Raw genomic sequence first — 121,896 nt, 5'->3', positions numbered from 1 at the left:
AGATGCACGAGAGCAGTGTCATGGGTCAAACGTGGGCCAAGTTTTCACACGTGAGAAGGACAAATGTGATATCTTGAACAATATCATGCGCAGGGCTGCAGAACATAGTACTTGCAGTTGGTGGACGTGGAAGTGAGATGAGGCCATCTGGGGAGCAAGCTCAGCAGGAGCAGAGAATGGAGCAGCTGTGGCACACAGAGCCCCCTCTGCCTTATCTATAGATGAGAAAAGAACTGCATGGTGTGAGATGCAAGCGTTGCATGAAAGACAGACTGGAATCCTGTTCAGTGTGTATACAAGCTTGAGATTATGGCTGTAAGCAGTGAGCGTGCTTACACCAGACTTTAGATCAGGTGGGAGACATAAAGGGTGAATAAGAAGAGAGATATGCAGCACCAGCATACGTGCTGCTTGATTAAAGAGAGTGGACTACATATGCATGACTGGGTCCGTGACTGGAAAGGCTAGAAACTGAATTCATCTGCAATGTTTGTTTGCTTGGTTATAAATGTGTAAGTTGCCTTTTGGTCCAAATAGGGCCGCCAGGGCCATTTACAATTAAATGATGTCTTACAACGATGTTTGTGGCAAATGTGAACTTAAGTTTCACTTCTCATATTGCTGTGTTATGGATTTTTCTGGTTTTTTCTGGGAATGGCCTAGTGCTGGGAGAACTGTACATGTACAGTGATAAAAGATATTCCAGAAAATGCAGCGGAGAGAAGCTAGCTCAGATGTTAAAGCACTATTGGTTGTTCTGCACAATAGAACAGAGGCATCTTTCTTTAAATCAGTGGCTTTCCTTCATCTCCTATATCAATAAAGGGATGTCGGGGATTTGTCTTTTGTCAGTTTATTTATCATTTTGGAAAGATGCGCTTACCTGACATAATGATAGTAATTATGTTGTAATCTGCTTTATAAGTCTTTTGAGCTATGGCTCCATTCATATGTGCTATAAACTGTCTTATCCACATTTGTCTTTTATGCTGCGATGTAGGTTCTTGTACTTCATTAAATAAAAAGCAGTACTGAGGCTTACACCTCCATATACAAGATTTGTGCACATTCTCTGTTTTCACACACAATTCTAAAGATGCTTCTGTGGAATGTCCTAGGTAGGACTGTCTTTTAGGAGTGTTCGGGAACTACATCTGGTCCAGACCTCTGATTGAAGTGGGCCACGTGGAGCTTATCCTGCCCGTTTTATGACACCTTCACAGGTTTTCAATTGGTTTCCAGTCCCAATTCAAAGTGCTGCTGTTAACCTCCTAAGGGAGCAATCCTATCTAGATAGGCGGCCGCCTCCGAACTTGGAGGCGACTGCCTATCCAAAGCAGGGCAGAAGAAGCACTGAGGGGATCATTCCCTCCGCGCTTCTCCTGCCCTGCTTTTCAGCTAGACAGCCAATTGTGGCTGTCTAGCTGCAGGAGCACGAAGTGGGGAAGGAGGCTGCTGTACCACACATAGGATGTGTCGTATAGGCAGTTACACTCTCCCTGCCCCGGAATGCCCCCAGCCATGCCCCTTTTCAGCCGCTCCACACTCCTCTTGTGAGTGCAGAGGACGGGGCTGTTCCCCATTGTCTCCAAGGCAGCGCGGAAGTTGGGGGAGGTCGGTTCTTTGGGAACCGACCTCAGAGTGCAGGCTTCAAGGTCGGTTCCCGGAAAACACCATGTCCTATGGCCGTCTAGCTGCTGTCTAGCGGCCATAGGATTGCTCCCTCCAGAGCTAAACCAGGAGTGAAGAACCTTTTCTCTGTTGAGGGCCACATTCTGTGTAGGATTTTTCTGTCAGTGGCTACATGCTGATGGTAGGTGGGGCAAGAGCCCAAGGTGGGCAGGACCACCCCTTTTCTCTCTGTCCTTCTCTTTTTCTTCCCACCCAGCAGACTGGGTGCAGCAGATCAGTCTTGCCAGAGGTCTGAACAGGTCGCTTGCAGAGGGCTTTTGAAATTAGGTTGAGGGCTGCAGGTTGCTCACCCCTGCCGTAAACAGTCTAGGGGCTTCTCCACACGGGGCTTATATCATGTGATCAAGATTGGTTGCTTATGGAAGTTTGCAGGTCCTTTACACGATGTTGTCAACCTCCAGGACATCTCCTGCACTTTTTGAGCTTTATCTTGCTTTCAGAAAGACTGGAGATAAAGTGATAAGGGAGGTTATTGTGAAAAATTGGCGGTGTGAAAAGGCGGAGTTGCACTAAAATACAGCCACTAGATGGTGCTGTATAATTGGAGCATATAGAACATTGTTGCTGAGAAAGGAAGTTTTCAGTTCAAATCACGTGCCCACCATGTAAAGGAGCCCATCGTAATCCTGCAAAGAATCCGGAAGCAGCCCCTGTAAAGTTGTGGGATTTCAGCCTCGTGTAGAAATGCCTTAAGTCCATGATACCTTAAGTCTCGTGTGAAACTCTGTACATGAAGTGATGAAGATTCTCCTTGGATGCTTTGCTGTATGTGTCCATGCTGGTGGTGGCCATGTAGAATAAGGCCCTTCCTGAGGAGTTCCATCTCGCTATGACTGTCAGGTGCCAGGGAAAGACAGTTCTCTTTTACAGAGCTTTGGGGTTTGTTCAATTATTATTGCTGCTTCTGTTTTAATTCTGGTAGCCATTGGTTGTTGTGGCTGTGCTTATTGATATGTATTGATTTTTGTTTTCATTACTGCTGTAAGTTTAAAATACTTTGTTAACTGCCTTGTGGATCTTCAGCTTGAGAGGTGGGGTATAAATACTTTAATAAATAAGTGCACTTGGAACATTCTTTTTGCATTATTTGTATCACATAAATGTGAGAAATATGGAAGAGAAACTGAATGTGCATTCTAGCCAACAAAGGTTTTAAGTACAAACTGGTTTAAGCTTGAACTACAAAAACACCTGTGCAACCCAATCCTGTGCTTGTTTAATTGGAAACAAGTCCCCCTGATTTCAATGGCACTTGCTGCCAAGTAAGTGTGCATATGATTGAAGCTTCATTCTCTCACACACAGAGTCCTGTCTCTCCTTTCTTTCACCCAGACACACACCTCCCACTTCCCCCTTCTGAATGCAATCATATCTCTACAATCAGCCACTGTTGCTCTTTGAGTATGGACACTTTTTATTTAATAATAAAAGATTAGAATCTCTGGCTTCTCAAACACTCAGTTCAGAAATGAGAAGGGTATGAAAGTTTTCTAGACCTCTTGATTTCTCTTTTTCTTGCATCTTTGCTGCAGCAGAGAAATAATACAATCAAAGTTGATTGTTGTCAATGACATAACTGTAAAAACAAGTTGTCGTCCCGTCCCCCCCCCCGCCAAAAGACAGAAAGGAAAGATCTGTTGTGGAAGAAAATGTTTGTGTGTTTTGAAATAGCTGCTCTTTGCAGAGCACTGCAAGGATCTTTTATAATGGATTTTCCTTCATTACAAATTGAGTGGGAAAGTGGGAGTAGGGTTGTAGTTCAGGACTGACATATCTTCAAGCCCAAGAGGCTTAAGGAAGCATGTACTTGGTTCAATTTGTTGACAGAGGCATCATGCCCCATCTCTTTGCTGTAACAGTGACACAAGTGATTTTGGAGTAGAAGACGGAGGAAATGAACTACCTAGGTTTATGGAACTCCTGGTAGCTACCTGACCAAGGGCAACATTTGATTGTGAAAGCTGTTAATTCACCTGATCTCTTAGCTGGAGAGATCTCCTGAAGTGAGTGTTTTCTGTGTGCCTGTGTTAGGAAATCTATTTCAAGCCTTTTAATTGGAAAATTAAACACAAATTGCTTTAAAACAGTGGTGCATTGCTTTGAAAAATGAAGACCATATGGTGTCATTTATTACTTTGCAGGGTGTATTCAATCTTTTCTGGTGTAATTTTATGTACCCACTAATGCAGAAAGTCTTTTGGAGGAGGAATAAAGCACTACAATGTGTGATTTAATGTTGCAGGGTCACCAAATCTGTTTCAGATTACTGTCTGCATCAGGCTGCTGTAAAGTAAGGGATGTCCCTGAAACAGTGGAACTCTGACAATGAAAAGAGAGGCCAATAAATCTTGGAGAGCTTTGAAACTGTGGTGCACAGAAAAAAACAAAACAAACCCCAAATATTCCTAAATCAACTATTCATAGGTCCTATAAGTGAGCACTGAGAAAAAGGCTTTTAAACTATGACTGACAAAGGCATTTGCTGCTAAGAAAAGTGGTTTATTTGGTCTGCTGGTTTAAGAGATGTCTTCAGATGGTGGAAGCTGTGCATGTGCAATCACTGTACCTAAACTTTTTTTTCTAACCCTGCATGTTCAAATCGATAAAGCAGATTTATGCATGGCCTCTGTGTGTGTGTGTGTGTGTGTGTGCGCGTGCGCGCGCGCAGCAGGGCATGTAACCTGGTGCTCTATAGATATTTTGGACTACACATCCCATAAGCCCTGACAGTTGGCCGTGCTGGGGCTGATGGGAGTTGTGGTTCAAAATATATGCAGGGCACCAGGTTGTGTACCCCTGCAGGGGGGTGTAGGTGTAGGCTCACATGACCTCCCCGTCCTTGCACATAGAACACTTTTTAATGTGAACCATGTAAATTGGCCTGGCTCTTAAGATCTGTTCACCTCTTCTGCACCCCATTACTTATGTAGCTTATGTGAGCTGTGTGTGAACCAGTCCAAAGTGAGGAACATTTCTGCAATGTTTTGTAGCGCATTCAAGCTCCACTTATTTTTCCATCTACCTAGTGCAGCTGTCCCCTAACCTGCTGCCCTCCAGATCTGTAGAACTACATCTCCCATCAACCCCATGCTGGCTGGGGGTGATGGGAGTTCAACACATCTGGAAGACACCAGGTTGGGGACAGCTGATGAATCCCTTTTCCAAAAACGTAACTGAAGAGAGTCTAGTATAACTTTGCAGTAGATCTTCTTTTGTTGTAGTCTGGAGAGGCATGTTTCCTTCCAATCCTTAATGCACGATTTCTTTGTTGAGGTTATATGCTGAAGTGACCTTTCTTGTCCAATGAAGGCTGATGGGTTGCCCTTCAATATGTCAACGCTTTGCTGTCTTAGCCGCTCAGAGAATGGAGAACTGAGAGGAAATCTCTTCCCCTGCAGACCTGCACATCGTCCATCTACAACTGGTAGCTTCTGCTATATTGGAGGCCCTATCACCTGATAGTGCCTTCTTGACTCTACTATTGGTACACCAGGTTTGAACAGCTAGAGTATGTATAGAGAAACTGTCTCCAGTTGCAGATCTCTCTTGCTAGCACAAATGACATTGTGCTTGAGCAAACCAGCACTAGTGCAAAAGCGCTAATGACATTGTGCTAATGTTGGTCTACACTAGTGTAACATCATTAGCATTAGTGCTATGCCACCATTGGATACTACCCTATATCTAAAATGCGCATATGTTTGCCAGCTTATACTATTTTTATTATTCTATCCTAATTGACTAGAACCTTAGTTATTTATTACATTTCTAAACTGCCCAATACCCAAACCTTGGGAAGAGGTGGGATAGAAACTGGAATAAATACATACAATGAGGTTTAGAATTGTACTTGGTATTTTTGATACTGATAAGCAGCACATTTTCAAAAGCTGACAATAGGACTGGGCACGTCTAACCTCTTCCTCCAGCGCTGTTCCATTAAATTCACCCATTTGCTCAGCTAAGTCAGAATGAGAGATATTTGATATCTTCAGAAGGAGAGCTATGTCAACACATAACCACAACAGAGAAATCACCTGCCAATTGCTGTTGTAAGTGATTTCAGGATTCAGTCCATCGTTGAATGATGATATAGTTTTATACAGTATATAGCAGTCTCTGGCCTAGAAAAGACAAATAATATCAGAACATCTAACAAGAGATGTTCTACCCATCCTTGTCTTTTCCCTAAAACTGATGACAAAATAGAGTTGGCCATCAACTGAGGATCTTAAAATGTGGATATGCCCCCTATGAACATTTATATTCATTCAAGTCTTATTCCAAACTGCACATAATAATCACCAACATTAAACTGCTTTATACTGAAGACTGAACAATACATTTACATTTGTGATGCTGTGTTTGTGCATTCAAATATAGGCAACACTTTCTTACATTACTGGCAAAGGGGCTAATGTATGAATCAATTAAGATAGATGTGCTAAAATTGAACAGAGCTGGAGTGGTGTAGTGGCTAGGGGTGTTGAACCTCTTTCAGCCTGAGGGCCAAATTCCATTTCAGAGAAGCGATGGGGGCCGGGGGGGGGCATTCCAGTGGTGGGTGAGGCCAAGGCCAAAAGGGGCAAGGCCAAAATACCAGCATACTTTAGCTTAAAGCTCTAATTGCCAGTAACTAAGCCTTAGGGGAGGCATTTCAACCTTTTAGAAGTTGGGGAAAACTGCACCAAGGTCAGAAAACCATGAAACGATTGGTGGTCGGGGAAAGGGAGAGTGGATAGGGGGAGGGGGCGTGCCATCCCTTTGGAAACGTAACATGCACAGTCCTATGTATGTTTCCTTGGAACTGTGTTCAATGGGACTGACTCCTAATGTGTTTAGAATTGCAGCCATTAATTGCTAGTAACAACATTTAGAAACCTTCAGGACAGTGAGCTGAGCATTGCAAAGCAAGATTTATTTATTTTTTTAAGGTGTTAGCCCCAGTTGGGTAAATCCTTGTGACTTATCCAGCAGGGAGGTTCTTGAGTGTGACACGCCATGTTTACATACAAGTGATGACAATTCTTACTATTTGTGATAAAGCAATTGTCTTTTTAGGCCAGAGAGTGCTGTGTACAGTATGAAGTTGTATCATTTAAATATGGGTTTAAAATTCTTCTTCTTACCTTTTATTTAAGTATTTTCAATAAAGTACTACGCTAGGAGTAGACTGTACAAACTCATCTCTTAGTCTGATCTAAGGCAGCTTCCTGTGCTCCTCATACGTACTCCCTCTCCCTAGCTGAAAACCCCTACAATTTAGGATGTTTTTTTCTGGAATCTGAACAGGCAGAACTAGAACCAGTGGGTGGAAATTGCAGGGAAGCAGATCTCAGCTAAACACTAGGAGAAACATCCTGACAGGGAGAGCTGATCATCAGTGGAACAGATCCCCCCAGGAGGTGGTGTGTTCTCCTTTGCTGTAAGTGTTTAAGCAGAGGCTGGATGACCAGATGTCAAGGATGCTGTAGCTGCAGGCTGCAGGGCAGAGCCTGCATTGAGCAGGAAGTTGGACTAGATGATCTCCAAGGTCCCTTCCAACTCTATGATTCTTTTCCAAGTTTCTCAGTTGTTCCTCAACATGTGAAACTTAAAATCCAAAGTTCTGTGAACTTGAAAACCTCTTTAAGGTCAGTCAGAAGGGAATCTCTGGAAGTGGGCTGTAGCCCATCATTGAACGTAGGAGCTTGCTCCATTTAGGGCAAAATAGGCTGCGTCTTTAGAACACATTGTAACCAGAATGCTGCTGGTTTATGACCTATATGGAGCCTCAACCTTTCACTGGCAGAATTTCCTCATTGCAGCAACTAGGAAGGGAAATGGTTCTTCATGGTAGGCAGAGACCTTTTTATTTTCGTAGGGTTTTAAGCTTTTTAATAGGGCAGCAAGATTGTTAACAGGGACTGGCCTGCGAGCTCATATTACGCCAGTACTTTTTCAGCTGCACTGGCTGCCAGTCCATTTCCGGGCCCAATTCAAAGTGCTGGTATTAACATTTAAAGCCCTTAATGACTTGGGGCCAGGTTACCAGGTTACCTGCCTGGACCCAGCATGCTTCTGCACGCCAAAATCTTCGCTTTACAGCTATTGACTTGCTGCTGGCCATCGGGAGAGCCACCGTTGCCTCCTCCCATATGTGCCTGCCCGGACTTGAAGATCATCGTCAGCAGCCCTTCTCTGTGAGCCCCTGCCAAAGGAAGTGAGGGGGGTGGCTACTAGGAGGAGAGCTTTTTCTGCTGTGGCACCCCGGCTCTGGAATGAGCTCCCTGGTGAGGTTCGCCTGGCACCTACATTGTATTCCTTTCGGCGCCAGGTGAAAACCTTTTTGTTTTCCCAGACATGTTAGCATTTTAGCTTTCTAAACTTTTATCTTTGGTGTTTTAAATCTGTATTTTAAACTCCTGCACTGCTGCTAGGTTTTATTGTGGTTGTATTGTTATATTGTGGTTTTAATGTTCTATATATTTTAAATTGTTTTATGTGTACTGTTTGGTTTTAATTTTTGTGAACCGCCCAGAGAGCTTCAGCTATTGGGCCGTGTAGAAATGAAATGAATGAATGAATGAATGAATGAATAAATAAATAATATTAATATTAATATTAATATTTTGACTTTTGCTGATCTCTTTTATTTGGATGTTGCTTGTACGGAGTGGATGCTTTCTGCTTATTTGAACAGAGGGCAGAGGAATCCTATGTGGGGTGGGGAGTGATGGGTCAGATCTGCTGCTCATCCATAGCCCTGCCAGCTTGCAAACCAGCCAGGTTCTAAAGTGGAGGTGGGGTTCCCCCCCGCCCGCAGAATGTTGTTGTTGTTGTTTAAGAAACGTTTCCCTCCCATTGGTTGTAACACGAATTTTCCTATGCCAGAATGGACCTCTCTCAGAGAGCAGAGTGATTTTAGATGTAGTGGACAGAAAGCAAGTTCTGCCTCACCTCTGCAGTGCCCCATTTCCGGGCTTTATGCTCCCCCCCCCCCCGGCAGTAGCTTTCTGCCTGCTGAGCTCTTCCATGGAGCACCTCTTTGCAGCAGAGGGACAATTCCATGAGATCATAACCCTCTCCCTCAATCAACAACATTGGGGGATTTTATTCTTACTTATTTTATGGTGTTTTAAACATTTTATTGTCAGCCACCCTGAGAATGTATTTGAAGGGTTGTTGTGAACTGCCCAGACAGCTTCCACCGTTGGACAGTATAGAAATGTAATAGATAAATAAGGACAGGGTGTAATTATAAATAAAGAATTACTTTACTATTAATTTCCATTCCAGAAATAGATTCAACTTAGCTTCAATTCAAGGCCACGTCCCACCTTGGTGTTCAGGTGACTCTTACATTTTGACTACATCACAGGCCCATGTAGCCATCTCATGGTTCCTCCTGGTTTTGGTTTGGTTGGTTTTTCTTCGTTTGTTTTTAGGAGATTGCATCAAAGTTATTATTCCGTGGCTTTGTTTGGGATTATTTAAAACATGCAACATAAACAAGCCCACAATTCTAAGAGGAGGAGACACCTTAAACATGCAAAGAGAAGGAAAATGACAGTGAGGAACATAAGAAGACTAACAGTGCAATCCTAGGCATGTTTACGCTGAAGTAAGTCCTCCTCCTGTGTGCAGTGGGGCTTACCCCTGGACTACAGTCCTATACCCAACCACTTGAGGGTAAGTCTAATTAAACTCAATGGATCTTACTTCTGAATAGACAAGCACAGAACTGTGCTGCAAGGCTACAATCCTATGCACGCTTAGCTGGGAGAAAGGCCCATAGGACAAAAGATGGGACTTACTCCTGAGTAAGCACACATAGGATTGCCCTGTTAAACTGCAAAAGGGTGGTGGACCAAACTGTGAAATTTAATATGGAGCTTGTTTACAACTTCCAGTGGATCGGTGCTGTAAACGTCTATGAATGAATGCAGAAAATATATTCATTGGTATAGACTCAGTATACTTTTTATATTCTTTTCCTGAGCGTACAACAAAGAACTGCTTTGTGTTTAATCATATTGCCTAAGTCATGGCATCTTGTGTGACTTTGTTAGGCTAGATAAAAGGATCAGAACCATCAGGGGTATATCTCATGTGCTTACATGATAGCCAGGCAAAATGGCCATTAAAAAAGAAAGGATTATCCTCTATAATTTAACATTTGGATGCACACCAAGGGAGGTTCCTTCCAGATTTGGGCTTTGTGTTCCTTTATCACCGTAATCCAGTTACTCTGAGAATCTAGCTAATTTTTATGGAATTTATTGTTTCAAATACACTTTGTGCCTGTTGTGCCTATTTCTCCTTATAATAGAAGCACGAAGCCATTGGCTGTGAGGCAACTCTACACATGGACATCACCAGATGCTCAATATCGAAACCAGATTGATTATGTACTTCGCAGCCAAAGATGGAGAAGCTCTATACAGTCAGTAAAAACAAGACCTGGAGCTGACTGTGGCTCAGATCATGAGCTTCTTGTTGAAAAATTTTGGCTGAAATTGAAGAACATAGGGAAAACCACTAAACCATTCAGGTATGACCTAAATCATATCCCTTATGAATATACAGTGGAGGTGACAAATAGATTTAAGGGACTAGTCCTGATAGACAGAGTGCCTGAGGAACTATGGACGGAGGTCCGTAACATTGTTCAGGAGGCAGCAACTCAATCCATCCCAAAGAAAAAGAAGTGCAAGAAAGCCAAGTGGCTGTCTGATGAGGCTTTACAAGTAGCTGAGGAAAGAAGGGAAGCGAAAAGCAAGGGAGAAAGGGGAAGATATACCCAACTGAATGCAGAGTTCCAGAGAACAGCAAAGAGAGACAAGAAGGCCTTCTTAAATGAACAATGCAAAGAAATCAAATAAAACAATAGAATGGGAAGGACTAGAGATCTCTTCAAGAAAATCGGAGATCTCAAGGGAATGTTTTGTGCAAACACAGGCATGATAAAGAAGGCAGGGATCTAACAGAAGCAGATGAGATTAAGAAGAGGTGGCAAGAATACACAGAAGAACTATACAGGAAAGATCTGAATGTCCCTGATAGCCATGATAGTGTGGTCACTGAACTTGAGCCGGACATCCTAGAGAGTGAAGTCAAGTGGGCCTTAGGAAGCATTAGTAACAACAAAGCTAGTGGAGATGACAGTATTCCAGCTGAGCTATTTAAGATCCTAAAAGATGATGCTGTTAAAGTGCTGCACTCAATATGCCAACAAATTTGGAACACTCAGCAATGGCCACAAGAGTGGAAAAGGTCAGTTTACATTCCAATTCCAAAGAACGGCAATGCCAAAGAGTGTTCAAACTACCGCACAATTGCGCTCATTTCACATGCCAGCAAGGTGATGCTCAAAATCCTACAAGCTAGGCTTCAGCAGTATGTGAACCGAGAACTACCAGAAGTACAAGCTGGGTTCTGAAGAGGCAGAGGAACTAGAGATCAAATCGCCAACATTCGCTGGATCATGGAGAAAGCAAGAGAATTCCAGAAAAACGTATATTTCTGCTTCATTGACTACGCTAAAGCCTTGGATTGTGTGGATCACAACAAACTGTGGCAAATTCTTAAAGAGATGGGAGTACCAGACCACCTTACCTGTCTCCTGAGAAACCTGTACGAGGGTCAAGAAGCAACAGTAAGAACCAGACATGGAACAACCGATTGGTTCAAAATTGGGAAAGAAATACGACAAGGCTGCATATTGTCGCCCTGCTTATTTAATTTATATGCAGAGTACATCATGAGAAACGCCGGGTTGGATGAATCACAGGTCGGAATTAACATTGCCGGGAGAATTATCAGCAGATAATTCAGATACGCAGATGATACCACCCTAATGGCAGAAAGCAAAGAGGATCTCAAGAGCCTCTTGTTGAGGGTGAAAGTGGAGAGTGCAAAAGCTGGTTTGAAGCTCAACATTAAGAAAACTAAGATCATGGCATCTGGCCCCATCACTTCCTGGCATATAGAAGGGGAAGAAATGGAAGCAGTGACAGATTTTATTTTCTTGGGCTCCAAGATCACTGCAGATGGTGACTGTAGCCATGAAATTAAAAGACGCTTGCTCCTTGAGAGGAAAGCTATGGCAAACCTAGACAGCATAGTAAGAAGCAGAGACATCACCTTGCCGACAAAGGTTCGTATAATCAAAGCTATGGTTTTCCCAGTAGCAACGTATGGCTGTGAGAGCTGGACTATAAGGAAGGCTGAGTGCTGAAGAATCGATGCTTTCGAACTGTGGTGCTGGAGAAGACTCTTACGAGTCCCCTGGACTGCAAGGAGGTCAAATCAGTCCATCCTAAAGGAAATCAACCCTGACTGCTCATTGGACGGACAGATACTGAAGCTGAAGCCTCAAATATTTTGGCCACCTAATGCGAAGAGAAAACTCCCTGGAAAAGACCCTGATGCTGGGAAAGACTGAAGGCAAAAGGAGAAGGGGTCGGCAGAGGATGAGATGGCTAGATAGCATCACCGATGCAATGAATATGGACTTGACCACACTCCGGGAGAGAGCGGAGGACAGGAAGGCCTGGCGTGCTATGGTCCATGGGGTCACGAAGAGTCGGACACAACTTAACGACTGAACAACAACAAATGTTGCTAGGATTGGGTATGAGAGAGAGAGAGAGAGAGAGAGACCCCAAACTCCTCACTATTATATTTTTTCGAACTTTATCTCTGTAGCATTAGAATCCAACAGTTACATGTCAGAGAACAAACACATTTAACTGTAGGGCTGTGCCCCCTTTTCAAAAAGTAAAAGCTGCTCAAAGGGGGTGCTCAGGACTGAGAAGTGGTGGTGAAGGTTTCTTAATCCTTTCTCCACCCACCATTTTCCTGCTCCAGGTGGCCCGCAAGCCACTTTCCAGCCTATGGGGCTTTGAAATAGGTTGTTGTGGAGAGTGCTGAGTGGATAATTGTGGGTGGGGAAAGAGTTAAGCACCCCCTGCTTCCCTGCTGCTCCACCTCCTGTCGTCTTCTCCGAGAACTGCTTCCCCCCTTCAAAAAGGGCTGTTAGACTACAGTTGCGCATGTTTGCCTATAGCATGGAATTTGGCCCTACAAATACTTGTATAGCATAAACTAGCAGCTAGCTTGTTCCAGTAGATCTGGGGTACACAACCTTTTTGGCCCCATGGTCTGCATGTGATGGTGACTCAGGAGTCGGGGGCTGCATGCACACAAATCTCAGTGATGCTGGCACAGATTGCCTTTTCCTCTCTGCTGTTATCAGTGAAGAAAGAGCGACCTGTATACACATCACTGGGAGAGGGAATTCAGTGGTGGTGGTCAGGGCACCATTGGGGGATACAATTAAGGCCTTGGGGGGCTGCTGATTGTGCACTCCTGAAGTACATAGAGTACCTGGGCTTTGGGTCTTGCACAAAACCCTGCTCAGGCAAAAGCTCATTGGGTTGCTGCAGTAAATCACTGCCTTTCAATCTGTTTCCCAATCTGTAAAATGAGAATAAAAGCAATTTTTTTTCCAGGGCTCTTGAAAGGACAGACTAAAAGACAGTGGTGCTTCTGCATAGGGCTATCAGCCTCTAGGCAGGCAAGCAGAGGGCAAGTCATAGATTATCACATTTCATTGCAAGCTCAGATAGGGGAGGACCATTCTCTTCACAAAAGAAAGCCATCTGTATTTGCTCAGGGGTATTTTGCAATTTCATTTTTCTGCTAGAAAAAAATTGTTCCTTTAAGGTGAAAGGACCTTAGTGTTCCACTAAGGTCCATGCCTAGAAACAATCAGTATGTGCCCAAACGTTTGTAAATAGATACTGGTAACCTTAGTTCCCATATGATCACATTGTTTATTTGTTTGATGGATTTCTATGGTGGCCTTCCGTTTAAAAATCATTCCCAGGAGAATTTACAACAACAAAATACAATAACAAAATCGATACTATAAAAATAAAATGAATATTGCAATTACAAAAAAACCACACAATTTAAGGCAGCAATTAAAACAGTTTAAAACTCAGAACATAAAAAGCCCACAGGAGAATGAAACAAACAAGGTTGTTGCCTGGTACCAAAAAAATAACAAAGTAGGTGCCAGACTAGCCTTATTGGGGAAGGTGTTACATAAATGGGGCACCACCATCAAAAAGGCCCTTCCCTGAGTCACCTCTCAGCAAATGGGCAGATTGTTGTGGGAAGAGGCATTCTTTCAGATGCCCAATTTCCACGCCATGTACGTAGCAACACAGGAAGCTGTCATATATGGAATCAGACTATTGGTCCATCTATTGTTGACACGGACTAGCCGCAGCTTTCCAAAATTTCAGGCAGGATTCTTTCCTAGCCCTGTCTGGAGTTGCTGGGGATCAGACATGGAATCTTCTCCAAGCAAAGCATGTGCTGTATTACACTGAGGTATGGCCCCTCCTAAGAGCTTTAATAGTAAGTACCAGTACTTCAAACTGCATTCATAAACAGTCTGGGAGCATTTCTACATGAAGCATTTATTATGCATTCACCATTCCCTACTCACGGTTGTTGGCAGATTCTTTAGAAGATGTCGTGACCCTCCAGTTTTACTTCTGTTTTTAAACTTCTGTTGAGTTTTTTTAGAGCAGGGAAAATGTGGTATTATTTATGAAAGCAAAAGAAAACACTTTTTCCACTTGTGTAATTGTGCTATTCCATTACACCACAGTGCCACCTAGTGGTTATGTAGTGGAAAAGCAGATAGGAAATGCTCTTTGTGTAGTGCTTGGATCTCAATTCTGCACTGAAACTGAAAGTAGATACAGCTTATTAACAGCCTCATGTAGAAAAGCTTTGGAAGTCAATGCACTTTGTTAGGCACTGGCATAAGATATTACCACCAGCCAGTAGCCTAGTGGTCCTGTTTTGATCTAACTGCTGTTTTGGGCTAGTCTTCAGAGGTAGCCCCATGTATAACCCATGACAGTAGTCAAGCTTGGAGTTGGACCACAGAGCTAGGCTGCCACATCTGGTGGAAGGCTTTCCATGCCATGGAAGCCACTTGGTCCTTCAGTGTCTATGCTAGGTCAAGGAGCACCCCAGCCTAGGAACCTGATCCTTCAGGGGAGAATGCAATCCCTTCTAGAACAGGTTGAACACCACCTTCCCATTCAGATGAGCCACCCACCAATGGCACCACTGCCTTCTCAGGATTGACTTTCAGTTTCCTGGCCCTCATTCAGCCTGTCCCTGACTCCACAGTCCAGACCCCTTCATTTCTCTATAGCTGCTGGTTTGGTTGCTAGTGGGCTAGAAGTTAACTGGCCTGAACTGCTGTTGTGCCTTGAATAGCAACTCGGTCTGCAAAAATCAGCAGGTGATGCTTTCCACGTGACAGGGAGATATGCATGATGATCTGCTAACAATGCCTATCAATCAAACTGCTGTTAAAGGCATGGGAGCAAAGGTCAATTGAAAAGTTGGCCATCCTCTGAATTGGTTAAGCAGCTGCTGCTAAACCTGCACCAACAGGGGCATTTTCGTTTGTAGTCATACGATTTTCTTTACATGTCAAAGTCCACTTATACCAAGAGGGAGTCATCTGCCTTCCCCACATCTGGTATTTCCCTTTTCATTCATTCTAAGCTAGATTTAAATGTTAACACTTAACCACATGATATACAAAACTTTATGACCTCAGGTTCTCAGCTTGTTTGTGCAAGTGTCCTCTTGCCAGATTTTTCATGAGTTGGCAACTACGCGTGGCTGTTTTTTTCCATGACTTGTGCAATGGGCAGCTGCTAATGGCTTCACAGCCTTTGCTGTTGCCTCCCGTATCCGTTTTCAGGCTCCCATTCTAGCGCTAAGTATATGTTTTAGATGGCTGGATAGGGGGTTGTATTTGGTTTGGAAGGACAGCCTAACAGTCTTTGTTAAACTTCTTCCAAATTCTCCGCTGCGACGGAGGCGGAGCCTGCGAGTGGCGTGGAAAACTGACGGTGACATGGCTGGTCTGGTGTGCGCGGTTCTTGTGTGTTCTGTGAAAAGGACTCAAAGTGCTGCCCTCACATTGTTCCCTCATAGACCTCTGGCAGCGATGCTACTGCAACCTGACACTTATTTGGCTGAGGCAGGAAACTCTGAAAGGAGCCGAGGCTTGCTTTGCTGGTTAAACACAGCCTGTAACTAACCCACAAAACGGATACAGCCCTTGCGAAGGGGCGGTGCAGAGTGAGGAAGCTGTCGAGCAGATAAGAGGACACAGAACAAGGACAGCAAGAGAGAAGCGTTGGCCAAGGGACACCAGGAAGAATCTACAGATTCTTCGCTTCCCTGCAGACACTTTGTGGCCATTTGTATCAGTAGGCCTGTGTGTGTCTGAGTGCTGCTTGGGGGTGCTTTGAACACAAGCATTTGAGCCCCTGCTCCCATTCCCAGTGGCTTCTCTGCTCCCTCATGAGTCCCATGCCCTTGCTGCTTTACCGCTTTGTTTAGCCAAAGGGTGTTTTCCCCCAAAGGTGGGAAACCTGATGCTGTTGGACTCCAACTCCTACCAACCCCAGACACCATCAGGGATGATGGGTATTAAGACTTCAGCACCATCCCCATCTCCGGTTAGCCCCACAATATCCCCACTGAGCCAGTGTTCCTTCAAACTAGACCTGTCCATGACTCCTGCCAGGTAGTTCCAAAATCTTCAAACATCTGCTTAAGGCTTTTCTACACAAGGCATTTATCGTGCACTTGTCATTCCCTGCTCATGGTTGTTACGGGTTCTTTAAACAACAACACTATCCTCCAGTTTTGCTTCTGTGTCTAATCAGCACTTTCTGCAAGTTGTTTTAGATCAGGGAAAATGCAACATTTAATTGTGAAAATGAAAGCAAGCATTATTTCCTCTTGTGCATTTGCACTATACCTCTACGCCACTGTGCCACCTAGAGGTTATGTAGCAGAAAAGGAGAAAGGAAATGCTCCTCATGTATTGCTTGGATCTCAGTTCTGCAACAAATTGTCATGACATTATCTAAAGAATCTGTAAACAACTGTGAGTAGGGAGTGACGAGTGCATGATAAATGCCTCGTGTAGAAAAGCCCAGAATCTCAGATTTGGGGCTTGCTGAACATCTAGCTCAGAATTTTGATGGAGTATGGGTTTAACCCCCTCCCTGCACTAAGCAGCTACTGCCCTTCCCCTTCCCCCCAGTATTATAGCTCTCACATCATCTTATGGGGCTGGTGATACTACAGCATAGGCAGGATGGTTTTAAACCCCCATCAACATTTGCTGGATCATGGAGAAAGCAAGAGAATTCCAGAAAAACGTCTATTTCTGCTTCATTGACTATGCTAAAGCCTTGGATTGTGTGGATCACAACAAACTGTGGCAAATTCTGAAAGAGATGGGAGTACCAGATCACCTTACCTGTCTCCTGAGAAACCTGTACGAGGGACAAGAAGCAACAGTAAGAACCGGACATGGAACAACCGATTGGTTCAAAATTGGGAAAGGAGTACGACAAGGCTGTATATTGTCGCCCTGCTTATTTAACTTATATGCAGAGTACATCATGAGAAACGCCGGGTTGGATGAATCACAGGTCGGAATTAAGAGTGCCGGGAGAATTATCAACAACCTCAGATACGCAGATGATACCACCCTAATGGCAGAAAGCGAAGAGGATCTCAAGAGCCTCTTGTTGAGGGTGAAAGAGGAGAGTGCAAAAGCTGGTTTGAAACTCAACATTAAAAACAAAGATCATGGCATCTGGCCCCATCACTTCCTGGCATATAGAAGGGGAAGAAATGGAAGCAGTGACAGATTTTATTTTCTTGGGCTCCAAGATCACCGCAGACGGTGACTGTAGCCATGAAATTAAAAGACGCTTGCTCCTTGGGAGGAAAGCTATGACAAACCTAGACAGCATAGTAAGAAGCAGAGAGATCACCTTGCCGACAAAGGTTCGTATAATCAAAGCTATGGTTTTCCCAGTAGCAACGTATGGCTGTGAGAGCTGGACTATAAGGAAAGCTGAGCGCTAAAGAATTGATGTCTTCGAACTGTGGTGCTGGAGAAGACTCTTACGAGTCCCCTGGACTGCAAGGAGGTCAAATCAGTCAATCCTAAAGGAAATCAACCCTGACTGCTCATTGGACGGGCAGATACTGAAGCTGAAGCTCCAATATTTTGGCCACCTAATGCGAAGAGAAAACTCCCTGGAAAAGACCCTGATGCTGGGAAAGATTGAAGGCAAAAGGAGAAGGGGACGGCAGAGGATGAGATGGCTAGATAGCATCACCGATGCAATAAATATGAACTTGAGCACACTCCGGGAGAGAGCGGAGGACAGGAAGGCCTGGTATGCTATGGTCCATGGGGTCACGAAGAGTCGGACACGACTGAACGACTGAACAACACTATGGAGTACGAACTGCTCAGGCTGGATGCCATTTTATCGTCCTTCTGGCATCACCACAGCCTTCCTCCTCCCAACAATCTGATGAGCAAAGAGAAGCTGGGCCCTCCAATGACTTCTCAATGTATTCAGGAGAATTTTTGTGAGCACAAAACCCCACCCCCATGTAGTGTGATTTCTTAGCTGAAGAGCCCTGGGATGTTATACTGGGAGATGCTTGACATAAAAGATTCACTAGGATGGTGACATTTGGGAATATCTGAGCCAGTAGAGCACCAGTTAGGGCCACTAAACAACAGTGTAAACTAGCGATGCAAGAAATCCACTCTTGGAATGAAAACAAAAGGCACTTGACTTGTTCCCCAAATACAGTGATTTGATCCTGCCATCTTGTGGCATCACTCAAACTTGCAGGCAAATTTCAGTTTGAGATCTTGAAGTTTCAGGGTACACACACACACACACACACACACACACTAATAGGTCTCCTGTAAGTTCATTATTTACATTAATAGAATTACAGGCCTCCTGGGCTATAAAGCCAAACAAATAGATTAATTAATACATTCATAAAAAATACCTGTCCATAATGATCCTAGGACAGGGTCTGAAAGCACGTCATGCAGCAACCTTGGCTCTGGTCAGTGCCCGGAGGGAAGTCCACTGGGAAACTCCATGTGTATATATATTGTGTTGGGTTCCAGGAAAGAAAGGTGAGGTATAAATGTAATAAATAAACTGTCCTTTTATATTCACTTTGGCTGCAGCCCTATGGTGCCCTAGGAGAGATTAGATCTTCCCCTCTGAAGATGGAGACAGAGTTCCAACCTTAAAGGAGAAGATCCAACCTTGGATCCCCCCTCACTGCCCCTGTGGGTCTTTCCTCGGCCCTTCCTCTCCAACCTAAGATCACTGACTGGAGAAAATGGGCAGATGGGCGTGGCATGGGCAGAGCAGGGGAGGCTGTGGATACACATTATCCAGTGCCCTCCCAGCCCTCCACCACACCCCCAACATGGGGGAAAATTCAGACCAGCCCAAGAGCTGGTCTAAATGTTTCCCTTCCATTGCTCCCAATAGGAAGGAAATGTATGCCCATCTGTTCAAGGCAAGAGAGCTGGTGTGGCTGGGACAAAAGTAGGGGCTGATGTAGGAAGTTCAGCTGCCTTGGATAGCCGGAGTCTGCTGAACAGCAAATTGGCAAGTATATATTTTAACTTCACACAGCACCACGGATCCATGAGGGACCCATACCATGTCGATAATCCACATTAGAAATTGATATGGGAAACATGCTAAAAAAAATGGAAACCAGGAAACTAGAATGTCTGGATCCTGAGGAGACCAACATCAGTGTGCCCCCCCCCCCCCCGCCTTCAGGTTTTGAGAATTTAATAACAATTACAATTCTAGAATGTTGCATTTTGCTTCTATTCCACATACGAACTTTGGGAGATTTTTGAAAAAAATCTATCCTTGTAAATCTGTGGTTAGGAAGGTGTGGCCCTCCGATTCTTGTTGGGCTGCAGCTTCCCTAGCCCGCATAGCCAATGGTGAAGGATGATGGGAGTGGCAGTCCAAGAACATCTGGAGTGCCACACATTTCCCACCCATTTTAAACAGTATGGGAGTGAGAAGGCTGGCAGCAGTGACTGGTCCTTGCCACATAGTTTCCCTTACAGCAAGTCAACAGTACAGTTTTTCTTTCTCGGTTCTTTTGTACCATCCCCACCAATTCCAAGAGCTGTCCCATGGGCGACAGGTGCACCTTGTACTGTTGGTTTTTTTTTTTTTAACGGGTTTGTCAAACAGTTTTGTTGTTGTTCTAACATATCAAGAATTTAGAAGCAGGTATAAAGCATGGAATGGCAGTGTGGGTGGGATGGGGAGAAGAGAAATGTTAGTTATGTGCTTCACAGCTGAAGGCCAGCTAAAGGGGACCCCCATAAGACCAGTAAGTCCAGTGTCTACAATTACCTAGCTGTACCAGTCGGGGGTTTACTCCTGAATATTTGGGCTGGCTTCATAGTTGCTCATTCCTTTGTTCAGTGTCATCAGAGAAATGGTAGCTCAAAACCCCAGCAACTAGCAAAGCAAAATGAGAAGCCAGAAAAAATAGGGAGCAGGAGAGAAATATCCCCCCTCCCACTTCTCAACTTGTTCTCAGCATGTCTAGCTGAAGTCTACATCATAAGTGCAACTGCAAGCTGTACTGATAAAATTGCATATACAAACACATGTTCTTGATTCCTACTGGTCACCTTTGTCATTTGAAGCATTGTGCCAGTGGCAGGAGCAAACTTCATCTTGAATGCCACTGCAGCACAACTGGTGACACTGCTACACTGGTGTGCGGCACAGAGACCCTTCAGGTCTGTCCTGTTACGCAAGCACAGGGTGTATCACGATCAGACTTAAATATTTCAATGGTGAAGGCTAATCCTTTTGTTGTTGGGTGTTACTATTTAAAAGCAATGAAAGTATTCCAGCATTAAGTGGATTGTTAAGTGCTTACCTGTATGTTTCTGAGCCCAGTTTAAACTACTGTTTTTGACTTTTAAAGCCTTAAATGGTTTGGGACCAAATTACTTGAAGGACGCCCTTCACCCTTATCAGCCTGCCCACACTTCAAGATCAGCAAGAGAGGCACTTCTCACTTGTCCACCTGTGAGGACAGTTAGGTGGGTGAATACACGAGGGAGGGCCTTTTCTGCAGTGGCCCCACATCTCTATAATAAGTTGCCATCAGGGGTCTGCTAGGCCTCATCATTGCAGGCTTTTAAGAAGGCCCTGAAGACTTTCTTGTTTACACTTGGCTTCCCCTGATTATGTTTGATCAGACTGGGCTATAGCTGCAATTGTGTTGTAGGTTCTGTCTTATGCTGATGTTTGTTGTGGTGGTAATACAAGCAGCAAAAATTCCACATCAGCTTTTATTATGAATTTTATTATATGCACTTTATTGTACCCTGCCTTGGGAGGGCTCCTGTCCTGAAAAGTGGCCTATGAATGAATTTCTTGAGTAGGACAGTGACAGCAGCAATGGGGGACAGAGGAAAGACCACATGTGTTTTTTTGAGCTGTTGCAAACAAATTGAGTTGAACATGGACACTTGGTGGTGCTAGATGCTGGCATATGAAGTCTTCAGTAGAATACTCCCAGTGTCCATACGCTTTCTTGCAACTGTACTGAGGGACTGACTAAATATTTCCAGCTTTCAAAGAGAAATAACAGAATATCAATTTCAGAACATTATCTTGAAATGCATAACTTTATTATTTCAAATGGGACCATTATTATCAGTTATTTATACTTAACACATTTTGGGGAATATATTATTTTAGCTCTGTGTATAATGGCAAACTGCAACTGCAGTTAGTTATTTTTATCATGCTTAAATCTGATTGGAATGAGGTACACACATGATAAAGCAGGTTGTGGCTGCAATAGGATAGAACAAAGATGCCAACATCTGTGATAGCATCTGAGAATTCCAATCTCCGGAACTCTTTTGTGTCCAGCCATGGTTGCGTCCACTCCAGCCCTTTTCTCTGGAATTGCCATTTTTTGTTCACTTGCTTTTTACAGAAAATCCAAACAACATTGTTGTGAGTTCATTGGAGGCAGCTGTTTTCTGCTATTCTCCTGTGTTTGTTCAGATCTGATTTTGGGGGGGGGGGAATGGAGGGAATAAAACACAAGTGCAGCATGAGCCAATGTAGACAAGCAAAGAGTTATTGAGGCTTTTCAGGGCTTCTGTGCCTTTAATGAAATGTTTCCTGTTTGCAGATCCTGCCCATGTTTATGACTTCCTGTTGAGCACAGCTGGAAGATTACTAAATAGCTCTTTAATGTCCTCTTGAGTAGCCTCTCTCAGTAACCCCAGTGTCAGCTTCTGTTGGGGAGGGGGCCCTTGGGGGCAGTGGGAAGATTTTGACTACTGATTTCCTCTATTTTTTTTCATTTTTTTGTAGCAAATTCTTCATTTTTTTGTAGTAAAAACCACCACTTTGTAGAAAATTGGGGTAAGGATAAAGATATAACCCTTTACTAGGAGTCTAGGACTTGTTGCTAGGACTTGGGCAAACATCTTAGGGAGGAGGGACACTTGTCAGGCTGGCCTTTCCTCCCCACGAATCTCTCTTGAAATTCAGGAATGGCAGCATGGAGGTACAGGCTGTTCTTGCAAAGAACTATTATCAGCCAAAATGCTCACCTCTCTGTGAGGTCTTGAAGATACCGACCCTCATGGTTCAGAGCAGCGGTAGGCAACCAGTGCTGTCCAGATGTTTTTGGACTGCAACTCCCATAATCCCTGAACATTGGCCATGCTGGCTGAGGCTGATGGGAGCTGTAGTCCAAAGCATCTGGAGGACACCAGTTGCCTACCCCTGATTTAGAATGTAGACCTTTCTCTTGTTCCCTGTGCAAGTAGCCTTTATGGTGGTGGAGATCCTGGGTGCTGGAATGATGCATGGATATGGCCTGGGCTTGCTTTTCATAAGGCTAGAATATTAGGACTGGCACCACTACAGCATGGTGTGAAAAGGGGGCTTCATGCTTACAGTGCTTCTGGTGGTTGGCAGGGTAGAGTACTGGGAGTTGTGCACACCGGCTCCCCAGGTTGCATGCCTGTGGAGTGTCCACACCCTGCCTAGCCTACCTTCCATATGGTCATAATTATACGGCCATTAACACAAAGACTACAAATCTGGGAATGGCAGAGTTATTTCCCTGCTGAGAATGGTGTGAACAGCAAGCTAGTGACACAATGTCAAGCATACTACTACAGCTTGTTTCTGAGGAATGTTTAGCTAGAAGTCTCTCTCGGCTTGAGCACTAGGTAATGTGATGCTGCCACTTTGGGCTTTTTTAGATTGCCATAATTCATCCTGAGCAGCTTGTTGTGACTGCGTAATGGAGGGGCAAACATCTAGGTCCCGAGCAAGAGAATGTTAAGCTGCAGCTGACTGGCAACTAACTTGCCCCACCGTTTTCAAGGGTATATAAGCACGGCTAGCTTTCTCTGGAGTGATCATCCACACATGTTAGTTTTATAGGGAAATATTATTCAAAATGGGGGTTCTGTGGATAATGAAAGGCAGTTTGGGGCTGATCTTGACATTAGAAAATGAACTTTTGCTCTCATAAGTCTGATCCTGCTCCACTTTCGCATGCACACGTGACATAGGAAAAAAAGAAAACGGGTTTAAATTCAAAAATGTGCAAATCTTAGAAAGTAAATATTGAGGAATGCTATCATTTAAACTTTTATGTTCAAAACTTAGAAGTTGTTTACCCACCCCTACATGAAAGAAAGTCCAAACTCATGAGGGTTTAAATCATGCAGGTTTAAAAAAAGAAAAACGAAATAGAATTGGATCCAGATTTAGATATACTACAGTAGAACCAACTGAGACAAATCAGAGTTAAGTTTGTCACAACTAATTTAAGTCCCATTGGTGTCAATGAGTCTACCCTAAGTATAGGGTGCAATCCTATGCATGTTTAGTCCGGAAAAAGTCCTACAACTCCCATTGTTCACCAGCACTGCTGAATGCTGAGAGTTGTAGGACTTTTTTCTGTCTAAACATGCATAGGATAGCACTCAACGTCTGGATCCAACACTTACATTTTTAGTTCTAGTAAGCTTTAAAATGCAGAGTATTTAGATCCACTCACCATGAATATTTGCTATTCAAGGGGGGAAGGGAAAGCAAAATTAGGTAGAATTAAGTTCAGTACTTTACATAAAATGGAAAATATTTCAAAATGGATGAGGTTACAATTTCAGTAAGTCCCCTGTTCCATAATTACAGGTGCATTCATTTTCAACTTCTTTATAAAAGCATTTTAGGAAGTTGAAAGGGAAATGTTTTGCTTCTTTGTCACTTTAGACAAATAACTTACAATGCTCTCAGCACTGCAGTTGATATGGAAATCCAAGCAAAATTAGCAGATCTGTTGTAATTGGCATCAAAAGTTCACATCCAGAATATTAGGAGTCACAAGGAAATACGATTATGGGGAAAATGATTTGTCTTATTTCATCACAAAAGGCTATTTAATGCACCCCCCCCCATTCAACCTGCTTTGTACTTGTTTATTAAACTTGCTCAACCTGCTTCGTATTTCGTTATTAAAAAATATTTTTAACCACCCCTCATGCTAATAGATACCAAGGTGGTATACAAGAGGCATGAAAAGATTGAAACATGCCACAAATACAATACAATGAAACAACATCCGAAGCATAAAAACAACACAGCAGAGTGTACCTAAACTAGCTTTACAACTTTAAAATGCCTGGGCACATAAATAAGTTTTAAGCTGGCACTGGAATGGTAGCAACATCAGCCCCAGCCAAGCTTCTATAGCAGCCTTCCTCACCTTGGTGCCCTCCAGACAGCCAATGGTCAGGAAGCCTGGGAACTACAGTCCAAAACATCTGGAGAGCACTAGGTGAGGGGAGGTATTCCAAAAACAGAGCACCCCCCATGAGAAGGCCCTCTCCCTTGTTCCCATACAACTCACTTCCCCTGGTAGAGGAACACAGAGAAAAGACTTCTCTGAAGGGCCACCTGGCCTCAAGTGACACTGTTGGAGCCAGGAATACATTGCTAATCTCAGACACAGGGATGAGATAAATCTCTTCTCCCTGGAGAATATTTTTTGTACAGAGGAACATTCAATCAGGTGAACCCCCACTTGCAGTCTGCATAGGATTGTCTGGTACATTGCAGACACAGGTTTACAATTCTGTTAGAGCAGAGTTGGGCAACCTGTGGCCTTCTGGATGTTGTTGGACTCCAACTCCCATCAGTGCCAACCAGCATCGCCTATGACCAGGGATGAGGGGGAATTGTAGTCCAACAACATCTGGAGGGCTCCTGGGCCCCTAGCCTTGTGTTAGAAGTGCTGGAAGGGGGCTTCAAATCCATTACCAGTAGAGTTACTGGTAATCTATGCATTACATGAGAAGGGGTCTCCCCACTCCATATAGCCCTAATTAAAATAAAATAAAAATAGTTTTCTGGTCATTCCCATTATCCAATTTGCTAAAATGGCTGTGACTGAAAAGGTTTTTTTCCTCCTCAAGCATTAAAAAAATGTATATATTGCATTATAGGAATATAGCACTAGAACAGTGTTTAAGAGAGCAATCCTATGCCCCCTAGACAGCATAAGGGGGGGGGGATAGGATTGGCTGGTTTCCTGGCTATGAGGTTAGAGCCCCGACTCCCACCTTGTAGCCAGGAAACTGCACTGTCTGCCTCCTCCCTCTCGCAGCCAGTGCAGAGAGAACTGCACCGGCTACCTCTCCATGCTCAGAAAACAGAGCACAGAGATGGGTGAAAGGGGGCATTCCCGGTGCAGGGAGGGGACCGGGAAAGCTACTTTACATTCAATCCTATGCTTGCCCCAGCCTCCTTCCCTCTTCTTCCAAAGCACTGCTGCTAGATGGGCGAAATCACCTATCTAGCAGAAATGTAGGGTGGCTGGAGCACGGAGCACAGACCTGCTGGTGTCCTCTTGCCCTGCATGGATTGTGGCCAGCCTCTGACTTTGGAGACTGCCGACTATCTGTATAGGATTGCGCCCTCTGTCAGCTTTCCCCAACCTGCTGCCCTCCAGATGTTTTGGACTACAGCACCTAGCATTCCTGATAATTGGCCATGCTGGCTGGGGCTAATGGGAGTTGAAGTCTAAAACATCTGCAGAGCACAAAGTTGGGGAAGGCTGGCCTACAGAAACTGTTAAGGAGACGTAGCTCTCATGGATTTCCCTTCACTAGCCTCCTTGACTTGAGGGTATAATCTGAGTGCTGAGCGCTCCAGGTTGGGGAAGACTAATTTAAGTGGCATTTCCCTAATATTTATTTTTTTTAAATGTATATATACTGCTGGGAAAATGCTTTAGCACTACTCAATATATACATATGTGTGTGTGTGTGTGCGCGTGCGCACGCACACACACACACACACGGGTTCTTAAAAGATCCAGGGCACAGGCCCATAACACAAATTTGCGTCTGTCTGTCTGTCTATCTTTATAATATGTCTGTGTGTAAGTGTGTGGTGTGTGCATATGGTGTGCTTGCACATGTGTATAGATTACATACATAAGAAGTGTGCACTGACCCCCCCACCCCACTTCAACTCAGACCCCAATTCAGCATTTTGGAAAACATCCCGCTTCTGCTCAGGCCAATTTGTAGTCGGACCATTTCAGCTCAGCACCAAAACCTGAGTCAAGGTTTGGAAAAATGAGTCTTTATGCTTCTTGTTGACTACCATTGGAATTTTTTTAAAACAAAACTAACTTTTTCTCTTGGTCAGAACTGGATGATAATTTCAGGTATAGTAGCCCCCTAGAAGGGGATTATACATGCCCAATTTCAGAAATATGGGTGCAGGGTTTATATTTTGATTTTCTTTTAAAGGAAACTGCCAATAATTTTTTTATTACTTGGAAGAATTGGATACACATTTCAGGATTCATTGCCCCATCAGAGGAGATCATGTCTCCAAATTTCAGAATGCTAGCCACAAGGATTTTTGTGCAAGGGTGGCCTTGGCATTTTGAGGTCTCCAAAAGAGGACATAGTAATCTCCTTATTTTCCTTGTGGACCATTGTTCTGAAAATTACAGACAGCCTAGAGTTGTCCCTGTGTCCCTATGTAAGAAACCAGAAAAGTTTCAGAAGGATAAGTGCAGCAGTTCATGTGGAAGGGGAATTCTCCAGTTTTGGGGAGGGAGTGATTTGCTTTCCCTTCCCCCCTTCCCCAATACTTTTTTGGGTAAATTTGTATGAAAATGCATAGGTCATTAGAGGTGTCTCCCAGGCAAGAAACCTGCAACATTTGTTTGTTTATTTATTTATTGCATTTATACCCTGCCTTTTTTCCTCTTGCAAGGAACCCAAGGCGGCTTACATTATCCTCCTCTCCATTTTATCCTCACAACAACAACCCTGTGAGGTGGGTTGGGCTGAGAGTCTGTGACTGGCCCAAAGTTACCCTGTGAGCTTCCATGGCCAAGTGGGGACTAGAACCCAGATCTCCCAGCTCTTAGTCCAACACTCTTGATATACATACATGCAAATTTAGAATAACTAGAATTTATTTACATTTCACCAATATTAGCAGGAGGGGAACATGGGTGGGAAGGTGCTATTGCACTCATGTTCTACTTGCGGGTTTCCCATGGGCAGCTGATTGGCCACAGTGTGAACAGAATTCTGGACTAGATGGACCTTGGTCTGATGCAGCACGGTTCTTCTTATGTTCTTAAATAGAGAGTGCCTCTGAGCATGTGCAGAATGCCTTTTCTTTCACCACTGAGCACTTACATTCTCCCCCTACCAATTCTATTCCCTTCCATGCAACCATCCCTCCTCATCCTACCATCCTCCAGCAACTCTTCATAAAAACAGATGTCTTGTTTTGTGCAACTCATCTCTACCTCCTCCTTGTTATGCAGAAGCTCTCATTGTATCTTCCTCCCCATAACTTCATTTGTGCCAAGACTTCACCAGGATTCAGCCAATGAGTCTGTTTTCAAAACTAGGGCTAAGTTATGGAGAAACTCTGAGCATGTACTAAGTGCCTTTCCCTCACCACTGAAACAAAGTTCATGCAAAAACAAACACCAAACCCACAAATGACAAAACATGCATAGGACTGAGCTGAAAGGGCAGTCACTTCATTAGGTGGAACTGGGTAGGCACTGTATTAAGCCTGCAATACCATGCTCACAACTCAGGACTTATTTCTGAGTAAACATGCAGAACATCAAAGTGCAAACATCCCTGCAAAAGTAACTTGTGCTGGAATCCTATGCACACTTTCCTGAAGGGAAGCCTCATTAAGCATAATGGGGCTTCTGAGTAGGCATACATAGGCTTGTATAAATGAGCAGCATTTATCTCCCCTCCACTTAAAAAACAAACCAAAACCTCCTATTTTTATTAAAGCTTTCTGTTCAGAGGAACATAGGAAGCTGCCTTGTACTGAGTCAGATCCTGGGTCCATCTAGCCCAGTATTGTTGACACTGACTGGCAGCAGCGGCTCTCTAGGGCTTCAGGCAGGATTCTTTCCTAGCCATACCTGGAGATGCTGGGCATTGAACCTGGGACCTTCTGCATGCCAAGCAGGTGCTCTGCCACTGAGCTATGGCCCTATTGCTGGATAATGGCAACTGACAAACAAAGCCCCAGATTTGTTTCTCTGCAACCACATGAACCCACTTTTCTCAAAGAGTGAGAAGGAGAAAACCCAACCCTCTTGTCTGTTTGTATAAAGTCAAATACAGTTCAGAACTTCTCTTGCCCACCGAAGAGAATTCTCTTTAAGAATTTCCCAAGATATGCTCTGGGTGGAATAAAGTAGAGAAAAAAAGAACAGGATAGGGGCGGGAAGAAGAAAAGAATGGTGACTGGAAATGCAGGGGAGGGGGTAGAGAGAATTCCCTAAGCCAAGTGGCTCCTTTCAGAGAGGTAGTGCTTCAGATGAATTTAGGAGGCTGTGGAGGGTTTGTAAGGATTGCACATACTTAAATGAGCTTTATGAGGTGAGGTGGCTGAGGGCTTTTTCTAGCTTTTTAAAAACTGTAGAACCTGTTTAAAAGCCTTAGCAGTTCCTCGCTCATGATGCCACATAGTCCTAACCCTCCTTTTGAAATAATTTCAGTCCTACAGCTTTTTAGGAGAAATTAAAGTGGAGGGGGAGAAACAAGTGTGTGGAGGCTGATTGGATCCTTTGCTGTACTGAAGCTACTAAACTTCTGCAGAAGCCAAAGTTTCCGCTTTGGGGCAGTAAAATCAGGTGCTGTGTGAAATACCAGTATTTCAAATGAAGCTCTTTCTTCCCTTCCTTCTCCCTCTTCAAAATTTCATTGTAAGCAAGCTCCCAACAGTGGGCATGTAAGAGCAGAAAAGTAGGGGGGGAGAGGTTTTTTGCCCCTCAAAAAAACCTACACCAGAGATTAGGGGTAGTGACCTCCTAATGCCCACCTTAAATACCTTCTTATTAGGATTTCTAATCCCCTGTGTAGCTTGGCAGTTTTTACTTTTTGTTTTAGTATTTGAGAAAAGGAAACTTTACGCATGGCTAGCACAAAAGCCACTGGACCTAACTGCCTGAAGTTTGGCAGGTTCAGTCAGCTCCACAGGGGTACCAGGTCCCCAAATTCCATGCACTTATGTGGAAGAAGCCAGTGTGGTGTAGTGGCTAGAGTGTTGGACTGGGAGCCAGGAGATCTGGGTTCTAGTCCCCACTTGGCCATGGAAGCTCACTGGGTGACTTTGGGCCAGTCACAGACTCTCAGCCCAAACTACCTCACAGGGTTGTTGTTGTGAGGCTAAAATGGAGAGGAAGAGGATTATGTACTCCACCTTGGGTTCCTCAAAGAGGAAAAGGCTTTGACACATTTTCTTGAAAAAAAATCAAATTTTACCTATGGCTAGAAAACAAGCCACCAGGCCTGTCTGAAGTTTGGCAGATTCAGTCATCTATATAGGGGCTGCCAGGTCCCCAAACTCTATGCACTTATGTGGAAGCACACAAAAACTATAGCTCTTTGCTTTGACAGATTTTCTTGAAAATAGCAAATTTTACCTGTGATTAGCACAAAAGGCACTGGACTTAACTGCCTGAAAATGGGCAGGTTCAATCAACTCCATGGGGGCTACCAGGTCTCCAAATGTCATGTATTTATTGTATAAAAGAAAAAAGTTATGTCCGTTTGTTTTCCAATGCAAGTCAATGGGAAAATGTAAAAAAAAATGGCAATTAGGACAGCTCAAAAGATCAAGGGAGCCCGTGTCCAGGTGGGCCCTCTCCTAACAACGCCCCTGTACACACATATATACATGTATGTATGTATGTATGTATGTATATATTAAAAAATGGGTGATAAAAATGGTGTGCATTGTCAAGGTTATACTGAATGTGTGCTGAGCTATTATAAGTGCAGCTGCTGCCCATATCAAAAACACACCTCTTAAAAACACAGAAGAGTAGCACTTCAGGCATCTGCACAGAGATACCATGTTACTCTTCCACCCTTCTTAAGCAAGTTGGCCTTTCTCTGGTAAGAAAAAAATGGAAGCAGCGTTGGGTAACCATGGATGACATTGCGTGGATTTCCAGCCCTCTGTAAAATGTGAGTGAATGAGCCATGGCGATTCCAGAATAAGTCCTCATCTTGAAGCAGCCTCGGTGCCTCTGCACAATCCAATGCTCAGTTCTCAAGTGTTATGCACTGACCTCCAGATCACCATCCTTTTTAACAAATGGTTTGGCAACCTTTCAAGATTTTGGATATTATAATATTTAGTCTTTATAAATGACATAATGTAGAATATGCTCAAACAACTGTTATCTATTTCCAGATGATCTGAACCTGAGCCCTATGTGTACACCTTGAACTCCTATGCAAACCATCATTGTTTCAATGGGTGCTCGTACCACATGTTCATATCCTTGTGAAGGTCTTTGTCAAGACCTTAAATAAAACGATACGATTATTTATTCCATCACAATGTTAGGAAAATAGAAGCACAGAGAGCGGACATTAAGAAGTCTATGAAAAGTCACCAAGATTGATTGAGATTGATTTTCTGTCCAGGGACTTGCAAAGTGTCAGAATCTCAGGAAGGTCATCTACATAAAATAATGTCCTTCAGCTGTTCCAAAAATTTCTTGATGGACATCACAAGCTCAAATGTTTACACTATAACTGTTACCATTAAGGAACACAAAACCCATATCAACAAGATCGGATTTACGAGCCATTCCCACTGATGCAATTCCATTGATGTCAAAAGAATTAAACCAGGAGTACATGACCTACCTACTCGGTATTCTATTCTATGGCACAAATATTGTTGCTGTTCAGACGTTCAGTCATGTCCGACTCTTCGTGACCCCATGGACCATAGCACACCAGGCCTTCCTGTCCTCCGCTCTCTCCCGGAGTGTGCTCAAGTTCATATTCATTGCATCGGTGATGCTATCTAGCCATCTCATCCTCTGCTGTCCCCTTCTCCTTTAGCCTTCAATCTTTCCCAGCATCAGGGTCTTTTCCAGAGAGTTTTCTCTTCGCATTAGGTGACCAAAGTATTTGAGCTTCAGCTTCAGTATCTGTCCGTCCAATGAGCAGTCAGGGTTGATTTCCTTTAGGATTGACTGATTTGACCTCCTTGCAGTCCAGGGGACTCGTAAGAGTCTTCTCCAGCACCACAGTTCGAAGGCATCGATTCTTCGGCGCTCAGCCTTCCTTATAGTCCAGCTCTCACAGCCATATGTTACTACTGGGAAGACCATAGCTTTGATTATACGAACCTTTGTCAGCAAGGTGATGTCTCTGCTTCTTATTGTGCTATCTAGGTTTGTCATAGCTTTCCTCCAAAGGAGCAAGCATCTTTTAATTTCATGGCTACAGTCACCATCTGCGGTGATCTTGGAGCCCAAGAAAATAAAATCTGTCACTGCTTCCATTTCTTCCCCTTCTATATGCCAGGAAGTGATGGGGCCAGATGCCATGATCTTAGTTTTTAATGTTGAGTTTCAAACCGGCTTTTGTACTCTCCACTTTCTTCCTCAACAAGAGGCTCTTGAGATCCTCTTCGCTTTCTGCCATTAGGGTGGTATCGTCTGCATATCTGAGGTTGTTGATAATTCTCCCGGCAATCTTAATTCCGACCTGTGATTCATCCAACCCGGCGTTTCTCATGATGTACTCTGCATATAAGTTAAATAAGCAGGGTGATAATATACAGCCTTGTCGTACTCCTTTCCCAATTTTGAACCAATCGGTTGTTCCATGTCCAGTTCTTACCGTTGCTTCTTGACCCTCGTACAGGTTTCTCAGGAGACAGGTATGGCACAAATAATGTGATACAAAAATTCTTATTTTTATATAGCATCATCTGTGTACATGATGCTTTACAAAGAATAAGTTCGATGGATCCCTACCCCATGAGACTTACAAGCTAAACATATGTGATTTCCATTTCCAGAGGCATAGCTGTGTTAGTCTGTTGCAGCAGAAACAAAGGCTCTTATGGCACCTTAAAAACTAACAACTTTATTATGCCATAAGCTTTGGTGGACCAGAGTCCATTTCATCAGATGCATGTGTGCTGATTTAAGATTAAACTTCATGCATCTTATTGAGTTGCCAACTTTGAAATAATGGACACTGCTACTTTAAGATTCTAGTAACTGGAATGAATGAAGGCTGCGAAGAGTGTTTGCAATTAACACACATTTATTTGGCAAATAGATCTCTCTTTAGATAAAAGGAAAAATGGCACATGCCATTTTAAGTAAGCACTTTAAAATAACCCTATAGTGATATATTACTTACGTTTTCAGTCATTAAGCAACAACAAATATTTTACCATTGGTTTGCACAAAAGTAAGCAATTGTATTTAATCTTGGGATAGAGAAACTCTTTGCAATATTTGCCATAAATCCTGCGTGTACAATTTAGTTACAGGTGCTGCCATACCTAATGTTTCAATATTTGCAATCACAGTAATTCTACAAATAACAAATTGCCTTCCCCCATAAAGCAGCAACCATGGGTTGGCCTTCTGTAGCAGCTGTGCATTCCCTGGTCTGGAATGATTGCTCCATAAGAATGCATAGAAGGGTTAGAAATGGAAATACGTGCTACATGCCAAGTATGCAAATCTATGGAGCAACTAACCATAGTAAGCATGGCCCCCAATCCAGAGAAAGTTAGTCATGCTTAAATCCCACGGGACAAGTTATTGTCTTGCAACTAACTTAGCTCTCATTGATTCAATGGGATGTAAGCATTATTAGCTTCATCTGGCGATCATATTTGTGAAGAAAAGTCTGGGTAACACTTCTGCATTCTTTAGCGTCAAGAGCTGTCAATACACTGATGACACTGCGCTCTATTTCTCCTTGTCATCTGGGTCAGGTGAGGCTGTGGAAATGCTGAACTAATGCGTGGATGTGGTAATGGGCTGGAGCGGCTTGAGACTGGGATTTCTGAAGAACGACTTGCCTCCACCTGTGCCTGCATATACACTGAGGTTCTCCACAGAGGTTCTTCCTCAGGTGCCCCGTGGGTGTGTCTGTCAGTGGTTCTATGTTACTCCGAATGCCTACGAGCATTGTTTTCTCCTGGGCTGCTGGGAGCACTTAAGAACACGAATGTGTTACACTAATATGACACTGGCATTAGTAGGCACCTGGTGAAGCAGGGCCACTGAATGGTGGTGACTGTGAATGAGGTGAAGGGCAGATTTAGACTTGCGTAACTGTCCTGTGAATAGTTACATGGAAAGAGCCTCTCTGTTAGGAGGGAAAAAGGAAAACTCTGGCAGTGCTTAGTCAAGGTCCGTTTTCAGAGCCTGGACGAAGTGCAGCCCAAGTCTTGTAAGCTGGTCTGCCTTTACAGCACCCAGTCACAGCTCACAGTAGGCGCTGTTCTTCTTGCACCTTTGCTGTGATGCATATCCACTTGGGATGCAATTCTATGCATGTTTAGACCGAAAGAACTGCTACAATTCCCAGCATTGCCCTCCCTCCTTGGGGAAGATTAGAGCCTCTCTTTCCATTCAGTTCATAAACTGAAAGGGGATTGTGATTCTTTGTTAATACAGACTCATGTTCGACTGTGGAAAAAAATCACAAAGAAACAGGTACAAACCCATTCCCCATCAGTGTGCCCATAAGTGAACCCTTACTCTTTAACAATAATTTAAAAAACTGCAAATGGCTTGGGGAATAAAGTGCAATATTGGTCAATGTGCCTGTTCAAAAACAATTTATGCTGGAGTTAGAGCTTTTCTTTTGTACAATTACTATTTGTGTTTGCTTTTGTTTGGTTTCAGCTACAATGATTTCTTGCTCCTGTCCCCATCTTTCCAGTACTGCTCAGTCTGCATTTCAGTGAGCCGTGAGATGGTACGCTGAAAGGCAAAAATCTCCTCCTCTCCCGTAAACATAGAAAGTGCTTTAGCTGAATCCTGGAGAGAGATGACAAGAAAACAAGGAAACAAAAGATGTAGGACATGCTAAGAAGGATACAGAAAATAAAGGACTTCATGTACCTGTACTGCATCTGTGTTGTTAGGGATCCTTGATCAAAAAATTATATGACTTCTGAAGCCAAACAACTCTTTATTAATTATGGTACACTCTGAGCTCTTTCTCACTCCCTTTCAAGCTCCTCTTCCTTGTCCCCTAAACCAGGAACATCCCTCATAGTGCCCAGAGCTCACACATTCAGAAGAACATAAGAACCCTGCTGGATCATACCAGGGGGCTACCTAGTCCAGCATTCTGTTCACACAGCGGCCAACCAGCTGCCCATGGTAAACCCACAAGCAGGACATGAGTGCCACAACACCCTCCCACCCATGTTCCCCAGCAACTGGTGTCATTCACGGTCCCTCCTCCCTGTCTGCCCCCACCCAATTGTGTGCAGTTCACACTCCCTCTTTCTTCAGCAATCATGTTTTTTGGGAGTGACAAAAATGCTTTTAAATGTTAAAAGAAGAATAAAGGGAGCACCACCTTGAAATGGCTGCTTGCAGGTCTCTAGCCATTTGCATACTTGGATATACCTCTGTGCAAGATGTTCTTGATCATCTTGCAGGTCTGTGTGTAGCATAGGAAATGTGTGTGATCTCTGCTGTTAGCTAACTGCTTGTGTCTCACACACAGCAGTGTTTCAATTTGTAGATGCTTGAGGGCCTTTACAGATTCTCTTTCCAAGAGAGGGGCCTGAAATAGTAACTTTTTTCATTCTTTGTGGTGGTAAGTCTGGCACTCTCATCATATAGATGTTGCTTCAGGAGCACATAGTAGTTTGTGCAACCATAGCTACTGACATCCTTTGTTTTGCAGGTGGTGAGGCAAGTACTTTAAAGCTGCTACCACATATTAGGTACAGAAGGTCTACATAACACAGCGGGCTCTATGGTGGTCAACATGCCATTGGGATGGTTCCATCTCCAGTCCCATCTTTCTTCCTCAATTTGTGCACCACATCACAATTCTGTGCAACGGTGCTGTATGACGTAGATGGTACCAGCTTTTTTTTTACAGGTATTTGCACTTGACATATATACAGTCAAAAGTGTTATCCTTTTAAAAAGACTTGCCAGTAGTGGGGAACCTCTTTCAGCCTGAGGGCTCAATTCAATTTCAGAGAAGCTCTTGAGGTCTGCACTCCAATGGTGTGTGTGTGGGGGGGTGGGGGGAAGCAAAAGGAGAGGGGCAAAACCACAAAAATACTAGCATATTTTAGCTGAATGCATTAGGAGAGGCAGAAGGGGCGTGGCCATATGGGGAACCCCACGAAGTCAGGATTTGGCCCATGGGCCTGAGGTTCCCCATCCCTGCACTAGTAGTTAACAGCCTGGATTCATAAAACTGTTTCCCCCCGTATCATAAAGAAACCTTTCCATTCCAGCTCATGGCAAGACTAAGATGAGCCCAGTTTTACAAATGGTATAATATGCTTGGACTGGAGGAAAGAACAGGTTTCGTAAGAGAAGGCTTTCTAAATTTGTGGTGGCTCGCCATCTGAAAACATGGTGCTCTTATCATGCTACATGTATGGTGTCACCTTGGGATGAATGACATTCTTTAGGAGAAAAGGAATGACTGTGTGAGCCTACTGTGGGTCAGTAGCATACACTAGAACATTAGCTACAAGAGGCCTAAACTCTGTAGGTTCAGGAACACTTTAATTACATTCCAAATGTGGCTATAAGCAACCACATTGATCTTCAGACTAGATACAAGGGATATGTTATTAGCAAACACAATACTTATTATAGAAATCTACTTTTAGTGGACCAACACTAGTGGCCATTTGCCACAGATAACAATAATTTGGGGCTCACCATTTCACATTTACTTTTTCTAGCAGAGATTTATATTGATAAATATTATATCATATGATTATCAATATAAACTATAATGGATGAACGTTTGCGACATTCTGTTTGCTCTGTATACATGTTTTGGGAAGCTGTGTGTATCAGCTCCCTCCTGCATGAACCCAGAATGATTGGGTGAGGGGATTGAGCGAGGAGATCAGGGCAGTGGTGAACGCCTCCCTTGAGGAGGGAGTGATGCCATCAGCCCTCAAGGAGGCAGTGATAAGACCGCTCTTAAAGAAGCCCTCCTTGGATCCCCAAGTTCTGAACAACTTTCGCCCAGTTTCGAATCTGCCATTTTGGGGCAAGGTGATTGAGCGGGTGGTGGCGATGCAGTTGAAGGTACACTTGGAAGAAGCTGATTATCTAGATCCATTTCAGTTGGGCTTCAAGCCTGGGCATGGGACAGAAACGGCCTTGGTCACCTTGGTGGATGATATGAGGAAGGCTCTAGATAGGGGTGAATGCTCCTTCCTTGTTCTCCTCGACCTCTCAGCGGCTTTGGATACCGTTGACCACAGTATCCTTCTGGACTGCCTGGAGGGCTTGGGCACTGGAGATACCGTATTGCAGTGGTTCCAGGCCTTCCTCTCCAGCAGGTACCAGAGGGTAGCACTGGGAGAGGAGGTTTCGGACCCGTGGCAGCTCACTTGTGGGGTGCCACAGGGTGCCATCCTCTCCCCCATGCTATTTAACATCTATGTGAAGCCGCTGGGGGTTATCATCAGGAGGTTTGGGGTGCGGTGTCATCACATGCGGATGACACGCAGCTCTACCTCTCGTTCAAATCTTCACCAAGGTTGGCCGTAGAATCCCTGTCCAAATGTCTGGAAACGGTGAGTAGCTGGATGGGGAGGAATAAGTTGAAGCTGAACCCTGACAAGACCGAGGTACTTTTGGTGAGAGACAAGAGGAGGTTGGGGGATGTTGACCTGGTGTTGAATGGGATACAGCTACCCTTGAAAGACCAGGTCCGCAGTCTGGGGGTCATTTTAGACACCCAGCTGTCCATGGAGGCTCAGGTGTCAGCTGTGAGCCAGACAGCGCTGTACCAACTCCATCTGATATGGTGGCTGCGCCCCTACCTTCCCGACCATTCACTCCCATCGGTAGTACATGCCCTGGTCTCCTCTTGTTTAGACTACTGAAATGTGCTCTATGTGGGGTTACCCTTGAAGACGGTTCGGAAGCTGCAGCTGGTATTGAATGCGGCGGCTCGCCTGATTAAAGGCAGCTGCCAGCGAGATCACATCACTCCAGTGCTGAAGGAGTTGCACTGGTTACCAGTTGTTTTCCGGGCCAAATTCAAGGTGTTGGTTTTGACCTTTAAAATCTTAAGCAGCGCCTCCAGCAACACCAGCCAGGCCGCTTAACAAGATCAGCCTTGGATGGCCTTCTCTCTGTCCCATCAGCCAGGACAGCTAGACTGGTGAGGATGAGGGGGAGGGCCTTCTCTGTGGTAGCCCCCACTCTGTGGAACTCCCTCCCTAGGGAACTCCGCCATGCCCCCTCTTTAATGAGCTTCCGCCACACATTAAAAACGTGGTTGTTCAGGCAGGCATTTGGGGTGGGTTAGGGTATTTTTAGAAATGTGATGTTTTAATGTAGAATTTTATTGTTTTAATTGTTTCTATTGTTGTACATCGCCCAGAGTGGCTGGGTGACCAGCCAGATGGGTGATTGATAAATTTAATTAATTAATTAATAAGCCAGCCAGCCAATGATGGGTCAAAAATTCATTTGGTTTGCATTTTAATGCATACTTACCAAATTCACACCTCCCTAAACTACACATGAACCAGAATGCAGTTATACACTGATCACTTTTCTGAATTCTGCAATGCAGTTCACAAAAAAGTAGAAAAAAACATGAAATATAGCACAAGCATGCATATATTAAGAGAAAATGCACACAAAATGAATTATTTATGGGGAAATCTCTTGCAAAAAATGTGTACAAACATGCATATATTAAGAGATATATTCATGAAAATACATACACATTTTCGTCTGAACTTTTAGGAAAAAAACTCACAAGCTGATATGGAATGGGACAGAGCAAACTTAATGTTGGAAAAATGAGAAAGTGAGCAGAATCTAACTTGATGGATTTGTCCATCCCGACATATAGCACTTCTTCTATTGGACAATAAATTGATTCCTACCATGGTGTCTTGAATAAAACAAGTGCAATATATAAAGCTAAGTGCAGTCCCAGTGAATCTGAAGAACTTGTATTAAAGAGTCAGCCTGATCCAATATTTCTAACATATTAGAAACATATGAATAATAAGGATGGAAGTATCTCTAGAATTATGCTAAAATTGATTGGTACTAACCATTTATGAATAGCATTACATTAAATTATAATAGAAGAAAAGGTGCTACGTTGATCCTGCCAGAAAGCTACAGAATGACCCATTAAATGCTTTTTTGGTGGTTTGTTTTACAATAGTGCCAATACTCGGACCAAAAACAATTATGCTCTCTTGCAACAAAGGCACTAATGTTCATAGTGCTTACCTGGCTCAACCCCAAATCATCCATCATCACCCTGCTTTCGTCCAGTCCACTATCATGGTGTTCTAGAACAAATATGCTTTCGAGAGGAGCTGCCGCAGAGCAAATAATACGCACCTGGAAGAGAGGCAAATGGCTGAAGGTGCTGTCACTTATAACTCCTATTCCTGCTTTTGAATTAAGTGAAATATCTTTTTTAAAAAGGTGGCAGCTTCCAAAGTGCATTCCTTTTGTCTGATATAAGTAGCAATTGATAAAGACAACAGCTGAAATGATTTCTGATTTCACCCTATATAACTAGCTCTCCAGAAGAGTATAGCATATGAAGTGAAATGGTACCACCATTCTTCAGCTCTCAGCTACTAGCCATCATCCCAGCTTAAATGTTCTGTACCAACACTATCACTACTAGCTCTAGTTCACCAGTTTTTGACACAGTCATGGGCCAGGGTGTCATATTTTCCACCTTGCCCATAGTAAATATCCACAAACTCAGAACAGTTGGCCATTCTTTTCTCTTCCTTCTCCTCCTTCTTTTAAAGAGCATATGCTCTTTAAAGTATTATTGCTCTTTAAAGTATTATATTATACTTTAAAGAGTATTATGGGCATGTCTGATTTTTAGGCTTTTAAATAGCACTTAGCTTACAAACAAAACGAAAATGCATTTGAAAATTAATTCCTATTTCAATCTGTGGGGGGAAATGAGCCAAAATGGTATTTCCTTCTATTTATAGATGAAGCCACCATTCTAAATGATCAGACTGGTTATGCATTATTAAATAAATTCAGTTGTGACAAATTTAATTGGAGATTTATTGTCATTAATTTTCAGAAATAACATTAATGCTTATAGATTTGACTGGAAGGAGTGAAAAGCCAAATGGGGATTTGTGGAAGGATAGAGCTGATAGAGGAGGGAGACTTGTTTTATTCTTGCATTTCAGCTCTCAGTTCCTGTCAGTTTCTCACCTGGCCAGCGAGGGGTCTGTGGAGAGGTGTCCCAAGAGCTCTTGAGATGCAGATCTAAACCCTCTTAAGAGTCTCTTCATCCAGCAGTACCAGTGTCATGTTCCCTTCAGCCACTCAGACTTCTTACCCCAGCTGTCCAAGGGCCCCGAAAACACTGGAAAGCAATGCCAGGCCTCCTTGAGGCAGGGTCCAACTGTGTCATTCTGCTAGAGCAAATGACATTGCGCTAATGGAAAGTAGGTTCCAAACTATCCACAAAAGGAGAATCCAACTAAAGTTACGTTTGCGCAAGCATTTGCACAAGCACGATTGTGCAAGCATACTGTGCAAGCAGTTGTGCAATGGTAGGATTCAACAGAGCTCCACTAGAGTTATTTGAGTTTGCAGAATGACACTGTTAGATATTGCCCTTGCAGTCTTCTCACGTGGCCCCAATGATGAGATAACTTCCCCTTCCTATTGTGAGAGCTTGTGATAAATATGTCAAGTCCTGACTATGAAGCTCAATACTATCCCTTGCAATCGGCTTTGAGCTGAAGGGTAGAGTCAGAAATGCTCCACATCTTTGACTCCAATCCTATTTTGGGTGTGTTTGCTGGGCTTCGAGGAAGCAAGTGGCAAGCTACTTGCCTTTCTTCAGCCACTCAAACCTCTAGCCCAACTGGCCAAGGGCTACACTTGCACCCTGCTCTCTGCTGCTAGGAATTATCCCTAGCAGAATGAAGTAGGGATGCTTGAGGAATTTGATCCTTATGAATTCTGATGTGGACTGACCTGATCTGGACCTCCCACATTAATGTGCTGATCAGAATATAACATTCCTTCAGATTACACATTTCTCCAGATGTCATCATGGAGTTCTCAGCCCAAAATGTGTATAAAAATGCATGTTTTAGTATTAAATACATTTCAAAATGCATAATTTGAGATGAAATATTTTTGTATTTTGTGAGAAAATACATTCAAAAATATGCATTTAAATACATATTTAAATACAAATTTTTGTGTGGACAAAAACATTCTGCAGATTAATTTGAAGATGGGATAGAACAGGCTTATGAATAAACACATGCAAAACTGACATAGAGAAGAAATATAATGATCTCTTGATTCCTGCATGAAGGTTGCATGCATGTGAAACTCTTGGGCCACAACAGTTGTAAGACAGAGGACATATTTTTCTTATTCCCCCCAAAATTTTCTGTCAAGTGTGGGAAATCTCTACTTTGCTTTCCACCAGCCCTGCAGATCACCCAATTTCCCATCTATGGCATCTACATACTTAGACAGGCAGCTACAGAGAGAGATGATGCACTGTAAGGGGGTCTATAAGGAGAGTTGCACCACCCATCATATCTTTTTACTTATTTAATTTTTTTCTGAATCCATTCAATGGGAGCTCAGGGCAATTTACATTAAAGTCATAAATACAATAAAATACAACAGTTTCAAACAAAATTAAAACAAAACTGATATAACATGTAACAATAAAATAAGGGAACCTTCTAAAAATAAAAAACCACCCTTAGGGCACAACTCCATGCATGTTTAGACAGAAAAAAGTTCTGCTACTCCCAGAATTCCCCAGACTGCGTGGTTGGAATGCTGCGAGCTGTAGGAGTGTGCCCTTAATCAGTAAAAGCTTGGCGGAACACTATGCTTTTTAACCAGCCATCTAAAGGTCAATAACGCAAGAGCCAATGTGACATCCCTGGGAAAGACTTTCCATAACTGGGATGCTGCTACTCAGAAGGCCCTGTCTTGCAAGGTGACAGCCAGTAGCTAACACGGCACATGACACCTGTGAGACAATGTTTATGGATGAGATGGGATATGCACTGTGTGTGTGTGTGTATCACCATATTTCCAGTGACAAAATACTATTGCTGTTTGAGTGCTGCGAATGCCCCCCCCCCAAGTGTTACATTGAGTAAAGTCATCTGAATCCACCAGAACTAGGGATAGACAAATTTGTCTGTTTTGTTTTCTATAATGTTTGCATGTTTTTCAAGTACAAGTTTGTTCCATTCTGTTTCCATATCAGTTTGTGATTTTTTAAAATCAGCATGTAAATTCGTATTTTCGTGCACACAAAAATTCATATGCATTTTTTGTATACAGTTTTCCGTAATGTGCAAATTTGTGAATGTATTTTTTGATGGGAGAACTGCATCACAAAAGTTTACAGAACTGCAAAAACTGAAGGATAATTGCATTCTGGTTCACATCTTAGTTCGGGGTCAGTTCATATTAAAATACAAGCCAAATTAATTTCACCCCCATCCCTAACCAGAACAAATAAGTAACATCTAAAAGGAGCAGATAAATGATAATCTGGGTAACCCCCCATATATCTTGCTGAATTGGAAGGAGGTTTTTTGGGTGAATTTCTTTTCCAGGACATTCTTGAAAAAGGTTTTAATCTCAATCGATATTTCCTGATTGCATAAATATTTAAGTGCGTGCCTATAATCACACATAGGGTGAAGCTTAATGTCTTCCATTACTTTTTTAAACATCAGCTTAAATACAAAGAGCCTTTTTAGTTGTTTTAATATTGCTGATTTTGCTTCCATGATTGAAACCTTTGTAAATCCAAGTTAAGTGCTGCATTTATCATTACTATTTCATTAGAGGTCCCACAACTCAGACTAAAGCCGAGAGTGGCTGTTTCTTCTAAAATTAATATCACTTTTGGGCAAATCCATTAACACTTTGTGTTCACTCTGGAAGAATAATGACTGAGAGATGTTTGGGGTATTGGGAATTAGTGCATTTAGGTGAAATACGAGGAAAACATAGAAAAATGAGACAGAACAGCCACCTGGTGTGATTGTAGCCAACATAACTTTGTTTCCATACTCTAAAATATATAAATCAGATATGCAGGTGATTTCAACATGGCTATTGTTTGGTACAGCTAGATTATGCCAACACAATTGTTCTATGATTTGTTCACCTCCATTCATCTTATATGGTAGCTAGTTTCCAAAGCAGCAAGCATGTACAAGAGAACATAGAATTATCTAACCTGCATTACAAAATATATTAATCTTATCTTGGTAATTTCCAGAACAATTCAAGATCTTGTTAAAATTTACAAATTGAATGCTTACCTTCTTATCATAAAAAGTATCAACAAGAGTAATGAAGCGTCGAGCTTGAGTCCTTTTTGCCATTGTGAACAGAGGTATGTGATGAACAAAGACTAGGTCAAAATTCTTGGCTACTTCCAAATAATCACTGGCTCCAAGTGGCTGAAACAGAAAATGAAACACATCAGAAAGCCTACAGACAGTCACACTCCATACTTTAAAAGGCCACCATAGTATTACAGTGGAACAAAATCCTCCCAACTTTTTGTTAGTAAGTGATAAATTCCTCAAGTTGGTGGCTAAGTTTAGATTTATGCTGTCCCATTTAAATCAAGAATTAATTTGCGTTGACATCTCCAAAATGATTGGGACTGGGAGTGAGGTGCACAATAAGAGGGGGATTTAACTCTTATCTCAATGCTGCAGTACAAGTGGAAATTACCCCCCTCCAGCAGGGGGAATATTTCCTCCAGGAGGGAAGCTGTCATTGGCACCAATAGAGGTTTTCCTCCTGTGGCAAATAGCAGCTCCAGGGCTAGGAATTTTCACCAGGACAATGGTGTGGATCCCAATCTTGATCCTTCCCGCCCGCCCCCCCATCATGGCTGCTATTTTGAAAGAAAAAGAAATAAGACACAAATTCAAGTCATGCACTGAATGTAACATCTAGTTTGGCCCCAAGTCTTTCAGTTTCTTGAAACAGCTCCTCTGGATCTAACTGATGGCATCTGGAAAGAAAAGAATCCTGGTCCAAGAATCCAAAATGACACAGTGGCTACAAGAAACTGACAGATCTAACAGCACCATAAAAGCACAATGCAATAATATTAGATGTGTAATTGATGTATGAACAAAATCTAACCAAGGGGGCACTTCTATGGCCACTAGACCCTGTCTAGAGGGCCATAGGATTTTTTGGTTCCCAGAAACTGTGCTCCCTTCCCCCTTCCCCATCCCCCTCGTAGCCGATGTTGTTCTCTCCGCACCGGCTGTCTCTGCGCTTGGAAACAGAGCATGGAAGTGGGGAAAAGGGAGCAGTCCAGGGCAGGGAGACCGCAGAAGCCATGATATGCAGCTTCCTATGCGCCACATGGCCTCCTTCCCTCCCCCTCCCCGAAGCCATGGCTACACAGCCAAAATTGGCCATCTAGCCAAAAATGCAGGGTGGCTGAAACATGGAGGCGAGGATCACCTCTGTGCTCTGGCTGCCCTGCACTGGATACTCGGCAGCCTCCAGCTTCAGAGACTGCTGACTATCTCAATAGGATTGCACCCTAAATCACTTAGTGAAGCTCCAACTACTGGTGAAGAGAATTCCTGCAAGCACACACACATTACAGATATACTTTGTATGGATTAGTCTGAAACTTAGGACAGTAGTAGATGCATTCCTGAAATAATCTAAATCTAACACCAGAATCTGATTAAAGTTTCTATAAATTAAAATAGCAGCTACAACATACCAAACAGAAGAGCATTCATGGATCACTCCATATGCTATGCTACATTTGGGAATAAATGAAATAGTACTACAGAGTACCTATGATAGAAAAGACCAAGACCAAGGCTTTATTTCTGATTCCAGATGCTGAAAAACTAAAATCAGTGTTCCATGCCTAGAATGGGGTGGGGTGGGGGAAATGGGCCCAGAATTTAAGAGACAGAATATTTCCATACTCTAAAATATATTCATCAGATATGCAGGCCAATAGAATGCATGTTTATTCAGAGGTACATGATATGGTATTGAGGCTATACTCGTTAGGCTACACTTACTTTGGAATAACGTCGGCCCAGACAGGCCATCAACTACAACAAGGCCTTATATACAGAGCAGAAATTTCAAGGATGGATATAATAATACATTAAGTCCTGAACACAGAAAGTAGGAAGGTTATGAATTCCTTCACAAACTCATGTATATAATTTGTTTTTCTACATTTGATGACTGGCAGCTGAATGTGGGAACAGACTTCATTGAAAAGCACTGTGTATAAAATAAGGTAATATGAACGTTCTATCTGTTGTGGTGGTATTATTATTATTATTATTATATCCTGCCTTTTTCCCAATACTAGGACTCAAGGTGGCTTTACAACATTAAAATTTGTTGTAACGTAATCCTGCATTGTAGTCCTGCAGTGGTCCATTCACACCTGTAGATCATGACTGTATGTGAACTAACGATAAGATTCTACTGCAGGTATAAGCAACCTCATGCCTTCGAGATGCTTTGGACTTCAACTCCTATCAGCCCCAGCCAGCATGGCCAATGGTCAGGGATTATAGGAGTTGTAGTCCAGAATATCTGGAGGCCACCAGGTCACCTACCCCTGTTCTACAGTATTTAAAAGAGAGAGAGAGAAAGAGAGAGAAAGAAAGAGATGGTCTAGTTTAACATTCCACAGAAAAGAACGATGGAAACCTATGAACCTAGGGTGCCACATGGGGCACCAAACGATAATAAAATGTAAAAAAACCTGTATGTATTTACCCAACATAGTTTTGAAATGAAGCTCTGCCTGCATACTTCATACTTACTGTTATTCCTGAACTGGCTCTATGGCCAGATAATGCTGCCTTTGCACAGAGGAGCAGGAGCGTTGTGACAGATCTTTGCTTCATTCTTTTTTGGAAAATCTCTAGTGCCACTGAATTAGACCCTCTATATAGGAAAAGATGTGCCCTGCCACAAGAGCTTCTCAAAAGCATCACTTCAGCCTTGCCAGCTGCCCATCGTACAGCTGATGTTCTCTCGCAGGCATTGTGAGGGTGTTGGGCACATCTGCTACAGAGATATAGAACTGGGCATTTTTATTGGCAACAGAGCTTGAGTATATTTGCAGGCAAAGAGATTATTTATGTTCCGACTTCTAACAGTAAGAGAACCCCTCAGGCTTATGAATAAGACAAATGACTTGTATCCTTTTTTAAAATGTTTTGAAAGAAAAACACAAGCCCCTAAATATCACACAAATCCACGTGCTTTGTATAAAGCCAACCTACTTTGAACTTGAAAAATAACAATGCCACAAATTTGCTGGAAGTCTGGGATCAAGTGTGATCCTGTGAACATCGGATGTTGCTTTATACCAAGCCAAGTTTCAGCCAGATGCCCTTCCCAGCCAGAGACCCTTTTAAATAGAGGTGTCAGGGATTGAGCCTGGGACCACCTTACAAATGCAAATCATGAGCTCTGCCACCGAGCTACAGCTCCTCTCCATGCACAACGTGCTGAGCCATTGTGCGATGAACATGCTGAACAATGTTCTTACTAACTAGTAGCAAAAAAGCTGTATAAATCCAGACTCCCGTTACTGTAGCTGGTTACTCTGCAACAGCATCCTTCAGTTAAATTTGTTGGGTAATACTTTAATTTCCTTGAATGAGCCAGACAAGTTACTTGAGCTTATCTGGAGTTCAAGGTTTTGCTTTGTATGAAAGATTGATTAGCACATGACTACTAGGACTCTAGGCCTTACAAAGCTTGGAACGTTGGGATAATTTACTGTGAAAGTGTCATCTTTCTGAAGAGCTTAATGCTTCTGTATCAGTCAGTGGCAACCTCAGTACAATGCCTACTTTTCAGGAGATAATTATTCTGAAGCCACGTAACTTGCCTTATGAATAACTTGATTTACTTGATTTGAATACTCAATGGCCCTTCAGCTAGCATCATCTTTGAACATGTTATTCCGCCTCAAGTTTCAAATAAGATTACCTGGTAGGTACAGCTCCACCTTCTTATGATGGCATTCTTTAGCCTCACTTCTATTACTTATTGTAGTAAGTGAATGGCTTAAAAAAGAAAGATGGAATCACCAAAACTCCACTTCACTTATAGTGGTGCTTTCTCCATCACCGCCTCAATTTCACTCCCATTCCCAACCCTTTCCTGCAGTTCGCTGATCAAATCCAGAGAATATTGGTTTATAGGATATTGTTGGTCAGTCAGGCCCTATTTATATAACAAACGTATATCTGTTTTATCTCACTTCAACTTTCAGGATATCAGGGAAAAGCAAATCCACTTCTTTCCATACAAATATATTAATATTAACGTTTGTGATTAATGAGTTGGCTTTCTGTCTTGCAGCAGTCATGTAAATGACAGATGATATGAAAAACCACTGTGGATTTTTATTACTAATTCTTAATACTGGGAGGTAGGATTTTATCGATGTTACTCTAACTCCAAATGCATTCATGCCAATTCAGGCCCACCAAGCTGTGAATTTACTTTAGTTTGCTTGATTGGGCTGTCCACTTCATTTCCCATTTAACTGCCAAGTTAACAAATGTTCAGCTATCATTATTTCAGTTCAAGTTATTTAAATATTTAGAGCTGCCTATATATTGTAATATTCTAATAAATCGCTTGGTTGTTCATAATTTATTTCTAGTATTAACATACAGATATGATGGCATTGAGCATTTTTGTATTTGAAGAAAAGAGGCAAAGTGACAGCCCTCTGCTTTGCAGTGGAATTATTATTATTATTATTATTATTATTATTAGCAGCAGCAGCAGCAGCAGCAGCAGCAGCAGCAGCAGCAGCATAAAAGACCACAGAAGTAGAAACTGGAAGCAGGAAAATCGAGTAATCTCTACAATCTGCCTGGTGTGATTTATATCCTGCCTTTGTTTTGTTTTTTAAAATACTCAAGGCAGCTCTGTTGCTTTTAGCTTTTGTGGGCCTTTCTATTTTATGTAGGCTGTATTTGGTAATGAACAAGCTCTGTTAGCATGGCAAGAGTAAGGGGAAGTTTCCACAGCGCATATCAGATTTATGAGAAGCATCCAATACCATTATTTGCATGGAGAATGTAACAAGTGGCCCAACCTTTCTGAAGATACAACCAGTGACACATTGTTTCCACAATTGCATCAGCTGTGGAAGTCACTGCTTGGACATTGTGGGTATATCAATGTATGGGATAGTTCACTCACTCACTCACATGTGTTATTACAGATAGCTCCAAGTGTTGGAATAGTTATGGCAGGGGATCACATGAAAAAAAGGTGCAAACTAAGGGTTGGTTTCTTCTTTGAGTTAAAAAAAAAGTTAGTAGGTGCAATAGCAAGGGTCACTTGGAGTGAAAAGCTAATTAAAAGCTTTGGATATATCAGAGAGCCCTGGGTAGAAACAGGGGTCTCAAGTGGGGGATATTACCTAGCACCCAGGGGGCTGTCTTCATGAGCGATTTAGCGCAAAGTTAGAGCAGTTTGAGTTCCTTCGCAACAGATGACATTGTCACCATTCTGCTGCCAACCAGCTGCTTCCCTCTTGAAAAGCTACATTTTCTGAAACTCCTTTTACTCTGACTTTTTTTTTTTTTTTACTAAAAGCGGCTCCCTGGCAGTTTTACCACACTGTGCCATATCCCCAACCCCCCACACACAAACATTAAATCCTGGGCATCCCTCTGTGACCTGGCAGTGATGTGGTCAAGGGAGTAGGACGCCCCATTCCCTCTTGTTTCCCCAACGAAGTAATTTTTCCCAATGAGAAAATCCCCAGGAGCACAGCAGCCACTCCTCACATTACCGCAGCAGTGGGGACACTCATTCACCTTAGCTAGCCTGCATTTAATCTTTAACATATCCCCCCTTCTGTGCATGTTTACTCAGAATAAATAAATTTCACTCCCCTACAGTGAAAGGATTAAAGGCTAGCTTTAGTAACTTGCCCTAAAGTGCTCTTTCGCTTCTCCATTGCTCTCTTAAACTCCATGGCATTTTGCTGGTATGAAGCAAAATTGGGGTGTGGGGGGACGCTCTCAGGGGAGCCTTCAGATGCTGCACTGGAGAACCGGGGATTTGGGCTTCTTCAGGGAAATCTGCACACATGGGGAAAATTAGTTGCTCTCCATTCATAATAATGTAGTAGCAGGGAGGAGCCTGGACAGGGGCAGGAAACAAGCCTCTCTCATTGGTTGAGCCGCCCCTGCCAGTTTGATAATGTTCAGTTCTACCCCCCACCCCCGGAAGTATGTTCGTTTCAAGCGCTGTGTGACCCCTGAAAACTGGATTTTAACGTATGCTACACTAGGCTGATCTTGCTTTGTGTGTCCCTGATGGGCCAAAGCCAGTTCCATGAAAATCCGGGTAATACTGCAATGTGCTTCTCATTCCATTGTTGTGAAGATCCCCCTCAGATGGAGCCAAATAAGTTTCCATTTTAGCTTGGGTTTCTAGTATATAAAAAGACTAGTATGTTCACTATGTTCTGTACTAGTGTTGGTTTCATTCTGTTAGAAGCCTGGCCTGATTTGCTCTGCTGTTTTATATTTCTGGCTGTTTAGCCAGGGGACTATGCGTTTGATTCAGTAAAATTTGCCAAGCCCTTCACTTTCTGGATTCAGTCAGCTTTATTCAGCCACTTCCGCTAACACCAACTGCATCACTCAGAGCCATTTTTCACTTAGTAAACAAGCCCTCCCATCTTCAGGTTGTACCCCTGTTTCAAGAGTTCCTGAAAAGGCAATCAATCAATCATTCATTCAATCAATCAAATAAATATCCTTCTCACCCCACCACAAGTCCATGACTGAAGCATACTGGATATAAATGGCTTTTTAAAAATTACATATTTTAGCACATCAAAGGTTGAGGTATATACATATAAGTGTTCATGTAGACCTTTAAAAGAAAAAAACTGCAAGTTTTCCTTAGGACTGAAATTAATTACTAGAAGCTGCTACAATTAGGAAAATGGAGTGAGCAAGATTTGGCCCCCACAGAGTGGTCCCATTATGTACCATCATCAAGTTACTTATGCTGGCTGAGAAAGTTAGTCCTGTTGCTGTAGAGCAGGTGTGGGCAACTTGTGGCCCTCCAGATGTTTTGGCCTACAATTCCCACCATGCCTCACCATTGGCTATGCTGGCTAGGGCTGATGGGAGTTGCCAGCCAAAATATCTGGAGGGCCACAAGTTGCCCAGCTCTTAAGTAGAGAAAGAATCTATACTCAGCCTTAATAACATATAAAAAGTTCGTATTGCCATCAGAGGGCAGCATTTACTATGCATAAACAGGATTGAAAGTTTTTTTCTAAAGAAGTAGTCAGGAAATAGAATACTTTGAGGTATTAAAAACAGATATATGCTGTATTTACATTTCAGGTCAATATTAATTTACAATATTTATAGATTTACAATATACAAACTCTGAAGTTAGATTAAACGAATTGAACAAAAAGCAGAGAAATGAAGTTACTTTTTATATGATAAATAATAGGGGTAATATATGAAAAGCAACTGTACAATGTATACAATTGCTCTACATGATTCAGCAGAACTTCTTTCATTAGCTGTGTAGCATCTAGAACCTTAGACCAAAGTAGAGGTTGTGAAATAATAATATTTTAATATATATGAGTATGCAATCAGGCATGACATTTTACTTGTGTATTATTTGGGGTGAGCACATTTATGGTTTTAGGACCTTCTGGATACAGGCCCTTTTAGGACATAATGGGCAGTATCCAACTGTTCCCCAGTGCTAGCGCTAGCGTCAACTGATGCTTGTGCAATGTAACGAGCACTTGCTGGGGCAATGGGAAAAAGTGGCAATTTGCCATTGCCCTAGCAAGTGCTAGTTACATTGTGCAAATGCTGGTTTATGCTAGTGCAAAGTCATTAGGACTAGCACTGGGGCACAGCTGCATGCTCCCCAATGAAATTAAACAGATCTATGTTTTTGTAAGACAGCAAGTTAGAAATAACGCACTACACTTTGTATTGAGACTCCAGAAATCTGCATGCAACAAACTTACCTAACCGTACAGATGAAACATGCAAAATGTGTACAAGGTTGTAGATTAATGTATACTGGCAGTTTGTGTGCAAAGCTTGTGTGTGTAGGTGTGTGTGTTGGGGCCATAAGCCCTGACAGAACCTCTGTGTATAAATTACGTGGGTGGGCATAACTGAAAATATAGACTGCAGATAGGGTTGGCCTTGATTGACCTAAGCGTGAAAGAAAGATCTCTATTACCTTTTCAAAATGAATCAGTTTTCTCGTGTGTGTTCATTCTTTTCAGTGTAGAATTATCAGTTCAGTACTAGGACAACCAACAGGGAACGTCTTCATGTCTTACTCCTGAGCTCCTAGTGTAGCGGTAGGCAACCTTTTTGTGCTGTGGGCACATTCGGCAATTTGAGAAACTGTCCTGGGCACCACCACAAAATGGCTCTCATGGGAGGTGTGGCAGAAGCTAATGTTGTACAGTTTAAAATTTAGGCTATAATCCTAACTGCACTAAGTAGTAAGCCCCACTGCATTCATTGTTATTCCTCTCCACATGTAAGCGCATAGGACTGAGCTGTTGGGTTTCTTTTCATGGTTTTGCCAAGGAGATTCCACAGAAGGCAATTTTTAATGCTCCCCTTTTACTGTCCATTTCTCTTATCAAGTAAACTAACCTTGCATTAATGTATTTGCTAGAAAGTACAGTAGCTTTCAGTACTGTACCTAAGTTAGACACAAGAATACTTGCCTATGTTGGCATTAGGTGTTGGAGGAATGTTGTTATATATAAACATATATTTACAATACTTACAAAATGCACAGTGGCTGTTATGGATGACATGTTAAACATAGTTTGGAGCAACATAAGTGAGAGCCAGAACAAGCTGCCATGAGCTGTCACACTCCCCCCTCCTTCCACACAGCTGAGACGAGAGACGTTCACTTCCACTTTTGCTTACTTGGGGTTTGTCATTTCACCTGAACCAACAAATATTAATTATGGTTTGTTGGAAACAAGCCAATTTGAAACTACAGGTTATGAAACTAGCTGTTTCAAGAAACCATAGTTAAGATCAATCACAATTTAGGGTTTGGACAAAACAACCAACTGTGGTTAAGCCAAAGTGGAAGCTTCCAAATTCCTCCTCACGAGCTGTGTGGGAGGAGGAATGGGGAGGGGGTGCACTTGAGCCAAGGCTTAATGAAGCTTGCTTCAGCTCATTCACTTTGCACTAATTAACAGTTTAGCATGAGAGCTGAATGTAGCCAATACGTAGGTAGTAGTAACATTATAAAAATATTTCTAAACTAGAAAAATAGCATGAGTTGAGTATTACTAGACCTACGCCTATGGGAAAGGTGTATAATTTCTCAAGGGCGAAGATTTGTCACATTATTCTGCAATTATATATATCACTGACATTTATCCTAGTTTGGAATTCTAATTGTCAACATTAAGTTCCCTTCTAGCTACGGAAAACACTGCACCATTTTGCTTACGTTATGCTAGAAAAAAAGTGGGCTTCTATTCCAGAGCTTATATGGACATTACACCGTAGTGTGATGGTCATCATAAGTATAAATCTTGAGCAGAGAGATGGATCTATTCATAGCAGTAAGAAAAAAGGAGAAATGTTCCTGAACATGTGTCATGAAAAGATGAACTAAAATAACGTTGTGGAGAACGTCTCCTAGTTAGAAAGACAGCACTGGAGCTGGAGGCACATGTTGTTACAGATACTTCTTAAATATATTTTTTGTTATACAATGGGCTTGTCATCTTTCACATTATGTCCCTCTTGCAGAGGCTATCCGTATACCCATTAGAGTGATGAGATTTCTAGATATCATTATATTCTGGAGAAACAGCAAACATACTTTTAGAATATACCATATGCAGTTATAAAACTCCAAAGTCCCACTTTACACAGAACTACCTATTGTCTCTTAAAACATTTTTATCTATAAAACTTCAGCAGCTCAGACATACATCAAGTAGCTTTGGCCCTAGATAAAGGCTGCAGGCTTCTTTAGTAAGTTACCTGTCTGGTAACTCTATGTTTTCAGCTCAGCTCCAGATGGACACTCTTGGAGCAAACAACATTCCACAGGAATCAACCTGTGAGTAATGAACTTGGAGGATAGCCTGCAAGTTCTTGGCTGAAAAGGCATTTAAGTGGAAGTCATATCTAGGCCTCACTGTAGGGTAAAAGAAAAAGGTCAAGGCTAATCATGGCAAATTCATGATAACACCCATGTGGAGAAGCTTGTGCAGTACTTGCCCAAACTGTCAGAATACCCTTGACTTCTAGATGCTTGGGACAGTAAGCAGGGGATGGGCGTTTCTTCATGCCCTACTCCTGAGCTTCTAGTGTAGGGGCAGGCAACCTTTTTGTGCTGTGGGCACATCTGCCAATTTGAGAAACTGTCCTGGGCACTATCACAAAATGGCTCTCATGGGAGGTGTGGCAAAAGACAAGTAACCTATCCAAAAGAATAAATACATGGCAGAGGAGGCATCAGAACCCTAACATACTAAATGGCTTCTTTGAATCCACAGTTTTCAGCACCAACAGAAATATATTTCACAGCAACCCCAGCTGCTGGTAGGAAAATGTGTTAATTTTTTCTAAAAGTGGGGAGGGGTAGGGTACCTTGGCTGGCATCAAGAAAATGCTTGGGGGTGAATTGGTGCCCACAGGTACCATGTTGCCTGCCCCTGTTCTAGTGGTATTTTGGTTAGCCACTCCTGGAAACAGAATGCTGTACTAAATAGATTTTTGGTCTGACTTGGAAAGGTACTAGTAACCTATGCTCCTTACCTAAGTGAGCAGCAGTTTAAAAAAGTAACTAAATATGAATTATTTTAGGGCATTAATATGTTAGCAAGCTCCAGAATTTTATTTAGCCATTTAAATTATATATCACATGTTACTTTGAAGAGAAACTTCCTGTACCACGCTTCTTTCAGTGTTCCATTTCTACTCTGCAATCCAAGTTTTGTTGTTGTTGTTGCTAATAGACTCAAAGGAGATCTGAAGGCTTATTTGGAGCTGGGGTATGATAAATACAGGAGGAAAAAGCCTGAAAAGCCCAACTCGGCTTGACTGGGTACTCACTCTGTCACATAGCTCTTCAAATGTGAAGTCTGCAATGGTTCCACACGCTTTATTCACTCTCAGCCCTCTGCCTTGTACTTTTAAAATCCTTGGTCTAGTTACTATGGGAACATGAACAAAGACTCAATCTTGTCTGGATAATTACTATAAAACTCATCTCTTACAGATAGGAAATGCATAGCTTGATGAATAATAGCACATGATTCAACACATAAATTAGACAAAATGCTGATACAATGACTGCCACTTGAGTGTGGCATCAACCCATATACAGCAGTGGAACTTATTAATTGGTCAGTGGAGATTGGGCATTGTGTTCTAAATGTATTCTCTTTCAAGAGAAATTAACTTACGTACAATCATTTTGTTTTTGAGCCAGCTCATCAAACAACTTATCCATGACAGCCTCCACATCAGCTTCACTTGTGCTACAGTGAAAAGAATAATAGAATATGAAATTAATAACACTTGAAGCCAACATCAAACAGCTGCCTGAGCTTGGTTAGCTTTTTGCCCATAAAGAGACAGAGAGAGAGAGAATGAACAGGATGTTATGTTGTAAATACAAACATTAGATTTAGAATACACTTAAAAGCAGAGAACATTAACTCTCAGGTAGATGATTCTGTTTTATTTACATACATTGAAAGACTTCTGTGTTTCAAGTTGTTTCCATTAATGAGGCAATGCGTGCAAGGCAAGGCCAACAGCAACTGTATATGTACGCAATGAGAGAGACAAGCTTCTGTCTATATCTTGCACACAAGAGCACAGAGGCAAAAGCTGTCATGCATCAGAAAGGAATCCCATTGGATCTCTCCCCCTCCTTTTCTCTACATACATACATATACACATGCACACGTGTGCCCCCCTACCTTGAAATAGATATGTTCCACTAAATTCAGTGAGGGTTTTTTTGAAGTAAACATGCATATGATCACCAGATTCGATATATCTAAAAGCGGTCTCCAAATAATTCTGAAATGACCAATGAGCATGTCAAACCTTCATTCCAGGATTTGGATTCTTGGAAAGGCATGTAATAATTCCATTCATGAAGATTATAAGTCACAGAAACTTTTCAGCTCTAATTAAAAGCCACCAGGTGGTTTACAGTGACTGTTTCAGTAATACTTTCCCCAATTTACAATTAAAGAATGAAAACTAAAGGATGGCTTTTTTGCAAATGGCTTGTTAATAAATAGTAAATGTTAATAATAAACAATATAAATAAAACTGTGTAATATGCTCCTCAAAATTGGGACATGAACACCTGCTGCTATTAAAATTACGAAGCCAGATTTCAGGTATTATATAGACCTTGGAACTTTAGGCACAGCAGTTTATTGGGGAAAGACAATACTAAGAACACACAATCTTGTAGCAAATAGGCCTGGGCTACACAAAGCAAAATGGAATAAGGTGGTAGAATGGACTGTACCACATGAGGCTCCAAGTGGGGGATCACATTAATGCATGCCCTTTCGATATTCATTAAACAAAACCCTCTTTGTAAATAGAAGTTAGGGCTGGCCTAGAATGTTTTCCCTGATGTGTTAGTTTTCTACTGGCATGGATTTTTTTTAGACATGTATAGCAGGGATGCAGAACCTCAGGCCTGAGGGCCAAATCCAGCCCTCCAGTTCTCCCAGTCTGGCCCTTCTGGGTTTCCCCCAAAGACCATGCCTTCTTCCCCTACCCCACTCCCTTTTCCCCAACCACAAATCGTTGGGTGGTTTCCCTGCTTTGGGGCATTTCCCCCCATTCTAAAGGGTTGAAATGCCTCTTCTAAGGCTTAGTTACGGACAGTAAAAGCGTCATGTTAATATATGCTGGTATTTTTATTATTATTATTTTGCCCCCCTCCCCACTGGAATACATCTCCCAAGAGCTTCTCCGAAATGGAATTCGGCCTTCAGGCTGGAAGAGGTTCAATACCCCATATATATAGGACAGCACTGTAAGGTAGTTTCTCTGCCTGTTCAGCCTCTCTGCTGGCAAGGTGACAAGCAAGTAATTTTATTAATGACTTGGAGGAGGAGGTGCAGGGAATGCTGATCAAATTTGCAGATTATACAAAATTGTCATAGCTAATACTTTGGAAGACAGAAACAAAATTCAAAGTGATCTTGACAGACTGGAGCGCTGGGCAGAAAACAACAGAATGACATTTAATAGGGATAAATGCCAAGTTCTGCATCTAGGAAAAAGAAACCAAATGCACAGTTACAAGATGGGGGATACGTGGCTCAGCAACACTACAAGCGAGAAGCATCTTGGAATTGTTGTTGATCACAAGCTGAATATGAGCCAACAATGTGATGTGGCTGCAAAAAAGGCCAATGCTCTTTTGGGCTGCATTAATAGAAGCATAGCTTCCAGATCCCAGGAAGTACTACTTCCCCTCTATTCAGCACATTCAGTTAGGCCTCATCTGGAGCACTGTGTCCAGTTCTGGGCACCACATTTTAAGAAGGATGCAGACAAGCTGGAGAGGGTTCAGAGGAGGGCAACAAAGATGATCAGGGGACTGGAAACAAAGCCCTATGTGGAGAGACTGAAAGAACTGGGCATGTTTAGCCTTGAGAAGAGAAGACTGAGGGGAGACACGATAGCGCTCTTCAAGTACTTGAAAGGTTGTCACAGAGAGGAAGGCCAGGATCTCTTCTCGTTCATCCCAGAGTGCAGGACACAGAATAATGGGCTCAAGTTACAGGAAGCCAGATTCCAGCTGAACATCAGGAAAAACTTCCTGACTGTTAGAGCAATACTGACTGGACGCCATCTGTCAGGGATGCTCTGACTTGGATTCCTGCATTGAGCAGGGGGTTGGACTCGATGGCCTTGTAGGCCCCTTCCAACCCTACTATTCTATGATTCTTTGATTCCCCCTATACACATCCTCTTGGGTTTCACTGTAAATCTGGGATCTCATCCAAGATCAAGATACAAAATCCAAAACCAGGGTTAGGTATTAACCACGTTAAAACATTATGTCTGCACTAGGCCATTATGTCTGAAGTCATGATGCCTGGAATCTTTGCTGGAAGTCTCAGAGTTTTCAGAAAAGCCTATTGGCAGCACAGACTTGTGTGTATATGCATATACTTAGATTATGGCTAGTGCCCATAACCTAAAAGGGTACGCACTTGACCATTCCCTCTCATGTTCTCCCTCACACACACCAACCCTATGTGCACTATTGTTTCTAATGCAACTTTACCTTTAGTATGGGGCGTTGGCATGCAAACTGCCTCTGAAATCCAGGCTTTTAAACAAGAGGTGTTTCCTTTTTAGCACCAGTTACACCACATGGTATTATTTTACTCTTCAGCATAGTTTAAACAGCAGTGGGTTGGGGGATACAGGTGAGGCGGTGAATGCTGCAGTGGAGGCTGGTGGCTCTGTTTTCAGTGGGGCTGCCCCTTTACTATCGGAGCCACCAGCCTCCACTGGAATACAGGAAAAATCTAATTAAAAATTCCATCAACTGCCAGAGGTTCCTGAAGAGCCGTTGTCTTCCAGGAGGATCCAGGACTATGGGGAATGCCTTCTTTGCCTTAGTGGCTGCTCTCTGGCCCCTCTCATTGTGAGAGCTCCATCAAGTGCCTGAGGCCCCTGAAGAGCCTCGGTAGGACAGGAAGAGGGTGATGGAAATTACCACCATTCCTTTGTCATGGTCAGAACACTTCCTGGTGAGTTTTAGACTCTCAGTGGCTTTTCCCCTCTGCAGAGTCAGGGGACCCATTAAGATTGTCCACTCCCAGAAGCTGATGGATCCAATTTGTTTCCAGTCAGCTCTGGGGGATCCAGTCAGCTCTGGGGGATTTTCCAGCTGACAAGACTGGTGCTCCTGTTGAAGCCTTGGTTGACCCGTGGAATACAGAGATGACCAGGGCGGTTGGTACGGTTGCTGCTAAGCATCCTCTCCGACTCAGCAGAGTCCGGATGGCTCTATTGTATACTCCGGAGGTTAGGGCAATGAAGCAAGCTGGGAGACAACTAGAATGCAAATGGGAAAAGGCTCCTAGTACACTAGAAAAAACTAGTAGGTGATCAACATTGAGCCTACTTAATAGCAGTGAAAGCAGTGAAGAAGTGCTACTCCACTGCCTCCGTTGCATCCTCCTATGCCAATCAGCAGAGCTTTTCTGGGTACTTCGGGTCCTATTACACACTGGCCCACTACCTCCCTAGGTAATTGGTTCCATTGTCGTATTGCCCAAAGGAGAAGGTTGAACCATCAGCAGCCCACTGTGATCTATTTGTTTGGCATTTTGAGGATAAAATTGCCTGCATCCATCAGGACATTGACATCACTGTGTTAGCATCTTGATGTCATGATGGTGTCCAAAGCACAGTCTTGTCCAGTATTATTGGATGAGTTCCAGTTAGTACAGCTTGAGGATGTCGACAGGATGCTTGGATGGGTAATGTGACCACTTGCATGTTGGATCCTTACCCTTCATGGTTGGTGAAATCTAGCAGGGAAAAAATAACTGGTTGGGTCAGGGAGGTGATCAGTGCCTCCTTACAAGAATGAGTAGTCACAGGTTGTCTGAAAGAGGAGGCAATAAGTCCTCTCCTTTAAGAAGCCTTCCCTGCATCTGGAAGATCTGAACAATTATAGGCCAGTTGTGCAGATCCCTTTCCTGGGCGAGGTCCTTGAGTGGGTGGTCACTGACCATATCCACGCATTCTTGGATGAGACTAATTTTCCAGCATCCATTTCAGTCAGGGTTCAGGCCCAGTTTTGGTACTGAGACTGCCTTGGTTACCCTGTATGATGACTTGTGTAGGGGGAGAGAGACAGGCGGAGCATGTCTGTGTTGTTACTCCTTGAACTCAGCAGTAGTCAATACCATCAATCGTGGTATCCTTCTCAAGTGGCTGACTGACCTGAGAGTTGGGGGCACTGCTTAGCAGTGGTTCTGCTCCTACCTAGACAGTTGTTTCCAGAGGGTGGTGCTTGGGGGGTATTGTTCAACTCTATGGATCCTCCAGTGTGGGCTTCCACAAGGGTTGATTCCATCCCCCATGTTGTTTAACATCTACATGAAACTGTTGTGTGGGGTCATCTGGAGTTATGGGGTGCGTTGTCATCAGTATGCTGATAACACGCAACTCTACTTTTCCTTTTCATCTTGGGCAGGTGTGGCAGTGGATGTGCTGAACTGGTGTCTGGCCTCCATAATGGACTGGATGAGAGCCAATAAATTGAGGCTCAATCCAGACAAGACTGAGACTCTGCTGGTGGGTGGTTCCTCTGTCCAGATGGGAGAAGAGATGAGGTCACAGTCCCCCTGAAGGAGCAGATGCGCAGGATTCATCATTGTCACTGGAAGCTCAGGTGGCCTCCATGGTGTGGAGTGTCTTCTATCAGCTTTGGTTGATAGCCCAGATGCAACCCTATCTGGATAGTCTAGCATCAGTGGTCTATGGTCTGGTAACCTCTACTTACCTCAATTACTGCAATGCATTGTATGCTGGGCTGGCTTTCGAGGCAGTTCAGAAACTGCAGCTAATGCAGAATTAATCCCAATTAACTGTTAGAATAATTATTCCTCAAAGGATTGAGTAGTTAATCCTTTGATGATTAACTATTCCAATGGCAGGAAGCCTCTTTCTTAAACGATTTCCCCCTTCCTAAGCTTATCTTTCAAAGCTGAAAATGTACCCTGATTGAAATGAATGTGAAAGTCAAACTACCAAATATCTAAGCTAACTGGGGTCCATTGTACTCCCACCACTTCACAACATACAACAGAAAAAATAAGTTAGCATCTTGCCTCTAATATAAAGTTCACTTTTTGTGATTATATCACTTCAAGAGCACTGGAGTAGTTTTTTTCTGTTTTCGAATTTTTTTCTGTACATTCCTGTGTAACTACATATGCACACACATAAACCCTTACGAAGAACAGCTGGGCTTCATTGGATCCCAGGAGTAAACTTTACCTGGGGTGGTGGTGAATTCTGGTCTAAGTTGGCGTTATCTTGGCACAAGAATTAACACTCCCACAGTACAAATGCACAGTATTGGTTTCTTATTTGTAATGTTCTTTTGAAAAGGAAACAAGGCTACTGGGACCATGATTTATGTTGAATCCAATATTTCACCTAGGCACTGCTTCTGTTTTGTTTCTGTTTTGTTTTCTCTTCTGTTATGAGACCAGGATGTCACTAATACATTTCTTCTGCTTTATTCTCTAGAGCTTGCTGATACTCCAGTGTAGAATTTAAGTTAACATAATGCGGTCCAATGTACCTCAATCGCTTTCAGAATGTGGTACCGATAAAATCTATTTTTATGTTAAACTGGAGTAATTTTAAAATCAATCATTTATTTCCACCTAGGACTTCAAAAGTGGTCCACTGGGCTCCAAAAGCAGTTTGATATAGTAAAAAAAAAAAGTGTACAGGGGTTAATTCAGCCAAAGTTCAATTCCAGAAAATATGTGTACCAAGGATGCTATATCAATATTAGCAACCCATTTGTCTCTCATCTTGCACAGCGGAAGAAGAGGCCGCCAAACTGTTGGTAGGCTCTCTGGCATACTTCTGCCCCAGTCCTGTGCTCAAAGGTTTTTATTTATTTATTTATTTATTGCATTTATACCCCGCCTTTCTCCCTCTCGCAAGGAACTCAAGGTGGCTTACATTATCCTCCTCCTCACCGTTGTATCCTCACAACAACAACCCTGTGAGGTAGGTTGGGCTGAGAGTCTGTGACTGGCCCAAAGTCACCCAGTGAGCTTCCATGGCCAAGTGGGGACTAGAACCCGGATCTCCCGGCTCCCAGTCCGTCACTCTCACCACTACACTACACTGGCTCTCAGGTTGAAAATATTAGAAGCAAATATCCATTTCCCAAAGATCACATAGCCCCCCCTTCCTTAAATCTGAACTCTTTTAAGGGGTAAAATTGGTAAAATGTAACACATCACTTATGGTCGGCCCAGATTGCAAGAGGCAAAATCATATATTTTTGCAGAAATACACATCCATGGCATGGCACTTCTAACTTCATATTGGCTTATTAACAAATATTAATTCTGCCACAATATGAGAAATTAAATTACTTTTGTCCCTCAAAAGATGAAATGTTGACATTTGAGTACTATTTCAAAACCATCTTTTAGTATTTCAAACACCAATCATGGCTTCAAATCCACGACATGAAATCATTTCCTTCTTGTATACTTGAGAAGGGAATCATTGTGTATTCACAGGAATTTTTAATTAGCAATCCCTCACTCTGAAATTGTACTAACTCCCTGGAGAGCCTGAGAAGAAGGTTAGAATTCTGAAGCTTCAGGTCAATCCCAGAGAACTGGTAACCCTAACTGTAAAACTCACAAAAGTTAATTTCTCCACAAGATGCTATCTAACCCTGGAATATGAACAAAGTAGTACAGACCAAGGAGCACGCTGCCATTATAGGCTTGGACTGGGGCTGTTCATTTTGCTAGACTGAAGCCCAGTAATTATTTAAAATCCTCAAAAGTAATATTAAAACAATGCTATAATAAAGCTACGAGTAGATTCATACTTGTATTGGCTTGATTAAAACCACTTTCTTTTCTTAGATGTTGGAACAACTTTGCATCACATATACTTGTATTCTCAAATTGCTCTGAGGGTAAACTATCATTAGGGAAACAGAAATCAGAGCTATACAGATAAATTGTACTTATAGCTGTATTATGGCATCATTTTTATCAACTTCAAATACAGAATAAACGCTGAAGTAAATCAACATCCTAGATACAAGCAGATCATCTGTCAAAATAAGACAAGTTTTTGAATCCACAAATGGTCCTTGTCAGAGGATTTGTATAAATAATTACTTTACTACAATAAGGATGCTCATTTATTTACCAGGGAATTGCACACTCTTTTACAAGAGGATATTCATTGCTTTATAACCATCTGTCACTGCAGTTCTACAAACTGCAACACCTCCCCCACCCACCAAATCTAATTAGTTTTGATTCAGTCACACATTTTAAAATGATGCTACTGAAAATGCTGTCTGATGGCATTAGCACTATGGCAAAAATGGAAAGCAGTTGACTGTCAAACCTAAAGGATGACATTCGTCCATTTTTACTTGCCCCTGGCAAGACTTGTTGGCTACTGAAATAAACAAACAGACTTTCCACTTCAACTTACAGGTAGTATAGCTTCCCCGCTGCAGGTAGCGCTCGTTTTCTGTAATCTATTCCAGAATCTAGTTGGATGGTGCTGCAATACTTCTGAGTACAGAAACAAAAGAACAGTGGCATTACTTCTCTGAAGCAGATGCTATGGAACGTTGCAGGTAAGTACAAAACATTTTACCCACTCATCTGCTCACACATCATCATAAGGCGAATTGAATGGCAGGTCTAACAACTTATTTGCTTGGAAGGATCATGCTCCAAGCTGAAAGGCTAACTGCAAGGCTGCACCACAGTTATTAAAAAAAAAAACTTCACAGAGAATTCTCCTTTAGTCATTGGAAAGGCATTAATACAAATGCAACAAATCACAGATGGCCTATATCACTCAGCAAGCAAGTCAAAGCAACAGAGCTATGCAAGTTCAACATCATAAAGTGGACAAATCCAAATCCAACAAAAAGTGATCCAAGTTTCAAATGACCTCAAAGTTGTTCAGTCATTTAGGTCCAAAAAGGGCTCTGTAGATCTGTATTGATTACAATAATGGGAATTCAAGAAGACAGCCCAGTCCTATTATTTACTTGAAAATAAAGCCAACTGAGTTCAGCAGAATTTGCTTCCAAACATTGTACAAGCCAAAGCACACTGTAATCGGCAGGTATGGATTTCTATGGTGAATCTGGAATCTGAAAATACAGACTAATTTTGTTTTAAATTATGTAATTTGGATAAATCTGCATAATTTACTTTTGTGCTCTTATTTTGTTGCATGTTTTGGAAGGAGGAGTCCCAAGGAATTTCTTATTACTATAATTTTTAGTATTATTATGATTATTATTAACAATGATAAAACGGCCAGATGATAGATAGGAACACATGGGAAAGTGTGAAGGGAAGAGTTGCCTGTAAGGCCAGGCAGATCAGCGTTACGTAAAAGACATGGAGCAGTATAGCACAAAAGGCCCTGATCTGCCTCTGAGCACTAGAAGCTGTACAGCTTTCTCCACTTGCTAAGGCTATATTCATAGGAATGGTGTTACTGGTTAGGTACATTTGTGGGGATATCCCAGAGTTCATCTTAGGCAAACATTCTCTGTGGGCCCATTGCCTATCTGTGGGCTAAGAGGGCCTGCCCCCCCTAAATTTTCTCTGCTCCCCATTTTTTTTTAAACAAACGAATTAAAAAACAGTTTACAATTTTGCCTTTAAAAAGCCTGCAAACCAGATGAATTGCCCCCAGCTTTTTTGGTGCCCCCTGAATGTTTATGCTGGCTATGGGCCTGCTTATGTGTTGAACAGACTGCAGAGTTGTCCTAGCAAATGGAAGAGCATTAAAGATTAGAGATGGGGCAGAATTTTGTTCAGTCTGCATTTTAATAAGAACTTACTAACTTTGCACTTCCCAAATCAGTATGCAAACCATGTTGCAACTATCTATAGGTATTCGTAAATTTAAGAATTTTGCGATGTAGTTCTCCAGACAAAAAATTCACACAAAAATGCATATATTAGGGGAAAGTGTGCACAAAAATGCATATTTGTGGGGAAAAATACAAAACAGTATTATCTTAAGGAAAGCTGCTTGCAAAAATGTGTACGTTAGGCAAAATTGCATACAAAAATTCATATATTACAAAATGCTCATGAAAATGAGTATACTTTTTAAATTCACAAGCTAATGCACAAACAGGATGGAATTATCTTAAGACTGCAAAAATGAGAAACAGAAAGAAACCAAATTTGACAGATTTGTACTATTAAGGACTAATATTTTAAAAATGGCAACTGTTAAACTGAAGTAACTGTTCATATGAACATCGTGATGTTCATGTAAACATTAGCAGTAATTCCCTGAACCTTCTGTCCTTGTTGTTGTTCAGTCGTTCAGTCGTGTCCGACTCTTCGTGACCCCATGGACCATAGCACGCCAGGCCTTCCTTTCCTCCGCTCTCTCCCGGAGCGTGCTCAAGATCATATTCATTGCATCAGTGATGCTATCTAGCCATCTCATCCTCTGCCGCCCCCTTCTCCTTTTGCCTTCAATCTTTCCCAGCATCAGGGTCTTTTCCAGGGAGTTTTCTCTTCCCATTAGGTGGCCAAAATATTTGAGCTTCAGCTTCAGTATCTGTCCTTCCAATGAGCACTCAGGGTTGATTTCCTTTAGGATTGACTGATTTGACCTCCTTGCAGCCCAGGGGACTCGTAAGAGTCTTCTCCAGCACCATAGTTCGAAATCATCAATTCTTCGGCGCTCAGCCTTCCTTATAGTCCAGCTCTCACAGCCATATGTTACTACTGGGAAAACCATAGCTTTGATGAGACAGACCTTTGTCGGAAAGATGATGTCTCTGCTTCTTACAATGCTGTCTAGGTTTGCCATAGCTTTCCTCCCAAGGAGCAAGCGTCTTTTAATTTCGTGGCTACAGTCACCATCTGCGGTGATCTTGGAGCCCAAGAAAATAAAATCTATCACTGCTTCCATTTCTTCCCCTTCTATATGCCAGGAAGTGATGGGGCCAGATGCCATGATCTTCGTTTTTTGAATGTTGAGTTTCAAACCAGCTTTTGCACTCTCCTCTTTCACCCTCAACAAGAGGCTCTTGAGATCCTCTTCGCTTTCTGCCATTAGGGTGGTATCGTCTGCGTATCTGAGGTTGTTGATAATTCTCCCGGCAATCTTAATTCCGACCTGTGATTCATCCAACCCAGCGTTTCTCATGATGTACTCTGCATATAAGTTAAATAAGCAGGGTGACAATATGCAGCCTTGTCGTACTCCTTTCCCAATTTGGAACCAATCGGTTGTTCCATGCCTGGTTCTTACTGTTGCTTCTTGTCCCTTGTACAGGTTTCTCAGGAGACAGGTAAGGTGGTCTGGTACCCCCATCTCTTTCAGAATTTGCCACAGTTTGTTGTGATCCACACAATCCAAGGCTTTAGCGTAGCCAATGAAGCAGAGATAGACGTTTTTCTGGAATTCTCTTGCTTTCTCCATGATCCAGCAAAAGTTGGCGATTTGACCTCTAGTTCCTCTGCCTCTTCGAAACCTAGCTTGTACTTCCAGTAGTTCTCGGTTCACATGCTGCTGAAGCCTAGCTTGTAGGATTTTGAGCATAACCTTGCTGGCATGTGAAATGAGCGCAATTGTACGGTAGTTTGAACACTCTTTGGTATTGCCCTTCTTTGGAATTGGAATGTAAACTGACCTTGCAGTGCTCTAACTGCAAAATATGGCAGTTAGAGCACTGATTGGAACTGGGTGTTATGACCATATTATGCCAGTATTGTGCCCCCAAATTGTGGAATGCTTTCCCTAAAAATCCTCCTTTGTTAACTTATTGGTACCAGGGAAACATCTTTTTATTCTCCCAGGCCTTGAATTGCTTTCGTGAATTGCTGCTTCTTCTATTTTCCATTATATGATTAAAGCTGTATGTTTAAAGTCATCCTTTTCCATGATTTAGTTGGTTTGACATTTATTGCTCTTTAAAAATATTTTAAATTATAGCTGTGGCTGCTTTAAAAAAATCTTTCAGTGTTTTAATCATTCATTTTATTGTATTTGTTTAATTATGTACTGTATATACGTATGTTGCCCTGAGAGCTTCAGCTATAAGGCACCTCATAAACTGAATTAATAATGGTGGTGGTGGTGATAATGATAATGATAATGATAATGATAATAATATCAGGTGACCTGTTCACATCACAATGTATTCCCTAAGTTTCCACATCATTGGAACATCAGAAAAATAGAAATGGCATACTATTTTAAGAAAATATATTTCGACAGGTTTCTTATAAATTAAAAATAGAGTTTTTGTCAATACTTGAAAAGGTGCTGCGGCACTGCACAGGTAAGAAAAATTGCGTATAAAATACAGTAGGATCTCAATGTGCTATGCAATCTAAATAAATACATTCTCAGGGTAAAGACACAAACTTAAACATGAGACAACTAACTTCAGATACTGTGGGATTGTTTGAATGCTACGTACTCCTAAATACTTCATCACAAATTTGTCTACCTTCTATCCTTAATTTTTTTAAGTTTTAAAAATAATAAGCCCAATAGAAACAATACATGTATTAATTTGGTCTCTCTTTGGGAACTGACTTCTCCATCATAGGATTGATTAAAGCCTACAGGCATGATTGCATTCCACACTCACTAATCACCATCAGGGAATCTAATCAGCAGCTAAAGAACTTTTAGCTAGAGTCTTTATATTTTAGCCCTTAATTTTCAAAGCTACAATCCTAACGGTTGGTTTACATTTAAAGTCTTTATCTGTTCATATTCTATCTGACAGTGTTAAAAGTCTCTTGTTATTCTCCCTGAAGTAGTAGAAGCTAGTTCAAAAGTGTAGCAACATGTAGTGGCAAAGGAACAATTCAATAACACAGCATAAGGACTGTGATTTTTTACCCTACTCAATTTTAATGCTTCAAATTATTCAGTTACTTAAATTATTATGTATTGGCTTATGTATTTATGTATAGCAAAGGACAAACACAATTACACTCTGAAAATGTAATTAAGAAGGTAAAAAAAAAAAACCCCACACAACACCAGACTTGTCACACACACATTACCGTAAAAGAAAACAACTTTAGACTCATAAGGCTTTTCAACTTAGCCCAGATAAGGCAGAAACAAAAAATCTGTACGAATGGAATCCTAATCCTAATGCCATCTAAAATGATATAGCCACTGGACAAGCATGGTTTTCTCCATATAACCATTATAAATTAGTATTACAGCATCCCACTCCTCCCCAAGCCACCGTGTGCAGTCATACTCCTGCTGCAACCAGCCTTTGTCTCAGGGGCCTGGGGATAAACAGGCCACCAGACACTCCAAGGTGAGGTATAGGAGGGCTCAAGTTTGCCATAAATGACCTGACACATCACATCGCTTGTGGGGAGAATTCCAAGACTGTGTTCTATGGCTTTTCAGACCACCTTAAAGCCTAAACCAGTCCAAAGAGGGGGGTGGGGGTCAGGGGGGAAAGAGGGAAAGAGAGAGAGAGAGAGAGAGAGCGCGCGCGCAAGCATGCTAGAAAACCTGGTTGTCAATTGTGCTGGATTTCTGAATAAAGCAGCAGGGAGTTCAGGTACTGCAACAAATCAAGTAAGAACAGCACATCTTTCTGGAGAGTTTTGCTCCTGCATTAGTGTGCTGCAACATTTGTCAAAGTTTTACTAAGATGGTAAACCCTGGAATTTGGTAAACCCTGGAATTCAATAGTGTGAGAACAAGGAACAAGTAGCAGTTATTGAAATCTATTGACCTTGTTCACAAGTAATACCAACTCATGGGTTAATTTATGAATTGTTGAGGCCGCAAACAAGGGAGCATGCATGCTGCCTGCCATGCGCTTGTCCCTTCCACCTTCAATCAGCTTTAATCAACAACCCAGGGATGTCCCGTTCCTGAGTTGTTTGATAAAATGTCCAAACCCAGAATTCTGGGTTGTTGTAAGGTTAAACAATCCAGAGTTTAACCGAACAACAACCCATGGATGATTGTTGGGTTAAACTCTGGGTTGTTCCCTCACTTGAGGCCCCAACAACCCATTGGTTGTCACTGCATGTGAACCAGGCCATTAAGTCAACTAGAGTTGTTTGGTTTTTGGTTCGGAAAACCAAATAGAGCATGAAGTTTTGGGTTTCAGTTATACAAACTAATAGAAAACAGCAGATACACATTCCTCAGCATATTCAGAATGTCTGGATCAGTTTGATAAATGCATTCTATGTAGCATTTGGGAAGCAAATGGGACAATGGGTAAAATCCAATGTTGTGCAAGTGCACAAATGCTCTTGCAACAGGCCTGTCCCCATTGCTCCTTCCCTCTGCATCCCCCCTTCCCACAAATCTGCTTAAGGGGCTGCAGTGGGGAGGGCGAATCGCCCCTCCCTGTTCGGCTGACAGAAGCTGTTCCATCAGCAATAGGGGTTAATTGGATACCACTCATGGTTGCAGTAGTTTATACAAAACAGAAACATTCAGATAGCATGGCCTGAGAAAAAGCTGGATCCAACAGAGGGGATATCAAAAGGGAAAGTGGATAAAAACCTATTTGCTTGAATCTGAAGAGACAGCAAAAAATTAATGCCCAGAAGCTTGCCCAAACCCAGGAAGACATTTGACATCACTGCCTCCTCTTCTCCTTCTAAAAAGCAGATCATAGTTCTGTGTCACAATTCCAGTCTCCTCCAAGTTTCAAATGCATTCTGTGCTATAAGGGCTGATGTCTGAGACAGGGATGTCAGAGAATTTCGCCACGAATCTCGGGGAGGCTGAATGCCAGCGCATGCGGCCCCCCGAAATCGGTGGCGAAACGGTCTGCCCCCCCCGGGACAGGACTTACTTTGGGCGAATCTCCCTGGCGGCGGAGGCTCCGGCGGCGGTTCAGCCGCGGTTCGGCGGCAGCGGCCGGTCTTCTGACTGGCTGCCGCCGCCGCCATTTCCAAGTTAAAAAAAAAACACGTGATAGGCTACGTAAAGATTTACGTAGCCTATCACAGCTAGATTTTTAAAAAATACCATGATAGGCTACGTAAATGTTTACGTAGCCTATCACGGCTGAGTTAAAAAAAACAAAAACCGCGCATACGCAAATGGCGGCGCCCATGGGCGCCGCCATTTGCATACGCGCAGTTTTTGTTTTTAACTCCGCCGTGATAGGCTACGTAAACATTTACGTAGCCTATCACGGCTGACTGCAGGGATGCAAACGGCGGCGGCTACAGCCGCCGCCATTTGCAGTCCCGGCCGACCAGGATTCGTGGAGGGAGGGACGGGGCGCATCCCCCCCCGGCCAGAATTTCGGGGGGGGATGGGGCACCTCCCCCTCCAGCCAGAATTTCGGGGGGAGGGACGGAGCGCCTCCCTCTCACCGCGAATCAAATTTCGTAAAAGGTAAGTTACTGTCATACATCCCTAGTCTGAGAAACCCTAGTTCAGGGGTGTTGAACCTCTTTCAGCCCGAGGGCCAAATTCAATTTCAGAGAAACTCACGGTGGCTGTGTTCTAGTGGTGGATGGGGCCCGAAGGCTAAAATATCAGCATATTTCAGCTTAAATATGCCAGTAATCTTACTGCCAGTAAGCCTTAGGAGAGGCATTTCAACCTTATAGAATGGGGGGAAACTGCATAAAAGCCAGGAAACCTCCAAAAGACTGGTGGTTGGGGAAAAGGAGCATGGCCTTTGGTGGGACCTCAGAGGGCTGGACTGGTACTGCAAGAGGGCTGGATTTGGCAGCTGGACCTGAGGTTCTGCACCCCTGCTCTAGTTCAGAGTCCCAGGATTCTCTAGACAAGGGGTGTAGAACTGCAGGCCTGGTGAGTCCAACCTGACCCTCTGGTGGATCCCAGTATACCAAGCCCCCTTCTCCAGCCCCACCCCCTTCCCCTAACCACCAACCATTGCATGTTTTCTGGCTTTTGTGCAGATTTTCTTCTAATCTAAAAGGCTGAAATGCCTCTCCTAAGGGTTAGTAACTGGCAGTAGAAGATTTAAGCTAAATATGTTGGTATGTTTGGCCTTGCTTCTTCTGCCTTTTGCCTTGGTCACCATGTGAATGTGGACTCCAAGAGCTTCTCCAAAATGGAATTTGGTCCTCTACACTGTAGCCTTAATCATATAGATTGAGCTCATCGTAATGTCATGAGCCAAATTATTCTTATCTAAGATGTTCTAAATGATGTTACATTAGTTCTATGTCCTGTGTGAGTCATGAAGTGCACTTAAAAATGTGCAATAGGAAGCTGTGTAAAAGAAAGCTGAGAGATGTGCTGACTGTACAGAAAAACAGCATTTGAAATGGGAACATCTCTTCCTTTTATCAAAGAGTACCAGATGTAAATCTTCTATAGGTTTTAAGACATCTTTACTTGGTATACACTCTGTACAGGTGTCTCTCTTTGCAAAGTTTCCATTACCTATTTAGAATTTGGCTATTTCTTTCCAGTTTATTCTAGTTGAATTAAAATCCCAGTTGTAAACATCTCAATGGCTTCTTTTTTGTGTGGGTTTTGTTTACTTTTACTATTAATCTGGAACAGTAAATCCATATAGGCCAATATGCAAAATTAAAATACAGAATTTGATGCAGATAAAAGATGCATACATTAAAGAGCTTCCAAAACAAACAAACAAACAAACAATGACTAAAAACAGGACTATGAAATAATGTAACACTTTAGCAGCTAATCATCTAGGGCAAAAGGGATCCCTGCACAAGCCGGCCTTGGGTGATGCTACCAACCCTGGAAAGTGTCTGAGGCCATATCATTGCCAAGAGCTCATTGTTCCCCAATAATCAGTCACTCCCAATTGGTTGAGAACATCTGGGAGTGGTTGGCTGTCAGAGGACAAAATGTATTACTGCTATTCTATTCTCACGTTTTTTGAGATGATTTGGGCATGGGTTGCTGTAGAAAACCAGCATACAACTAAACCGAGAAGGATTATTACTCATCCCCCTACTTATATCTAGTCATGCTACCCCTCATTATGGTTCCTGAGTTCTGTGCCTTCATGCACTTGTGCCAGAACTGATTGGGTTGGATCAAATATAAGCCTCCCACAGACTGAAGGGAGGTTTTTGAACCAGCAGAATGTCTCCACTGGTTGAACGGAAGAGATTATCTTTGCTGATTGCTTCCTCCTCATGCAATCCTCCATGCGCCCCCCCCGCCCCCAATTCTGTTTCAGATGGTTGGGAGACAGGAGGAGGAAGGTGGCACAGGGGGCTGCAGAAGGATGAGGAATTGGCAAAAATCACCTCCCTCCTTTCTGCTTGAGAATGCCCCCACCAGTCGAATAAAACTCTGAATCCAACCCATTGCTTCCATTGCCCTTTCAGTTAAGTGCTAGTCCTTCTACTTGGTGTTTATACTCATCACTTGCCTCCCTCCACTTACTTAGGCCGTTAATCTAATTTGCTGTTCAAGGCTCTGAGAATGATTCTTATATCTTCTCTCTGGATACTAGCTTGTCTTGGATCATGATCTGTAACCACCATCTACACCTGTAACCACCATCCACACATAGCACATACTGTGCAAAGGAAGTGCTTAGTCTAAGGGTATGCTATAGGTTTTATTTTATTTTTATTTATTAAATTTCTTAATCACCCAGCTGGCCGGTCACCCGGCCACTCTGGGCAATGTACAATAATACAACAGTTTAAAACAATAAAATTCTACATTAAAACATCATATTTCTAAAAATACCCTAACCAGTCCCAAATGCCTGCCTAAATAACCACATTTTTAATGCATGGTGGAAGTTCATTAAAGAGGGGGCATGGCGGAGTTCCCTAGGGAGGGGGCCACCACAGAGAAGGCCCTCTCCCTTGTCCTCACCAGCCTAACTGTCCTGGCTGATGGGACAGGGTGGCCTCGGGTCAGCCATCCAAGGCCGATCTTGTTGAGTGGCCTGTCTGGTGTTGCTGGAGGCGCTCCTTGAGATAGGCTGGGCTGGAACCATAAAGGGTTTTAAAGGTCAAAACCAACACCTTGAATTTGGACCAGAAAACAGCTGGTTACCAGTGCAACTCCTTCAGCACCGGAGTAATGTGATCACGCCGGTGGCTGCCTTTAATCAGGCGAGCCACGCGTTCTGCACCACCTGCACCTTCCGAACTATCTTCAAGGGTAACCCTATGTAGAGCGCATTACAGTAGTCTAGACGAGAGGAGACCAAGGTATGTACTACCGATGGGAGCAGATGGTCGGGAAGATAGGGCCGCCGCCGCCGTATCAGATGGAGTTGGTACAGTGCTGTCAGGCTCACAGCTGACACCTGAGCCTCCATGGACAGCTGGGAGTCTAAAATGACCCCAGGCTGCGGACCTGGTCTTTCAAGGGTAGCTGTATCCCATTCAACACCAGGTCAACATCCTCCAACCTCCTCTTGTCTCCCACCAAAAGTACCTTGGTATTATCAGGGTTCTGCTTATTCCTCCCCATCCAGCCACTCACCGTCTCCAGACATTTGGACAGGGATTCTATGGCCAACCTTGGTGAAAATTTGAATGAGAGGTACAGCTGCGTGTCATCCGCGTATTGATGACACTGAATCCCAAACCTCCTGATGATAGCCCCCAGCGGCTTCATATAGATGTTAAATAGCATCGGGGAGAGGATGGAACCCTGTGGCACCCCACAAGTGAGCAGCCACGGGTCCAAAACCTCCTCTCCCAGTGCTACCCTCTGGTACCTGCTGGAGAGGAAGGCCCGGAACCACCGCAATACGGTGTCTCCAATGCCCAACCCCTCCAGACAGTCCAGGAGGATACCGTGGTCAATGGTATCAAAAGCCACTGAGAGGTCAAGGAGAACAAGGAAGGAGCATTCACCCCTATCCAAAGCCCTCCTCATATCATCCACCAAGGCCGCTTCTGTCCCATGCCCAGGCCTGAAGCCCGATTGAAATGGATCTAGATAATCGGCTTCTTCCAAGCATGCCTTCAACTGCATCGCCACCACCTGCTCAATCACCTTGCCCCAAAATGGCAGATTCGAAACTGGGCGAAAGTTGTTCGAGACTTGGGGATCCAAGGAGGGCTTTTTAAAGAGCGGTCTTATCACTGCCTCCTTGAGGGTTGATGGCATCACTCCCTCCGCAAGGGAGGCATTCACCACCACCCTGATCCCCTCACTCAACCTCTTTCTGCAGCTCATAATGAGCCGAGATGGGCAAGGATCGAGTAAGCAGGTGGTCGGTTTTAGAGATGAAAGCACCTTGTCCACTTCATCAGAAGGAAGAAGCTGGAACCAATCCCACAAAACCGGTTTGCTACAGGCTGCCTCTCGCTCGCTAAATGTATCCACGGCGCACGGAATAACACTCCTGATCCAGTTAAATGCATCTTGTGATATAATAAAGAAACTCAAGATTCTGATATATGGGACAAGCAAAGTCACAGGAAGGAGACTGGGCTTTTAATTACCTCTACCTGGGGTTATACTCTACATACAACAAACAATAGGAGAGATAGCAGTATATTGTTTTCTCTTTGTCTGTTTGACCTTCTGGAGACAGTGATGGATATGATTAGGATAAGGGTCCTTAAAACAAAGATCTTTGCCTTCTCATATGAACATACATTTATATAACAAAACAGAAAAAAGAGGAATCATCTAGCATTTTGTGGAATTAAAAAACTTGGTCAAACTATTGTTCAGTATGCACTTAGTCTTTGTCTTCATGTTCAGATGTTGTTCAAACAGCAGACTTAAAAGAAAATAATGTCAATGAATCCCCCCAAGCACTATACATGACCTCTGGGGTAATTAGCAATCATTGAAAAGCAACAAGACTAAAATGTTCTATTCTTTATTACTGTCAGCTCTTATCTTGATCAGCATTTTAATAAAGATGGTTCGTTCCTAAGACAGTTCCATGAATCAGTCATAATTACATCCTGACACGCAGTGAATAGTAAAGCAATACTAAATATCACTTCATCAACCTTTCTAACCTTTATGCAAGTATTAACAGTAAATAATTTTTACACAATCCAACAACAGAAAATCTGCATATATCTTAGCTTTGTAGAGACTCTACCCTAAGTGAATTTCCTGTGACCTACACCAGCAAAACACAATCGGGCATAATTATTCAAGCTCCTGAGATATTCAGGTGTTGCTTTTTTCAGAGTGTACAACTTCAAGTACAAAAGCCTACTTGTTCTACATAATAAAACCTCAAAGGGTTAAATGAAATGCTAGTTTCCTTTTCCCAAGCATATCCTAGAAGCTTTGCTGAGCTTTGGTAGGTTCGTGCTGCAAAACTGTGAGTGGCATGCCTGTACATAAAAACTGACGTTTTATGTTTTTAAATATAAAAATGTAAATAAAAAACGAAATACATTTTAACATCCAAATTTGTTGTATCAGACCCTACAGTTGAAGAAAATACACAGAATGTGCACAATACACCATAGTTGCTTCTGTTAAAAACTGGTGACAATTTCAACTTGAAAAATGTGTTTCTTGTGAATTAATCAACTGATACTTAAATACTTTTAAAGTCTCACAAATTGTTTGAGTTATTAATTTATTTCTTATGTTTGTTAAAACATTGCAGCTATGCATAAAATAATTGTTCCTTTTCCAGTATTGTATCACTGTTCAGCTAGAATGATATGTTTAGTTTCTCGACTTCAGGAAGCAAAATTGATATTTTGGTTCCTTAATTCAAATTAGATATGTTACAGTTGCTTCTACATATAACTCATCTCAGACTCCAGCAGTAATTAATATTAAGCTCTACTGACAAAGAATATAAGCTTTTTGATGAAAAAATAAAACAAAACAACAATATACAATGGCTCCCTTTTTCAAGGTCTCTCAAAACAATAATCTCTCTCCCCACCCCCAACAGCCCCCCGCCCCAACAGAAGTTACATGTAAACCATCATCTTGGTCTTTGATGAGTTGCCTTGTATTAATCTCTAAAAGTATAAACATTTTTCACTTGAAGAATAAACAGACACCTGATATTAAATTTTAAGGGCATTAAAACCAGTAATATCTGACCTTCTGCAAAACAGAAAAAGTACATGCTAGATTAAAAGTGGCAGTTATTCAACAATGGGTCAAATATATAGGATAAACTAAATTATTTTAAAGCCATTCTACCTGGGATAAAGTTTGCACACACTAAGTTTCTTTTCTTTAAAGTTTAATTGGTACTTATTTCCTCAACATTTGCCTTCGCTACTACCACAGCGCCAAATAGGGAGGGAAGGAAGGAAGGAAGGAATTATAGAAGTGTTGATTTAAGAAACTAGAATTCCCAGAATAAAAAAATGTGATTAAGATCTAAGCAAAAGCTAAGGATGGCTTACGCCTAACTCTGATGAGGTCCACCACCTCATTATCAACAACTGAAAACTTCTGCTGCATTTTGCTTCAAGAGAATCCAAAAGTCCTTGCTGTAAAGCAGACTGGGGGGTGCAGAGTCCATTCAGTCTTTCTGTATCACAACCATTATGTAAGAAGTATAAAACACTGCCTTTATGCTGCCAAGCCACAATGACTCCTCTTACATCAAAGCAGTTTCGCCACTTGGGTTTTTTTCTTCCAAATTTATTCAAGCCAAGGGCAGGGAGACAACAATTCATACACGCTAATTACATCTAATTATCTATTCCTTCCCCCACCCCAACTTTCGGCCAGCGTTATTTGCTATTTGGGTTTCTCACAACCTCCTCTTGCCCTGTCCATCCAGCTCAACAGTGAGTCTTTGAAGAAAACAGTTGTGGCTTTTTAGAATATTCACAATGTAAGGTTCAACTCAAATTAAACTATTCCCATTATTAGTTTTGACACGTTTTGTGTGCTAAATATGAAGGCCTTTTGCTTAGTTTGGCAAATTCCTAACATCTCTGCATGGAGAGAATTGCCAGTAACACCCTCATCTACCAGAGCTTCTCCTCACGCTTTCTTTTCATGATCTAAATGAAATGTTTATTGGATTAAAGTTCTTCTCTGCAGACCTTCATGGTGGCCTGTGACAAAGCACTTACAAGCTTTATTAATTGGCTTGGACTTTGGGTGTGGGGGATGGAGGAAGATGGGGATAGACCTTATTTCACATTATACCACAAGCAAAGAAAACTGCCATGTCTTAATTAAATGAACAAATCCATTACACGGGGAAGACAATATTACATATCTGTCACAGAATCTGAGTCACTTGTTTGAACCAAAGAGTTAATTTGCTGAAACACGGAAGAGAATCGTTATTATTAAGATCAAAATGGAAGAGAATGGAAGAGTTAGCTATAATTATTTTACCATCAGGTGACAATTTTTTTCTTAAAAAAAGGACTGCCATGCAATAGCTTGGGGAAAAAATAATTGGTACTATTATATGCAGTCCTCATCACCTTGCTATAGTTAAAAAGCACTTTATTAAACCAAATATTTTTTAAAATCCTTGCCTGATTTTTGAACATTTACTTTTTGTTATAGAAGACACAAAACATGTACACACATTCAATGTGCTATTGATTCCCATACCATAGGACCCTTTGCAGAGGATCAGACAGATGTCTTGAGTATTAGAGTTCTAATTTTGTAGGTCAAACTATAGGTACTTTCCAACTCAAATTGAGATGCAGTGTGACTGAGATGCAATCACATTAAAACATACATTAAATACAATGTGAAGTGAACATGAATATGAACCAAAGTCTATCCCAGCATTATATTAATGTGTATATGTACACACTCAGCCTCTTTCTATAATGCCAAGCACACTGGTTCACAACTAAACTGTATTGTAAATCTCCTAAGTAGTCCATTTAATTAATACAGAAAAAAAAGAGAAAGGCAGAGCCTACGACTTCCACAGCTTGGGAAAGAGTCGTCTTTTTAAGACTTGCTTGGGTACTTACTAAGAAGGGAAACAAAAGGCCTAACATCTTCAGTAATGAAAAAGTCAATTGATAAGTGAAGACATCACAATATCAAAGACTTAATCCTAGCAATTCTGACTCAGGTGACAGTTCAGCAGAGGTCAGGGTGCTGACACTGACCACAAAAGCAAGTTTCAACTATTCAGTGTACTGAAAGCTACGAAGCTATCGCAGCATTAGAATAGAGCTAACTGACAAATCAATTTAATCACCAAGATGACTTTTTTTTTAAAAGAAATTGTCAATTGACAAATCTGTGTGCCCCTAACACAGGTGGCTTGACAAAGGCAGAACGTATAACCAAAGACATGTAATCAAAGACATTTTATATCTCCTAAGTGGTGCTAAAAGATGCACATCCCCCCACCCATTGCTTTGAATTTGCTCGGCTGCCTTGACCCAATATAGTAGTAGTAGGCAGTTGAATATTCTTACCATCTTTAATAATGTGTTTGTGAGTATAAGACATTGACATTTCTTGGGGGGAAGTCAACAGAACAGTTATAAACACCCAAATAACCCAATCTTATGCATGGTTACTTAGAAGCAAGTTCCTCCAAGCTAAATGGGGCTTATTCCCAAGGAAATGTGCAATTGTATCACAACATAAATCTCAACAAGTGCTATAAGAGAGACTCAATTAGTAGTCACAGTGTGAAATTAGGTTGTTTTGTCAGCTAGGAAGCATGATTTAAAAAAAAAACATTTTGAAGGATCAGGGCTGGTTGCTTTGCACACCACACATGGAAGGAGGAAAACAAGGTAAAATGTTAACTCAGACTCAACACAGAGAAATTTGTGTGATTAATTTACACTAAAATCATTAAGATGTATAACTTTATGTCCCCACTGATTTCAGTGGTACAAGAATGCTTAAATGTTTGTGGATTACACCTTTAAGATTCTAAGCCACCTTGAGTTCCTTGCAACAGAAAAAAAAGATGTGATATAAAAAGAAATAACTAATAAATCGCTTTCAAGGATGTATAACTTCCACAAAGAATATATTTGCTTCTGATTTCTTTCTGCCTATGGAAGGTAGAAATAGTGCCTATACTGTTTTAAAATGTCACCTCTTTCACATAATACTAATTTTATATGGACATGATCCAGCAAAGTGAAGTAATTTTAAATCCCATTCATTTTAAAGGGAGAGATTTAAATATAAACATGGCTGGATTGTGGCCAATATATATAAAGCAGTACATTTTTGAAATATTGTGTATTGATCAACGAACTGGCTTAGCTAGTGGCAATACTTCAGAGATAAGCTAATGACTCCTATTCCATCAAAGCTGAACCAAAATGTGTATTGGGGTATGTGTGTGTTATAGAATATCAGAGATGAAAAGGAACCCTTTGCCCTGCTCTACACAATTAAGATGTCGATAAGTAATGAAATACTAGGTTACTTGTAAAGGGCACAAGCAATCAGAGAAAGGGCTACAAAAACTAAGTGGAGCTGCTATGCAACCTCCATTAGTCCCAGCTATGCTCCCTTTCTTTGGGCTCCCATGCAGGTCCCACTGAAATGAATTAGGACTGAGCGGCTGTAGTGCTTGTCATACTTCACATGCGTGCATACTCTCTCAGTCCCCCTATCTCCTTTAAAGAATAAGTAGCCCATGAAAGTTGGCAACCCACAGAGCTAAACCATGCAATCAGTCCTTCTCCACGTAAGATTAAGTTCCAAATCCAAATGCTTCAATTAAATCATTATTTTTCTTGCCCCTTGCACCTAAACACTGGGAAACCTGTATTTATGGAACCAAATGACACAACAGTAACTTCATCTAACAAAAATGACAAGACTTCGATTTTTGGCATGGACAATCCCATAATCACAGGGTGGCAGTGCAGTGGATCTTGTAGCTGTTTGTTTTTCTAAGAGAAAAAGACAGCAACAGGTAATTCTTCTTGACTTCCCTGGGGACTTTTCGTGTTTTCAGGAAGACTAAGTGTGCAGTAAGTCGACAAGTATGAACATTTCCTTCTATTTTGATAACAGTCCCCTTTTATTCCATTGCTCTGAATTCTACCAGGGAAAACAGAACTTCTGGATTCATATATATATTTTGGATGAAAATGAAACATTAACTCCTGCCCCCTCCCAACTAAGTTAATCCCTATACGTTAAGGAAGGTTTTCCCTAAAACAATGTCTTTCCTTACCTTCAGTACAGCAATGAATGGCACGAAGTTAGCTCTCTGGAGCCCATTTTTATAGAGGTCTGAAAGAGAAGACAATTAGTGTTATCTTTGCCACATCCTTCTGCTGAGATTGTCTTTTGGTATTATATATATCAAGAACCAAGAAGGAAGAAATAGTCTTTTGCTGCAGTATTATACCCCATATAAGAAAATAAAATAATGTAACACCCCAGAAGTATTACAAAAGACATCTGTGCAAAAGTTAGATCTGAGTATTTGATAAAAGCAAGTGAATTTAGAAAGAGAGATATAGGCAGTGTTTGGATGCAAGTCTAATCTCACCCCTGGCTTGCATGATCCCTCACCCCCTTAACTGGCATGGCTATGAAGAGTCTAGAAGCTGCTTCTTCCATTTTATATTAACTATAATTTCGTGTGTTGTCCAAACTTGTGGAAACTGAGGTTAATCTTAATTATGATTTGTGAAAACAAGCCACCTTCAATAACCATGAAGTTGGTTTGTTTCTATTAACCACAGTTAAGATTAATCAGCGTTTGTCTGGGTTCAGAAGACACAGCAAGCTATTGCTAAGCAAAACAGAAGTAGGGGTTTATTATCCTGCTCACAGGAGAGGTGGAGGGGGGAGGGAGCACATGAGCCCAAGGGGAAGCTAGGTTTGTTATTGTAACACCAAACTACGGTTTAGCATTACATCCAAACATTAAGCCTATATGCAAGAGGACTGGCAAAAGCAATATTCAAAGTTCAGTACAATTGTTAACAAATATGATAGGGTTTGGTGGGAGTTTTTGTAAGATATATGAAATGTAAACTTACATTTATTTAGGACTGTGACAATAGTATTTCTTAATAAGTTCTGTTTAAAAACAAGAGTTTACTCTTCCAAACCATTCATCATATTTTATAGTATCTGTAATTCAAGATTATTCCACACAATAAATAACTGAAACTGACATGCAACATCTCAGCACATGACACTAGCCCCATTTGGTAACATGGAAGGCAAGATGCAGATGCCCTGTGTGTCGACAGGAGAACACGGGAGCTGTTACTTGCTGCAGTCAGCATCCACATATAGACCTTGAAAGCAGCACGTACAGAGAGCCCTCTCTAATCAGGCAGACCCATAGCACATTTGGTACAAGGTACATTCCTCCACATACCTCCCAGCCAAGCAATCCATAGACCAAGCCCCCACTTAGGCAGAAGCAGGGTGGCAAGGAAAAAGGGAAGATAACTGTTCCTCTTCTGTACATGTGATCTGAATCTGTAGGATGTTTCCAGAAGCCCACCGATTTTCCTAGGCACCTTTTCATCAGATGCACAGAAGCTGTAGGCCCTTGCCCATATTGCCACAAACAAGAACACAAATTCTCACCTAATATATTGATAGGATACAGTAAGCCTTCATCATACACTTTGTTCTATCAATAGCCCATCCTGTCTGCCGACACTAATTGGCAGGGAGTCATAAAACCAGGTGTTCAAGATCTAAGCATAATGGCACTTCTAAACAAGCTTTCCCAACATGGTGCCCTATACTTCCCACCATCTCTGACCATTGGCCATGTTGGCTGGGGCTGTTGGGAGTTGTTGTCCAAAACATCTGGAGGGCACCACATTAGGGAAGGCTGTTCTAAACTCTAGTACTCAAAGTTCTTAAATGAAGTTGGATGTTAGGATTGAAACAGGGGCCTTTGCACGCAAAGCACGATCTCTGCCATAGGCTATAGGGCATCTTTCTACTCATTACATTATTTATAAAAAATAGTAAGATACAAATACTTATTTCAAACAGGACAATAAAGGTGGTAATAATTCAAAAGATGAATTATAGGGCCATTTTAGAATAAGATTTCTCAGGAATATGATAGGCATATTAAATTCTGGAATGGAAACTTAGTTCTAGAGTTTAGGATTGGATCACAGGCATGCAGTAATCTAGCACCTTAACTTTATCATATGCCAAATATGTTGCCTTGTTTTGGGCACATAGTTATCTATATAGAACATTTGTGTACCATACTCGTCCTCTTGTTTAGTATCTGCAACTATATTACAGGTGTGCTCAGTTCGTAGGACAACAGCACACAGGAAGATGCTCACTGTGGCTTCTCCAGAATGGTACATTTCTTCCCTTGAAAACCCATTAGTGCTCAATTGCCAAGAGATGTGAACCCTCACCATGATTGTGACTTGTCACAATAAGCACATAATACTTACATTATACTGCCCAACTGCTCCCACTGCAAGTAGTTTGGTTAGCATGACATTCAAACTCTGGCTTATATCTCTCCTGAGAAGCCAGAGAAATAACCCAACAACAAACCACTGGCTATTTCTTTGGCTTATCAGGGAACAGACAAGCCAGAGGCCTAGCTTCATACCTTATGTTAAATGAACTGGGCAGCAAGCATGAGCACTTTGTTAGTAAACGATAAGCCAGGATTCCAGAGGAACCCTGGCTTATTGTGGTGGGTGAACCGAGTCACTGTAAAGCATGCTTAGGTGGGCTGCCATTTGGGGCCAGAGTTAAAGCTGAAGGGGGAATGGATGTCAGCATGAATATTAGGTTTGTATTTTAGTAAGACTTAAAGGGAAATTATTATTATCCATACCAAGACCTTGGGGTAGGTAGCCTAAACATCTAAGGGCACAATCCTATGCCTGTTTAGACAGAGAAAAGGCCTACAACTCCCAGCACGCCCAAGCCAGTATGGCTGGCTGGGGCATGCTGGGAGTTGTAGGCTTTTTGCATAGGATTGTGCCCTAAATTTTAAAAATGTATATATTTAGGCCAATGAAGGCCAAGTTTGTGAATAATTTCTCAATAATGTAGAATTTTACATACATTTCTTTTGTAACAGACAGATGAACATTTTCACTGCAGTGGAAACTTCCTCCTTAAATACTTAATTGTTGTTGTTGTTGTTCAGTCGTTCAGTCGTGTCCGACTCTTCGTGACCCCATGGACCATAGCACACCAGGCCTTCCTGTCCTCCGCTCTCTCCCGGAGCGTGCTCAAGTTCATATTCATTGCATCGGTGATGCTATCTAGCCATCTCATCCTCTGCCGTCCCCTTCTCCTTTTGCCTTCAGTCTTTCCCAGCATCAGGGTCTTTTCCAGAGAGTTTTCTCTTCGCATTAGGTGGCCAAAATATTGGAGCTTCAGCTTCATTATCTGTCCTTCCAATGAGCACTCAGGGTTGATTTCCTTTAGGATGGACTGATTTGACCTCCTTGCAGTCCAGGGCACTCGTAAGAGTCTTCTCCAGCACCACAGTTCGAAAGCATCCATTCTTCGGCGCTCAGCCTTCCTTATAGTCCAGCTCTCACAGCCATACATTACTACTGGGAAAACCATAGCTTTGATTAGACGGACCTTTGTCGGCAAGGTGATGTCTCTGCTTCTTACTATGCTGTCTAGGTTGGCCATAGCTTTCCTCCCAAGGAGCAAGCGTCTTTTAATTTCATGGCTACAGTCACCGTCTGCGGTGATCTTGGAGCCCAAGAAAGTAAAATCTGTCACTGCTTCCATTTCTTCCCCTTCTATATGCCAGGAAGTGATGGGGCCAGATGCCATGATCTTAGTTTTTTTAATGTTGAGTTTCAAACCAGCTTTTGCACTCTCCTCTTTCACCCTCAACAAGAGGCTCTTTAGATCCTCTTCGCTTTCTGCCATTAGGGTGGTATCGTCTGCATATCGGAGGTTGTTGATAATTCTCCCAGCAATCTTAATTCCGACCTCTGATTCATCCAACCCGGCATTTCTCATGATGTACTCTGCATATAAGTTCAATAAGCAGGGTGACAATATGCAGCCTTGTCGTACTCCTTTCCCAATTTTGAACCAATCGGTTGTTCCATGTCTGGTTCTTACTGTTGCTTCTTGACCCTCGTACAGGTTTCTCAGCAGACAGGTAAGGTGGTCTGGTACTCCCATCACTTTAAGAATTTGCCACAGTTTGTTGTGATCCACACAATCAAAGGCTTTAGCGTAGTCAATGAAGCAGAAATAGACGTTTTTCTGGAATTCTCTTGCTTTCTCCATGATGCAGCGAATGTTGGAGATTTGATCTCTAGTTCCTCTGCCTCTTCGAAACCCAGCTTGTACTTCCGGTAGTTCTCGGTTCGCATACTGCTGAAGCCTAGCTTGTAGGATTTTGAGCATCACCTTGCTGGCATGTGAAATGAGCGCAATTGTGCGGTAGTTTGAACACTCTTTGGCGTTGCCCTTCTTTGGAATTGGAATGTAAACTGACCTTTTCCAGTCTTGTGGCCACTGTTGAGTGTTCCAGATTTGTTGGCATATTGAATGCAGCACTTTAACAGCATCATCTTTTAGGATTTTAAATAACTCGGCTGGAATACTGTCATCTCCGCTAGCTTTGTTGTTACTAATGCTTCCTAAGGCCCACTTGACTTCACTCTCTAGGATGTCCGGCTCAAGTTCAGTGACCTCACTATCATGGCTATCAGGGACATTCAGATCTTTCCTGTATAGTTCTTCTGTGTATTCTTGCCACCTCTTCTTAATCTCATCTGCTTCTGTTAGGTCCCTGCCTTCTTTGTCCTTTATCATGCCCGTCTTTGCACAAAACGTTCCCTTGAGATCTCCGATTTTCTTGAAGAGATCTCTCGTCTTTCCCATTCTGTTGTTTTCCTCGATTTCTTTGCATTGTTCATTTAAGAAGGCCTTCTTGTCTCTCCTTGCTATTCTCTGGAACTCTGCATTCAGTTGGGTATATCTTCCCCTTTCTCCCTTGCTTTTCGCTTGCCTTCTTTCTTCAGCTACTTGCAAAGCCTCATCAGACAGCCACTTTGCTTTCTTGCATTTCTTTTTCTTTGGGATGGATTGAGTTGCTGCCTCCTGAACAATGTTACGGACCTCCGTCCATAGTTCCTCAGGCACTCTGTCTATCAGGTCTAATCCCTGAAATCTATTCCTCACCTCCACTGTATATTCATCAGGGATATGATTTAGGTCATACCTGAACGGTTTAGTGGTTTTCCCGACGTTCTTCAATTTAAGCCGAAATTTTGCAAGAAGCAGCTCATGATCTGAGCCACAGTCAGCTCCAGGTCTTGTTTTTACTGACTGTATGGAGCTTCTCCATCTTTGGCTGCAAAGGACATAATCAATCTGATTTCGATATTGACCATCTGGTGATGTCCATGTGTAGAGTCGCCTCTTGTGCTGTTGGAAAAGAGTGTTTGCTATGATCAGCGTGTTCTCTTGGCAAAACTCTATTAGCCTTTGTCCTGCTTCATTTTGTACACCAAGGCCATGCTTGCCTGTTATCCCGGTGATTTCTTGACTTCCTACTTTAGCATTCCAGTCCCCTATGATGAAGAGGACATCTGTTTTTGGTGTTAGTTCTAGAAGGTGTTGTAGGTCTTCATAGAACCGATCAACCTCAGCTTCTTCGGCCTCAGTGGTTGGGGCATAGACTTGAATTACTGTGATGTTGAATGGTTTGCCTTGGATTCGTACTGAGATCATTCTATCGTTTTTGAGATTGTACCCCAGTACTGCTTTTCCCACCCTTTTGTTGACTATGAGTGCTACTCCATTTCTTCTAAGGGATTCTTGCCCACAATAGTAGATATGATGGTCACCTGAATTAAATTCGCCCATGCCTGTCCATTTTAGTTCGCTGATTCCCAAGATGTCGATGTTCAATCTTGCCATCTCATGTTTGACCACCTCCAGCTTACCTTGATTCATTGATCTGACATTCCAGGTTCCTAAACAATATTGTTCTTTACAGCATCGGATTTTCTTTTCACCGCCAGACACATCCACAGCTGAGTGTCCTTTCGGCTTTGGCCCAGCCGCTTCACTCTTTCTGGCGCTACTTGGAAATACCCTCTGCTCTTCCCCAGTAGCATATTGGACACCTTCCGACCTGAGGGGCTCATCTTCCGGCGTCATATCTTTTAGCCTTGTGATACGTTCCATGGGGTTTTCTTGGCAAGAATACTGGAGTGGGTTTCCATTTCCTTCTCCAGTGGACCACATTTTGTCAGAACTCTCTGCCATGACCTGTCCGTCTTGGGTGGCCCTGCACGGCATAGCTTATGGCTTCACTGAGTTACGCAAGCCCCTTCGCCACAACAAGGCAGTGATCCATGAAGGGGAAATACTTAATTATCATGTAATATTTATGATGGGCAACTCCAATTCATTAGGGCTTCACACCATTTCCCTATGGGATGCCAGCATTTACTAGCAGCATGGACCAACTGAGAATATAGCCATTATTAAAAATGCCCATTAAAATTCCTTCATATCAGATATCTCCTGTACTGGAAGGCGGCGGGGGGAGAAGAGAAGAAACGTTCCTGAGAAATCAACAGAAGCCAGTACAGAATTAAGATGTTTATCAAAACTGAATACCAATACGAATCTAGTTGCATATTCCAAATAAGAAGTTATTGCATACCGTTTCATTTGATATTTAATAAGTATTTTGACATGTAAAAAAAACTCTAAAGAGTTACTGAACAAAAAGGCAGATGGGATTTCCATGAAAGAATAAAACCATTTTAATAAAGTCACTCTTTTTGCTAGTGATCTGCTAATAGTAGCACTTTGCAAAACTCTCAAGATTTCAGAATAATGCCAGCTCATTTTCCCCACGTTCTACTGAAATAGTAAACATGTCACACCATTTTGGCCAACTGGAAGGACTATCAGCTGTACCATTAATCAGACAGACATCTTGCTCTTCTGTACACACAGAGCACTTCCAGATGGGTTCAACTGTATGAACTGGAAGTGCTGTGTTGTGAGGCCTACCTTTTGGCTTCCCAGGATGATCCAGCACTGGTGTCTACTGGCCTGTAAAGGTGACAGAATCCAAAGCAGGGCACGCAGCCTTCATGGCTGGCCTGCTGCAGTATCTGAGAAGCTATCTCGAGGAAAAGGTGTATGAACATTCCTTTTCCTGGGACACCTAGTACATCTTCCACAGGCATGCTATTAAGATTATTTGGAGCATGGGAAACTACTGTCTGGAAACATTCTTAAAATCCTGAAGCAATTCATGATCTTGAACATCTTTACTGAGAAAGATATTTTTGATGGAGACCCAAATTCTATTTCTAGCAAAGGTTTTTATTTCAGGTATATACATTCATACTTTGACTACATTGTTAATCAGGGCTGCAAACTCAATGTTCGCTTTCATTTTTAAGATAGTTAAGCACTGGCATACTCCCCAACTGGACAATATTAGCGTGTAAGCGTAGTATTATTTATTATCTAATTAAATGATAAAAGAAAACACCAGCTGGTTTAAGACCAAAATTAAGACGATCTCATGTTGGCTCAAGCTCCACAAAGCCAAGAAATGGGAAGCTTAGGCTGGTGCCTTAAAAGACCTGCCCTGTGATCAGTAATGATGTTGTACAATCTTACAAATTGTGCTTGCTTAAAACTTACCCTCCATGTGTTCACACTTTTCTTTGGTCCTTCAGGCCCATCCCAGATGGGGAAGATGGAGTGCCTGGGACCAGCAAAGATGCCCCATATTGTCCTGGTCCTCTATTGCTTTATGAAACATCTGAACCTTACTGCATTGCTAGGAATCTCCTATGAGTCAACCCATGCCTCTTTGTTGCACAATTTGGTACCTTTGACACTACCAGTTATGAAGTATTACTGACAGGTTACTAGTCCAGACAAATACCTGTGGGATCACTCTTGAATAGTTCTGCTCATTCTTGGGAAACTGGTCGCAAATGGTAGTAATTGAGTCTGCTCAACTTCCCCCACAAGCGGCCATTTTCCTTTCCTGTTTTATTATAAAACACTTTTGGGCCTCACTCAGTCATGGCAGCTATCAAAGCTGTTATGCTACTTCCTGATTCACTTTCCTCAAAACGGGGTCTCAGTCCTACATGGTAACAGCACTTCCAAGCACAGACAAAGCTGAAATTTGTTACTGGTTGCCAGTAAATGTACGGAAATTGAATATTTTTACATCTAGGTCTAAACATGAGACATGTATTTATTTATTTATTTATTTATTTAATTAATTAATTTCTATACTGCCCAATAGCTGAAGCTCTCTTAAATGACATTTACCTCTTTAAAAAGCACATAGCAAGACAAGCCACATGTGGGCGGCTTTTGCATTCAGGTTCTTCCTAATGCTTATATATGGGGAACAGATGCTTCCACTAGCAGCCAATACCCTAAACCAACAGTTACAAAATGCAACCATAATTTCCTAGCATGCATGTGAAATTGCTGGAAAAAATGAGAGGACTGGGAGGGTGATTGTGTCTCCCTCTTTTCTCTGCCCCCAAATTAGCTGTCTCTGTGCTTATCCAACATTTAGACCAGCCTTCTCCAACCTCGTGTCCACCAGATGTTTGAGACTACAACTTCCAGCATTCCTGACGATTGGCCATATTGGCTACAGCAGATGGGAGTTAAAATCCAAAACATCTGGAGGTCATGAGGTTGAGGAAGGTTGATCTAGACATAGTGGGAATGAGTGCATTGCAGGGAAATCCACTTATGCTGAAGCCAGGGAAGACCGGCATGATGAGTGGCTGGCCTTGTGGTGGGCAGGGATACAAGACACTAATTCCTCTTATCACTGGGGCTCAGCCTTTCCTGCCAACTCAGAACTGCAGCCATCAGACGCTTCCTGGATCTACTGCTATGCCTTATAAAGGCAGGTTGCTTACCTGTAACTGTAGTTCTTCGAGTGGTCATCTGTGCATTCACACATATGGGCTCTGTGCCTGCACAGAGCCTCTATTTGGGAAACTTCTATAGCCAAGGAATGTTTTTGGCGGGAACCTTCCCCCACCACCCCGCTGCGCATGTCCACGTGGGTTCCTGTCTATCTCCTCAGTTCCTTGAGACTGCAAAAAATAGTCTCGGATCCAAGGGTCCCTCAGTATCAACACCAACAGGATAACGACACCAAAGAGGGGACAGTGGGTGGGTTGTGTGAATGCACAGATGACCACTTAAAGAACTACAGTTACAGGTAAGCAACCTGTCTTTCTTCTTCATGGTCTCTGTGCATCACACATATGGGCAATTAATAAGCTAACTTACCAGAGGAGGGCAGGTGTCCAATTAGAACACAGACAAGAACACCACTCTTCCAAACGTGCAGTCCAATCAAGCATGCACATCCAATTTATAATGCTTCACAAAGGTCGATGGGGTAGACCATGTCGCAGCTTTGCAAAGGTCCTTTAGAGCCACCCCTCTCCCGAAGGCTGTCGACACTGCTATAGCTCGAATGTGCTCGGATCAATGCAAAGGCTCTCAACCAAGGTGTTGGTATGCCAGTGTGATGGTCTGAACTATCCAGGCAGCCAGCCTCTGGGATGACACAGGTAGTCCCTTGTTAACTCCCGAGTAGCATACAAATAACTTTTCTGATTTTTGAAATGATTCAGTCCTAGCTTTGTAAAAAGCCAAAGCCCTTTGGACATCAAGATTAATCAAACATTTCTCCAGGTCCGAAGATGTTGATTAGAAGAAAGCTGGTAACAAAATAGGCTCATTAAGATGAAATTCCGAACCACTTTAGGAAGAATGGCAAAGTCTGGCTGAAGGACAGCCATGTCCCTGTGAAAAACTGTAAATGGAGGTGGCATGGACCAAGCAGAGAGTCAATCCTAATCTCAATATTGATCAGGGTACTCATCTTCATGGTACCTTAGCGGTGATCAGTATTGAGGGACAGATTCCCTGGGAATGGCAGATAATTGAGACCTTCCATGCTGGGGTGACTCGCTGTGATTCTCGATCCCAGATGCTTGCCGATGGGAGATTGTGAGCATCAATCCTGAGGAGTGGAATCAGCTTGGTGTCGAATGGGAGAAATATCCCTGATCTCAGACCATAGACAGAGGCTCCAACAGTGCCGTGGCTGTCAGTACCGATGACAGCCTTGGAATTGGTGGATTCAGAAGAGGGGGAGGAGGTGGAATGTCTGACTACGAAACTCTCAGTGGAGTCTTTTTAAGCTCCTTCTTTGTATTTTTCTTTGGTTCAGCTTCTGACGTAGGCTTACAGCATTTACCTTTTTTAGCAATCTTTTTGGCCACTGAAAAAGCCAAGGAACGACCCGGTGTTGGAGGGTCTGTTTGCCCCTCCTCTGATGTTGAGTGAAGGGGTGAAACTGCGGCAGGTTACGGCATCTTGCTCTGCTCAGTTGAGGTTGAGACCTTCGGGTATCCACTGCTTCCAACGCCCTTTTCCACAAAATCATCTTTAATCCGTCCGAGCGATTTTTATGGGCTTGTTTGGAGAAGGACTGACAATGAGGGCACGTTTCTACAACATGAGACTCCCCGAGGCAAAGGGGCACAAAGAGTGTCCGTCAGACAGGGGCAGTTTACCACCACAGTGGAGGAACTTTCTGAAAGGGGCCTTTAATGCCATAGGCCAGAAAATGAAAAGAAGTAACTACTATACTAACTACTGGTTTGGGGGGTGGGGGGTTGTTTCTTTTTAGGTAACAAGAAGCTCAGTACTAACTTGCACAAAAAAATTTTGTGGACAATGTTCCCAAAGAGGCAGCTCTCATGGTAGTTGAAAAGGAACTGAGGGGATAGGTGGGAACCCACCTGGACATGCACAGTGGGGCAGTGTGGGAGGCTTCCCACCAAAAACGTTTCTCAGCTATAGAAGTTTCCAGAATAGTGTGATGCAAAGACATCACGTAGAATAACTGCAGGTTTTGGCAGTGTCCAAGAATTCTTTTCACCAGTGTCATCTGGTGAGAAGGATGGACCCTTTTATTAGGCTGCTAACAGTTATTCATGCCTTCATAAGCTCAGAATGAAAATTACTGCGAGATACTTTATATAAGGCAGTATTCATTACTGTACAGAAACTTTAGCTGGCACAGAAACTGGCAGAATGCATCTTGGCACAGCTGGATTGTTGGAAGTAAATTATGCCAGTTCTTCAGCAACTATTCTGACTCCTTACTACCTTCAGGTGTTTACCTCTTCAAACCTTAGTAGTACAGGTCCAATTAAGAGGAAATGCCTTTTTCTTCAACCCATTAGAAGATCTAAACTCAATAAAAATGTCCTTTAAGTATATTACCTGCTCATCAAGTGCATGCAGTTTTTAACAACTGCGCCCAAACTGTTCAAGTCCTTTCTCCTAGACACAAGCAATATCTGAAGTCTGAACCTCTTTCACAGAAGTGTTGCCAACTCCTTTCCCTTCCTCTTGTACTAGTTTTCAGAATTCTGCAGGGTTACCATGTGATATGGTTTGTGCATCCTAAAAATATGTATTTTAAATTGGATTAGCCCACTGATATATTCCCAAAAATTTGGGATGGAGTCAAAACAGAAATCAGGAGGACTATCTGTTGAGGAAGGGGCTTGCCTTTGATCAATGGTCTGTTGCAACCTCTGTTAATTTGCTGGAGTTTCTTGCAGAAACCCATCTAATAGCAGGACTTGGTTCCCATAGAGATCCATAAAACTGTCAATCAGATTTAAGAGCTCACTTCTAGACAGTTTTAGATAGCTGGTTCCAACAGCCAGCTGCTGGATAAGACACTGCGTTAAGCTGCTGAGATATGAAGTGCCCCCTTCCTCTTCAGACCTCCATGTTTATCACCATCTAGGTCAACACTGGTCACAGACCCAGCTTCAGTTTACCAATGAAACTTATTTTGCTTGTGTTCCCAGTTTGTCCTCTGTTCAGTCACCTGTGTTACAGGGTTGGGAACCGGGTAATAGACCATGTACAGCACTTACCCATCAGGCTTTTCTTGTAATGGAGCCTAGCCAAGAGCCAATCAACACTCTTAATTGCCACCATTCTAACTAATTCCTGACCATACCAGGGAATTCTCCAGATTTGCTTCAAATGGGCAAGCATAGGGCTCACACATGATCATTTCAGTAAACTGAATCCAGAGTTATGGCAGTTACTTGAACTTAAGAATCTTTTTGCAGACCATGGGGAAAAGTTCTGTTCTTAAACCTACATTTCCTCAATTCTGCTAAGCCTGCTATTTCACCAAGTCTATGGAAGCCTGGTAAGGGTGTTACCATAGTATCTACACAAAACCCACAATTGTAGTATTAGTAAATGTATGTTTTACATGTATGTTATTCAGGGTGAAATCTAATGGTGTCCATCAGCCAGCAGAATGTGACATTGAATGTCACCCACAGAAATCTCTAAGATACGTAAATAATATATCCATACTATATTGCAGAAAATTGCAGTAGAAAATAATAGTATTGAGCAAATACACACAGATTTAAGTGCAATTTCATTACTGATGTAAATATGATGTAACATATTTACAGTACTTACTATAGACTACCTCTCTCACACACACAAAGCTGTGTACATTTTGACTGTGTTTCTGTAATACTACAGCTGGTAGATTTTTTGTCCCCTACTGCAGAGTTTTAAAAGAAACAATTAAAAAAATCCTTCCAAGAAAAGCTTTACTTCCTTTTAGGCTTTTACTCAGCAACAAAGGTATGAAAAGTTTTGTTTTCAGTCTTCAGTTTATTAAAAATGTTTGCACATTTTAATAGTTTCATTCAAAGTTTGTTGAAAATGTTTAAACATTTTATTTATTTATTATATTTATATCCCACCCTTTTTCCTCTCGCAAGGAACCCAAGGTGGCTTACACGATCCTCCTCCTCTCCATTTTAGCCTCACAACAACAACCTTGTGAGGTAGGTTGGGCTGAGAGTCTGTGACTGGCCCAAGGTCACCCAGTGAGCTTCCATGGCCAAGTGGGGACTAGAACCCGGATCTCCCAGCTCCCAGTCCTGATTTGAGCCTGGGCTCTCCCCAGACCTAGTCCTGATTTGAGCCTGGGCTCTCCCCAGACCTAGTCTGACACTCTGATTGCTACACCACATTTATGTGAGCATTCATTTTTTTCAGTCCATTTTCCCTCTCAAATGTCAGCAATAATACCAAACATATAACTACCCAGGGACAATTATGCACCCATAACTCTGGTCACCCTTCTTCCTTGTCCTCTCTCCTCCTGCTTCTACTTCCTATCTTCTAACTTGTAAGGGCTATTGACTTTTCAACTCTACAAAAAAGAAGAAGAAAAGAGTGGGTGGGATCCAATATAAGAAAACAGATGGAGGTGAGCATCCAGAGTAAATCACAAGGAAGAGAAACAGGTTCTCAGGATGAAAAAAAAAATTATTGTAGGAAGCCCAACATATTTCAGCCTTTCTCTTATTTTTAAATATTTTATTTTAAAAATCTATTTTTTAAATTTAAAAAAGGCCAAAACGTGTTGGGCTTCTTACAATATATATACAGATACAGATACAGATACATATATATATAGCATCCTGAGAACCTGTTTCTCTTCTTTGGGATCCAATATAGTCACTCTGTAACCTGAAGGAGCTTCTATTCACAGGAGAGTTGCACCCATACACAGGGCCCTTCCAGGAATGCAACTCTCCTTCCATTCATGGAATGACTATATTGGAACCCATCCAATGAGCACTGTGCAACCTTCCCAGCATGACTATGTCCCTCATTTCCATATCTTTTTATGGAAACCAAGAAAACTTTCCATAAAGAGTAATATCTTACTGAAAAATTAAAGTATAAACAACATAAGAGATTGATCTTAATTAGAAAAATGAATGCATGTAAAGCTAGTTTAAGGCACTTGTGACTTACTGAAAAGACCAATATCAACATATTTTTTGTTTTTACCTTCTGGCGGCCTGTTGGATGTTGCCACAATGACGACACCATTTTGGAACAGGTTTTCAAAAAGCTGCTTGAGAATCATGGCATCAGCAATATCTGTGACCTGTGTAAGACAACGCCACCATTGTCAAAGCCTAGGTTTAACTTGTACCATTTACAGATCTGCAACTGGTTTTGCAGTCAGAAAAGAGGCTTGTTAGTTAAGTGGCAGAAGGTTCTAAATAACCACTTCCAGGGAGGGATAATTAATAAGCAGTAAGTGTGTGGCAATCTTTTCAAACATCTTGGCTCTTTATTAGAGCCCCATCATTTTTTTTAACAAATTGCTGAACAATTCTGTGTTAACTTCCATTCTTAAACTACAGGTGGGAAACACAGAAAGACAGATCTAAAAGTCCTCATTAATTTGAACCAACACACACACACACAAACCCCCCAGAAGATCAAGAAAGAAAATATACACCAGCTGCTTTACATTTCTATTACCTTTCCAGCAAAGGTTCACAGAGGTGACTTTAAATGGTCATGGAACTTTTAGAAAAAAGGACAAGTAGCCAAGTATACATAATCAGCTGCTGTTGAAAATAGAACGATATGACATAGATACTATTGTGCGATTGTTGCACAAAACAATTCAACAGATGGCCCATCACAAAAAATAAGCAATTTCATTGTTCTTTTTAAGTGCCTTCTATTACTGTCCATGAATAATCAAAAAGGCATTGCAGTCAGTTCCAGCACAGTCAGCCTCTTCTAACCTTCACAGACACAAATCATTCTCTCTCTCTCTCTCTCTCCCCCCCCCATATATATATATATATATATATATATATATATATGGCACACACTCTCTTCAATAAAAATGGGGGCAACAATTAATAATGAAAAGAAACTTTTGTGTGAGAATTTTCATTTCCCTGCTTATTGTTCATCATTGTTACAGCTGTGGATAAGATACTAAGTTTATTATATGCAGAATTTCATTTAAAAATGTAAACTTACAATGGAGGAGGACAACCACCAATATAAAAGAGGGTATGAGAAAAAGGACAACTGCAAGTGGGGTTGAAAAATAGCAATAACTGTAGTTCTTCTGAAATCAGGGTAACTCTTGCCCATAATGCCCTTTAAAACCACTTGTGACAAACATGAACTTTTTGGTTCTGCCTCTGTCTAAATCAATCTGGACACAGTTTTAGGACTTGGGGTTTGACTACTGCAATAGAGTGAAGGTAGGTAGCGGCACATGCAGAGAGGCACTGAAGGCAGGAGACACTCAGTTCTGATATACAGGCAAGTGAAAATTGGCATCTTTGGACTTGTCATTAAGAAACAAAACAAAAACAGAGCGGCTAAAATCACTGCTACCACTCTTGGCAGGACCATTAAAATCAGCAGAATAAGAAGATAGAAAGGAAAAGAAGAAATGGATGCCCTCCTTCTGGTTTAGAAACAGAAACAGAAGACATCACACAGTAGGACAACCTAGATTTACAAGAGGAAGACTTTGACAAGGCATAACACTTTGGCACATTAGACTGTGAAATATTTATGAGTGGAGGGAAATTTAATGAGGCCTTCTCAGTTGGTGTTTTGATGTTGCAAAATTTGAATCTATTTGCCTACCAAAATAGATTTATTTTTTTAAGCTACATAATTAAAAAAGCAAGAGTCATTCTGTATACTTGGGTGCCAATTTATGTCCTTTTGATCCTGTATAGCTTTGGAAGGGAAGACAAAAGTGAAAGCGTTCTCAAAGCTCAGGTTCTTTCTGTGCCCAGCCTTCATTATAGAGGGGAACAAAAGAAAAGGATACAAATTACCAATAAGAGGGATCTGCTAATGGAAAGAATGGAGAAATTTCATTAACATTTAAGAGAAAAGATTTTTTATGACCTAGAGTTGCTTTCTTTTACTTAAGTAAAAAAAAATCTAAATAATGTATGTGCCCAAGTGCTTGAAGCTCAGTTATCCTCTGATTGGTACACTTTCTTATAATGAATGACAAACATAAGCATGTATAAGCAATAATTAGTGTTAGCACAAAAATAAGAGCTTAATAGTGCAGTCCTAGGCATGCTTACTCTGAAGTCCCACTGTATCTAGTGACATTTACTCCCCAGTACATGTGTTTAGGATTGTAGCCTAAGGTATTTTTATTGCATGTTTTTAATAACTTTGCCAGGTTTCAAGCACTGTCTAAAATGTACCCTCTTTGACCAAACACATGAGATATTGGAAGTATCCCATACTGTTTCTCAGTTATTCTACAGGTTAAACATTCTAATGTTTTCTTACCCTTCATATCAACGTCAGAATACTTCATTTCTGAAAAACCTAATCATTGGTTTATTTCTGTATGGGTTTAGGAGCATGACATAAGACTAAGGATGAAGACAGACGTAATATAAAAAGCACTCACAGCTGGTCCATGAGCCGCAGGATGAGCCTGGCTTCCTCATAGCTTCACAACTGAAATGACAGACGCGCACACCAGTGAACTGAACGCTGGCTCAGCCGTCAGACTTGCTCTCTCCCCTCCCCTGCTTAAGATGGGCTGTCCACCATTTTTATTTTTAAAAGTGCCCATTGAATGTTCATGCAGTTATCCATACAATTGTGTGGCTTTTTTAAAGACAAAAGGAGGTTTTTTTTAAAAAAAGTACAAAACTGTTCTGGGAACTGGCGATGATTGGTGATGTCATGAGCACCAGTCAATCAACTGTGTGCACAGAGGGCTTCTAATGTAAAGTTGCAAGACTGCTTTTTCCCCTTGAGCCAGAGGGCAACAAGTACATTTGGACTAAAAGGAGTGAGGGCATTTCCACCGTGCTCTAAAGGTTTACATCTGTCTTCACCCCAAGCAAACGCCAGGCTCCAGACTCTGCACAGGGCAGGCAGGTCCCTTGAGTTTAAAGGCAATGCCACGGCCACGCTAAACCATGGCATGCTCAAACAGTTGGCTCCTGGTTTTCCCCATCCCACCTGACATAAATAACCCCTGCTTGAACAACCACCATCATAATGAGATGACATGCATCAGGAAGCTAACAATACTCTCTGAAGATGTGACAAAGCATGCAAATAAGGACTGTTCTTTCAGTATGATTTGCATACATTTTCAGAAAACCTTTGGCAACATCATACACCAAATTTTTTTAAAAGCCTTATCTTAAGCCAAAATTCAACTCAGCAACCTTTGAGCCAAGGAAAAAGGCTGTTTTGTTCCTCAGCCACTGCAGTAAAAGTTGCCAGAACAGTGCCACAAGGACTAGTCTGCTCGGCTCGAGAAACTGGACAGTAGTACAGTACCATACATCTGTTCAGTAGAGAAGCAGGGAGTGTGGCATGAGTGGGATGAGGGAACAGCAATGTTATGTCTTCTCCGAGCATCACATTCCAACATTTATTTAGGAGCAAGCACCCCACTACTCTATATACTATAGCAACACCCATTCTTAAAATACCTATATTTTACATGTAGTTATACATATAAATACTATATATGTAGTTACTACGTGAGTTTTGTTTAATTTCATTTGAAACACGATTTGTAACTATTTGATCTAATCCTGGGGTTCCAAATAAAAGCCAAGAGGACTGTCAGCATATATTATAGTTAATAATGTTACATTTGCTTAACATTCTTAGCTATGAAATGTATAAATAACAACTGAATAACCCATTTAGAATTTAATTACATTGTTTTATTATTGGACTTGGGTAATTACTATATGACTCTTTTTGTTATAGGACTACTATATTAGCATTTTAAAAACTCAAACAGTCCCTTTGATCAAGTGCAGTAGACTGGCCATTCTTGCCTTATTGCCACTTTCTGTGAGCTCATTTTGAGAAGCTGTTGTCCAGGGCCACAACAATATAAAGATGTTTTCTAGAAATGTCAGCTTCTAGCCTTCTTTCAAATCCTCTCTAGCACTTAGAAATGCAAAGCAAATTAATAGGCATTTTCATCCAAACACCTTTGAGCAACACAGTAATTGGAGGATGGAAGACCCTCTGGTCCAGCAGACAGCATAAACTTTTGGCTTGGGCTCAACTCCTTGAAGCTATAAGCCCAATGGGTGACTGTGGGTGAATCACTGGGTTTGAACGATCGTGTAGGGAGAAGAAGTAGGGCACAGCGGGGATGTCTTCGTATCCACCCTACAACCCCTACTGCAAGTCGTGAGTTGTCGGGTGGGTATGAAGCCACCTTCACTGCGCCACGTGCTGGCTTCAGACAACACGCCAACCCGCACTGCATCACGAGGAATTATGCAAATGGCAGTCACACACACAAGGGGCTTCTTCTTTCTATGTGATGGTTTAAACATCCTCACTATCTCAGATTTCAAGTATCCACCTGCAGATGAGAATAATTGCAACCAACACCACAGAGCTGTTGTGAGGGCCAAAAAATAAGGATGAAGGTGGTGTTTTAATCAGACAATGTATCTTGTTTGGCATTTTGACATATATTAAATTGTATCTTTGTAAATCCATAGCAGTTAAATATCCTTCTCGTAAGTTCCCTTTCAATGGATGCTGTTTTATAATTCCATGCTCTTTTCTCCATTGACAAAACTATTGTTCTAGTATGCAAAATTCAAAGCTACCACCACCATCCACATACCTATTGCTCATCTATTGTATTTCATGAAAACCATATCGCGTTGTACTTCATCTTGAGAAGAGTCCATTAATACACATATTCTAATGACTCCAGAGCCAACACTTACCTCAGTAACTAATCTAACAATATCCAAGGCTTAAAGTCAAGGTATATTATATACACTACATCTCCATATTCTACTATGCCAGTTTCCTATCAAAGGAGGAAATTAGGCTAGACTGGTATAATTTGCTTTTGGCTAAGTCATGCTATTTATCATATTCCCTATTCTCCACTGGTCATTTACAAATGATCTGTAGCTCAGTAGCTGGATATGGTAGGGACACAATGAGATTACAAGTATTTTAATGATGAACTCCTCAACAGATTTATCACCTGTCAGGAAACAAACACACTTGATTGCCTTGTGCCACCTTAATTACTATTAACTCAGCTGTGAATTTTCACATGCCAAAGAGAAAAAATACTAGTATATTGCAAAAGAGAAGTGGCAAGATTCCATACAACAAGGTCTAACTAACGGGAAGGACAGCTCTGATCTGGGCTTCTTGAACTATAAAACAGGAATAAATTTGGACTACAACTCTATAAGGTCCTTCTGACAAAAGGAAACTCCAGATAATGTTGCTTTAAATATTAAAGCATGAAGAAGTATCCAAAAGCACTATTTGTAGGACAGGACTCTGCTGAATAAAGCAACGACATATTGCAGTGGAATAGAATACCCTATTTAATACACCAGTGGAGAAAGCAGTTCAATTCAGAGATGCATCCACAGTTCCATTTCTTTGTTTTGTCCTGTTACAGATACAGATTGTTAAATGATTATACTGGCCAGAAAACTGTACCAGCACTTACTGTGCTACTAGGAGCACCCAGAAGATCAGTGGATTGATCAGCGCAGATTTTACTCATTCCCAGGGTACCTCAAGATGAAACTATATTCAACAATACATGATAAACATAGGACCCTGGACTGACCTCATAATGCTAAGACCTGGGATGGGGGACTTTACAAGGAAGAATTGGTGTGTGGATGCTCAACAAGGGCCCCACAAAATGTACTCTCCACTAGTGAGTACATTTTTAAAAATCTGGCAAGATCTTTCTCCTAAGCCAGAGTTTGTAGTGAGCACAAAAATATGTCAACCCCCATGCTTAACTCTTCCTATACATTCTTCCCTATAAATACTTCCCTTCAGGTTTTAACCCATTGTTTTCCCTGCTGGGCTCCCAGATTGGAAGTAAACCAAGCTTGTGGGGAATGATCTGGGGCAGTATTGGCAGTGATGAATTGGGGGGCATGAGATAGGTTGACCACCACCCACCCACCACTTCTTCCCTACAAATGCTTCCCTTCATCACTCCATTCATGTTACCTAGAAAATGAAGATCTGGAGATAACATGCTCACAAATGTAGGGCATGTAGTTTTGCCCACAAATCAAAAAAGTGACCAAGTCACCCTCCTTGACAGCTGTAAGAGTGGTTCTTTAGCAATGTGACTTCTCTTCCTACTCTCCCAAAACCACACACATGAATATAAGTCTGAGGCCTTGGAAGCAAGGACTGGTTAGTCTGGGTCTATCACACATGTATCTACTGGGAGAGGGAAGGCTGTGGTTCTAGGCCAAAAAACAACCACATTTTGCACCTCTGCCTACAGTGCAAGGTTAGAACTGGAACAAGGTAGCCCACAGCTTCAGGCCTTGGCAGAACTGGTGGTGGGACAAATGTTTTATGAAGTGCTTCCAAAGCACATGGTATGTCAAACTACAAAAATGGAAGTTCTGACAAGTATTAATATCAGCTGTTTTGCTATAAATTGATCTTTACTGATTAGTTGGACCTTAAAATATCATTAAAGGTTTGACATAGGTTATAGGTACAGTCTTTGAAAAGACTGTACTTTCACATATATTTATATCATTTATGGAAGTAGACAGTACCTACTAATATGGATTTTCGTTGTTTATATAAGTAAAGGGCTGAATAACACAACATCTAAATACTACGGAATGAGGCTAGTTACCACCAAAAAAAGCCTTCAGATGGCTTAGTGGGATATATTTTGCTAGCTGTCATCTCTTTTCCAGGAGAACAGATGGATGTATCTCTCTTATGATGTATTATTACTTACCTGAAATTCATCAAAACACAAGAGACAAGCCTCCTCACTTATTTCAGCAGCTATTGGAGCTATTGGATCATACGATTTAGCCATTAATCCAGGTTTCCTTTTTGGTAGGCTCTGTTTAAGGCGATGTATTCCTGAAGTGAACACAATGCACAAACACTTAGTACAAGTACAATGTAACTAGAATCCGTCTGATCTTTGGTTCATTTTCCTTCAGTATTCCTTCTCCCTAGAGCTAAAATGAGAATTTGCATTACCAGCATGATCTTCCTGTACAAATACAGTAAAAAAAAAAAAAAAAGAGGAAAAAAAGAGCACTTCTGTGTTGAAGTTATACCATGCTGGGGGTAGAGGCAACCTCAAAAGTATTTGGAGAGAGTAATAAAATAAATCTTTTAAGAAGTTCACAAAATGGTGTGGGCATGGAGAAAGGGCCAAGGAGGAGAAACCTTCATAACACCAAGGGCCAGCAAGGGCTATATGCAGTGGTGTAGTGGAGGAAGGGCTTGCTGGGACTCAGCCCCAGCAGTTTTTATCAGCAGGGACTCTGATGCCATCTGCCAGCCCCTCAAAATTCCCTGTTCCCCCTGAGCTTAGCTGTGATCCTTACTGTAGCTGTGGGGGGAATGAATTTTCCAAGCAACAATATATTGTTCCATGTTGGAATGCAAAGTATTTGGGATGACTTGGTCTGGAATGGGCAGTTAAGACCTATTCACTTTACCAAAGACGTGCTCCTGGTGCAGATGAAAACTACTAGAACTGGTTTGTTGATATGGATCGACACAGCTACCTTAAATTTTTGGACTGCCCTTGGAGACTGTCACAATGAGCGCCTGCATTTCCAAATTTACCACTACACCAGTGTGTGAGTGTGTGTTTGTATGTGTGTGTGTAATTCAATTCAGCTGGGTATATGGATGTTTCTGTTGAAGGGGGAGGGAGGAGATACAATGAAGGAACTTAGGGAAGGCTAATGGGTAATGTTGGGGCGCTAAGGGAGTGTGCAAGGAGGCTGCTTAAATTAGAAGGGAGCTGTCCACGAGGGCTGAGTTGAGAGGGTGAAGCTTCCATAGAGTATTATAGTTTGAAAACGTAAAATGTTTGTGTGTGAGTGAGTGAGTGAGTGAGGTCAAAAGATTTTAACACCCCTGCATTCTTTCTCAGACGTCCAATTGAAATACCACTGCCTTACTCTCAGTTGCACTGTTTTTGGATCCCAGTTGAAGGCTGTATATCTTACAAGGTTGTATAATCTTAGAAGGAGGCACGGCTATGAGGGGGCGTGGCTGTGACTGTCACAAAGGGACCCTGCACTTCTGAATTTGCCACGACACTACTGGCTATATATTAGCAGGCTGGGAGGCAAAAGGAGTCTGTGTGCTGAAGTAGTAAGGGGCCCACATTTCATGTTTTGGTTCAAAATAACCAACTAAGTAGCAGTTGCAGATTCTTAAGTGCACAATGCCTAAATCAACTTAACAATATCTACAACTCAAAGGGCTGCTATACTTGGTTACTAGAGAGTTGAATTATCAGCTTAAATTGTTACACATTTTCAGGGTATATCTCCATCTCTGAATATGAGTGTAACAGGAATGTACAGCACCACTTTCTAGTGATGAGTTTCTAATCATGCAGGTAAGTATAGAAAGAGTTAGACAATTGGTCTACTCCCTGCTGATGTCACAGAGAAAGCGAAGTCTACATACTCAAGCCTTGCAGCGATTTAACCTACATCTGTTCCTAGGGAAAAGGAACATTTCCATCTAAAATATCACAAGTTCCTCAGAACTAGCCTATTATAATTCTCTTTCTTTCAGCTTTCAGGTGATAGCTCTCCCACCAGTGCAAGATAAATGATTCAGGAGAAAAGGAATGACAAAGAGACAGGCTGCCTTATGAACACTGAAGATATCTCCTCCATATTGCATTGTATCAGAGAGATTTAAACTTACTTTTGTGCACATCAAGCATGAAGCCATGAAAATGGACTCTCTTTTTTCTTTCTACTTCTATATGGGAATAAAATATGTCCATCACCATTGTCTTTCCTGTGCCTTCAAATAAAAACACACATACCCAACAGGTTGTTAATTTAAAACACTATGTACTGATTACAGTAATGACTGTTCATTAGCATTGAGCTAATGAAATCATAATCGTGATCTGAACAGTACAAAATCATTATCTTTGGGAAGCAAGACCAGCTTACATGGATAGGATCACTTGTATTATCAAAGTATAATATCAGAACCAGCAAATGCAATTATTGCTTCCACTGGAAATATCTTCAACATTGTGTACTATGAATAAATGTGAAGGCTTCTCTTATTTTCTTTTTTATATACATCCACCATAAGTGCATCCCTGCTTGATTAGACTAATTGGATAGACATGATTGGGTCTATCTAGGCTAGCATCTTGTTTCCAGTGGCCAACCAGATGCTTCTGGGAAGCCTACAGAAGCAGGGTATCAAGGCAACAGCTGTTCCCACAGTATGAAACCCAGGAACTGCCTCTGAACCTGGATGCTCCACTGAATTAACAGATAAACTTGGAAATCTATGTGGCATCACATTTGTTATGTGACATCTCTCAACACTTAGATTTGACTTGCAATACCAAAGATAACCAAATACAGGTAATTAGCAGATCAGACCAGAGCGCTTTGATCTATTTAGTCTTATCGTTGTCATTAGAAAAGTTTAGTTCTATTGACTAGGTTTGGGGAAATTTGCAAACATTATGCTACAAAAACCTTCAGATATACTTCAGTTTGGAACCTTCAAACTTACCAACATCACCATAGACATACAGGCCTTTTGGAGGTTTATGTCTTGTAAACAACTGTGAATTAAGAAAATAATTATATTTTATTCTGTTCTGATAAAAGCTAAATAAGAAAAATAGGAAAAATATTCAAACACACTTTTTCTTTGTAAAGGAAAAGCCAGCATAGCTTCACAAGTTCAACTGCTACTGCATTTTTTAAAAAAACAACTTCCTGTGTGACTTAGGGCACAATCTTATGGCCACTAGTCAGTGGCTAGACAGCCATAGGATAGGTCTGTTCCCTGAGAACCAACCTTCATCCCCTCCCGTGCTGCCTCGAAGGCAGCGCAGAATGGCCCCGCGCTCTGCACTCAGAAGAGGAACACGGAGCAGCAAAAACTTCCTGGGGGCGTGCTGGGGTGGGGAAGTTGGAAATACGGTACGACACATCCAACGTGTCATCTGGCTGCTGCTTCCCTTGCTCCGACTTCCCAGGGCTAGACAGCCAAAATAGGCTGTCTAGCTGCAAATGCAGGGCAGCTGAAGCGCGGAGGGGACGAACCCCTCCACGCTTCTCCTGACTTGCATTGGACAGGCGGTTGCCTCTACGTTCAAAGATGGCTTTATCCCGGTAGGGTTGTTCCCTCCATAGCTCAAACACTGTTTTGATAGATGCAACACACAGTAAAGGGAAATGGAAAGGCCAAAAAGTAAATTTCTTTAAATAATTTTTAAGGCTCAATATGCTGAGGGTCCCTAACATCACTGTATGTGTATAGTTTAAAATTACATAAGAAAAAGTATGTAATTCCTCTCAAGGTTTTTAATCTATTTTTGACATTAATGGATTCAGGGCTCTGATCACATAAAGCAACTTTCCCCAACCTTGGGCCTCCAGATGTTTTGGACTACAATTCCAACCATTCCTGACTACTGCCCATGCTGGCTGGGGCTGATGGGAGTTGGTCCAAAACATCTGGGGGGAACCAGGTTGGGGAAGGCTCACATAAGAAATGTCCATGCATAGCATCTGCATGTGAACTGCACTTCTGCACCTGATTGCGCACTTGCCAAATTGGGGTGCGTGTCCATCCAAACAAATGGATTACACCATCAGAACTGATTACTTGCTTCCCTCACTAACTGGCGATCAATGATATCAGAGCTGATTGTTCCAATCTGTTCAGCAAACATCTAACATAGCAGCAAGAACATCACTGGATGAGAGCTCTATCTACAATACAGGGTTACCTACCTATAATAGTGGGCTATCTATCTACAGCTGTGGGGATATTTAGTATTGCTGATATTTCTGGATGGCACTATATAAATAATAGTGTTTTCATACTTATGGTTTTGAATGAAGCAAACTGAGTATTTGGAACTGGATGAGATAAAAAATGTAAATGTATCAAAATGCTATGTCTATTCTAACACAAGTTTATATCCTGATATTTGGGGGCAGAAGTTGTTCAAATGTACTTCATAGTCAGTTGAGATCTGTTAATAATCAGATATTGTGTCCCATCTAATTGTGCATGAGCAGGCTTCTGCTTGTGTAACAGGACTTGCCATCCCCCCCCCCCCCCAGTGTGCTCGTGAAGGTCCCTTTACCTTCTGGAGCAGACCTGGGGGCATGCAGGGGGCTGCAGGGGGAGCAGGAATCTGTTCCACCAGTCAGGTACTGTTCTATTGGCAGGCAGACAGACACATTTGGATATATATGGGCCAGTATCCAAAGAACCATCCAATTATCTCCTCGTGCTGAATAAGGCTTTAGACCGCCACTTCTTGAACAGAAGCTACACAAGAAACAACTTTTGAAACTGAAGAATCTACTGCTCAATGTAAAAACAACAGCCAATTAGTACAAGCCTTGGTTTCACCTTAGGTAGCTCTTTCGATCGCAGCCACACTTACAAATATTTCAGCCTGCTTGACTGTTTTACCTTTAGATTTTCAACCCACAACATTTTTTGCTAAGCAACTAGGGAGGATTATTTTTTAAGCATGCATGTTATTCTAAGCAGGGAAAAACTAGAGATACCAAGACATGTCTCATCAGTTTATGCAATTGCATAGACTTTCATGTAATTTTTGTAATATTTCACAAATGTATTCATTTGGTTATTTTGGAATACTGTCTTTGTACAATCGTTTAAATGCAACACAAAAGCAGAAACAAATTAAAGTTAGAATTTTCTGTTTACATGTGGAGCAGAGCAATTTTGAAACTGCACTTCAAACAAGAACTGCATTATAAAATACAGTAAAGAATACTATTTCCCCCTATCACGTTTCTTTGCCTTTAAAATATCAATATATTCAACAAGCCATATGGGCTAACTATTATAGCAAAACCACTTGAAGTTTTAATTTAGAGTTATATTAAAATGTGGTTCAAAATGATAATTTAGTGGGCATTTGCAACAAGGTTTCAGATGTTCTGAAACTGTTCCAGTAACTGAGCTAGCTGCAACTACTAAATAAAGCTTTGAAAATAAAGCAGGAAAAGACACCTGAGGATTGCTTTCCAGTGTGTCTAAAGACTTGCTTTCAGCATGCTTACTAACATTTAACAATGAACAAAGAAAGAAGAAAATAAAGGTATTGTATCTGCATTAGAACACACAGTAGTAGAGGGAAATTTTGAAGATTATATTTTGCATCATCAACTACTAGTCCCAATCCAATAGCTCCATAAGGGATTCATAAGTAATCAGGAGCCAGGGATGAGCAGTGAGGTAATTTAGAGATAACTATATTATTTAAAGTCCATATTAGCGTAATACTTTATTAGGCCAACTGAAAGGTCACAAAAATGTGCAAGCTTTTGAGATCTCGAGATCTCTTCATCAGGCAAGATGTTACAAAAAGCAGGTTGGCGGCGGCTATGTGTGTGTGTGGGGGGGGATAGGAAAATAAGGTGGCTTGATGTTGAAGTCATGACGTTTGCATAGTCTGAGTCTTAAGAGGATATGATGGAGGAGAGTATGCAGACTAAAAGGTGCTGTGATGGTTTCAGTGCCCCTAGGCCCACTGGAAACAAGAAGGTAGCAGACCATTGATGATCTTCCATTTCTACAAATATAAAATCCAGCTGTTAATTCAGAACTGCCTCCACCCTGGGCGAATCAGACAGACCACCATTCAAGAAACCTGTCTGGTAACAGGTTAACTTGATCTTATACCAATACTACATTTCTAGCAAATGATATTTGGACTGTAGATCAACCAAATATGTTAGAGTACAGCATATTTAATATATACTTTAGTCCAATGTAGTCTTCTGCTTCCTGAAGTTAATATGTCCAAACACATCCCTTGTAGTAGCAGCGATAGTACCTGTTTTAGCCCATTTTTTTGAAAACACACAACATATGTTACAGTCTATTTAACCTAGCATCCAGTCTCTGATCATGAAGAGCTATAGCTGTACAACTCATGCTTTTCACGCATAAGGGTCAACCTCCAATATTTCCAAATCAAGTACCAAAGATGAGAAAGAATTCTGCCAGAGATTTTGAAGACCTGCTACTGCTGGTCAGTGCTGGGCTAAATCAGGGGTGGGCAACTTCCAACGGTCCTCGTCCACCACTGAATTGCCCCCACCACTGAGTTTGCAAAATTGGCCACAGTTTTAGTGGTAGCAGCAGCAAAAAAAGTTGCAGTTTTAGAAGGAAACAAAGTGTGTGGGGAGCAGAACTGCACTCCCAGGAGGCTTGGATTATTGGTCTTACAGTGCAAGGCAGATCCTTACAGCCTTAGACCCTTGACTACCTACCACTTTCTTCTATTCAATTCATCTCATCCGCTTTGCCCAGTGTTCCTACATACTCCATACTCATGTCCTGTTGGTTAATTTCCAGTACATGGCTATAAGTTTCTAAGAGGCCCCTGGTGTTTTCCTCTCTCTAGAGCAGTGCTGGAAAACCTGGAAGAAACTCTCCAGAGTCCGAGGCAGAAATACCAAAGGCTATTGAGGGCAAGTATGATTTAACAGAATAATAAATTTTCTATAATTTGGTTCTGTTTACAATCCTACTCCGCCACCTTCTGGCAAAAAGTTCTTTGTAGGACGAGGGCACTATCTTCTAACAGTATTAAAGCTGGAGCACCCCAACAATTATAATGATGAATCTGTCCATCCATGGGAATAAAGAGTCACAGTAATTCTAGTAAGCACATATGAACCAAGCAGATAGGTATGCATACTGAAGCTTATGGCACAATGGCAGCATATTGTGCCTCACACTAGTCTTATTCCATTATCAACAACTTTTTCCCAATACTTCAAACACTCTTAAAAGAGGCCAGCCAGCCACTAGAGCGCAGCAGCCTGAATAAAGCTTATAGTTCAATATCACCACCCAGAACTGAGACTAAGCAGAGCAGGGAACTAGGTATGCAGAAAGGCTAGCCACACACTTCAGAATTGCAGATACTCCAGCAAGACAAGTTTAACAGTGAGAGAAACACTACAAGACATGTTCATGGGTAGGGACACCCCTTTCAATAGATGCTAATGGGTAGGGACTCTCTGTTCAAACCTTAACCAACTCAAGACAAGTTCTTTCGGTTCTTAAAGGGGCAATCTGACACATGTTTAGACAGAAGAAAGTCCTACAGCTCTTCAGCCAGGGCATGCTGGGACCTGTAGGACTTTTTTCTGTCTAAACATGCAGAGGATTGTGCTGTAAGTGACACATCTGACCACAATCAAAGTACAATCAAGAAACGCATTGCTGGCCTGGCCCACCCACAGCTTTTGATGCTGGTCCTTCCACTTAAACTTAAACATAGGGGTAAGTCACTTGATGGTACTTTTCAATATGTAAAAGCAAGGTGGGTTGCCATCCTGGCAGCCTAGATAAACCAAGCAGTACAATTTAATGCACCAAGAAGGAAATTGGATTTACCAAAAGGTAGAGTAAGCTTAGTTAGGGAGGAGGGATGGACTTTTGGGTAAACTCTGTCAAAGCACAATGCACATAGGAGTTGCAATATGGAGCATACATTGGGCAGTATTCTATTCAGCACTAGTGCTAACATAAATTACATTGCACTAATGTAAGCTACCTATAGTGCAAAGCCAATAGCATTTGCTAGTATGATGGGTTTACCTGGGAAACCTGTTGCACCAGCAAATGCTATTGGCACTGCACTAGAGGTAGTTCATGCTAGTGCAACATAATTCACATTGTTAGTGCCAAATAGGATACTGTCCAGAGCTCCCACATGAGCAAGAGCTTCCACATTGACTTCAGGATGTACATTCTCACTGAACTTGTGGAGCTCCCCAACTACTGAAATCACTGTTGAAGTCATTCATGCCTGGGCTCTATGTGAGCATCAGCGCACAGAGGATTTTGGATCAGAACCCTTTTTGATATAAGTATCTGAAGTGGTAATCTAATTCTGTTAAAATTACATTTGTGGAGTAATCAGCTTTATACAAGGGTGTCATTTAGCCTGAGAATGTAGTCCAGTAGTCACTTCTGTTTCATAAGACCAGTATGTGAAGCCCAAGTTCAACATTGCTGGGTGGTTTGGGGTGTGTTATTTTCAGCCCAGGTTTCTTACATGTAAACTGGGATTATTAAATGATGCAGTTTACACAGTTATTGCAATCAGGAATCAGAAAACGAACCCAAGTTGAACAATACATTTTCTAGAGAAATGCCTAATGACAGGAACTCACCTTTGATAAGATGTGTTTTGGACTAATATTGTACCCTTTAAGGCTTTTGTGTAGCTTCTGCAGGCACTCTACAACTTTTCGTTGCTGCTCATCATTCCTCAGGTCCTCTGTTTTGATCAGAAACTCATAATGTTCTAAAGGTCCATTGCAAACCAACAAGGCTTTTGAATTAGCATCTGCTAGACTGCCACTGGCTGCTTTCTCAGCTGCCTGAATGGTGTAAGCTGGGGAAAAAGAGACACACATTTATTTTACTGTCAATGGGAAAAATGGATGAATCATCCATATTCTTATATAATATGTACTTATCAGACTAGTTTTATTTATAAGCCCTGTTCCTACTGAGAGATAATTTAGACATTGCTTCCTGCCTGCAGTTTAATTGCACATCCACTTTAGTTTCCCCAAGCTATACAATACAAACATTTGGGCTAGACATGGACAACTTGCAACCCACCAATCTGGATGAAGCCAATCAATCATGAATGGCCTCCTGTTTTTTTTGCTTACACAGGTCTGCAAAACAGAGAGGCTGTCAAGCACCCAGCATGCGGTAGTACTTAGCTGGTATGCTACATTCAGCTTGTTGGGTCAAAAGTTATGCAGATCTCATTTAGAGTTTAGACTGACACGTACAATAAAGGCATTTAAACACTACCCTGCATCACTGGATCATCCACATGGAAAAGACACTTTTGGTGGCAACAAGAGGTGGAGAGTAAGGTGTAAATTAACTGTAATTATAGGATGAGAGATAATAATTGCTCTCTATAACCTTCCTAAGCATCATGCTTTAGTGATGAACAGCTCTTATGGTTAGGAAGATCTTCCTAGATTCAAGTTAAATTTCCTTCCCGAATGCTTAAATAGGAGTGTCTATTCCTCAAGAGTAAAGGTATACAACTGTTGTCCCTCAGTTTTCGAAAGCCCTTTAAAATATCTTAGCTCTGTAAGCACATTCCCCACCTTGATATGTATTTCCTCTTTAAACAAAACCCATTTCTTTAGCCTAGGATGTGCTTACTAAGCTCTGCTGCAATCCATGCACACTTACTTGAGAGTAAATGCTAAATAACAATGGGACTTACTTCTGAGGAGACATATATAGGATTGCGTGGTTAGTTGCTTTATTATGCAATTTAGTGATAGAAGTTAAACTACTAGCTCTGTAATTTCCTGAGTTTATACTTTTTATACCATCTTCCTGCTCTTCCATAAAACAGCTCACAGCTCAACTTTTGAATGTTTATGATTTCACATATCCCATGTCAATTGATTATTTATGTTATGAAAAGTCCAAGGATCACGCTAATAATTTTTGGCCCTTTCTTTTTGACCATTCCAGTAGATACACATTCATCATCTAATTTTTATATCCTATACCTAAACTAAACTACCTCAAATATGTGTGTGATAGTATTAGGGTACAATTCTATACCCATTTACCTGGAAATAAGCCTCACCGAACTCAGTGAGACTTACTTCTGAGTAGACATGTATTGCATTGTGTAGGTAACCTGGATAATTGCTACAGTGTGTGTGTATACACCTAGATTCAGAAGGAAGAGCTGTGCCATTATAGCTATATCAGCAACCATTTATAATAGGATAGATTCATACCCTAGTTGTCATGCATGCAAAAAAGTTGAACACTAGAACTGGTGTGTGTTAGGTGAGGGTGAGCAGAAGATGGACCAAATATAAAAACCAAATGCTAACCTAAATAGATCAGGGGTGGGCAACCTATGGCCTGAGGACTGCATGCACCCCTTAGTCTGATTCCATGCACCCCTTAGTCTGATTCCATGCAGGTCAGGGGAACCAAGGGAGAGAAGGAAGGTGAGAGGGGGAAATCCTCAAATGGACAGAGCCATGGAAGTGTAGGGGAAGGCCTCTTCAAGGGTTCATTCAGACCTCTGGCAAGAGCAATCAGTCACTCCCATGGCAGCGTACTGGGCAGGGAGGAATAGAGAGAGAAAGAAAAGGGGATGGCAGAAAGAAAAAGGAATGGCAGAAAGAGGGAGACAGAATGGGTGGCTCCATCCACTCTTGGCTCTTGTGTACATGTTGCTCTCGGGCCGTAACCCCCAATAGATTATTCCCAAGGGAATGTGGCCCTTGACAGAAAACGGGTTCACGACCTCTGTGGTAGATAATGGACTAATCAAGCAAGGAACTTTTATGTTCTTAGGAAAGAGTGAATATTCCGGATCAGCTAGCACAGCTTCATTATGCCTTAGATATTAAGGATTTCTGAGAATGCATACTTGCTTACCAAGTTTTACAATTTCTACAAAATGTAACACATATGAGTAGCCCTGGGGATCCTGGTTTTTAAAAAAGAAAAAAACAGACCATCTAAGACTGAAGTTAATCTACCTGAAGCTAGGTTACAGTACACAGAAAAATTGATCAATTAACGAAAGGGCTTAACTACACACCACACTAGATGTGATGAGCTATCTTTGCACCAGCCTCATGGTACTACTGTGGTATATGTGTGGGTGTATGGTCTGTTTTGTTTGATTTGTTGCTGTTTGTTTTTATTCTTTTGTAAACTGCTTCAGGATTTGTTTCAAATGAGAAGTGGTATATAAATATTTATAATAGTAATGCAGATGTGTGAATGCACACACAGAAGATATTGGAGATGCATTCACGTATCTCCAGTACCATGTAAACTGATAGTTGTCACCTTGACAGTTCACCAGAAGAACAGCGGAATGCATCCATAGTATGAAAAGAATAAATTTGATTTTAATTGATTTGGTAACAGACATAAATTTTATATGGCTTGAACATTAGCACAGGCAGTTCTCCATCTTATATGACCAGATCAACATAGAATTTGTAGTTCTACATCTAAACACTGATTTACAAAAAGACATCTCTTTTGATGTCTCTTATCTTCAAGAAGCCTGTCCAAGAAGATTTTGTCATTTTGGGGTTGTAAGCTTGCATTCTTCTCCAACATAAACAGCACCAGGACACATACATCACTTGAGATATGACTTTGAAGTAAATTCCACTGAGGTCAAGTGAAGCCATTTCCAAATAATAAGGTTAAGCCATTTTTTACCTGTACAATTTATTTAATGCATTTCTGGATCATCCTTCACCCAACCTGGTGCTCTCCAGATTTTTTCAGACTTCAACTCCCAGCATTCCTGACCACTGGCACTGCTGGCAAGGGTTTCTGGGAGTTGAAGTCCAAAACTTTCGCCTACCCCTGCACAGACTGCAACCAGAAGTACAAACATGTTTTTTTTTATGTGCTTAAAAGTCCCTCTGATAAGTCATGCCACACAGGTATTGATAACATAACTGGATTTTTACACAGGGTTCTATGCAGCTTCTTGGCTGGGCTCCGAAAAATAGGCCCGAAACCGGTTTTCTCCTAGTTGAAGGGTAGAAATGGGGCAGCAAGGCAGGGAGAAGGGAAGGCTTAAGGCTGGGCTATACTTAAGGAAACATGGCACAGTTAATGCATTGTGCCTGAATACAGCACGCTTGTGAGCCTTCTGGCTGAGACTATCAATCTGTGTGCAGCGCTTGGTGAATGTTTAGGCATGTTACAAATGACAAATGATGTCGGTTTAGAACATCACGTACAATGTTGCATGAAGCCGTGACAGTGTAGGTTGAGTCCCTTAAAATTAGGGGGGGGGGGGCAGCAGAATCTCTTCATGTTCATTCCGCTATCCTTTATTCTGAAACATCACAGCCTGCCTGAAACAATCTGAGCACTCCTTATCGGCGTGGAAGCTCTGGAAGCCCTCTTTGGCAGGCTGGCCTTTTCCCAACAGACTTTGAGATGGGGCAACAAAGTTCAGTTTGGCCGCTAACCCCTCCTAAAGACTTCTGGCCGGTGCCACGCCGTCCGAGACCCAAGTGCCACTAACCTTTCCGCGGGGCGCCGGCCTCGGCCCAGCCGGTTAACAGGAGAGCGGCGTGTCGAGCGGCAGCCCTTAGGACGCAGCGCCCAGTAACCAAGGGCGACACGGGCGCCGCCATCTTGCCTAGGCTTCTACTCCCCCCCCCCCCATTGAGGAATAACTTTATTGAAGCGAAGCGGCCACTGGAACAACGACTCCCGCCCACGCCAAGGCGATTCCAGTCACCTTCACTCGGAGTCTGAGCCAGCGCCCGTTGTAAAGACTACCAGCTCCAGAATGCAACGCGCCACTCCGCCCGCGCAGATGGAAGGCAGCCGGATGCTCAGGCATGCTGGGAGATGTTGTTTTTATGCTATGCTGAACCAAACCAAAATCAGGAGGGCAGCCGAGGGAGTACAGTTAGATATACATTCGGTTGATACTAACAAGAATTTATTATTTTATTTATACATTTATGAATCGCCTTTCAGCCCAGATAGAGCTCCCAAGGCGACTTACAATTAAAACTTAAAATAACTTTAAAAGCTATAAAAATAATTTGAAAGTTTTAAAACATTATTAACAGCAGAATTAAAAACAGGAGAGAACAGAATAGCACAATCTTATACATATGTACTCAAAACTACTCCCCATTGAGTACAATGGGGCTTAGTCTCAGGTAAGTGTGTATAGAATTGCAACACAATCCTATACATGTCTTGTTCAGTCGTTAAGTCATGTCCGACTCTTCGTGACCCCATGGACCATAGGACGCCAGGCTTTCCTGTCCTCCGCTCTCTCCCGGAGTGTGCTCAAGTTCATATTCATTGCATCGGTAATGCTATCTAGCCATCTCATCCTCTGCCGTTCCCTTCTCCTTTTGCCTTCAGTCTTTCCCAGCATCAGGGTCTTTACCAGAGAGTTTTCGCATTAGGTGGCCAAAATATTTGAGCTTCAGCTTCAGTATCTGTCCTTCCAATGAGCACTCAGGGTTGATTTCCTTTAGGATTGACTGATTTGACCTCCTTGCAGTCCAGGGGACTCGTAAGAGTCTTCTCCAGCACCACAGTTCGAAGGCATCAATTCTTCAGCGCTCAGCCTTCCTTACGGTCCAGCTCTCACAGCCATACATTACTACTGGGAAAACCATAGCTTTAATTATACGAACCTTTGTCGGCAAGGTGATGTCTCTGCTTCTTACTATGCTGTCTAGGTTGGCCATAGCTTTCCTCCCAAGGAGCAAGCGTCTTTTAATTTCATGGCTACAGTCACCATCTGTGGTGATCTTGGAGCCCAAGAAAATAACATCTGTCACTGCTTCCATTTCTTCCCCTTCTATATGCCAGGAAGTGATGGGGCCAGATGCCATGATCTTCGTTTTTTGAATGTTGACTTTCAAACCAGCTTTTGCACTCTCCACTTTCATCCTCAACAACAGGCTCTTGAGATCCTCTTTGCTTTCTGCCATTAGGGTGGTGTCGTCTGCGTATCTGAGGTTGTTGATAATTCTCCCGGCAATCTTAATTCCGACCTGTGATTCATCCAACCCGGTGTTTCTCATGATGTACTCTGCATATAAGTTAAATAAGCAGGGTGACAATATGCAGCCTTGTCGTACTCCTTTCCCAATTTGGAACCAATCGGTTGTTCCATGTCTGGTTCTTACTGTTGCTTCTTGTCCCTCGTACAGGTTTCTCAGGAGACAGGTAAGGTGGTCTGGTACCCCCATCTCTTTAAGAATTTGCCAGAGTTTGTAGTGATCCACACAATCAAAGGCTTTAGCATAGTCAATGAAGCAGAAATAGACGTTTTTCTGGAATTCTCTTGCTTTCTCCATGATGCAGCGAATGTTGGCGATTTGATCTCTAGTTCCTCTGCCTCTTCGGAACCCAGCTTGTACTTCCGGTAGTTCTCGGTTCACATGCTGCTGAATCCTAGCTTGTAGGATTTTGAGCATAACCTTGCTGGCATGTGAAATGAGCGCAATTGTACGGTAGTTTGAACACTCTTTGGCATTGCCCTTCTTTGGAATTGGAATGTAAACTGACCTTTTCCAGTCTTGTGGCCACTGTTGAGTGTTCCAAATTTGTTGGCATATTGAGTGAAGCACTTTAACAGTATCATCTTTTAGGATCTGAAATAGCTGAGCTGGGATATTGTCACCTCCGCTAGCTTTGTTGTTAGTAATGCTTCCTAAGGCCCACTTGACTTCACTCTCTAGGATGTCTGGCTCAATTTCAGTGACCTCACTATCATGGCTATCAGGGACATTCAGATCTTTCCTGTATAGTTCTTCTGTGTATCTTTTTCTTTGGGATGGATTGAGTTGCTGCCTCCTCAACAATGTGACGGACCTCCGTCCATAGTTCCTCAGGCACTCTGTCAGGTCTAATCCCTTAAATCTATTCCTCACCTCCACTGTATATTCATAAGGGATATGATTTAGGTCATACCTGAATGATTTAGTGGTTTTCCCTACATTCTTCAATTTAAGCCGAAATTTGCAACAAGAAGCTCATGATCTGAGCCACAGTCAGCTCCAGTGTCAGGAGGCTCTAGCCGGCCTCTTTCAATCTACTCCAGTAGCCAACTCCAGATACAGACAAAGGATTCTTTTTAAGGCTTTATTCCTTTTACAACTTAATAACTCTATCACCAGCGACTAAGCTATGTACAGCAAAGTAATCTATGCCCCGGGTTGGAAACAGTTGGTCCCCGTTTGAACGAGAATCACTTGCAGACCCTGAACTTATGGGCTAGGGAGAGTCCCTCCCCTTTTCCTTTGGGTCCTCTGGACACAACCGTTGTTACGCCTCCTTTCTGTACCCTCCATAGCTCGTCGCTCTCTGCGTCAAGCATCCAGCCAGTCCTCCTCCCGCGCTCTTTCACTCCCAAGACTGCTATCTATGTCTGGAATGCCAGTAGGAGGAATCTCTGCCAGCTGCAGGGCCTGGGAGGGAAGAGTGCGCTCCTCTCCCATGGACGGCTGTTCCTCCTCAGAATCAGAACTGCTCTGAGGTTCTATGGGCTCAGTGTCCACCCTGACATCCAGGTCTTGTTTTTACTGACTGTATAGAGCTTCTCCATCTTTGGCTGCAAAGGACATAATCAATCTGATTTCGATATTGACCATCTGGTGATGACCATGTGTAGAGTCGCCTCTTGTGCTGTTGGAAAAGAGTGTTTGCTATGATCAGTGTGTTCTCTTGGCAAAACTCTATTAGCCTTTGTCCTGTTTCATTTTGTACACCAAGGTCATGCTTGCCTGTTATCCCAGTTATTTCTTGACTCCCTACTTTAGCATTCCAATCCCCTATGATGAAAAGGACATCTTTTTTTGGTGTTAGTTCTAGAAGGTGTTGTAGGTCTTCATAGAACTGATCAACCTCAGCTTCTTCGGCCTCAGTGGTTGGGGCATAGACTTGAATTACTGTGATGTTGAATGGTTTGCCTTGGATTCATACTGAGATCATTCTATCGTTTTTGAGATTGTACCCCAGTACTGCTTTTCCCACCCTTTCATTGACTTTGAGTGCTACTCCATTTCTTCTAAGGGATTCTTGCCCACAGTAGTAGATATAATGGTCACTTGAATGAAATTCGCCCATGCCTGTCCATTTTAGTTCGCTGATTCCCAAGATGTCGATGTTCAATCTTGCCATCTCATGTTTGACCACCTCCAGCTTACCTTGATTCATTGACCTTACATTCCAGGTTCCTGAACAATATTTTTCTTTACAGCATCGGACTTTCTTTTCACCACTAGACACATCCACAGCTGAGTGTCCTTTCGGCTTTGGCCCAGCCACTTCACTGTTTCTGGCGCTACTTGGAAATACCCTCTGCTCTTCCCCAGTAGTATATTGGACACCTTCCGACCTGAGGGGCTCATCTTCCGGCGTCATATCTTTTAGCCTTGTGATACATTCCATGGAGTTTTCTTGGCAAGAATACTGGAGTGGGTTGCCATTTCCTTCTCCAGTGGACCACATTTTGTCAGAACTCTCCGCCATGACTTGTCCGTCTTGGGTGGCCCTGCACAGCATAACTTATGGCTTCACTGAGTTACGCAAGCCCCTTCGCCACAATAAGGCAGTGATCCATGAAGGGGATACATGTCTACCCAAAAATAAGTAACATGGGGTTCAACGGGGCTTACTTCTAGGTAAATGGGTATAGGATTGCAGTCTTAAATCAGTCTGATTGAATTTAATGGGGCTTACTTTTGAGTAGACATGTACAGGATTGCCCTGTTAAAATACTAAAAAGCCAGCTCCTTTTGAATATGCCATGCCTATAATTACCATGTCCATCTGTTTCCATGTATGAGACTGGACCTTGCACTTGTCTCACAACAATACCATAATAATTGACACCACACCACTCTTCTGTGTATGCCATCAAGAGTACAGCCTGACTGTATGGAAATCTACTTTGACAGAATTCCACAGAAAGAGATCCAGCACCTCAGATGCAGATGTTTGAAAGCATGGTATACAAGATGGAACCCAGTGGTATTCAGTAGGTCAGTAGCCATGATGTTTAGCAGTCATCCCCCAGAACTATCTTCTGAAACCTGCCTGAGAGAAATGGCCAGAAACATCTAAGCATGGTGCCCCCCACAGGTCTATCCCTGCAATGTGGGCAGATGTAAACCTGGTGGGGGATAAATTAAGTACCCCCTTCCCTCTCCACTTTTCTGTTGCAAAATGTCTCTTGCCAAAGCTGCTTTGCTGAAAACAGTGGCAATGTGCTTATTTGAGTAGCCTACAGACAATTATTTTGCATATTATGTGCCTATATCCAGCAAATATGAGCTGTCCTGACACAGCTTTGCCTAGAACAGCAGCTGTTGGCATTTTAGTTCCAGCTTCCAATGTTTAATTTCTAGAGGCCTATGGGAGGGCTGAAACCCAAGGAATTTATTTTTTTTTAAAAATAGGCAAAATAAGGACAATGTGTTACCAGAATACAGACACCATCTTTAGTGACTAGGGATATTTGGAGGGTATGCTGGTATATTGCATAATCAATGATGGCATTGAATTGGAAATTTGCCAAAGCCTGAGCCACATAGGCACAGCAAAGACCATGTGGGCTGAGAAGACCCTTAGGCTGTGCTAAGCCACCTTATGTGCATGTGGTCTCCAAAATTTAACTGGCTGAATGACTGCATAACTTCTAAACCAAAGGGCATAAGCACACTTAACTCTATGGTAGATCGTGGCTAGTGACTATAAAGGGCTTTGCACCTAAAAGCAGTAGGTAAATGGTTGTTGATCATGCTGCAGTGATAATAGCCAGAGTATTAACAGCTTTCCAATGGTAATAACCTTTCTGGGTATCTGTGGCATAATTTGGTGAGGGCTCCTTTGTCTCATCTCCTTAAGACAGGGGTGAACCTTTTTGCCCACTAGGGTTGCATGTGATGCAGTGCTGGGGGGCCACAAGGACGCACACAAACAGGCACGCACACAAACAGGCACACACGCATATATAGTCACATGCACGTGCACACACACACATATACACAAATGCGCATATGAGTGATCCCAATAGATTGTTCCTTCCTCGCTGTAGCAGGAAAAGAGTGGTCTTCATTAGGATCTCTGGGGAAGGGAGAGGAGACTACAGGCAGCAGGAAAATTGGTGGTGCTGGGGAATTTAGCAGCAGTGGGTGAATCAGGGCACCTGTGGGGGGGCACAGTAAAGGCCTTGTGGGGGCCGTGGGAGCAGGTTATGCACTCCTGCTTTAGGAATACAGGAAACTGCCTTATACTGAGTCAGACCATTGGCCCATCTAGCATAATATTTTTTACAATGACTGACAGCAGCTCTCCAGGGTTTCAGGCAGGGGTTTTCACTAGTCCTATCTGGAGATGCCAGGGAGTGTCCTTTTGCATGCAATGCATGTGCTCTACCACTTTGCTATGGACCTTTCTTGAAACTGGAACTGTGGCTTTTGAAGAGAGAGAGGAATAACTATTAAGTATGTTTTTCATCCATGAGTTCGTTCTTTCTTTCTTTCTTTCTTTGGAAACTCAGCACTATCCCTTTCTAGTGCATAGCAAAGTGCATCTGTATCCTCTACTTTTCATTATGTGGCAATGGGATATTGTGTCACTGACACTAGACGGAGGCAAGACAACAAAGAGTCTTATGGCATCTTAAAGACTACCAGATTTATTGCAGCAGAAACTTTCATGGACTAGAATCCACTTCAGCAGGTGCAAGAAGTTTACGCTACTACTATAGATGTGTTAGTATTCACGATAACAAAAAACACTTATTTTAGCTGCAACAGACTAACAAGATTATCTCTCTGGAAGTTGTAGCATAGATGGGACAGGGCTAGCATAGTGCTTTCCCCTCTCTGTTGTCTCCAAAGACTGAGAAATCTCAGAGGTAAATTTCTGCCTAGTATGGGAAGGAAGAAATTAATCTTTGTTTTGTACTGTGCATCTGTTTCCTTTTCTAAGGCTGCTCACACAAGTAGCATTTGAGAGTCATAATTATTTTAATAGGAAGTAATGTCCTTGCAGCAATAAATATATATTTAAGTAGTAGTTGTGATAAACATTTTTATTGCATTCTCTGGGCATGATTCCAAAATTAAACTCTTTAGGCTGCAATCCTATACATACTTACCTGGAAGTAAACCCCATTGAACTCAATGAGATTTCTGTGTAGAAACATGTATAGGATTGCACTGTTAACGTCCCACTGATATCAATGGAAGACTTTAGCATATGTTTAACTCTTCCATTGAAATCAATTTAAGAGTGCTTAATTTTGTGAATTCAGTTGTGTCCTTTGTTTTTATTGTAACATTTATTTACCTGGAAATGAAAAAAAAAAGTATGGTTGAAAACATTAAAATATAAATGATAATTTAAAGTGGCAGGATTCTGTCATATGTGACTTTCAAAACAATTAAAATGTTGAGCTATGTTTAATGTACAGTAAATCCTAGGCATACCTACTCAGAAGTTAGCCCCACTGAGTTCAATGAGTCTTACTTCCAGGTAAGTATCTATAGGATTGCACTGTAAATAATGATATCAGTAACTTTCTTTATAAGATTTAAGAATTGTTTTCCTTTTCTCTGCCTGTCCTTTTTTGAGCTGTTATGGGTTTCAACTCGCTCTAGGTTGCTGAATGCATCAACACCTGGGCCCATTTAACAAAGAATTCCAGCATAAATCACTATGAATTGAACAGACATCTCAAAAAGGCATTGCAATTGTTAGAAGCAATATTTTTAGAAACTCGAACAAGGAAATAAACAACTTCAGTAAAAGTGATTTAAATAACAAATAACTTCTCTTTATAAACAGCTTAGCTCCTTGAGAACAATGAATAAACAAGGAGACAAGAGTCTTTTTTCCCCTCTTTGCATTATTAACTCTCATCACGATATGAATGGGTGAAATGTCAGGAATAATTGGGGAAAATCACAGCGTAATCTTCGGCAAAAACATCTGATTTATTTAAATTGTCACTACTCATTCTTAATAAATTCTCTCTTTAACCTTTTGATCTGCAATCCAGCAGGCTAAAAACTGTACGTTTGTGTGCGATGAACATCTTCCATCTTCTTGCATGGTATCAACAAAACTACATATTATTGCATGTTGAACGAAGAGCAAACACTGCATCCTGTACCTCCTCTCTCAGTGGTTGAAACGACCCTGGGGCATGGCTCCAATCACAGTATCTGGGAATTCACATGAGACAAGATTCATGCTAAATATAGCTATGAAGATTCTTACAGTAAAGAGCAGGTTGAACATATGCGTGCAGCCTTGTCTGCATTTATTTTAATTTACCTTCTCCATAATGTAGGTCCATCTTTTCAGTTGCAAACACCAGGGTTTTTAATTGTGCATCTGTGAGAATGATATAAGCATGCCCAATCCAGCTGGATGATTATAGCACCAAGCAAAAAAAGGAAGCATTGTTAAGGGCACAGTTGGATTTCAAATGCAGGTCAGATTCGTTCTTGATGGTATGCTGGATATGGCTCAGTATAGTGCAGTTAACAACAGGGGAGCAGATGTATAGATATATCACTACTTGATTTCTTCCATATTTCTGTACATAAAAATCAGATGTTATGGACCATATGATTCTGTCAAGCGAAGAGAGACAGTCCTCTTTTTCTAATTATTTTATAGCCTGTTAGTTGATGATGAACAATGGGTGGTTCCTGAATGTCCATTAATGTCCATGTCTTTAGCTAAAAACCCATTGTGAAAGGTACCTGCAACCCTATTTACATACAACAGGGATACTGAACCTCTTTCAGCTCAAGGGCTAAATTCCAGTTTGGAGAAGTCCGGGGGTGGGGGGGCACATTCCAGTGTTGGGCAGGGCCAAAGGCAAAAGGGGCAGGAGCAAAATACCAGCACATTTAAGCTTAACTCTGTCCACTCCTTAACTTTCAACTGTCATTTCCCAGCTGCTCTTTTCCACCTAGCTAGAAACCCATGCCAATCAGTCTGAAGTTTCCCAGGCCAATCAAAATTGAACTTACTTGATCCAGGCTCCATCTATAAACATTAAAAGCAATAGTCTCTCTCCCCCATTCAGAACTTGTCACCAGACACTCTTACCCAGGCCTTTGACATAATAACAACACTAAGCGTCAGGCCTATACAGATACATTATAGCCCCACAGAGACCACACAAAGCACCCAAATATTACAGTACATCAGCAGCTATTTATGTGGCATTTCTTCACACCCCAAACAGCAGTAGCAAAATAGCTACCAGAAAAAACCATACAGAAACCCCACATCAATTTGGAGTATAATATCACTCCATACTGAAGATTTGCCTAAAAACCATGTGGAAAGGAGCTAGGAATTCCACAGTCTAGTTGCTACAGCTAAGAAAGCCCTATCCCCCCATACTTCAGGCAGTGGTGGGAAACAGAGCAGGGTGTCCTTGGCAGATTTCAATGGGCAAGCAGGAGCATGCAGGAGTAGGCGGTCCTTTCAGTCAGGATGCACAAAAAGTAGATCTTCAGATGTTTTGCACTTCAGTTCCCAGCATTCTTGACCATTTGTCATGATGGAAGGGGCTTCTAGGAGTTGAGGTCCAAAACATTCGGGGATCTACAGTCTGTCCACCCCTCCTTTAAATATCTTGGCCCAAACTTTTTAGGGCTTTAAAAATAGAGTCACATGTGATGAATAACAGGCCCTTGGCAGCAGCATTTTGCACCAGCTGCAGTTTCCAAACACTTTTCAAAGGCAGCCCCATGTAGAGCATGTTGCAGCAGTCTAAATGGGAGGTTATCAAGGGTCATCCAATCAAACAATGGTGGGAGATTCAGGACACATTTCTTCACACAGGGGCATAGTTAAAACTACGGAATTTGCTTCAAGATGCGGAGTTTCTTAGGTCCTGAAATAGAAACATTACTAAGAAAACAAAACAAAACAAGAAACCCTATAGGTGGAATTGCCCAGGGAAGGAGAAGTCTCCCCTATATGTGGTGGCAGCACTGCAAACAAATGAATCCCCATAGGGGCTTTGCCAAAAAGTGGGCTATAAAAATAAACACCCATATTTTTATCTCCTTGTACCTCGTTAAGTTTCATATTAAAGATTTATAGTGGAAATGTACATAAGTTATATCATCTCAACAAGATTCCAGATGCCTATCAAAGTTTTTTTCTTCTTCAAACCAGCTATGCCAAAATGCCCTGCAAAGTGTTTCTCTGTATATAGATATACATGCAAGTACTGTATGTATGAAGGTACTCTACTTTATATCAGTGTTAAGGAGAGGTAATATTTAGTGTTTGCTTATAGACAGAGGGCAGAACTGAGTGTACTATGGGTGGAATGGAAGTTCACTTGCATAACAGGACATCTTCCCTTACATCTGCAGCCCCATGCAAATCTATTCTAGCATGTGTCCCCCTCCCCAACTTTATGACGTAGGGTTTGCACAGGGGGCTGCAGTGGGGAGGGTGAATAGCTCCCTCCTCATTCTGCTGATGAAAAGTTCAGTCAGTGGAAAAACCTTAATTGGATTTCAGCCCTTGTGACCTTTTCTGTGTCCCTTACAGTAGCTTGTTGCCCTTGGGTGTGGTGGAGGAGGCTGTTCTGTTGCCACTTGAAGTAAAATTCAACCACCAATCTGGTCAGATTCTGTGTGTGATAGGTGGGGAACTTGTGGCCCTCCAGATGTTTTGTCCAGTCCTGTGTATGCAGAAGGGGGAAGTGCCATCTTATTCTTCACCTCAGACAGCAAAATGTTTTGAGCTTGTCAAGGGCTCCTTGGAGGTCTCTCTCTGTCTAAACCAGTAGCCAAGTCCAGACACAGACAAAGGAATTCTTTTCAAAGCTTTATTCTTCTTTTACAACTTAACAGCTATACCAATTGCAACTAGATCTGAGCAGCACAGTACCTATGCCCTAAGTTGGAACAGTTGGTCTCCATTTGAAAGGGAATTACTAGCAGACCCCTGAACTTAAGGACTAGGGAGAGTCCTTCCCCTTTTCCCTTGGAGCCTCTGGGCGCAGCCGTTGTTTGCGTGCCAACCTGGCACTTCGCCTCCTTTCTGCGCCCTCCATCTGGCACCGCTCTCTGCGTCTGCGTCGCGCATCCACCAAGTCTGCTATCTGTGCTTGGTCACTCCCTGGACTGCTAACTAAACTAGGAATGCTGGTGGGAGGAATCTCCGTCAGCTGTTGGTCCTGGGAAAGAGGAGTGCGCTCCTCTCCCAGGAGCGACTGCTCTTACTCAGAATCAGAACTACTCTGGGATTCTATGGGCTCAGTGTCCACCCTGACAGAGCTGTTCCTGCC

The 121,896-nt window shown here is 42.1% G+C and overlaps 1 protein-coding gene across 3 annotated transcripts; it reads right to left on the bottom strand.

Annotated features, from left to right (window-relative positions):
• Nucleotides 1-21,302: 21,302 nt before the first annotated feature.
• AFG1L (AFG1 like ATPase) lies at nt 21,303-111,339 on the bottom strand. Of its 3 annotated transcripts, none has more exons than XM_084827235.1 (13): nt 111,100-111,339; nt 107,198-107,421; nt 101,520-101,571; nt 100,680-100,781; nt 98,725-98,855; nt 91,953-92,052; nt 78,226-78,284; nt 61,620-61,702; nt 53,802-53,872; nt 53,445-53,545; nt 42,594-42,734; nt 38,509-38,622; nt 21,303-21,709 (listed from the first exon to the last, which is right to left on the bottom strand). In XM_084827235.1, exons 1-13 carry the CDS (start codon nt 111,209-111,211, stop codon nt 21,704-21,706), a joined length of 1,296 nt encoding a protein of 431 aa, XP_084683361.1. In that variant the 5' UTR covers nt 111,212-111,339; the 3' UTR covers nt 21,303-21,703. The 3 variants fall into 3 exon arrangements, with proteins under 3 accessions (XP_084683361.1, XP_084683359.1, XP_084683360.1); XM_084827233.1 differs by lacking the exon at nt 21,303-21,709 and adding an exon at nt 32,301-34,062 and having other exon boundaries at nt 111,100-111,338; XM_084827234.1 differs by lacking the exons at nt 21,303-21,709; nt 38,509-38,622 and adding an exon at nt 32,309-34,062 and having other exon boundaries at nt 111,100-111,320.
• Nucleotides 111,340-121,896: the final 10,557 nt, after the last annotated feature.

This window comes from Heloderma suspectum, chromosome 1, assembly GCF_057233095.1.
Source record: "Heloderma suspectum isolate Gila_16-S chromosome 1, 16-S_ref, whole genome shotgun sequence".
In the NCBI taxonomy this organism is placed as follows: Eukaryota; Metazoa; Chordata; class Lepidosauria; order Squamata; family Helodermatidae; genus Heloderma; species Heloderma suspectum.
The sequence above is the reverse complement of the archived record's forward strand: the minus strand, read 5'-3'. Positions and strand labels throughout refer to the sequence as shown.

Coding starts and splice junctions, on each gene's coding strand:
- AFG1L (XM_084827233.1), bottom strand. CDS start 111,211: ATGGCGGCGCCCGTGTCGCCCTTGGTTACTGGGCGCTGCGTCCTAAGG. Junction 53,546..53,801: donor GGCTCAAAAACAAAATGATT/GTACGTAAGTTA, acceptor ATGTTCCCATAG/TAACTAGACCAAGGATTTTA. Junction 38,623..42,593: donor ATACTTTTTATGATAAGAAG/GTAAGCATTCAA, acceptor CCTCTCTTCCAG/GTGCGTATTATTTGCTCTGC.